Source organism: Monodelphis domestica, chromosome 1, assembly GCF_027887165.1.
Source record: "Monodelphis domestica isolate mMonDom1 chromosome 1, mMonDom1.pri, whole genome shotgun sequence".
In the NCBI taxonomy this organism is placed as follows: domain Eukaryota; kingdom Metazoa; phylum Chordata; class Mammalia; order Didelphimorphia; family Didelphidae; genus Monodelphis; species Monodelphis domestica.
Genome location: NC_077227.1, coordinates 256,358,918 through 256,503,096, shown reverse-complemented (window position 1 = coordinate 256,503,096; position 144,179 = coordinate 256,358,918). Strand labels below are relative to the sequence as shown.

The 144,179-nt window shown below is 37.2% G+C and overlaps 2 protein-coding genes across 16 annotated transcripts; one reads left to right on the top strand and one right to left on the bottom strand.

Annotated features, from left to right (window-relative positions):
- Nucleotides 1-42,732: 42,732 nt before the first annotated feature.
- Nucleotides 42,733-97,855, bottom strand: AREL1 (apoptosis resistant E3 ubiquitin protein ligase 1). Of its 14 annotated transcripts, none has more exons than XM_007472817.3 (22): nucleotides 97,671-97,855; nucleotides 85,556-85,617; nucleotides 79,564-79,860; nucleotides 73,547-73,729; nucleotides 71,865-71,981; nucleotides 71,097-71,293; nucleotides 69,973-70,210; nucleotides 68,752-68,921; nucleotides 68,454-68,634; nucleotides 67,753-68,000; nucleotides 66,341-66,418; nucleotides 65,038-65,179; nucleotides 64,811-64,932; nucleotides 63,872-63,947; nucleotides 58,540-58,649; nucleotides 57,047-57,226; nucleotides 51,090-51,215; nucleotides 49,951-50,080; nucleotides 49,801-49,859; nucleotides 47,802-47,891; nucleotides 45,687-45,862; nucleotides 42,733-45,573 (listed from the first exon to the last, which is right to left on the bottom strand). In XM_007472817.3, exons 5-22 carry the CDS (start codon nucleotides 71,878-71,880, stop codon nucleotides 45,471-45,473), a joined length of 2,442 nt encoding a protein of 813 aa, XP_007472879.1. In that variant the 5' UTR covers nucleotides 71,881-71,981; nucleotides 73,547-73,729; nucleotides 79,564-79,860; nucleotides 85,556-85,617; nucleotides 97,671-97,855; the 3' UTR covers nucleotides 42,733-45,470. The 14 variants fall into 14 exon arrangements, with proteins under 14 accessions (XP_007472879.1, XP_007472877.1, XP_056676797.1 ...); XM_007472815.3 differs by having other exon boundaries at nucleotides 71,067-71,293; nucleotides 71,865-71,925; nucleotides 97,671-97,836; XM_056820819.1 differs by having other exon boundaries at nucleotides 71,865-71,925; nucleotides 97,671-97,836.
- On the top strand, nucleotides 97,828-109,829 carry FCF1 (FCF1 rRNA-processing protein). 2 transcript variants are annotated; one of them, XM_001375150.5, is made up of 8 exons: nucleotides 97,828-97,938; nucleotides 98,235-98,302; nucleotides 99,581-99,652; nucleotides 102,597-102,745; nucleotides 107,528-107,600; nucleotides 108,246-108,333; nucleotides 108,692-108,786; nucleotides 109,406-109,829. In XM_001375150.5, the coding sequence occupies exons 1-8, from the start codon at nucleotides 97,936-97,938 to the stop codon at nucleotides 109,452-109,454; spliced, it is 597 nt and encodes a 198-aa protein (XP_001375187.2). In that variant the 5' UTR covers nucleotides 97,828-97,935; the 3' UTR covers nucleotides 109,455-109,829. The 2 variants fall into 2 exon arrangements, with proteins under 2 accessions (XP_001375187.2, XP_016283087.1); XM_016427601.2 differs by lacking the exon at nucleotides 97,828-97,938 and adding an exon at nucleotides 97,970-98,048.
- The last annotated feature ends 34,350 nt before the right edge of the window (nucleotides 109,830-144,179 follow it).

The following is a 144,179-nucleotide window of genomic DNA, read 5'->3' as shown; positions in this document are numbered from 1 at the left end:
CTGCCCCCTGGGCAGCCCAGGCAAAATAGAAAGCCCTAGTTGGTTCCCAAGACATTTTGTGTGGGTGGAGAATAGGTTTGATAAATTGAGGCAAGAGTGGATTTCACTCTATTCTCTTCTATGTTTATGGCTGACTGGAGCTCGGCGGCCACAAAATAGCAAGCTAAATGAAGCAATAAGGAAAGTACCTTTTATGTCTCTCTTATTTTTCCATCTTTTTCTTCTACTACTTTTAATTAATAAAATTATTAATTTATGGCCAGTCACATAATTTTCACTCTTACACACTTATGGCTGGCTATAGAAGAGCAGGGAACCTGACCATAATTCTATGGCCAAGAAGAGCACTAAATACATGTGGCTGTTGGGAAGCAGAGTAAAGGTGAGGGTGATAACCAGGAAAGTAGTGATCATACTTCTCCCCATATCACACAAATTGGAAGCTCTGAAAACTTGAAGATCCACAGAACTAGCTCTCTCTGAAAATAGTAGCATAAAAAAGTCTGAAGCTTAGGAAAGTGCCTCCCCACTTCCAGGGGAGCAGAGCCCAACTTCAATTTAATGTTCAAAATCAAGAAACAGGCTAGAAAAATTAACAAACAACAACCACCAAAAAGACCCTTGATCATAAAAGGCTACTATGGTGGGAAGAAAGACATAAAATCAGAAGATAATATCACAACTCAAAAGAAAAATGTTAATCAGACCCAAGCCCAATAAGAGTTCCTGAAAGAGTTTTAAAAAAAAGATAGATAGATAAGAGTGGTGGTTGGGGAGTAGGGTTGAAAAATATATGAATGATACAAAAAAATTATGAAAAAGAAAATTAACAGCTTGATAAAATAGGCATGAAAATACCATCTTAAAAAAACCAGAAAATAGCCTAATTGTAAAAGAGACACAAAAATTCACTGAAGAAAAAAAAAACTTTTTAAAAAGCAGAATTGGCCAAATGGAAAAAGAGATACAAAAGATCAATGAAAAAAATAATTTCTTAAAGTTTAGAATCAGGCAAGTGGAAGCTAATGTCTCCATGAGACATCAAGAAAAAAATAAAATAAGATCAAAAGCATGAAAAATAGAAGAAAATATGAAATATCTTTTAAAAAACAACTGACCTGAAAAAGAGATCAGGGAGAGCTAATTTAAGAATTACTGAGCTAACTGAAATCCATGATCCAAAAAAAAGACTAGACATATTTCAAGAAATCTTTAGGAAAGCTCCCTGGTATCTTAGATACAGATGACTAAGCAGAGATTGAAAAAATCTCCTAATCATCTCCTTAAAAAATTCCAAAATGAAAATTCCCAAGAATATTATAACCAAATTCCAGAGTTCCCAGGTCAAGGAGAAAATACAGCAAGCATCCAAAAAGAAATAAGTCAAATATCATGGAGACATTGTTGGGATCACATTAGATTTAGTGGCTTTCATGTTAAAAAAGTAAAGGGTTTTAGATTATGATATTCTAAAAGGCAAGGAGCTAGGATTAAGCCAAGAATCACCTAACCAGCAAAACTGAGTATAATCTTTTTTTGGGGGGGAGGAATGAATATTCAATGAAATAAAGGACTTTCAAGTAATCCTGATGTCCTGATGCAAAGACAAGAACTGAATAGAAAATTTGACAAAAAATTGAAGTATAAAAAGGTAAATGATAAAGAAAAATCAAAAGAGACTGAATAAAAGTTAAACTATTCACATACCTTTATGGGAAGATGATACATGTAACTCCTAAGAACTTTATTCTTAGTGGCATGGGCAGTGTTTCAACCCTACTCTCACTGGAATTGATCCACAGAGAGGGATGAATATTTTGGCATTTAAAACCTTTTACAACTTGGCCTTTATCTACCTTTCTAAGCTTATTATTCATTATCTTCCTTTATGTACTCTTTGACCTGGCCCTAGTCTCAAAGTGAGTTTTCTATAGCTAGCTCAACCCAGACTTAGTACAGTGCCTTCCACCCATTGTCATGCCATGCCATCTCATGTAGACTTATATGTCTCCTTCCTAAAGGTAAACAGAATAGACTTTATGGGTACTTCCTGAGAAACAGGGAAATGTACCAAGTTCAGAAGCTAATATGGTATTAGCATTTCTTGGATCATACATATTCCTATAGAGTTTCTATCCATGGAATAGGAGCTAAACATTGTATGGAGCACTGTAGAACCTCTGTAAGGCCAGACTTTCCCAGAATAATAGATATTTATAAGTGGAAAGAACCTTGGAAATGGCAAAGTCCAACTTCATTTTATTTATTTTCACAGGGAGGGTGATTTGTTTTTTAAAAAATCATTTATTCAGTATAATGTGTATAACTACAGTCTTCTGCTGTCCAGAAGATCTTAACTTTTTGAGATACTCAGAGAGTACAGATCCATGGCAAATGTGGAGCATTTGTTTAAAAAGTCTACAAAGTTGTCATTAGCTCATAGAGGACTAGAATAGATATTATGGGTTGCTGTTTTATGTTTTTAAATATCTGTTAATGTGTATTTATGAGTCATGTAGTTTAAGCATATCTTTTCTTGTGAAAGAAATAAATAGCCATCCCATACCTGGTCTTTATTTTATACATGGAAAAACTTTTCTAGAAGAGATATTTTTAAAATCCACTTTATAGAAGACTCTATATATGATCCATACCCCAAGTTGCTTTTTTGTTTGTTTTTAAGATTTTTGTCCAGGTCCTTACTCCAGGGTGAGAGCATATTAAGTCAAAAGATCAGAGAAAAGTTTGGCTACCTCTTTTTGAAGTTAGTATCTCCTAGGACTGAATTAGTGACTCACTCTGTGGGAAGGGCTCAGCGTTTCTTAAGACACAGGGTATAGTAAGCATGATAATGTTAGACTGATATAATTTGGGAAAGGGGAAAATTATTATGAAAAGAAAAGGGGCTGAACTGTGTAGAAAAACATTTTTCCTAAATCATACTTTCCCAACTGTCACTATGACTATTTAATTTGTGACAAGGCAGACCTCTGTTAGGGAATAATCTCTGGAGCTTCCAGTTCTAAATAAATAATGCAAAGCTAAGCCTAGAAAGACTGAAGGGGTGAAATTATAAATTTTTTTCCAACCCTTAGAGTGATGCCTGAGAAATCTAGCATACGGACAGTGTTGGAGGTTTGCATTCAACTCAGCTCCAGACAAAAGCAAAGAGAATTGAATTTCTGAATTAGTTCTTGCCCTCCTGCTTGGAGTCAAGAGAAATGGACCAGAAATTGGATGTAGAGATTGAATGGAATGTATAGTATAGTTTTATGCTGTACATGAGTAATAAGTCCCCTAGAAGGAAGAAAATAAACATTTATTAAGCACTTACTGGGTTCTAGACATGGTGCTTAAGTACTTCACTATATCATTTAATCCTCACAACAATCCTACAAAATAAGTGCTATTATTATCCCCACTTTAAAAGTTGAGGAAATAGAGGCAAATTTGTCTGAGGCCAGATTTGAATTTGGGTCTTTCTGACTCCAGACTCAGCTCTCTAGTCACTATATCACCTTAGCTACCTCAAACTTCCTTCTAGGTTTTCATACCACTGTTTTCTTCTTCCGGCCTGGCTGCACCTTTGCTGAATCTTCATCCAGGTCATAGCTACTAACCATCCATGTCCCTCAAGTCTTTATCCTAGACTTTGTTCTCTCTTCCCTTCATACTATCTCCTTTAATTATCTCATTGGCTCCCATGGACTCAATTGTCTCCATTCAGGTTTATTTATCTTCAGATTATTTATCCAGAAATTGGATTCCTGTGGCCTGGAGTGGACTGGACCTGGGATTAAAACCTGAAACAATTTTAACACCTAGAGATATAGACATTCTCTAATGTAGATGAAGAAATTCTCTAATCCACCAGGACCTTTAAGTGCCTTCTGAGCTACTAGAGGTGTCCCTGAGGGAATCAGCAGGATGGTCAATCACTTTTGCTGAGTACCTCAAATTATAGTGATTGGCTGTAGGATTATCTTTACAATGAGTTACAATATAGTTTTGTTGATTGATTTGTGTAGCTTTCATAAATGAAAAAGCTTGTACATATGATTTTGTTTTTCTCCTTGTATTCCTTGATGCCCAGAATTCTGTGATGGGTTATAGAAAAAGGTCCTAAGCTCCACAGAGAACTGTTGAATAGCAACAGAAGTGCTGACCTTGCCCTCCTCCTGTACTCATACACTCAAGCAAAGATGGAATTTCCCAGTGCTCCAGCTATTCTGCACCTGTCTCCCTTCAATCAGTCCAGGTCAAGCCAACTAAGGCAGTCAGCCTGAATGGAACAATGAGCTCTTTTCAGCCAAGGCAGAAATGAGCCAGGATTCAGCTGGGATGATCTTGATGTCTATTCAAAGTCAGATTTAATCTTAAACCTTCTCAAAAGCTGGATAGCTCTATCTAAAACCCAGATAAGAATCCTGTGGGTAAGAGTGAAAGTGACAGGCACTTGTATGTTGGTCCTTTATAGCCATTAGCAAAGGTTAGGAAAGCTATATTCAATTTTCAGGGAAAGGGGGTGGAGCAATGGGGCAAAGGAGCAATTTGTCAGAGGTTTGCTTGTCTCCCTTCCTACATTCATTAAAAGAATTGCAAAATTTTCTACCCAGGAAAGTTTAAGCTTTGAAAAATACGAACCCAGCAAAACCACTATTATGTCTGAATCTCAAAGAGATCAAAGAAAAAGGGAAAATATTTATATGTACAAAAGCATTTATGGCAGCTTTTTTTGTAATTGCAAGGAATTAGAAACTGAGGGAGGTCTATCAATTGTGGAATGACTGAACAAGCTCTAGTATATAGTAATGTAATACTATTGTGCCATAAGAAATGATGAACTCATTTCAGAGAAGCCTGGAAAGACTGAAATTTACTGATAAAAAGTGTAGTGAGCAGAACCAGGAGAACAATGTACACATAACAGCAATATTTTTGGTGATCAGCTGTGGAGGACTAAACCAGCATTGGTGAACCTTTTAGAGATCACGTGCACCTTCAAGCCACCAGTGAGCCCCTACCTTTCCCCAGAGTGGAGGGAGGAAGTGCTTACATTGGTCTGCTGGACGGAGAGGTGGGGCATGCAAAAAAATGTCCTCAGCTGTTGTGAAGAGGAGGAATGGAGCAACCTTCTCTGGCACATCAAGGCACTCATGCTACATCTTCACCAACACGAAAACTAAAGTATAACCAGCAAGGCAAGGATCCAAGATAACCTCAAGAGACTCAGGGTGAAAAATGCTATCCATAGTCATAGAAGGAAAAGTTGAAGTTTGAATGCAGATCTAAGCATACTAGTTTCCACCTCATTTCCTTCACAAGTTTTTTCTTGTATGGGTGATATGTCTTCTTTTACAACATGAAGAATATAGAAATATATATTGCATAAAAGCACTGGTATAATCTGTATCAGATTATTTACCATATTGGAGAGAGGAGAGACGAGGAAGAGGAGAAAATCTAGATTGTAAAATGTCAGAAAACAATTGTTAAAAATTGTTTCTAAATGAAATTGAAAAAATTAAGAATTGATTAATAAAATAAAATTTAAAAAATACTACATCACAAAGTCCCATTTCTGGGAAGCTCCTCAGAATGGCCCAAGATCTTGGAAATTCACTCAACTAAACCCAGAGTAATCACTTTTTAAAATGCTTGTTCACTGACTGACTATTGACTACTATTGGCCTTGGGTTTAGTCTTGTCATATAGAGGATAAGCACTCTGAGGGCAAGAACTATTTCATTCTTATTGTGCCCAATACCTAGCACAGTACCTGGCACTTCAGTGTTGTTTAATTGTAATATCTTTATTATACTAGCCAAATCCCTTCTTGCTCTGAATTCCTTAATTTCAAGTGATCCCCCACTTCCAAGACTCCTGGAATTTTCCCCCAGCTAGAGTTAGCTCTTGGCATGAAACAAGGCAGAATGTAGTGAGCTGGCCCGCAAGCCTCCAAATAGCTACCATGTGGACTGTGTTTAAACCCAGCATTCTTAAAAGTCTCCTCAAAGATCAAAGACTTTTACCCCAACAGAAGGAGAGGGTGAAGCTAGGGTATAAGGAAATCCTATCCTCCCACTCCTGACTCCTGACAAGTGGCAGTCTCAAAGCCATACCTGGGAAATCTTGAACTTAGGGCAAATTCAGTTGGCATAAGATAGTGAAATCACAAAAGGCAGTCTACCCTTGAATGCAGTTGTATGGGGAAAAGGGGCAGCCAGTTTCTCTGGGAGTCTAATTTTGATACCCAAAATCTCCTCTATCATGAGAGAAGAACCAGATGAGTGAATAGTATGATGTGGAACCAGTGCCAGTGAAATTCTCCATGGGGAAGCACCAGGAGAGAGACAGGCAGGAGGAAGCAGATCCTCTCCAGGAGAAATAAAACCTCTCTGAATGTCTGAGCCCTCAGGCAGAGCCTTGATTCTCTTCTGGTTTTACCCATGAGCCCATCTTTCTTTTCCCCTTCTTTCCCCTCAACTAAAATTACTGCTTAATATTAAGAATCCTCTTACATCTACATAGATCTATTATAGCATTTCCACATTGATTATCTCAACTTATCCATACAACAACCTTTGGAGAAAGGTGTGATTAATCTTCACTATGAAAATAGGATTTTTGTGATACAGAGAGGTTATCTTTATCTGGGTTAGATTTGCCTAAGGTCATACAGCACATCAGTGGTGATACTGTGGAATTGGACACAGGTTTTCTTTTTTTTTTTTAAACCCTTACCTTCCATCAATACTGTGTATTGGCTCCAAGGTAGAAGAGTGGTAAGGACTAGGCAATGGGGGTCAAGTGACTTGCCCAGGGTCACACAGCTGGGAAGTGTCTGAGGCCACATTTGAACCTAGGACCTCCCCTCTCTAGGCCTGGCTCTCAATCCACTAAGATACCCAGCTGCCCCCTGGACACAGGTTTTCTGACTCTGATCCATTAATTCTTTTTTTTTATCATAGTACATTGTTTCCTTGGATTAGCTGTGGTTATACTTCATCTTCAAGTGCTCTAATTTATATTATTAAACCAGTAGCATGACATAATCCATAATCTTCTATATTTGTCTATTATATTTTTATTCTCAAGGGGCATAAACCCTCCATAGTCCTGTTTCTCCCTTTCACACTGAATAGGGGAGTTGCTCTATAAACTACTAGTAATACAGACCTTCCAGAACCTTCCTGGTTCTGAAACCTATTTGTTTCCTTGGATTTATTCATTCAATAAGCATTTATTACCTACTACTATACTTCTACCTTCCCCTAAGCAAATTTGGTCCTGGTTAATATTTGGATGGAAGACTGCTTGGTAATACCAGGTATTCTAAGAAAATTGAAGCCTGGTCTCGGTGAAGAGGAAAGGTAGAGAAGTATTCATTTATAAATTACTGGTGTTAATCAGATGCCTTCTCTTTTCTCCCTTTCTGTTTCAAAGAGGGAGATTATGGGAGGCAGGCCAGTGAAGGGAAGAGAGGGAAAAGTACAAGAGGATAGGAAATTCACAATTAATAATCATAATTGTGAAGTCAATAGGATGAACTCACCCATTAAAAAGGAATATTGAAGAATCAGTTAGAAAGCAGATCCAACCACATGTTGTTTACAAGTCATTTATAGCAATGTTAGAAGTATTGTGTGGTGATGAGGGTTGTGCAACCACTCTTATTTGTCTTTCATTGTTCTGACAAATTTCATTAGTATAATGTTCCTTCACCATTCTGGGAAATAATATCAAAGCATTGCCTTTATCTTTTGATTAGCTCTGAGCCCCTAGCCAGAGATAACATTTTTGGGAAAATATTTGATTATCAGTTCTATCTTTGTCTCTTTTCTACGGATGTTTGCTTCCTCCTAACACTCCCAATAAGTACACCCCAACCAGCAAATGACAGTAGTTAGTGTTATTAATAAAGACAAAGTAAACATTTAAAATAAAGAAGGGTAACAAAATTTCTGTCCCCAAACCCTATCCAGAGAAAAAAGCTACAGGCTTCCTCCCATTAAGAATTTCAAGGGGAGAAAGAGATATCAGATAACCTCCTTGGAATTTGTAGTATGTGTGTAGGGCAGGGGATGGATAACTTCTCTCCAACATATCTTGTACCTGCTCATCCCAAGCAGCTTCTTCACTCATAGAGTTCTGGTACCTTTCATTTATACTACTTTCCTCTACCTTCTTGTTTTTGTTTTTCTCAATCTTCTTACAGCAGCTTTTCTTCCTATAGTCTAATATACTTTCTCCATATTCCATTCTTCCAGCTCCATTTGTCTTTCTATAGATCCCCCTTTTGACATTTTCATGCTTCTTCTGTTCATCTCAAGGGCTGGACTCCTCTTTGAATCTGTTCCCTATATTCAAAGAACTGATTTTTAAAGGTCATCCCATCATTGATACAATAATACTTCCATCTTATCCAGTTTCTTGTCAGATTATTCAAGGAACTAATTTGCACCTTATATAGAGATCACCTGGCTTGGCTGAATTTTTATAAGTTAGTTTAACACCTCATTTTCAGACCATTTTCAATGATTATATCCAGGGCTTTGAAGAACTACACTCATATAAACAAATACAAAAATATAAACAAAGTCATTTAGGGGCTACTAGAGATTGAGAAGAGCAAGAATATATTACTATAGGAAATAGCATTTGAATTGTACTTTAAAGGATGCCATACCCACTTCTAATAATCTCGACTCTTGCTGCTGCTGCTCCCCTCACTAAGTACCCAAATCTGACATCTGTTTCTCCTTACCACTGTAGCACCACCACACCATTATCATACACTCCAGGCCACAGAATCTATTTCTAGTGTCTCTTCATAAGAAAAGTAAGAAAATACAAATTTTAAAAATATATACCAAGGAATGATAATTAGGAGTGAATACAAAAAAGAACCTTTTTTGTCATCAACTATATAGTGCTAAACTCTCTAAACTATTTTAGTCAGTTAGTCAATAAGTACTTAATAAGCAGGCACCGTACTAACCAATGCAGTTACAAAAAGAGGCAAAAGATAGTCTCACCTCAAGAAGCCCACAATCTAATGGGGAAGACAACAAAAAACAAATGCTAACAAGCTATATACAAGAAAAATATTGTTATTTTTTCTTTTATTTTTTCCTATTTGTTTTATTGTTTTTACTAATTTCATGTAATAATAAATTCCCACATAAGTTTTCCTAAATTATATGATTGAACATATTATCTCTCTCCCTCCCTCCTTTCCCTTCCTGCTACTCGCAGGTGATTCAGTTTGGATTATATGCATATTATCATGTAAAACATATTTCTATATTGTTCATTTTTGTCCTTCATTTTTGAAGAGGACCAATGATATCAGAAGATGATGTTTTGACTGGAGCATGAATTAGAATTAAGTAAGGCAGAATTACTGCACAAAGTCATCAGCCTTACTATCTTTCCCAAAGTCACCGAAGTCCAGTGACAAAAGTCAGAATGACTGGTGATGGCCTAGGATGCAGTAGATGATCTTGGTGTCTTCAGTGTCTGCTTTTGGTCTATGCGCTCTATAGCACCTACTTCAGCTGCCTTCATTGCCATTGGAACAAATTGTTCTTATCCATCCATTCCAACAAATGAAGTCTTCACATGCTTGCTTGGGGTAGACATCCCCCATAACTCACCAATGGGTTTAAGGCCTGTGGGTTATCCTCAACCTGGTTTAGCCCATCTGCCAAGATAGTTTTATAGGAGTGTGGCCACTGAGTAAGCTATACCTTCTTGGATCCACAGATAAGAGGTGGGTGAAAAGTGGACCAAAAGTAAATGAGCATCTCTGAAAAGATCTCAGCAAGCCCTTGCACCAGAGATGCTAGTCCTCCAACCACACCCTATATGCCTCTACAAGAAAAAAATGGGAAATAGTTAAAAGAGGGAAGGCAGTAGAATTAAGAGGGGCTGGGATAAGTTATCTCTAGAAGATGGATTTTATTTGGGACTTGAAGGAAGTTAGTACATAGAAATAAGAAAGAAGAGCATTCTAGGCATGAGAGATGGCCAGAGAAAATGCCTAGAGCCAAGAGATAGAGGGCTTGCTCAAAGAACAGCAAGGAGGGCAGTATCACTACATGAAAGAATAGAAAGTAAGAATTAAAATGTGAGAGAGATCATAAAGTTGAGGGAGAGGAACTAGGTTATGAAAGGCTTTGAATTCTAAACAGAGGATTTTGTATTTGATAATGGAGGTAATAGTGAGCCAGTGAGTGGGAGGGTGACATGGTCAGATCTGTCCTTTGGGGAAAATTACTTTTTCCTAAATGGAATCAATAGGGGATGGAGAATGGATTGGAGAGGAGAGAGACTTGAGGTAAATAGGCCTCCATTAGGCTGTTGAAATAGTCTTAAGTGTGAGATGATGAAGATCTATACCAGAGTGGTGGCAATATCAGAAGAGGGAAGGGGAGTATTCCAGAGATGTTTCAACGGTTAAACCAACAGGTATTGGGAATGTATTAGATCTGGGGTATGAAATAGGAATAGAGGATGACACCTAGGTTGTGAGTCTGAGGACCTAGGCATATGGTGTTGCCTTAGACAGTAATATAGTATTAGAAGGCATGAAACAGAATTAATTTTGTTTTGTACATGTTGAGTTCAAGATATCAACTGTACTTCCAGTTCAAAATGTCTGAAAGGTAATCAAGATGTAAGCTTGAAGGATAGAGTTAAGAATCATCAGCATCAAGATGGTAATTATATCCACAGGAGCTGATAAGATCCCCAAGGGAAGTAGTAGAAAGGGAAAAGAGAAGAGAGCCTAGGACAGAAACCTGAGGGACACATGATTAAAAGGAGTGATCAGAAGGAGACTCCAACAAAGGAGACAGAGAAGGAATGCACTGATAGGTAGGAAAAGGACCAAGAGAGTGTGGTGTTCCAAAAATCTAGAAAGAAGAGGCTATCAAGGAGAAAGTGATCAATAATGTCAAAAGCTGCAGAGAGAGATCAAGGAGACAGGATTGATAAAAGGTCATTGGATGTGGCTAGTATGATTGGTAACTTTGGAGAGAGCAGTTTGGGTGGAATGAAGAGGTCAGATTTTTAGGAGTTAAAGTGAGTGACTGGAGAGAAAGTACAGGTACCTATTGTAGATGACTTTTTCAAGGATGCCCTCAATCACTAAGGGAAGAAGAGTCAAGTGAGGGCCTTTTTGATCCTTCTATCTCTACTACATCCTATAGCTCCTTAATAGTTAGTCAATAGACACAATTGGCTCAGATTAAAGATATTTTCCCTGACTGTCATCAGGGCTGGCAAGATAGTTTTTTAAAAGCTTCTAGGAGAGTATTAGATCTTTATCTGGCCATTAGGAAGCCACCCTCCAATTCCACCATATTTTGTAAAGGAATAAAAAGGTATAGATATATATATTTTCACTACTTCTCTACTGTCTATAAGCATGCCCATATCTCCTCCCATTCTCAAAGTGTACCTTTGAACTTAAGGAAGGTCCATCTTCTTAGGGACTCAACCCAAGAGAGCATATCAGTTAAAGTACAGTAGATATTATACCTTCCTGTAAAAGAGTCCAAAACAAGGAGACAGCAATATAGAAACCTGGGGTTCTAAGTAATGTCAGCTTCAAATAGGAAAAGACCGATTTAGTTCTGGCCACTGAAAGGAGGGAAAGGTGGGATTAGTCATATTGGCCACAAATACACTATCAAGCCAGGGATTAGGTTAGAACAATAGTTGAAGAATGTTGTTACTTTAAAAAAAATAGAACCATGCTCTAAAAATGGGAAATCAATAGTAGTTGATACTTTTATAGAGCTTTTAGAAAAACAAACAAAAACTTACCTTCTGTTGTCTTATCAATTCTAAGACAGAAAAGCAGCAAGGGCTAGGCATTTATGGTTAAGTGACTTGTCCAGGGTCACATAGAGCAAAGAATTTTAAATACATTATCTCATTTGAAAATCACTATAATTTTCATATTATTTTCTCTATTTTTCAGAGGTGGAAACTCAAGTTCAGAAAAGTTAAATGACTTGCCCATGACCATACAGTTAGTTAAGTTTTGTTAGAGGCAGAATTCAAATCTAGCTCTGCCTTAAAGACAACCTCCCACACACTGTTCATTACCACATTTGTATTAAATTTTGTTTATATATCATCTTAATTCCTGAATACACCCCTTCCACTCCCCTGCCCAGCAAGCCACCTCTTGTAAAAAAGAATTTTAAAAAGATAATTTAAGAAAACAATTCAGTAAAAGTAACCAATACCAATCAAGGTCTTTCACAATCACCCCACACTCCACCTTTCTAGTCTTACTTCATACCATGTATTCTTTGATCTAGTGACATTGTCCTTACTCTTCCTTGATGTAGACACTCCATCTCTTGGCTCTGGCCATTTTCTCTGTCTCCCATACCTGGAATGCTCTCCTTCTTCATCTTTTTTTTAAACTCTTTCCCTTCTGTCTTAGAAAACAAAAATAAATATTCGTTCCAAAGAAGAAGAAAAGCAAAGGCCAGATAATGGGGGTTAAGTGATTTGCTATGGGTCACACAGCTAGGAAGTGTCTGAGGCCAGATTTGATCCCAGGACTTCCTTTCTCTCCATCTGACTCTCTATCCACTTAGCCAACTAGTTGCCCATCCTCATTTCTATTCATTGGCTTCCTTCAAAGTCCCAACTAAAATTTTGTATTCCCTAAGAAGTCTTTCCTAAACACTCTTAACTAGAATGCCTTCCTTCTTTCAATTATTTCCTATTTTTCTTGTACATAAGTTGTTTGTATGTGTTTATTTGCCTATTGTCTTTGCCATTAGATTGTGAGCTCCTTGAGGGCAGGGACTGCCTTTTGCTTTTTATATTCCCAAAGCATTGTTTTACTTTTTAAAATTTTTTTAATTACATGTAGAAACAATTTTTGACAATTGTTTTCTGAAATTTAATGATTTAAATTCTCTCCCTTTCACCTCACCTCTCTCCCCAAAGTAGTAAAAAGTTTGCTATAGGTAATACCAGTGCTTTCATGCAATACACATTTCCATATTGCTCATGAAGTGACAGAAGATACATATTACACAGACAGTAAAAAGTTCATGAAGGAAATAAAGTAGGAAATGGTCTGTGTTGATCTACACTTAGACTCCAATAATTGCATCTTTGGCTGTGGATAGCATTTTTAATCGAGACCCTTGAGTTACTTGGAAACTTGCTTTACTGATAGTTTAGTCCTTCACAGTTGGTCATGATACAATATTTGTTACTGAATACACTCTTCTCCTAGTTCTACTCACTTCATTTTGCATCAGTTTATTTAAGATTTTCCAGGTTTTTCTGAATTTATCCTCTGTCATTTCTTAGGGGACAATAGTCTTCTATATAGCACAACTTGTTCAGCCATTATCCAATTGATGTACACTCCCTCAGTTTTTAATTTCTTGCCTCTACAAAGAGAACTACTAAAAATATTTTTATACAAGTAGATCATTTCCCCTTATTTTTTATCTCTTGGGGATACAAACTCAGTAGTGGTATTGTTGGGTCAAAGGATATGCATAGTTTTGTGGCCCTTTGGGTGTGCTTCCATATTGCTCTCCAAAATGGTTATATCAATTAACAGTTCCACCAACAATGTATTAGCATCCCAATTTTCCCATATCCCCTCCAATATTTATCATTTTCCCTTCTGGTCATATTAGCCAATCTCATAGGTGTGAGATGGCATCTCAGAGTTGTTTTAATTTGCATTTCTCTAATCAGTAGTGATTTGAACCTTTTTTTCATATGACTATAGATAGTTTTAATTTCTTCCTCTTAGAACTGCCTATTCATATCCTTTGACCAGTTACCAATTGGGGAATGCTTTATATTCTTATATATTTAATCAATTTTCTGTATATTAAAAATTAGACCTTTGTTAGAGATACTTGCTATAAAAATTTTCCCTCAATTTGTTGTTTCCTTTTTAACTTTGATTACATTGGTTTTGTTTGTACAGAAACTTTTAAATTTAATGTAATCAAAATGATGTATTTTATTTTTTGTAATACTCTGTCTTATTTTATTATAAATTCATTAGTCTAACATAAGACAGTCTACAAGACTTACAAGTACACTTTCCTGAATTCCTCCAATTTGTTTATAGTGTTACCCTTTACTTCTAGATCAAGAATCCATTTTGACATTATCTTGGTGTATGGTGTCAGATGTTGGTCTATACCCAGTTTCTGCCAAATCATTTTCCAGTTTTCTCAAAAGTTTTTGTCAAATACTAAGATCCTCCTCCCCCAAAAGCTGGGATCTTTTTGTTTATTGAACACTAGTTGTTAACTACTGTGTGTTGATTACCTAAACTATTTCATTGATCTATTACTCTATTTCTTAGTCAATACCATATTTTTTTGATGATGACCACTTTATGGTATAGTTTGAGATCTGGTAGAGTTAGGTTTATCCCCAGAGTTTAGTACAGTGTTTTATTGACTAACTACCTGGACTACTTTATTTAATTGATTATTTTTTTAAATTTTAATTAAAAGTAATCTTTCAGGCATATTTCCCTCACTACTAGAGAATCTTAGGTTAAAATGAGTGAAAACTGGAAATATCAAATTTGCACCCACCAGCATATGTCCTTAATTGTGATCCATGGAGAAGAGATAGGGAAGGACAAGGAAAGAACCCAAGAAACCCAGATCAAAGGCTCAATGGCTTTCGATGATGGGGTGAGATGAGTTCCCACTAAACAGTAGCTGGCCAAAAGGAATAGTAGTGACATCAATGTGCCCTTTAGTATTGGATTCTTCCACCTGGGGTCCCCCTCCCCTTATTTTTTCAACTCAGAATGGCTCTCTCCTTCTAGGTCTGGGTCAATAGGCTGTCACCACCTCTTGTTGGGGGAGAGCCACCTCCAGTTTGGGTTTGTGGGAGGATGTGTGTGGAGATTATGGAGGAACCTGCTGCCTAGAGATCTGCAGGTCCATAGGGGATCCAGGATAGCTGCAGATGTCTGCTTGAATTTGTAGATAAAAATTAAAACCAACAGTTTATTTTGAATGGGTTGTGGTTGTGGAGAGAAGGTCTGCAGATGCAAATTAGCCATGAGTAGGAAAGCAGATGCGAAGCAGATGTGGATATATTTGAAAAGTCTTGCTGCCCCAGGACCCTGCTAAAGCTGTCTCAGATAAACTTTGGGGGATATTTTCCCATCTGTCTCCCTTCCCCCAGATGCCCACCCTCCAATCACTGCCTCTGAAGGTACTAGTCATATGGTATTGCCCGGGAAGAATGGCAAGAGGCATGGACCATATCAATTCTCTTTGAATATCTCCCATTATTTAGTACAATGCCTTTCAAAGAAGGGGGAAACGGAAGAAGAAACAGAACCAAGGGAAGGAGGAACCAAAGCCATTCGGTTCACTTTCATACCTGCTAGGAACCTTAATGAAGAGTCTGGCTATCCTAGAAACCGCTCTCTCACCATTTCCCTCCCAAATGGCCATTCTCACTCTCTGGCTGTTCCAAATATCCTCACCCTAAATATCAGGCAGAGTCAGCTGAGAATCCTGAGCCCCTCACGGCTGAGGGATAAAAGAAGTTTGCAGGCTAACAGTAGACAGCAGCCCCTGGCTTAGTGGAAGGAGAGTGGAAGCCAAAGAGGCCCCATGTGGGTAGAGGCCAGGAATTCCTCAGCTCACCCTCAGAGCTGGATATTTAGTCTGAACGCAGAAAGGGCAAAGAAGCCACTAGCCTGGCAGCTCCCAGACAGTGTGAGAGCAGCTGAGACTAGAAGCTTTGGGTTCACCATACAGCGCAGCATCCCTTTCTTTACTTCCTTTGCCTTCAAACCTCCACCTCTCCCTGTATCTCATGGAGAACCTCTACAGTCCACTATCCCTCTCCTGGAAAGATGCCCAACTTCCCACAGAAAAGAATGCTTGCTTATAGCCTCCTCCTTTCTGCCTTTGCCAACCTGGGAAAATCAGGATTGCAGTTCCCGATTTCACTTTTTGTTCAAGAAAAGAATAGACCAGGTAAAAGAATGGGTAGGCTGGACTAAATCCAGACAACCCATTTCACAGCCCTCCATCATCACCCCACCCACTGTGGGGACCCAGGAGGCTTCCACCAGCAAATACATTTTCCCTCTGGCTTGTATACAATGTAAATCAAATTGCTATGCATTCAACATTCAGCTGTCTGTATCTTTTATAGGTCTGTCTACAGCAAAGTTGGCTGACTCAGTCCTCTGAACTATGTGAACTCTGGTTCTAGCAACACCAATTTGGTGTTACCAATCACCACACAGACACACACATACACATTGTATATACTACACAACTGTTTTGGAGGGGGAGGTTTTTTCAGTCTGGTCTGGAAGGAAGGGTTGTGAAATCATCGAATAATAGGGTGTTATGACTCCTGAAAGTCTGGGACTCACTTAAAGGGCAGGGACTATGTCTGTTGACCTACCTTGTACAGTGTCCAGCTGAACATCATGTGCAGAGGCATTTAACAAATGCTTATGAGGATGGATGATAAGGGTGATGTCAGAGCATAGCTAGCGTGCTTGCCAAGTACTGTGAAAAAGTAACCTTTTTCTCTTCCATTCATTCACTTGACAAGTATTAATTGAGTACTTTCTACAGATCCAACATTGTTAAACCATTAACAACATAAGACAGTACTGTGACAGTAAGATTCACAAGAGCTGAGAGAGAGAAATAGCTGTAGCCTAGCATTTCAGGAGATGGAAAAAAACACAAGGAGGAACCATGAAAGTTGAACAAAATTTGGGAGGGAGAGAAAGATATGGGACATACATGGATTCACATGGCTACAAGCCTTCAGAGAAGTCCATGAGTACCTACCTACTCATCTGTCCCATAAAGGTCAGCTAGTACGAGTAGGAATATCCCTCTTCTCTAAACTTTCCTGTAAACGGTTGTGATTGCTTCTGAAGTGAACTCATTTGGTCAATAATATCTTTTAATAGTCAGCAATATCACTACTAAGTCTGTATCCCAAAAAGGTCAAAGAAAAAGGGAAAAGGATTTATATATAGGAAAACATTTATAGTGACTTTTTGTAGTGGTAAAGAATTAGGATTAGGGGATGCTTGCCAATTAGAGAATGGCTGAACAAGTTGTGGTATATGATTGTGATGGATACTATTATGTTTTAAGAAATGGCAAGCGGGATGGTTTCAGAAAATCTGGGAAGACTTGTATGAACTCATACAAAGTGAAGTGAGCAGAACCAGAACATTCTATCCAGTAGTAGCAATATTGTAAGGATGGTTAACTATGAGGGACCCAGCTATTCTGACCAAGATGATGATCCAAGACAATTCCAAACAACCTATGATGAAAAATGCTATCTGCCTCCAGAGAGAAAACTGCTAAGAATATACAGATTGAAGTATATATATATATATATATATTTTTTTTTTTACTCTCTCTATTTTTATACTTTGTTTTGTGTTTTCTTTTGCAACATGGCTTATATGGAAATGTTTTGCATGACTATATCAACTGAATCGATATCAAATTGTCTTTTCAAGATGGAGAAGAGTGGGTGGGAAGGAGAGAATTAAGAACTTAAAATTTCAAAAAATGAGTATTTAAAATTTTTTACATGAAATTAGGAAATATTTAAATAAGTTAAAATCATTTTAAAATAAAAAGCAAATTATGGTAGATGAATATAATAGAATATTTCGGTGCTTTAAGATATAATGAACGTAAAACCAATGCAACCAAAATTAGAAGGAAAGCAACAAACTGGGAGAACATTTTTACAACAAAACTCTCTGACAAAGGTTTAATTTTCCAAATATATAAGGAACCAAGTCAAATCTACAAAAAATCAAGTCATTCCCCAATTAACAAATGGTCAAGGGACATGAATAGGCAGTTTTCACAGGATGAAATCAAAACTATCAATAAGCACATGAAAAAAGTGTTCTAATCCTTCCTGATTAGAGAAATGCAAGTTATAACAACTCTGAAGTATCACCTCACATCTAGCAGATTAGCCAAGATGACAACAAAGGAAATCGATAAATATTGGAGGGGATGTGGTAAAATTGGGACACTAATACATTGCTGGTGGAGTTGTCGGTTCAACCATTCTGGAGGGCAATTTGGAACTATGCCCAAAAGGCTTTAAATGAATGCCTGCTCTTTGATCCAGCCATACCACTGCTGGGGTTGTACCCTAAAGAGATAATAAGGAAAAATACTTGTACAAAAATATTTATAGCTGTACTCTTTGTGGTGGCAAAAAATTGGAAAATGAAGGGTTGTCCATTGATTGGGGACTGGCCAAATTGTGGTATCCGATAGTAACGGCATACTATTGTGTTGAAAGGAATGATGAACTGGAGGGTTTCTATGTGAACTGGAACAACTGCCAGGAATTGATGCAGAGTGAAAGGAGCAGAACCAGGAGAACATTATACACAGAGACAGATACACTGTGGCACAATTGAATGTAATGGACTTCTCTACTAGCAGCAATGCAAAGACCCAGGAAAATCCAGAGGAACTTGGGAGAAAGAACACTATCCACATCCAGAGAAAGAACTGTGGAACCCAAAATGCATTAGAAAAATCATAAAAAAGATCAACCACATAGTGTGATAGGGATGTTGATGAAAGTATTGATGTTAAAGGATCATAATATGAATAACGTAGAAATAGGTTTTGAACAATGATACATGTATAACCCAGTGAAATTGCTTGTTAGCTTTGGGAGTGGGGAGGAGAAAGTGGAGGGGTATCATGTAACCATGGGGAAATATTCTAAATAAAAATTAAAAAAAACAAAAGATATAAAGAACATGGGAGGTAATGAACTGTGGGAGTAGAAATACAGAAGAAAAGCATAAGATTTATCACTTGTCTAAATGGGTATATGATTTAGGGTTTGGGGATTAAAAGATTACTATACTCTATTATAAAAATGAATAATATGGAAATAGGTATCAAGTGATAACACATGTATAACCAAGTGCAATTGCTTTTCACCTCCAGGAAGGGGAGGGGAAAACATGAATCATGTAACCATAGAAAAATATTTTAAAATTTTAAAAAATTAAATAAAAAAAGATATAATGATTGTGATATGTCTAGTTAAGATAGTGATATAAAAGATCTCTGAGGAGTCTGGATTTCTCATATATATTTCAGCAAAGATCTAAAAAGGGAGCCAAACCAAATAATGTTCAAGAAGTCCAAAGAAAACAGTAAGCTTTTCCATCCATTCCAGGACTAAACAAAAAACAGCCCTTAGGTTTTTTTTTTCTTTGTTTGCTTCCTTGGTTTTTAGTATCTTTATTCCCCACTCTTGTGAAAGAAAAGGGGTCCTTATAAAGGAAGCCAACATAACTTCAAATGAATAGGCTTGAATCCTATAGTTAAGATAAAGCAAAAAGTTTATCAAACAAATCCAGGAGAATCTGGTGGTATATGCTGGTGCAGAGAGAAGAAGGGGAGAAAAGATGTTGGTCAAGTATAATGAGGAAGTCACATGGAGACTGGACATTGAGTAAAACAAACTTCACTTATTATTATTATTATTATTTTTTTTACAATCTGGAGATTTATTCCATTAGTGAATTTCTAAGTTAGGGCTTATTTGTCCTTCCAGCCCTTGATCTTTCTTAGATAGAACTCCAGCTCTTTGCCTTCCAGGACAAAGCCATCTGCTCAGCCACACCAGCCTGGCCTTGACTTGATGCATGTGAGGAGCTTATCCTAGCCGGCTGATCTTGACATTCTTCTTCTGTTCCTCATAATTCTTCTGGAGGACCCCAGGGTATAGTTTGAAGTTACCAGTGGGGGAGCAAAGAGAAAGACGACTGCCAAAGGACACTTCTAGAACTAGACCAAATAGTAGTGTGACAATGGGAAGCCTTGCTCTATCACCATACTGTTGGAGAAGTCCCTGATGTTTCTCTATTCTGCATAATATTAGCTCCTGACAATAAGTAGATACTATTTATCATGTTAAGGAATAGTTATTTATTCCCAAGTTTGTTTTTCTAAACTTAAAACACTCTTTCCAGTTTTCTTACAACTTAAACCATCTACCTCTCTGCCTCATCTCCTGCCATATATTCTTTGATCCAGTGACAGAGACCTCCTCACTGTTCTTCCAATGAGCCATGCCATCTCTCAGCTCCAGGTATTTTCTCTGGCTGTCTTCTATGCCTGGAATACTCTCCTTCCTCATCTCCATCTCTCAGCTCCCTTTACATTCCAGCTGAAATCAATCTCTCTTAATTCTAGAGTCTTTTCTTCATTGACTCTTTCCTCTTCTATATCTAGCTTGTTTGTACATAGATGTTTGCATGCTGGCTTCCCTATTAGATTAGGAGTTTCTTGAAAGCAGAGATCATATTTTGCCTTTCTTTGTATGAGTGGTACTTAGCAGAGTGCCTAGAACATTGTAGATGTTTAGTTAATTCATATTGACTGACTTTTTATAAGTGTTTTTTTGGGGGGGAGGTTTTTTAGTGGAGAAGGAGGACTACAAGAGTGAGGATAAAGATACTAAAAACCAAGGAAGTAGACAAAGAAAAGAGCTTAATTTAAAATAGCAGAAGAAAGTTTGGAGAAGGGTAAAGACATGCAAGGAACATATTGGACCTAGCAAATAAAATTTGAATTATTACAAAAAGGCCAAACTATACATATTGAAGAGAAAAAGAAACTGTACATAGCTAAGCTTAGTTTCACGTGTAATTTTTTTGTTTCTTCTGTGCTTATTCAAAGATTCATGTTTCTTGGTGTTCAAGTTCATAGTAAAAAAAAAATTTAATGTATTTGAAGAAATCAGAGGAGTATGAGAAGACCTACATGAACTAATGCAGAATGAAAGCAGCAGAAACAAAAAAACCAACAAACAAAACAAACAATACAAAAAAATGACAGAATAAAAGCAGCAGAACCAGGACAACAATATACATAACTATAAAAATTTAAATGAATGAAACTAAAGAAGTAAAACTGAATAGCATATAATTATACTGGACAAACTTGTCCTCAAGAAAAAAATGAAAAAATATATATACCCCTTTCATTTCCTTATAGAGGCAGAAACTAGGGGATCTAAAATACTACATATATTATGAGATTCATTGGATATGACTAGTTTTCTAAATTACCATACTTTCTTTTTCTCTTTTGTTATGCAGAATGGCTAGGGGGAGGGAGAAAATATATTTGGTAACAAAGATGACAGGAAAACAAAAGTTTGGAGTATTTTTTCCAAATAAAAAGGACAATGGCTTGTTTTCTAAAGAGACTGGCCCACACTCCCAAGGTACAGACTAATTCCCAAATCCCCAAACCACAAGAAAAGTTCAAAGGAAAGTGGGCAGAGGGGGAGGATGGGCTCTAAGAGAGGGCAGCCATAGTTTTAGAACACTAAATGAAAGTCCAGAATTGGAGAAGGCAGTAGAGGACAAAGTTCAAGGAGGAGAAGCTGAAAAACCATTATGATAAAATGCAAACTTTACAGACTATTCCATCCTCACATTTCAGCCACTAACTGCAAGATTAGTGGTCACAGAACCAGAGAATCTCAGCATTGAAAGAGATCTTAAAGGTCATTTGATTCAACCTATACCTGAACCATTTCAGACTAGCAGTCAATCTCCACCTAAAGACCTCTAGTGATGAGGCAACCACCACCTCCTAAGGCTGTCCATTGCACTTTTGGAAAGCTCTCATTGTTTTCTTTACATCAAGCTGAAATCCTCCTTGTTGCAATTTTGGCTGCTCTTAATTATGTCTAATTCCTCTTCCACATGATATCTCTTCAAATGCATGAAGACTACCATGAAAAACCTCTCCTCCAAGCTAAACAATGTCACTTTCTTCTACTGATCTTATTGCATGATCTGGAAACCCTTCACCATTCTGGTCACTCTCCTCTGCTAGCTCATCAATGCTTTCTTTAAAATATTATACCTAGAACCGAATACAATATTCTAGATGTGTGAAACTTGGGCAAAGAATTCTCCTCATTCTGGACACTATGCCTTTCTAAATGAAGCCCAAGAGTGAGTTAAGGTTTTCTATTGATTTTGTCATTGTCATAATGTTGATTCCTCTTGAGCTAGTGGCACTAAACTCTACTCCCACAGATTTTTTCATACAAACTGCTGTCTAGCTTTTCTTTTGTCCCCACCACCACTAGTTCTATACTTGTGCAATTAGCTTTTTAAATCCATTTAAGACTTAACATTAAATTCCATTAAAAAAACAACAATCCTAGAATTCTGAAACTAGAAGAGACTTAAGACTTTTGGATTTAGGCCTACAGGGAAACTTTATATATGAAAAAAATGAATTATTTAGTTCATTCTCCTCCCCCACTCATTTTACAGATAAGGAAACTATGAATAACTTACCCGAAGTCACAAAAACAGCATTTTGGGGGGCCTTAGTCTGAGAGAGTAAGGCCAGCGTGAATCTCTACAGAAGCATGTGAAGGAACCCAGAATTTGAACCCAGGTCTTCTGACTCCTAATTGAGTATTCTATTGTATCTCCTCTCACTAAGGCTGCACTACAATGTTTCCACAACCTTGTTTTAGTGACAAGGAAACTAAGCATCAGAGATGTTTAAGTGATTTGCAGAAAGTCAGAAACATAGCCAGGATTAGAAGTCAGGTCTCTTGATTCCCATTCTATTGCTCCATAATGAAGATATTGGAATTTTCCCAGTCTGGTTTGTGGGTCAATGTTTATTGGTAGTTTTCATAATATTTTTTCTGGTATGGATACTTTACTATATCTGTTTAATAACAAATGATCATCAACCTAGGAAAAAAACCATTAAATTTCATCTTACTGCATTTAGCCCATTATGCTAACTTGTTAAGGTTCCCCTCTCTCAAAATAATTTTTTAATCAATATTTTAAAAAATTACAGTTTTTGATCCAACCATTCTGAAGGGCAATTTGGAACTTTGCCCAAAGGGCGACAAAAGAATATCTACCCTTTGACCCAGCCATAGCACTGCTGGGTCTGTACCCCAAAGAGATAATGGACACAAAGACTTGTACAAAAATATTCATAGCTGCACTCTTTGTGGTGGCCAAAAACTGGAAAACGAGGGGATGCCCATCAATCGGGGAATGGCTGAACAAATTGTGGTATATGTTGGTGATGGAATATTATTGTGCTAAAAGGAGTAATAAAGTGGAGGAATTCCATGGAGACTGGAACAACCTCCAGGAAGTGATGCAGAGTGAGAGGAGCAGAACCAGGAGAACATTGTACACAGAGACTAATACACTGTGGTATAATCGAACGTAATGGACTTCTCCATTAGTGGCGGTGTAATGTCCCTGAACAATTTGCAGGGATCCAGGAGAAAAAAACACCATTCATAAGCAAAGGATAAACAATGGAGTGGAAACACCAAGGAAAAGCAACTGCCTGAATACAGAGGTTGAGGGGACATGACAGAGGAGAGACTCTAAATGAACACTCTAATGCAAATACTATCAACAAAGCAATGGGTTCAAATCAAGAAAACATCTAATGCCCAGTGGACTTACGTGTCGGCTATGGGGGGTGGGGGGGAGGAAAAGAAAATGATCTATGTCTTTAACGAATAATGCTTGGAAATGATCAAATAAAATATATTTTTTAAAAAAAATTACAGTTTTAATTGAAAAGTTTGATCACATCCATGATCATATCAACTCTTTTTTTAAACCCTTTCCTTCTGTCTTAGAATTGATCCTAAGTATCAGTTTATAAAAAAGTTTATAAAAAGGGGTTTTGACAAAATAAGAGAGCAGCTTTTAATAACTTAAGTTTTAATAAGAATATAGTAATATTATCCCTTTAAACCAGAGAAAACTTCTAGCAACTTTTAATGATGAACAATCAAGCTTAATTAAAATAGAGATAATAAAAGAATATAGTAAGTAAAATGAATATAGTAAAGGAAGGAAATATAGAAAAGAGGTAGAGAAAGAAATTTTCCTAATTTCTATACTAGTTATCCTATACCTATTTATAAGTGCCTATAATTACTATCTAAAACTGCCTATATCTATCCCTAATAACAACCACCCCACAAAGTTCCAACCCAATCCACCCAATCAAAACCAACCCAACCCCAATTAGGTTGGTCAGTGAAGACCAGCCACTTTACAACCCAGGAAAAGGCCAAAAGCCCTCTTAGTAAGCTCAGGCCAACCTTTATATTCTAGCAACTAAACACCAACCATAAATTAGTCACCAACATCCACACCACCAACAGCCAACCCCCAACAACCAACTCACACCCAGCAGCCAACTTACCCACAACTGCTAGCCCTAACTATCAACAAGTGACTCCACTGTCAGCAACTAACCAACCTATGCTTGGCCCCTTTTATAACCTCCTCCTACTCACTTCCTCTATGGTTCCTCCTTCCTGTTTCTATGATTTCTCCTTCCTGCCTCTATGGTTTCTACTTCCTGTCACTGTAGGCTGATTAATCCATATACATTTCTAAGGTGGGAGGACCTCCAGGTCCCCCATTAAATTAGAGAAAAGGAATAAAGAATTCCTTTTTACAAGTTCCAAGGCAGAAAAACAGTAAGAGCTAGGAATTGCCATTAAGTGACTTTCCCAGGATCACATAGCTAGGAAGTATATGAGGGCAAATTTGAACTCAGGTCCTTCCAACTCCAGGCCTGGTGCTCTATCCACTATGAGACTTAGCTGCCCCCAAATCCACTTCTAACTTGGAATTCTGCCTTAGCACAATCGGGAATTATGGCAGGCCAAGGCAATTACAGAAGTAGTGAATGACCTCAATGGCAAAGTGCCAATAGAAATTTCGCCATGCAAATTGCTCTTTCATATAACCCCAAGACAGACACTTTACTGAATGTCCTTCATTACATGGAGTTGGGGCACATTCTTGTCTGACATCTTTCTTGGTTAACATTACTCCTTTCTTAGATAGCAATTTAGTTCTTGGGAATAAACTTCTTGGTAGTGGCTATTGCTGCTCCTAATGGATCCATAACTAAAAAAAAGCTCAAGATCCTTTTGAATCCTGACTCTTTCATCCATTGTGTTAGGTGTCTCATCTAGTTTTGTCTCTGTTGGAACCAGTATACAAGTACGATCATTATTTTGATGAGCTAAAAGTTATACACATAGATCTTTATAGAAATAAAATAAGCACTGCATTAAGTTAGACATCAGAAGATTTTTGTTAAAAGTTAAGTTCCCAAGGATAAGTTCCCTTCTTTGGCTATGACTTCCTCTTTTTGTATCTCTCAGCAGCTACATTTCCTTTTAAATGAACTGCAGAGGATATTGCCGTAGGACCTTCTAACTAAATCAATCTCCCTTTGACAGACAGGAGAATACACATAAACTCAAGTCCAATAGGATAATAAGTCTTGTATTATATCCTAGAAACTCCCTGTTATGCCCCCCAACTTGTCCATGCCCTAAAAGTTGGCAATGCCAACAAACATGTATTTAAAAAGTCCTAGAAAGGGGAAGCTATAGGTGGCTCAGGGGATAGAGAGCCAGACATAGAGATAGGAGGTCCTAGCTAGGTGACCCTGAAAAAGTCACTTAATCTCAATTGCCTAGCCCTTGTTGTTCTCCTGCCTGAAACCATTAATATTGATTCTAAAACTAAAGATCTGGGTTAAAAAAAAAAAAAGTCCTATAAAGTACACTGGTCCAGTGACCTGCCTTGTACAACTGAATAATGTTCAAAACAAGTTTCTTAAGATTTTTGTTACTTTCCATTATTTGTAACTTCTTTTTTTAAAACCTATAAAAATAAGGTCTGTAAGTCATCCATTTGTTTCTGATTGGTTGTTGTCCTTTGTAACCAAAGAAAACCAAAATAACATCATTGGTGATGCTTCTTGACTGGAGTATAAATTGGATTTAAGTGAGGCAGAGTTGCATAAAAATTTTGTTTCAAAATCATCAGCCTCACTCTCTCTTCCAGGGTCACAGAAGTCCAACAGCAAGACAAAAATCAAGATGATTAGTGATGGGTTGGGATGCAGTGGATGATCTTGGCTTCTTGCATGTCTAACCAAGCTCTAAGTGCTACACCAGTGCCTACTTTATCCACCTTCATGATTGATGGAACAAACTATTCTTTTCCATCCATTCCTTTGGGGGCAGTGCTTCAATGCCTGCATAGACACCCTATAACTCACCAATGGGCTTGAGACCTGTTGCTTAATCTCAAACTGCTAAAACAGCTCTGCTGGGGTGTGGCCACTGCTCATGCTATGGCTTTTTGGAGCCACAGGTGAGAGCTGCATGGCAGGTGGACACCAAAGGAAGAAAATAGCACTGAAAGCTGGGCAGGCCCTCATACCAGCGGTACCAGTCTTCCCTGAACACCCTATACATCCTGTCTCCGACTACTGAGGAGTCAGTGGACCTGATTTGTTGACAACTGCAGCCTCAGACATTTCTATTTCAGATAATCAATAGTTTCATCTGCAAATCTGATGAGCATGCCATCTCCCCTTCCATCCAAATCATGAATAAAAATACTGAATATCACAGGATCCAGAATAGATCACTAGAATAATCCATTAGTGACATCAGTCCAGGCTGACATTTATCCATTTATAACACTCTTTTAGTCTGGATGTTGAACCAGTACTAAATCCACCTAACTGTATTATCATCCATTATCTAGCCCACATTCAGATACTTTGGGAAATTTTATAAAATGCCTTGCTAAAATCAAGTATAAGTATATGGAATTCTGATCCTCCAATTTTAAGTAACAGTCCAAAAAGTAAGATTCATCTGGTATGACCTATTCTCGATGAAATTACACTAGTCTTAGTAGTTGCTACTTCTTTTTATAAATGCTTACAACCCATCATTTTAATTTTGTAGTGTAATATTATAACAAAAAAAATTTAAGTCACACTTCTATACTTTAAAGAATTCACCCTATTCGAGGAAGGAAGAAGGAAGGAAGGAAGGAAGGAAGGAAGGAAGGAAGGAAGGAAGGAAGGAAGGAAGGAAGGAAGGAAGGAAGGAAGGAAGGAAGGAAGGAAGGAAGGAAGGAAGGAAGGAAGGAAGGAAGGAATCTACAGGTGCTAGACCTCTCCCATATGCCATGGTTTTTCAAAGATCAGTGACAAACAGGTCAGCAATCAAGTCCCTCAGGTCTTTCAACCCCCTGAGGTATAATTCTTACAGACTTACTGACTTAAGTTCATTGAAGGAAACTTGATGAACTCACATCTAATATAAGATTAATTCCCACTATTTATCTTCTCTCTTTTCCAATACAAAGATCATTCTCTTTAGAACAGAATAAGTTGACTGAGAGTTCTGTCTTGTCTCTATTAGCATTAATCTACCCACCCCAAACAGTGGTCATATCCTTATCTCTCCTTTCATTTGTTCCAAGATAGCCAAGACAAACTTTTTTGGTTAACATTAGCATTCATTATTCAGCTCATCATGAGTTTTTGGATTCCTGGCATCATTCTCACTCAACCATGCCACCCCTCATGTATTTATCTTCACTTAACTGCTTTCATTTCCATCCTACACAAAGAAGCCTTTAAACAATAAGTAGACTGATGAGTTCCCTGAGCATCCACATGAGTCTTTTTTGGTTAGTTCTTCCTTCATCCCATTAATCATTAGTTTATTCTTGTGCTTGAGAACATTCCATCCCTGCTGGTCCTAGATTCTCTTAGGGGTGAAATTTGTTTTCTAGTTCTTCATTGTCCATTCTTTACATTAAAATATGAGTCCGGGGACAGCTGAGTATCTCAGTGGATTGAGAACCAGGCCCAAAGACAGGAGGTCCTGGCTTCAAATCTGACCTCAAACACTTCCTAGCTGTGTGACCTTGGGCAAGTCACTTAACCCCTATTGCCTAGCCCTTAACACTCTTCTGCCTTGGAAACAATATACAATATTGATCCTAAGATGAAAGATAAGAGTTTAAAAAAAAATCTGAGGCCATGAATTCTCCTCCTGTTCTCTCTTAATGGATATTATTTCCTGAGAATAATTGGTCCTCTTCACTGATATTCTTCCTATGTCATAACTGTTATTTTCTGTAGGCTCTGTGACCCCTAAGGGGTTAGTGGATAGATCCTGGGAGTCTGTGAATTTTACTGGAAAAAAAAATGACATCTTCATTTTCACTGATGCCTAACAGAAATTTTAAAACTCCTTAAATTTGTCATTTTGAGAATCTATAGAATACTTGCTTTATTTTTATTAAGTTAATTAATTCAGGTCTCTACTATATTCTTCTCTAAATGTTGGCTTTATATTCTTCAACCTTCTGGCAGTTCCAAACCATTCTTTTCACTTCTGGCCAGCTCAATCTATTTCATTTTATTCTTAGCTGCTAGAGTACTCGTTAAATTTATCATTTACTCCTTTTTTGCCATTCACTCTACGTATTAATGTCTCACACTATAGCCTTTCCTCTTCTGATTATTTTTAATTTATTCTGTTTATAGTTTGTACAATTTTTGCATATTGTATCCCCCATTAGGCTGTGAGCACCTTGGGGACAGAGATTGCCTTTTATCTCTTTGTAGCCCCAGCACTTAGCACAGTGCCTGACACTTAGCTGGCACTTAAGTATTTACTGACAGACTATCTGATTTCATAATATAGAGATTTATATGGCCTTTCATATTTACCTAGGAGTAGCTGGGTCTCTCACCTGGTATACTCCACCATTTGGTATATGAACAACAAAAACAAGAATGCAAGAATCCAGAAACAAAGCAGATTTTTAAGAGCAACAATAATCCTAAAGAAGGAAAAGAAAACCAGGATCTGCTACTAGTTAAATATCCATCTCTTATTTTCTTTTTAACCTGTACCAACTTAGAATCACTAAATATTGGTTTCAATCAAATTGTGGTACATGTAAGTGACTGATTATTATTGTGCTATAAGAAATGATAAGCAGGATTCAAAAAAAGCTGGAAAGATCTACATGAACTGATGCAGAGTAAAATAAGTAGAACCAGAAGAATATGGTACATGTAACAATATTCTATGATAATCAACTGTGAAAACTTGGCTACTCTCAGCAATGCAGTGATCTGGGACAATTCTGAAAGAATTATTTTGGGGAATGCTATCCACCTCCAGAGAAAGAACATTGAATAGATGTGAATCAAAGCATACTATCTTTCATATCAGTGTATTTATGGTTTTATTTCAGGGTTTTGGTTTTATATGAGTGTGTTCTTGTGAAAATGACCAATATGGAAGTATGCTTTGTATGATAATGTAAGTATGGCCCAGATCAAATTATTTACCATCTCTGAGTATGGGGGGAGGGGGAAGGAAGGAAACAGGAACTTAGAATTCTGGAAGACAAATATTGAAAATTATTATTGCATATAACTGGGAAAATAAAATATCTTTGAATTTTAAATAAATATATATATATATATAATTCAGTAAAAAAAAAAACTGTTACCAAGGCAGAAGGGCCAAGAAATTGGGGTTAAGTGACTTGCCTAGGGTTATACAGCTAGGAAATGTTTGAGGTCAAATTTGAACCCAGGACCTTCTGTCTCTAAGCCTGGCTCTCCTTCCACTGAGCCACCCAGCTGCCCCTTGTCCATCTTTTCCAACTGGCAAATTTCATTGGGGTCTGGCCTGGCTCACTATTATCTTCATGTCCTTGTGTCATTTTTTGCCCCTTTGCAACAACCTCACAGACCTAACTAATCAAGTTACCCATTTGAATCCTGTCCCAACCCAAGAAAGCCTTTTCACAATTCTTTGATCTCCTATGCTTCCCACTCCAGAGATCCCCAGAGCTGTGCATTTAGGATTTCCAAGATACCATCTTAATACTCCCCTAACTGGGATATCCAAATCTCAGTCCTTAGTTTTTTTACCTTGGGTAAGTTACTTAGCCTCTTTTTTATCTCTTAAATGATACTAATCTCTATTATTTCCAAGATTCCTTCCAAGTCTTACCATTTTATGATTCTTTGAATAACTTGGGCCCCTTTTGTGGGATGGATTTAAAAATAAAGGAATCTTTTTCAGTATTGAAGTTCCTGGAGTGAACTGAATGCCTCAGGAAGGAAACTAAGGACTAGTTTTCCTAATGGTCACATATTGACCCAGGATACATTCAGCTGAAATCAAGTTCAGAGTTGAGGATCTGACACTCGTTTGGGTTCAAATGTAAAAATATAAATCAGCTGCAGTCTCTTCCAAAGAGATGACCAGAGGATCCTGACTGCCTGTTTTTGATTAACATCAAGAGAAAATGGAGTGAAGTTGAGTGTTTCCCATCGTCTGGTCACAAACAACTTGTCTCAATGTTTGGTGCAGTTCTTTGCTGATAACTTCACAAAGCTGACTTTGCACTGGCTATAGGGTCCATTTTTAGAGTTGGCATGACCTTATCTCTCCTCTAACCAGCTTGGTTATTCCAACCAAAGGACAAGCTCTTTTGATTGTTGTGATAGTACTAGAGAAGTAAGAAGTACCCCACCTCAACACTCAGACCTTAATTACATTCACTGTACTGGCAGGCCGCCTTCCAGCCCTCTGCTGCCAAAGTCAACACCTCAGGTCTGCTTTGTCTGGGACAGCAGGTTTAGGAGGAGTGGGCTTTAGAACCACATGTTCGAATTTCCCAGTAGTGTTCCAGAGTCTGATTAGTTTGGCTGTGGGGGGCCTCCTTCCTGCTGACTCTTAGTTTAGAATCCATTTTTTGTAGGTTTTCTACAAAGCAAAAAGAGGATTTCTCTCCACTCATGTGTAAAAAGGTATTTGAGAGATTCCTTGACAACTGCAACTCTGTACTGTCTTGAGTCTTGAAAATTCATAAACAAACATGTTTTCCCCAAAGCTAAACAGGACTAAGGAAAATAGACAGATAGGAAGAAGGAAAGGGTAGGAAATGTCAAAGGGAAAATTGGAAGGCATACAAAGAAGAGACCACAAATTTGATAGGAAAGTATAAACCCTGGAAAAGGGTATGTAAAGGAAAAAGCGTCAATGGTGGAGGCTCAGTGGAAGCAGAATGGTTTCAACTATGAAGATGGCAGGGAAGATGCTTTAAGACAAATGAAGGACAGTGGCTTAGCTCTGAGAATGGGTGGTAGAGGCAACTACTTCTTAACTCTGAGTCTCATCTTGTTCTGTACAAAGCCCCCAGTATCTTGGGCTGCATTCACGTGGGAAAACTGAGGCCAGCAATTTGATATTAGATCTAACTGGAATGATTTGGAACAATTGTTTTTTATGTGTGTGTTTGTGTACTTACATTGGGTTCTGTAAACCTTAAAATTTCTTAGACTTACGAATGTTGGAAATTTCTCCCATTGGGAAATTTCATACTTAAAAAAATCTCCTACTGATAGTAAGAACTCTATTGGAATGTGAAACCCCTTGGCATGGGAGGATCCTTCTCCTCCCTACTTAAGACTACTTTAGGACAGAAACCTTTTGCTAAACAATGGAAAGGGCTTTGACCTATGCTTAAGCATAGAACAGGAAGTTCTTTGAGTCATGATTGATTTTAGAATTGATACAATAGAGATACTTGGAATGACAGAACCAGGTCTTGGAAACTACAATCTCCACCCTACTCAGAGTAACAGGATTTAGGAAGGGCTGCAGCAAAGATCAAGATTTAATTATTTGAGAATCTGACCTTCAACAGACATGTGCCAGGACAGACCTCTGGGCAGTCCTGGGTTAAGCTAGAGCCACCATTGGCACAGGAGAGACATCGACAGTGATTGGTAGATGTGAAAACTGAGGGGAGGGAACTTAGATTGTTTGCTTAAAGATAGCGAGGTCTGAGGTTTGGAGAAAGAAGGAGGGTGGATGTTCTGAAGGAGGTCTGAGAAGAGAGAGGTCCTAGAGGGAGAGCTCCTGGAGAGGTCTTGAAGGAGGCTGTGGAAGGAGAACTCAGGAGGAGTCAGGAGGAGGATTCTCTGGAAACATTTCTTGAAAGGAGGCTCTCTTGAAGGTGGAGCCTGAGGTTGGCATGAGAAGCCTTACCTAGAGAGATCTTGGGTGAGTGATAAAACCAACTGACTGATTTATTCATTCTTATTCCTTTCTTCCTTTCTTTTTCTATTGATTAATCAGTGTATTATAAATTAAATTTCTCTATAAAACCCAGTTGGCTTGGGCATATTCATAAATTGGGAATATATTCCCTGGCGACCATCTTATATTTATATAAACCAAGACAGTAGAAAACATATTTCAGCGGTCATAATTGTTATATATTTCCCTTGCTCCCAAACATTTTAATTATCACATTTTATGGCTCCCACTCTCTTATCTACAACTATTTAACGCTCAAAACTATTTTAAATCTAACAGTTCTAAGTTATTCCAGTTAAATCCAACAGTTTTCTCTGTATGTCCATTCATCTATCTATCTACCTACCCATTTGACTGTCTGTCTCTCTGTATGTTCATGTGTGTGACTCTCTTGGATCAAGTTATGGAGGGGAATTAACACCACAGATTTCTAGAATTCTTCATTTTGGTCAAGGCTTGTGATCTATTACATAATAGAATGAAATATACTGCTGTGATCAGGCCCATGTAAAGTAATGGATTTCAAAACTGCACATACACACAAGTTAGTTAAACTACTAAATTAGAAACTAAAGACAACATTTTTTTAATTGCCATCTATCTTTTGCTTTTAAAAAAAGATTCTTTGGGAATATGAACAAGCAATTTTCAGATGAAGAAATCAAAGCTATCAATAATGATATTAAAATGTTCTAAACCACTCCTGATTAGATAAATGCAAATTAAAACAACTCTGAGATACAGACTGGCAAATATGAGGAGTAAAGGAAAGTAATAGATGTTGGTGGGGATGTGGAAAAATTGGGACACTAATGCACTGTTGGTGGAGTTGTGAACTGATCAAATCATTCTGAAGAGCAATTTGGAACTATGTTCATACTATAAAACTGTGCATACCCTTTGAACCTATAATACCACTTCAAGGTCTATATCCCAAAGAGATTTTAAAAGGTGGGGAGGGACATACATACTTGTACAAAAATATTTATAACAGTTCTTTTGGTGATAGCAAAGAATTGGAAATTGAGGGGATGTCTATCAATTGGGGAATGGTTGAACAAATTATGGTATATGATGGTGATGGAATACTATTGTGCTATCAGAAATGATAAGCAGAATGATTTCAAAAAAGCTGGAAAGATCTACATGAACTGATGCAGGGCAAAAGAAGCAGAACCAGAAGAACACTGTACACAGTAACAATATTATCCAATAATCAACTGTGAAAGACTCAGCTACTCTCAGCAATACAATGATCTGGGATAATTCTGAAGATAAAGAATACCATCAACCTCCAGAGAAAGAATTGTTGGAGTCAGATGCAGATCAAAACATACTATCTTTCATACTGTTTTATTTATGGTTTTATTTGGGGGTTCTGATTTTATGTATTCTCTCACAACAAGGAACCACATGAAAATCTATTTTGCATGATAATACATATACAACCTAGATCAAATTTCTTATCTCTAGGAGTAGGGAGGGAGACAATTTGGATCTTGTAATTTCAGAAACTGTATACTGAAAATGATTATTATATGTAATTGGGAAAACAAAATATCTTTAAATTAAAAAAAAAAAAGATTCTTTGGAATTCCTACTCCTGCCTCTTTCCATCAGTCTGCTAGGTCACTAGGCTATTCAAATCTGATTATTCCTTCTACCCTACCCTCATCAATATAATAGCCCACAACCACCAAGTCTATCAAGGTTGTCCAGCACAGTTCTTGCCCCCTCATCTCATGTTTCCAATTATGGTGGGGACATGAAGGTTGTAGAGGAGCTTTCCTCGCCCATAAGTACCTCAGTCAAAAAGAACTAAGCTCTCCTGTTCAGAACCTACACTAAAGGATATTTAGAACTTAACAATAATTAAGAGAGTTTATATCTGTGAAGCCAATGCAGGTCCAAAACAAACTGAAGCCTGTAAACGCTGAACATGCCAGGGAAAACTTAAAAAAACAGAAGAAAATACTAGATACAACAAAGAAATATCATAGACTAATAGAAATTCAAGAGATAAAACAGAATGAAGCAATTAGAACTGAATGACTCCATGAAAAAAAACAAGAAATCTAGAACAACGTTAAAAGATTGAAAAACTAAGAAAATGTAAGATTTCTATTATCAAAAGCAATTGATCTGGAAAATAGATCACAAGGAGATAATTTAAGAATCATTAGATTCCATGAAAACAACAACTAAACAAAAAAATTGAATATCATTTCAAGAAATAACAAAAGAAAACTGCACAGATCTATTGGAAGAAATGGGCAAAGTAGAGATTAAAAGAATCACTCCCAAGAAAAGGGAAAAAAAAACCAAAAAACTAAACATCTAGGAGTGTCAACCAAAATCCAGTTTCCAAATCAAAGAAAAATATTACAATTAATGCAAAAGGAAGAGTTCAAGTACCAAGGAACTAAAATCAGTATCACAAAACTTGACAGCAACTTCTACAAAAGAGAGAAAATCTACAAATATAATATCTAAAAACCTGCAAGACTGAGTATAAACCAACAAGGGATAAAGTGGATCTCTAACAGATCAAATTATATACAAGAATTATGGATGAAAATATTAGACCAAAAGTTTTGAAAGGCAAACAAGGGAAATAAAAGAAACATTTGAGGGTAAATGAATTTCAACAATTGGAGGAAACTAGTTAACAAAGTAAATACATTCAAACACACAGAGAAAAGATGTGTCCTTTCAGAATCCTACTGTTTTCAAGAGTCATGAAGTTGAAAAGATATTTGTTCTTGTTGTTCAGTTATTTCAATAAAGTGTCCAACTGTTAATGACACCATTTGGGATTTTTGGCAAAGACACTGGAGTAATTTGCTATTTCCTTCTTTGGCTAATTTTTATAGGTGGAGAAACTGAGGCAATCAAGGTTAAATGACTTGCTATGGGTTATATAGCTAGTAAGTGTCTGAGGTTGGATTTGAAAGCAGATCTTCCTTACACGGGGCCAGCATTCTGTCCACTCTGTTACCTAGATAACCCTGAAAAAGATATGTAGGTATAGTATGTAGGTGTGGTTTTGTTGGTTTTAAAGTAGGAAAGAAAAGGGAGAAAAAGAAGACTACACAAAGAAAGAAATAAGGAAAAAGGAGGGTAACATATCAATATCTCACATTGATAAAATGCCCAAGAAAAAGAAAATACTAATAGAGGGAGGAGTGAAAAGAGGAGGTATTTCATGATCCTCATTCTTATATGAATTCTGCAAAGGAGGATCAAACACATGCCCATCCACAGGATTTGGTAGAGACATATATTAAATTCAATGAAGAAAAAAGCAGGTATAGGGGAAAGATGAAATAAGAATTAAAGAGAGTGAGAAGATCCAAATATACACAAAACAAACCTATTTGGAGAGTAAACAGTAAAGGAGGGATTACAAAGAAAGTATAAGAAACAGTTATTTGGGCTCAGTGAGAAGAGGTACAAAGAAGCAGACCTCCAGTCATAAATGACTATACTGTTGATCAGTTTCCTTCTCTTTCTATTTATAAAATGTGGGGAAGGGGGGGGGGGTGAAGTAAAAGATATAATGGGAAGAAGCATAATTAAAAATCACAATGATAACTATTTACATTCTAGGCACTATCCCATCTAGCCAATAGTAAAAATAGATATGGATAAAAGAGATCATCAAGGAAGTTATATTATGCTTAAAGGAACCACAGATAATGAAATATCAAAACTTTATATATACCTGTAAGACATCTAAGGCCTTAAAGGAAAAATAAACCTAACTAAATAGAAAAAGACATCAAAATTATGTTAGGTTATTTAATTTGAACCTTTCATATTTAAAAGTAATCTAACAGAGATAAATAAGAGAGAAGCTAAGGGGGAGGGGGGGGACAGAGCCAAGATGGCAAAGAACATATAGGGACCTGACTGGTTTCTACCAAATTACTCTCCAAAAATCAATGATGTAATGCATCAAAATGAATTCTGGAACAGCATAACCCACAGAGAAAGACAGCATGAAGTAATTTTTCAGTATAAAACAACATAGAAGACTGGCACAAGAAATCTAGTTCACCAGGGTAGAGATGGAGTGCAGTGTGCCAAGGCAGGCCCCACAGAGGTGACAGGTCTTGGGTACAAATGAAGCAGCAGCCAAGACTTCCGGAACTCTGGACAACTTCTCAGAAGGAGATTACAGGGGTCCCTTTGCTTGTTTGGGGTGCAAGATTCTTGTCCTATTGCCCATACACAGAACCAGACTGTAATCCTGGGGCTTTGTCAAAGGGTGAGAAGAAACACCAGCACATTCCAGCCCTTGCAGCCACAGGGAGCAGGGGACCCTGGTCACAAATCCAAGGGGTAAAAGAGTGTTGGGGGTGACTAACAGATCAAAGCACAGACCCAGAGAGTACTAAATGCACCTCTCCTTACATCATACCACCTTGTAAGAGCTGAAAATAGATAAATCCCTGGTACCAGCTCTGAAGGCAGCTACACAAAGAATCTGAAACTTGGAACAGTACTCCCTTCACCACAAGTATAGGGTCCAGCTTTAACAGCCTTTTAAACTAAAAGAAAAGAAAAAGGCAGGAAAATGAGCAAACAACACAAAAAGAAACTCAACACAAAGTTATTTTGGTGATAAAGTAGACCCAAACTCAGAAGAAGACAACAAAGTTAATACTGCTGCATCCAAAATCTCCAAGAAAAATTCGAATTACTCTCAATACCAAAAAGAATTCATGGAGGAACTAAAAAAAAAAAGATTTAAAAATCAAATAAGCAGTAGAAGAAAAATTGGGAAAAGAAATGACAGTGATATAGGAAAATCATGAAAAAATAATCAACAACTTTGTAAAGGGAGGCAAAAAAAATACTGAAGAAATTAATATCTTGTAAGGATAGGGGCAGGGCAGGATTTTTGGAACCCTGACATCAGGGCTGAGGCAAAGTCAGTGTCGGCTGGAGAGCAAAGGATCCTGGGAAAAGAAGACTGCCCTGGGAAAGTTCTATAAAAAAGCCCCAGGGAACTAGGGGCTTTTTGAGCTGAGTCTATGACCCAGCAAGACCTGTTCCTGGGTTGAGGATTTCATCTGAAGCCACCAGAAGACATCCCTGATCCTAGATTAATCTCTGTGATTGATCCAGCCTGCTCTTGACACCTTCAACCACCTCTTAACTGAGAAGTTCCCTCAAATCCCAAAAGGGAGCTGTGGACTCACTGAAAAGAGAGCCCAGCTTTCAGGCTCTGCCAGTCCCCCAGCCCCTCATCTAACTATTGATTATATAGACTAGTCAGATAGATACATCATAATAACTGTGAAGTTACTAGTTGGGAGACAGGGAGAAGCCTGAAATTCTCAAAAATATAAGGGTCAGGTGATGGATAGAATAGGAATACACCACGGAAACCAAACCCCATCTTCCCTCCTCCTTATATACCCTGAACCCCTACATTAAACTTTGTTAAATTTCTTAAATTGATTTCCTTTACTGAGCCCAATGCAATAAAAATTATAATCAGTTAAGGGTATTTGATGAAAAGATTTGAACTTGGAGACTAAATAATCATAAATGGTAGCTCAAAGAATTTAAAAAGCAATAGATAGTATTGTTATTTTTAAAACGAAACTATGTATCAAAACTTTAGAATGCAGCCAAAGCAGTCCTTAAAGGAATATGCTTGATTCTTAACACTTTCATCAACAAAAGAACAAAAGTAAATCAATGAGCTGGTGCTCATTGCATGAAAGAAAAAAAAAGAAAAGAAAGAAAAGAAAAACCCTTCAAAAAACAAGAAGTCAAAAATTTAAAAATAGAAATTCTGAAAATCAAAGACATAAGCAAAACTGAAAACAAAAGATAACTGAATTGATAATTAAAACAAGAGTGTATACTTAAAATAATTAACTATTAGTTAATCTGATTTTTGAAAGAAAACCAGATTGCTATGATCAAAAATGCAAAATAACTCACAACCAAAAGAGAGAAAAAATATTGGAAACTATTTAGCCTAGTCTCATGCCAAAAATTGGTAAATGAAATAGATGACCATTTACAAAAATATATAAAATATCCAGATGAACAGACCAAGAAATAAAGAACTATAATAACAAAATATAAGAAAAACAAATTGAGCAAGCAATAAAAGAACTCTTCTAGAAGGAAAAAAACCTCAGAATCACATTTCACAAATAGATATTAACAAATATTCAGAGAAAAATTTCAGTATTATATAAATTATTTGCAAATATAAGGAATGAAATAATTCTACCAAAGCCCTTCTCTGAGACAAATTTGGTTATGATACCTAAACCAGGGAGAGATAAATCAGGGAAAGAAAACCACAGATAAATATCTATAGTGAATATTGATACAAAAATATTGAATCAGCTATTAACAAGATAGATAAAATAATATGTTCAAAAGATTATGCAGTATCACTTGGTTATATTTATATCAGGAGAGTAGAATTGGTTCAATATTAGAAAAACTATAAACATGATAGACTATATTAACAACAAAACTAATAAAACCACATGGTTATCTCAAGAGGTATAAAAAAACATTCAAAAGCATGGGAATAAATGGGTCTTCTATTAATAAAGTAAATAACATCTATCTTCTACCAAATGCTAAATTTATTATCAATAATGGAGAAATATCAGAGGTCCTTCCAATAAGGAAAAAAGAACATTGTTACCATTATTATTTGATATAGTTTGAGAAATGCTAGCCATAATAATATAAGACAGGGAAAAGAAATGGAAAAAAAATCATAGGCAAAGAGGAATTCTTTTTGCAAATGATAGGACATTTTATTTATAGAACCCTAAATATTTAATTATAAATTAAATATTAACTTGAGCAAAGTAGTTAAATATTATAAAATAAACCCAAGAAAATCATTAGTCTTTCCATGTATTATCAACAAAATCTAGTAGGGATTAAAAAACAAAAAGAAACTCCATCCAAAATAACTAAAAAAGGTGTAAAATATCTGACAGTTCTGCTACCAAGATGCAAAGCCGTCATAAGTACAACTATAAAACATTCTTTAAAAATAAACTAGAGATAATGATTGTTTATTGTTAGGTCATGTCAGAATAATAAAAGTGACAACTACCTAATTTATTGATTCAGTGTAATACCAAAGGAATGTTACAGGACTAAAAATAATGATAAATATAATTCAAAGAAAAGATCAAGAATAATTTTTTTTAGTAACTATTTTTAAAGTGGGAAGGAAGGGAGCCTAGCAGTACCAGAGCTCAAACTGCATAATACAAAATGGTAATTATGGGAGGGGGGAGTTGATCAATGGAATAAATTAGATGCAAAAGTCACAGAAGGAATAAAACAGTAGCCCAGTATTCAATAAATCTAACTCTAAATACTAGGGTAAGAATTAGTTATTCAACAAAAACTGTTGGGAAAACTAGAAAGCAATCTGGCCGAAATTAGATTAAGACCAACATCCCACACATTAAACCAAAAGAAGTCTTAAATGGACATATGGCCAAGATTAAAACAGTATCTCATAAAATAATCAGCCGATCAAGCAAGGAGATACATTTTACAAATATGGACAGAATAGTTCTTGACCAAACAAGTGATAGAAAACATGACAAAAGATAAAACACAATTTTGAGCATATAAAATTAAAAAGTTTTTGCACAAATTCAATTAATATCAGAAGGGAAACAGTTAACTGGGGAAAAGCTTTGCAGAAAACTTCTGATAAAGGTTTCTATTATTCAAAATATTTAGTGAACTGCTTCAAATATATAAGAACAAGAGCCACTCCACCAGGCAAAAGGATATATCAGAGGCAAGCTATCAACTACCACACTGAAAAAATCCTCCAAATCACTACTACTAATAAAAATGCAAATTAAAATAATTCTGTAGGAGCAGCTAGGTAGCACAATGAATAGAACTGAGCCTGGAAACCAGGGTCCTGTGTTCAAATTTGACCTCAGATACTTTCTAGCTGTGTGACCCTGGGAAAGTCACATGATCCTGGGAAAGTCAAATGACCCCAATTGCCTAGTCCTTACTATGTTGGAACCAATATTTTGTATCAATGCTAAGGCAGAAGGTAAGGGTTTTTAAAAAATAATAATTTTGAGGCCCTTCTTCATACTTGCGACATTGAAAATGATGACAAAGAAGGATAATGACAATAGTTTAGAGGGGCCATGAAAGAACATGCACACATGCATTGCTGGTGGAGCTACAAATTATTACAGTTGTATGTTATTAATATTTCCCAGTCATTAACTATCCCTTGATTAGGGAATATCATTACTAGTCATATACTCCAAAGACATCAAAGAGGGAAAAGGTCCCATGTACACAAAAAAGTATGTATGATATAATAAAAAACTAGAAACAAAACAGGTACCAATCAATTTTGGAATGACTGAACAAAATATTATAAGGCAATGGAAATTTATTGTGCCATAAGAAATGTCAAAAAGGACAGATTCAGAGAAACATTGGAGGATTTTTATAAATTGATAAAAGTGATGTAAGCAAGAACCAGTATAATAATTTATACAATGACTATAATACCATAAAGAAAAACTGAATTAAGAACTATGATAAATGCAATAAGCAATCCTGACTCCAGAAAACTGATGATTAATCATAATTCTCTTCTCCTGGTAAAAAGGTTTTAGACTAATGGTTTAGAATGAGAAATAAAATTTCAGACAAAGCCAATGTGTGGGTTCACTTTACTATATCACTCATTTACTTAGTCTTTTTTCAGGGTCTAGAAAGGCTCAGAGCATTTCATGGAGCAGTGAGGGGTAGTGAACTGATGAAAATTTTTTAAGAAAACATCATTGATGAAAAAAATTCTTAAATACCCAGAAAAGAGCATCAGGGAGTTCAAAAGGGAACACAGACAAGCAGGGCATTCATGGAATCTCTGTGTTAAATTTAATTTTTTAAAAAAGCTATACAGAAGTGTCAATATGATCCTCTTTTTTCCTTCTTTATATAAAGAAATGTCCATGTGTGTTGATGTCAAATCCATACTAACAATTTAAAAAAAGAAAATGTCTTCATGTTGTGAAGAGGAAGAATGGTAAGTAGTAACAGACACAGAAAAAAATATTATATTTTATTCCTTGAACTATAAATAGCTGATAAACAAGCTTAGATGGTTGAGTTGAAGTTCAAGATTAAGTTTCCAATAAAACATTTAAGATTTTTTAAAAGCCTTTCAGGTCACACAGGTCACATCCAAGGAAGAAACAGTGAGATACCATCATTATTAATCACTCACCTGAAAAAAACAGAATGCTTCCTCTTCCTTCTCTGTTAAGGTCATCTCCAATTTGGGTCAAAGGACTTTGCTTCTTCTATTTACAAAACATACCTTTGAGTTAACAAACTGGCACTGCTTTGAAAAATGACCTTTTCTTGGCCAAACTCAAAGCACTCAGGAAGAAGAAAGGAATGAGGTTCTTCTGAGTCAGGCACAAGGCCAAACAAAAAAATTAAGAAATTCCAGTGGATTACACTGGTATTCTGTGGCACAGTGAATAAAGTGCTGAGTAGCCTAGATTCAGGAGGACCCAAGTTGAAATGACACCTCAGTCCATTATTAGCTATGTGAGCCACAGCAAGTCATTTAATCCATTTGCTTCAGTTTCCTCAATTGTAAAATGGAATTAATAATAGCATCTACTTGCAGGGTTATTGAGAGGAACAAACAAGATAAGATTTGTATAAAGTGCTTACCACAATGCTTGGCATAGAGCAGACACTATAGAAATGCTCATTCCCTTCCTTCTCTTCTCCTTCTATAGCTACAGCACCCAAGTTCTACTCCTTCAACTTATTAATTTACTTAAATGTGGAGAAATTAATGTGTTAACTTCTCTTCATGAAAAAAGATAAAACCCACCACCTATGGTCTGGTCTGATAAGTTTACATCATTCACTGCTTAGCATAAAGTTCTAAGTTGAAGGGTGGAGCATTTCCAAGCCTACATATTTCCAACCCTAAATATTAGCACCCCTGTGAAGGCCCTCCCTTAGATATGAATACCAACAAATTACTAAGGAAAAATGGAAACAACTGGAATCAACTGTTGGCCTTCCTTCACTATCTCCAACCCTCCCTCTTTCTAGCAAATTGGTTTGACAATCTTCTCTCCCCTAGTTAAAAAGGAAGAACTAGCAAAATGTAGGAATTCTCATGTGCATGCTGCTTCATACTGAGGACAGTAGCTCTCAAATGGATAAATGAAGAATCTGGGCTGATCGGTTTAGGAAAAATCATTCCTACCTTATCTCCTCTGTAATGTAGATATAGTGGATGCATACAAACCTACTCCAATGTGACACAGTAAATTTAGAGGCAGGACCTGGGTTTGAACCCTTCCTTCCTCTCTGGGCCTTGGTTTTCTCATCTGGAAAATGAGGTAGACCAGCCTCTGATGTCTTTTCAACTGTAGGTATATGAGTCCTCTTCCTCCTTCATTCAAGGCTCTCCATTTAATTCCCATGACATAGTGCCTCTTTTGATATCTCCACACAGCCACTTTCTCCATAGCCAGCCCAGACAACTTCTCTAAGAGAATTTGTAATACTGCTTAAGGAAATCCTAAGTTTCTACTTCAAGCAAAACACATATTCTTTACTCTTTTAAATTTTCATTTATTGTACAAACTATTTTATACCATCAGTTGCAATTGTCCACATGAATCAAACTCTTCCCAGTCCAATCAATTTGTAACAAGGACAGGCCCTTGCCCCAAGTCCTTGAAACATACAGTCTTTTTCCTTGTTATGAACTCAGTTAAGCTCAAAGCACTTCAGTCACAAAGGAATAAATAAGAGTGCAGACCAAAAAAATACATATAAAGAACTGCTAAAAAATTAACAGTCCTTCCCTCAATATTCTGTACTGTCTTCCCACACTCGTAAGTGCCTTGGGCAGACTGGGAAGATCAGATAGGGCCAGGAGTCTTTTTGGACTGAACAAAGGAGCAGAATAAACTGGAGGCTGAAGAAAAAAAATCAATGGATAGTAAGTACCAAGGGGTTTCATACACTGGGGACACTTTCCATGTTTGGGGTTGCCCTTAGAAAGCTATTTTGGAACCCAAGATCCCCTAAATGAATACAAAAACTAAAGTTTTACAGGACAGATTTCTAGCCAAGGAAATAACCTTAATTCCCAGCAGTGAGGTCCCTAGGTAACCACTGGAATGGTGATTAGGGGCTCCAGAAGAGAGATTGCCATAGGAAAACCAGAGGCAATCCACATGCCCAAAACTGGAAACCCCTATTTGGGCCTGAGGGGTAAAGGGTTGTTCCTATTTTCCAAGGTGATGACTGCACCTGCCTTCCTGTATCCTCCTGGAAGAGGATTAAGGCAAGAAACAACACCTTGTCTGGGTCCCTGAGGAGAGCAATGACCATGGAGCATGTAGGAACTAGGAGTGCTAAGGCCCCAGCTGCAGGATTCTAGCTCCAGCAGATGGGAGAGGACAGCACCCTGGTCAAGAAAGAACAAATGACAGCTGAAAGAGACTGAAGCCACAAAGGAGCTATAGCAGCTCGGGAAGTAGGGTTGGAGTTGGGAGGTACAGGGGCAGGAGGAGGTACTGTCCCTCCTGGTCCCCACCTGAAGGTTTCCAGGAGGCTGAGGTCCTGCTACAAATTCTGCCTCTTCTTAGGACTCTTGTGTACTTGCTGGTTTTGGCAAAAAAGATGGCTTGTAGTATTCATGGTATAGAGTGCTCCACTGGAAATTGGGGTTCACAGCAAAGCAACCTTAAAAATGGAACTTTTCAAGTGAGCAAAATTTTGAATCATGAAAATGTTCTTATTCAAATTTGTAATTCAAAAGAAAATCTTTCAAGAGATTTTTGCCAATTTCCATCAGTCAAATCAGTCTACAGAGCTTCTCAGAAACAAGTATCCATAATTTCTTTCTTTCCTTCTCCCTTGCCCATAGCCCTCCAATCTCTGATTGATAAGGGGAAGGCACTGATATAGCTAAACTTTTATTATTAAAGTAGATCTCTTTTAAGAACATTCTCAGTGCCCTGAACTTGAGAAAAAGGACATAGGCTTTACCACAGGTCAGTAGTGCAACATAATTCACAAGCTTTAGGATCCCTTTTTCCTTGCCTTGGTGCTCTCAGAATGGAGGAAATATTAAGGGGAAAAAAAATAATTCAAATCTACCAGAGATAGATGAACTACCATTCTAATGCTTTGCTAGAAAGCTTTCTCCATTAGAATTCAAATAGGACCCCTATGCTAGAAATTTTTCTCTAGCAGGGTCTCAGGGCAAGAAGCTAGTGCCATGCAAAAAATGGATTCACAGAACATAGCAGATTGTCCAACACAGAAGAAAGGGAACAGACCCAGCAGAGCCTTGGTAGGAAAAGAAACCCAATGCACAGTGTCAGTGGCCTCCAAGCCAACCAGCTACGTACTCAAGAATGTTCCTCAATCCTACTACAGCTAGAGGTTAAGATATACCCTTTATGTTCAATTCAGAGGACTGTAGTTCTATTATCTTAAATATTCTAAACCCAGTCTGCTTTTCTCACCTGGATTGAATTCAAGAGGGGAAAAAAAACAAAACAAAAAATAAATCAAAAGAACTCTCCTGTGGGGCTTTACAAGATCTTCTGGAAATGCTTACAAAAGCAGCTCCTCTTCCAGTTCTGTACCCAGTGTCATCTGACACAAGAAGAAGGGCACCTTTGAGCTGCCAGTTCCCATTAGAGGTAGTACAATGCTATGGCCAAAGTATGCCTGCTTTGTGCAGGGTAACAAAGCAATGACCAGTCAGAGTGGCCAGTTCCTATAGCAGATCCTGTGATTCTCTCTACTCCTGAAAGTATCATCCTTTCCATAGAGAAGGTCTTGAGGCTGTGTCAGATCCAAGAGGGAAGAGAAAAGTGGGTTCCATTGAGGAGCATTAGCAGAGGGAGCTGGAGCAAGGCATGGGCAGATATTAAGGCTTCCAGCAAGCCAGATGTCCAATGGAGCTTGGAGCCCTTGGTGCATAGCCTCCCACAAGACAGGCAGTCCCCACTACAGAGATCTTCTGCTCATTGAGGACCAAATGGAGTTCCTCTTCTCTTAGATGGAGAACATGGACAAAAACTTCCAATATTTACGTACCATATTGAAGTGGCCTAGGGTGAAGAGAAGGAAACAATATGATGTTTTAGGACAAGGCCTATGGGTGGCAAAATACTCCAGAAACAGGGGAGCATGCAACATCTTCTGGCTGACTGGTATATCTGTCCTGAGCGCTGAAGATTATGTCTGTGCTCTGCCTGAAAGGGAACTGTACACCCAGGATACTCTGGAGAACCCAGGGGCTGGACGGACAATAGAAGAGTGGATCAGAGCATGCCAAAGCCCTCGCAGCCCTCACTGATGGCCAGCTGCAGCATTTTGTGCACATCTTCATATGAGTCATATGTAGGGAGGCACAACTGGTTAAAACTGGAAAGCAAAAAAGAAAATCAATTAAATCATATTACTAATGACTAGTCACATAGGACATAGAGTAGAAAGAAGTTCCCCCAAAAGGATTCCATTTCTGGTCAAACATTCACCATGTGTGTGCGGTGGGTAACGTGCTGTGGGTAGGAGCCGCAATAATCTGGAATGAGGGACAGAGAGCAGCAAAGCCTCCAGGTGGCAACTGAGAGGAGCCAGTTGTGAACTGAAGTAACCTTGCCAACTCTTCCTGTGTGAGGCTGGAGACCACCGTCCAAAACCATCTCATTACCTGGCAAGAATAGCAGAGTCAGAAATCAAGAAAAAAGAACTTTATCCAAAAGATGATCAGCCTGAGATGGTTCAGAGAACAGAATAATAAATTCTAGGACATTCAGGAGTTACATGGATAATACTGAGAGCAGCTATTTCACCTTCACCACCCCCACCAAGCATAACATCATTTACTAATAGAGCATGCAATCTATTAACAAAGGATGGGTCTATCATTTGTGCCTGGGTGATCAAAGTCCTCCATGAGGCCTGACCCTCTCTTTGGGGTGGCAGTAAGTGGGGGCTTGTCTTCTTTCTAATCAGTCTGATAGTACAGAATTTGGCCCTCCCCTGAAAGCTCCAAATGGTGGATATTTTAAAAGAGGAAGTAGATTTTAAGTATAAGGAAAGGTGCAATTAAGTCTAATGATTACTTCTAAGTTTGCTCTAATTATTGCATATGTACAAAGCACTTGTGATGGGACTACTTCAAGACTAAGAAGGAATCTCATCCTACTCCTACATCCTACTCAGGAAGTAGAATGATGTCAAAGCTCTCTGTTTGGCATTTGATGATCTTCCCAATCTGGCCCCTTCCCACCTTTTTACTCTTCACTCCTCACCCTCCACATATTCTATTCTCTCAAACATGGTACTCTGTCTTTTGGTACTCCATTTCTTTGTAGGGGCCATCCCCTATGCCTGGAACTCTGCTTCCTCAGCTCTCTGCCTATTCTCTGGTGCCTTTCCTCCAGAATAACCTTCCTTTAGGACAAAGACATTATTTTTGTCTTTCTTTTCTTCTCTAGAACTTAGCCTTATGACCAGTGCATAGTAAATGCTTAATAAATTGTCAATGGCCTGATTGATTACCTCGAAGTCTCTTGATAGAAAAGAGTAGCAAGTCTCAGTCTCATCAACTTTAGGGATGGAAATTATATAATAAAGGATATAATTGGCCTTTTCTGTGAATATTTATTAGCTGGCTAATTATTTGCATTTTCTACTGCTTACTTTCCAGTCTTCCTGATGCAGACACTAGGACAACCTTTAAGAACTTTGATCCCCTAACATTTCAAACTCCTTCCCCTCACATTTCATTCCTTTCCATTAAATATGTCTATTTCTTTGACTCCTCTGTCTTCATAGTCTTTTATTCTGAATTCTCTAGTCTGCTTCTTCTTTGAAATCTGTTTCTTGGGGTGGCTAAGTGGCTCAGTGGATAGAGAGCCAGGCCTAGAGAAAGGAGGTCCTGGGTTAAAATCTGGCCCCAGATACGTCCCTAGCCAGGTGACTTTGAGCAAATCACTTAATCTTTACCACTCTTCTGTCTTAGAACTGCCACTTAGTATTGATTCTAAGACAGAAGGTAAGTAGGTTTTTTGTTGTTGGTTTTTTTTTTTAATGAAATCTGTTCCTCAAATGGCAAGGTGGGATGCCTAATAGGACAAGGTATAATTTTTATCTTGTTCATTTAACAAAGAGTAGATGATGGCAAAATTGGATACAAGGAAAGATAAAAAAAAAATATAGCTCCACCTTTCATTCCAGAGGTGGAGAACTATAGATGAAAATTACTGCATATACTATCAAAAATCAGTTGATGATTTGGTTAGTTTTGCTGAACCATTTCCTCTCTTATTTAAAAAAAAATTGTATTATGAAGGTTGGCTGGGGGAGGGGAGAAGTGAGGATATGTTTGGAAATAAAGATAATATAAAAACAAACTATTAGGGGCAGCTAGGGGGCTCAGAGGATAGAGCACCAGAACTGGAGTCAGGAGAGCCTGAGTTCAAATCTGGCCTCAGACACTTCCCAGCTATGTGACCCTGAACTTAATCTTGTTTGCTTAAGCCCTTGCCCTTCTGTCTTACAGTTGTTACTAAACCAGAAATCAAGGGTTTTGAAAAAAAAAATTGAAAATTATTTTTTCATTTAAAAAGTTTTTTTCTTTTTACCTTTTCCCTGAAATGCCACGAGCCTCCCACTACCACAGCATGTGCCTTGAAGTCAGAGACATTGATATCACCAGTACCACACATCAGCAGCTAGAAGGAGATCAGCAAACATTAATGGGAACAAACTCACCAACTTAGTGTTGCAACCAAAGGGGGGAATTTCTACTGTGCTTTCTTAAATGATCCTTCCTATATTTTATTCAAGTAACTATTCAATCAATGACACCACCAAAGATAAAAACATACTCAAATGCTACCTGCTACCTGGTCATCATGCAAAAATGCTGAATAAAGAGATAACTCAAAAAAATAAGGTAAATAAATGTTTAGGAGAAATAAGACTAGGCCATACCCCTAATATCAAAGGTAATGGGGAAAAATTGGGGTAATTGGGGAAAAAAGGTAATTTCTGGTTAATTCTGTGAAGAGAAATAACAAAAGTGGACAAGGAATCAATAGTAATTACTTAAACCTTCCTCTGGGCCTTGACTCATATAGTCAGATCATGAGCACTGAAGGAAATGAGGAGGTGCTTCTTCCTCAATGAAGGCATTCAAACCAAACCAGAACATTTCTGGCATGCCTTTCCTTCCTGTCTATAGTCATTTATTAATTAAACTTTAATTCTCTCACTTTAGCCCTTAACCTTCCCTTCATTCATATAAAGGGAAAACTATACTCTACTGGAACATTAATAATTTCAGAGTTTAAATGATGTTCTTCTTTGGTTCAAAATCTGAAAGATTTCTCAATACAAAGTCACCAAAGATGAAGATACAGCATTCATATACTATGCAAACTCAGATCCAACTAAATCCATTAAATAACTTCTGAACAACTAAAATCATTAAAATCTCTAAAACTTTTTATCTTCAAAATCATTACAGAACTTTTCCTTTTCTTGTGTCCAAATGCATAAATATGACAACAGTAAAACCAAATAAGAGTAATAAATGCCACTCAAAAGCTTGAAGTGAGAACTCTTCATCCCTAAAATAGATTCTTTCCTTACTTGCCTATCAGAAACTTAAAGCAATTAGTATCAATTTCACTCAGAATTCTATATCTACAGGTTCAAGATATTAGATTCTACACAGATGCCAGAGAGACCATCCAAAAGGCACCATATTACTAAGATCTAAGAAAATTCCATTTACAAATACAAACAAAGACAAGGTTGCTATAGCCCTGATCTGTAACCCCAATCATCCCCGCTTCCTCAAAGCAGCAGTCCTTCTTTACAGGCTGCATAGTGTCTATTAAAAAGAAGGCCTTTTTTAAAAATCTAGGCTTTTCAGTTATAAACTTCACTTTAGTTGTAGGTATGAAAAATCATTTGTAAGTGGCAAACATGTTCTCACAGACAGTATGGACTTCAATTCTGTTCATCAAGGAGACAGTTTGCCTTCTTGTCTACAGCAGCCATTTTGTTTTTGTCACAGGATCTGAAATAAGAATACATTGTGTACAACTAGGTAATAGTATTGTCCTAAATATCATGAAGGCTGCTTTTAAATGCTGCTTACAGGCTGATATTATCAGACCTACAACTTAAGTTATGGAAGTTTAAAAATTCCCAAGGTCCTGGGAAATACCCAGAACACCATAAGATGAGCCCTTCATAATGTTCGGTAAGTATCTCGACAGATCTGTAATTACATTTGGGTGAACACTCATTTCAACAATGCAGATGACAATCCACCTGCACCATCTACTCATCCAACACCATCATTCATTACAGATCAACAGGTCTCTGTTACCATAGTCTAATTAAGCATAAAAAGACTCAAAAAGTACTCAATGAAGTAATGATGGTTCTGAAAAAAAATAAAAGCACCTCCTCTATAAAGAGCTTTACCATTATATTCCATATCAGAGACTCAATGAGATAAATGTTTATGAATATATACATTAATTAATTCAACAAACATTTGCTATGTGGCAGGCATTATGTTAAGTGCCATGCTCAAAGCAAGGGCTTAGCAATTTAAGCACTCACCTCAAGTTCATTTTCATCAAAAATAGCCAAAAGGTTTTCAGGTACTAATTCATTCAGGCCTGAAACAGAATAGTCAAACTCAAGTAAAATTTACAAAACTGCTAACAAGGTTCTTTAGCTTTCAAACCAAAAGAGCAGACAATAGCTTACCTTTCAAAAAATGTTCCACTTCTTCTTTAATTTGGCTGGCCAGTCTGTATTGTGCCAACAAATTTAGGTAGAAAGTTTTATTTGAGTTGGTGACAGGGACTTGAGCTCCCCCATTCATGAGCTCTACAACCTGAAATGGGAATGAAACTTGGGGAATGGTAAAAAACAGTGATGTTCTCCAAAAACTCAACCACTGTACTTCACTACAAGTTCTCAATGTCCCTCAAGCTCGCTTCTTAATATACTTCTTCATGCCCAACCAACCTCATTATTTCTGTGTTATAGCAATGGGTCTTTCTATGAATTGCATCTCTGAGTGTGTTTCCTTGTCTGGTTGCAGTACAGAGATAGCACTGCAGAAAGGATGCCTCAACCTTTCAGTAGTCGAATATTTAATCACCACTGACCTTACATGGTTATATAGTCTACAGGCCAGAAAGAAAGGCAGCTAGGTGGTCAGAGGACTGAGAGTCAGGTGTAGAGCCTGGGGGAGGCAGAGAGAGGAGGAGTCTGGGTTCAAATCTGGCCTCAGACACTTTCTAGCTATGTGACCTTGGGCAAGTGACTTAACCCCCATTGCCTAGGCTTTATCACTCCTCTGCCTTGGAACCAATATACAATATTGATTCTAAGAAATAAAGTAAGGGTTTTTTTTAAAAATCACAGAAAGGAAAAGTGATAGATGGTCTATAGAATTCTGCTACTTCAAACTATAGAATAGAAGGAGTTCCCAGAGAGGGGATAGTTGCTTTCCTAAACTATTCTGTACTCTTTTCTCCAAAAAAGGTATAGAGATAGGAATAAAACTTGGAGTGAGGAAGCACAGGTTCTCACCCCAACTATGCCACTAAGTAACAGTGGGACCAAAGGCAAGTCTCAGTTTCTTATTCTATAAAGGTGAGATGAGATGATTTCTAAGATTCTTTCTAGTCCTAAGATTTCAGGATGCCTATCTCCACACTGTGTCTCTTTTCCCTAGAGGGGTACAGCAAGGCTATACTAATGGGTAAAAGGAGTAATTTTTTTCAATAACTTAATGGCTAGATTCGAGTCTCCTTTTTTGCTATAAGTCTAAGAAAGAAGCTCCAATTCTATTATACTAGTATAAAGAAGGGATTTAGGCTTTTCCTGTCTCTCACCTTATCCAGCTGCCCTGATTTGTTGTATTTCTCTTCTGCAAAAACCAGTTCCATCTCACTCATGTCATTGTTGAGAATGAAACACACCTTTGATTTATAAAACTCTGGATCATCGGTTTCGAAGTACTGAAAAGGAAAAAAGACAGAGAAAAGAATATAAATGCTCTTCAACAAATATAGAACAAAAATTTAAAAAGACTATAAATTGCTATTCAACAAAAGTGAGATTGGAGGAAGTCCATCCTTTTCACTTCCCCATTTCTAGGGATAAGCTTAGATAGGCTCTAGAATGAATTTATGTTTTCTAATCTTAACTGGACTCTTCCTGCTGCATGGTATTCCCTTTATTCTTCCCTGGAATGACTTTACAGTTTCAATTCTTCCCTTACCTCCTAAAACCTTCTATAATCTTCCTCCCACCTCATCTCACAACACACAGATGAAGACTTCACTATCTCCTTCTTCAAACCTTCTCTCATGAAAACAAGGCCCTTCTTGTCAAAGAAAACCCCTCTACATGCATCCTTAATCCCATCTCATTTCCCCTAGAAGACTGTCCTTCTATCACAAACTTCAATTTCTCCCTATCTCCTCACTCCTTCACTACTGCCTACAAACGTGTCTCTCTCCTTTGTCCATAAAAATACCTCATTTGCTAGCTGTCATTCTACATATCGCATTGCCTCATCTCATATAAAATTTCCTGAAAAAGCTACAATTGGTGCTTCTACTTCCTCTGGATTCTAAACTAATTGCAACCTGGCTTCCAAATTCAATATTCAACTAAAGCTGCTCTTTCCAAATTATCTCTTATTTGCAAAATATGATGGCCTTTTCTCAACACTTAACCTCTCTGCAATCTTTGAAACTATTCTTCTCTCCTCATCCTTTTCTCCTGAATACTCATTTTAAGTTTTTGTGACACTGCTCTCTCCTGGTTTCTTCCCTCTCTGACTTGTTATCTGGTGCAGGGCCTTCCTGCAGATCATATCATAAACCATGGTTGTACCTCAAGGGTTTGGCCTGGGTCCTCTTATAGTCTATACTGTCTCCCTCAGTGACCTCATTAGCAATGATGGGTTCAATTACCATTTCTATACAATTAATTTCCAGGTCTATACCTCCTACTTTTTCTCTTGAGTTCCAGTCAACAACTGCTTTTTCAGTATCTCAAACTAGATGTTTCAGAGGTATTTCAAACTGACCGTGTCCAAAACAGTCATCTCTCTCTCCAACCCTCCTTTCTCCTAAATTTCCATCTTACTATAGAGAGTATCACCATCCTTCCAGTCATTATCACTAAATCAGGGCATAATTCTCACTCACGCTACATATCCAATCTAAGTCTTTGTCATTTCCACCTTCAAAAGATCTCTCATATACATCCCCATATATATGCCCTGAATGCAGAGTTTCATCACCTAAGTCTGGACTACTGAAATAGCTTTCCCAAATGGTATGAGATTAAAGATGCATGTAAAAGAGTTTTCCTTGACAAGAAGGATGTTGTCTTCATGAGAAGGGGTATGAAGCAGGAGAGAGTGAGGTCTTCGTCTGAGTAATATCAGATGGAAAGAGAAGAGAAGAATAGAAGGCTTAAGGAGATAAGGGAAGAAATGATATAGACCCTAAACAATCACCCTAGTGCAAATATCAATAATATAGAAATAGGTCTTGATCAATGACACATGTAAAACCCAGTGGAATTGCACACCAGTTATGGGAGGGGGGAGGTGAGGGAAAGAACATGAATCTTGTAACCATAGAAAAATATTCTAAATGAATTAATTAAATAACATTTTCCAAATTAAACAAACAAAAAAGAGAAATGAAACCATAGTTGTCTTCCTATGTCAAGTCTCTCCCCATTTCTGTCCACCTTCCACTTAGATGCCAAAGTAATTTTTCCTAAAGCAAAAGTCTGACTGTGTCACTCTCCTGTACTCATATTCCAGTGGATCCCGCTAACCTCCAGAATCAAATATAAAATTCTGTACATAGCTTTCAAAATCCTTCACAATCTGATCCTAGTCTTCATACACTTTACTTTCCACCTCCACTCATTCTACAATCCAGAAACACTGGCCTTTCTGCTTTTCCTTACAGAGGACACAATCCATCTTCCAACTATGCCTTTTCATTGGCTGTCTCCCATATCTAAAATGCTCTCCTTTCTCATCTCTGCTTATGAGCTTTCCTGACTTAATTCAAGCTCAAAGTTCAAGACATAAATGAGCTCCCTAAGTAAAATATGTCATGGCCAGATGGATTTTCGAGCAAATTCTACCAAACATTTAAGGAACAATTAATTCCAGTTTTATAAACTGTTTAGAAAAAATAGGTCTAGGAGAAGTTCTACCAAATTCTTTAGAAAACTTGTAAGGGAATCAATTTAAAAAAAAATACAAAAAGAAGCAACCTAATAGTACCAGATTTCAAACTATATGACAAAGCAGAAATCATCAAAACAACCTGGTACTGGCTAAGAAACAGAATGGTAGATCAGTGGAATAGATTAGGTACATAATTCACAGTAGTAAATGACCATAATAAACTAGTTTTTGATAAACCCTAAGATCTAAGCTTTGGAGGCAAGAATTCACCAACTGACAAAAATTTCTGGGAAAACTGGAAAGCAGTTGGCAAACACAAGGTACATAAAGGGTGATATCATAAGTAAATTAGGGGAGCATGAAAAAATATTTCTGTCAGATCTATGAATAAGAGAGTGATCTATGATCAAACAAAAGATAGAGAAGATCATAGAAAATAATTTTTATTACATGAAATTAAAAAGGGTTTTGCACAAACAAAATTAATGTAGCCAAATTCAAAAGAAAGCAAAAAACTGGGGCAAAAAATTTATAGCAAGTTTCTCTAAGAAAGGTCTAATTTCTCAAATATATAGAGAACTGAATCATATCTATACAAATAAGAGCCATTCCTCAACTGATAAATGATCAAATAATATGAACAGGCAGCTTTTAGATGAAATCAAAGCTATCAAGTGTCAGTAAAAAATGCTCTAAATCACTAATAATTGGAGAAATGCACATTAAAACAACTTTGAGTTATCACCTTACACCCATCAGATTGGCTAACATGACAGAAAAGGAAAATAACTTGTAAGGAATGTGGAAAAATTGAGGCACTAATGCTCTGTTGGTGGAGCTGTGAACTCATCCAACCATTCTGGAGAATAATTTGGAATCAATGCCCAAAGGGTTACAAAATTATGCAAAACTTTTGACCCATAAGTACCACTCCTAGGTCTATACCTAAAAAGATCAAAGGAATAGGAAAAAGAGGTATAAGTACAAAAATATATATAGCAGTTCTTTTTTCAGTAACAAAGAATTAGAAACTGAGGGAATTCCCATCAATTAGAGAATGGCTAAACAAACTGTGATATGATTATCATGGAATACTATTGTATAAGAAATGATGAGCAGGAATGGCTGAACAAACTGTGGTATATGTTGGTGATGGAGTACTATTGTGCTAAAAGGAATAATAAAGTGGAGAAGTTCCATGGAGACTGGAACAACCTCCAGGAAGTGATGCAGAGCGAGAGGAGCAGAACCAGGAGAACATTGTACACAGAGACTAATACACTGTGGTATAATCGAACGTAATGGACTTCTCCATTAGTGGCGGTGTAATGTCCCTGAACAACTTGCAGGGATCCAGGAGAAAAAAACACCATTCATAAGCAAAGGATAAACTATGGGAGTGGAAACACCGAGGAAAAGCAACTGCCTGAATACAGAGGTTGAGGGGACATGACAGAGGACAGACTCTAAATGAACACTCTAGTGCAAATACTATCAACAAAGCAATGGGTTCAAATCAAGAAAACATCTAATGCCCAGTGGACTTACGCATCGGCTATGGGGGGGTGGGAGGGAGGAAAAGAAAATGATCTTTAACGAATAATGCTTGGAAATGATCAAATAAAATATATTTAAAAAAAAAAGAAATGATGAGCAAGCTGATTTTAGGAAAACTTGGGAAGACTTATATGAGCTGATGGAAAAAGAAATCAGAGAACATAATACATATAATACAATAGCAATATTGTAACAACTGTGAAAGGCCTAGCTACTCTGATGAATATAATGATCCATAATTCCAAAGGACTCATGATAAAAAAGGCTTTCTACCTCTGAATGAAGAACTTATGATCACTCTGAGTGCAGACTGAAGCAAACTGTTGTCACTTAGTTTTTCTTGCTTTTTTTTTCTTTCACACAACTTAGCTAATGTAGAAATGTGTTTTGCATGACTTCATATGTATAAAGGGTAGGGGAAAGGTAAAAGTGAAGGAATTCAAAAGTTAAAATAAAAACTTTTTAAGTTAAAAAAAGATCTTATTACTTGCCTTCTTAAGATGCTGTCATTACTGTCCATCTTTTGTCAGTTAAACTCATTCTGTACTTCTCACTTCTAGTTCCCTTGTAATTTGGCTTCTGGTTCCACAAGACAGTTAGATTTGACCCAAATCTCTCTCCTAAGAGCCAGTCCAACAGTACTAGTGACCTACTTTACATCTTTACCAGTATGACCCACAAGTATCTTGAACACAAACAAATCCAAAGCAGAACATATCCTCTTCCTCTCTAAACCAGTCCATTCTCCAAACTTCCTATTTCTCTTGAGAACACCATTATTCCTCTAGTTATTTGGACTCACAATTTTCAAGTCCTCCCTTTCATCCTTCATATCCAATCCATTACTCAATCTTGTCAATTCTCCATCCATGAATTCTCTTGTGTCCACTTCCATAACCACTATCTTACCTCAGGCTTTCCCAAGGATTATCACAGAACTTCGTAACCAGACTCTCCCTTTTCCAAACCATATTTCATAGAACTACCAAAATAATCTTCTGAAAAACACAGGTCTCATTATGTCACTGACCTGGCTCAAGCATCTTCCATGGCTTCCTATAAACTCTAGGATAAAAGAACCTCTCGCTTGGCCTTTAAAGTCTTTTTATAATATGATTTCAGAACACCTTTCCAAATATTTTGCATTACTATCCTTTACATAATTTTTATTCTGCATTGCCTATTTGCCATTCTCTGAATCAGGCAATTCCTAGCTTACTTCCTTGTGTTTGCCCACACTGTCTCATATACCTAGAAGTTGATTCCCTTCCCCTCTTTCTTACAATACCTTGCTTCCTTGAAACTCAGCTTGGTTTTCACCTCCTATTGCAGTGTTGGCTAACCAATGACATCCTATGGGCACCTGCACTGCCCTTCCCTCCACCCCCACTCCCAGGGATCATTACTAAAAAGGCAGAAGGACTTGGGCAGAGCTGATCCCCTCCCCCTCTCCACAGAGCCTGAAGACATTTTTTCACACACCCCCACCCCTCTGCCCAGCAGCCCAATGAGAGGTAAGGTGGGTGACTCACAGGCAGCAGAGCTAAAGGGGAGCAGAGTGCTCAAGCTAATCCCCAGCCACACTGTACACTCACTAAGGGATTCCTCACTTTACCCGCCCTTTCACCCAGCAGCCCAATGGGAGCACTTTCTCCCTCCCCTGTGGGGTAAGGTTGGGGGGAGGGGGTGCATCCAGCACTTGGTGGGAGGGTGGGACACAGCATTGGGTCTGAGGGGTGGGGTGTGGGTGGGGTCTGGCACTCCATCTCCAAAAGATTCACCATCACTGACCAATGGGAAGCCTTTCCTAGACTTTTTAAGTTGTTAGTGTTCCTACTCTGTTCAAATTATCTTGTATTTAATTACCTGTTAACATGTCACATCACCCAACTAAAAAAAAAAACAGCTTCTTGAAGGCATGGATTTTGATTCTTAAATTTGTCTTTATATCTCCAATAGCTAGCATGATGCCTTACTCATAGGAAGTGCTTACTACATGTTAAACTGAATCAAATCAAATAGAAGCCTGGAGCTTTATTGTGGAGAACATTCACCCAGGTATGTTACCTTATAGTGCATCCGAAGTCCTATGATTTGAGCCAGGAAAGAACGAGTAAAACGAGCTCGTACCAGTTGCTTGTAAGCTCCTCCTAAAGATGATTCATAGAGACACTTGCCTACAAGCCGTCCTGCAAACTCATATACCTTTAGCCGGAGATGTGGAGGTCGGTTAGGATTTGGATGTACCTGTCAAAAGAAAAGAGATTTCAGCGACCCTGACCCTCAATCTCAGACGAAGAGTGATTCTAAAGAAGAAAGAACTGTATAACAACTAAAAAGCTCTCAATATTATCAAAGTCTTTTAGTAACTTAGGCCTTTTAGTCACTTTTGTAATTCAACATAAAAGCATACCTTCCTCCTTTCTTAGTAGACAAAGGGAATAATAGGTGTTGAATATTGAATATAATTCTGAACTTGGCTGATAGGTTATTTACTTTTACTAAACTTTTAAAAAGATTTTGTTAACTATTTACCTATCTGAGCAGAAGGTTATAAACTGAAAAATGTATATAATATAAAAGCAAAAGCTATAAATTTTTTAAGCTAACAGAAGATCAAAGTTAAGTCTTTCCCTTATTTACAAAACTAAAGAACTAAGAATGTGTAATATTATATATACCATCAAACATGGCTGTTTGGTTTAACTGAAATGCTGAGCTTTTTTTCTTTTTTTTATCCTTTGTTTATAAGAAATAGCTTGCTGGGGAGGAAATATGGGAAGTCAAAAATACAGGTGTTTGGCTCAATAAAATGAGAGCTAAGCATAGAGATAGAAGGTCCTGGGGTCAAATCTGGCCTCAGACACTTCCTAGCTTAGTGACCTGGGGCAAGTCACTTAATCTCCAATGTATTTACTATTCTTCTGTCTTGGAACCAATATACATTATTGATTCTAAATTAGAAGCTAAAGGTTTTTTGTTTTGTTTTTTTTAATGACATAATGAAAAAGGTAGTAAAAATTTTTTTTTAATTTTGAAAAACATAGTGAAGGTTACAAAGATCAAACATTTTAAATCAATTCTTCTTAGCAATTTACAGCTGAATGCTTACCTTGAATCTTTCCCTAAACAAAAAAGGTAACTATAATACTTGCTAAATATTAATTCTAATCCCTTGAATTCTAACAGTTAAAGTCTAATTCTATGCTACTGGGAGCAAGAATGTAAGTTACAGAATAAAGTATCCTCTAAGAAGAGATTATAGAATAGAATAATATCAATTATAACAATATCAGGTAATAGTAGTAATGGTAATGATAGCAATAGCATTTTTTTCACTTCAATGAGTTATCTGGTAGCAAATAAAATTCTTTCCATTTTAGAGATGCTGACACTAAAGACAAAGAAAATGGAAACAGCCTGATTAATTCACACATTCAATCAACATCAAGATCAAGAAAAGAACTTTGGGCTTTAGTTGACCAAATCAAATATTGTTGGCTTCACTGTTCAATGCACAGCTCTTGCCTCTACCCCACCACAGAAAGACACAGACTCACCAGAGCTTGGTTGTTGTCACTGAATCGAGTGAAAAGCTGATTGGTGGTGTCAAACAATGCTCGGCAAGTTAGCTCAAACCATTCACGTCGAGGGCCTCCCCAATCCAGAGCTGAATAATAAAACAAAGAAAAATAATTCTGGGCCTATAGTGACTTAATTTTTTTTTTTGCTTTGTTCTATTTCTTATCCTTCTCATCTTTTCCCACCTCTTCCCTTCCCACCCCCTCCTAACACACATACACACACAGAATTAAAATACAAAGGTTTATGAAACTTTGCCCCATCTTTGGAATAACAATTATTCCAGCCAATGAACTGTGCCCCCTAGTGTACATACTCAGAAACACAAAGAACTAGAGGCAGTTCATTTCTCTTTGCCTTCCAGGAAATAAAAACTTTAGGCTCCAAACTTTTTATCTCTCTTCTTTTCACTCTCTCTCATATTCATGCCCTTTAAGCTCTATCCTGCCATCTGAACCCAGAATGCTATTGCTCACTGCCTATTCTTTTCCCTCAAGAGGGAAAAAAGGGGCATCCCAAAGATGGATAAGAAAATAAAACACCCTATGCCCAAAGGGCACTCAAAGACTGTCTGCCCTTTGATCCAGTCATAGCACTGCTGGGTTTGTACCTCAAAGAAATAATAAGGAAAAAAGACCTGTACAAGAATATCCATAGCTGCGCTCTTTGTGGTGGCAAAAAATTGGAAAATGGGGGGGTGTCCATAGATTGGGGAATGGCTGAACAAATTGTGGTATATGTTGGTGATGGAATACTATTGTGTTCAAAGGAATAATAAAGTGGAGGAATTCCATGTGAACTAGAATGACCTCCAGTAATTGATGCAGAATGAAAGGAGCAGAACCAGGAGAACATTGTACACAGAGCCCAATATTACCTTGAAACGCTGTTCAACTCTTAACCCTGCCACCTTGCTTCCAGATTTACCTACTTCAGGAGAACCATTACATAACTGTGAAACATTAGTGTCCATGGCAGAAAAGCCTCGAGATAATCTCTTGGACACTCCCTTAGACAATGCAGATCTGATTTTATTTACCGATGGTTCCTCTTTTATGAGGGATGGCATACGTTACACTGGAGCTGCCGTAGTCTCAGAATTTGCCACTGAATGGTCAGCTTCACTACCTTCTAACATTAGCGCTCAAGGAGCAGAACTCATAGCTCTAAAACAAGCTTGTATAATTGCCAAGGATAAAAAGGCAACAATTTATACGGATTCTAGATATGCTTTTGGCATTTGTCACTCAGTCGGGATGCTATGGCTCCAGAGAAGATTTTTAACCTCAGCTGGAAAATCCATAGCTAATGCAGAAATTATTAATGAAGTTCTTTCTGCTCTCAAACTGCCTAAAGCCCTAGCTGTAGTTCATTGCTCTGCCCATACAGGTGGCTCTGACCCTGTCTCTAGAGGAAATGACCGAGCAGATGCCATTGCAAAACTAGCAGCCATAGAAGGACCTGGATTAATTTTAACATTAAGAACCACTGATAATTTAAATTTATCACTTTCCTATAATGAAAAGGAAGTGGAAAAATGGAAACAAAAATTTAAAGCAAAACAAATTAATGGAGTATGAGTGTCATCTGAAGGAAAACCCCTGCTCCCTAGAAGTTTCTATAACCAAATTTGCCAATCTATTCATAAAAACGGTCATTTTGGCACCCAGGGCATCGTGGACTCTGTCAAGAGAGTATGGATAGCCCCTGGTATAACTACTATCGCCTCTAAAGTATGTTCAGCCTGCCCTATCGGCCAGGCATATAACCAACATGCATATCGTGGAAAAGCCTTTGGGGGACGTCCTCTGGCTTACACACCTTTTGAACATCTACAGATAGATTTCATAACGATGCCAAAGGCTGGACGTTATAAATTTTGTCTAGTAATTGTAGATCAACTAACCAGATGGCTGGAAGCATTTCTTACAACCCGAGCCACAGCAGATTTTGTTGCAAAGATACTTTTAAAAGAAATTATTCCTCGTTTTGGCCTGCCAGCACGTATTGACTCCAATAGAGGGAGTCATTTTACCGATTCTGTCTTAAACCAAATATATTCTTGCTTGGGGATAACTCCAAAATTCCATGTTCCATATCACCCCCAGAGCTCAGGCCAAGTGGAGAGGATGAATAAAGAACTTAAGACTATGATTGGCAAATTATGCACTGAGACCCATTTAAAATGGCCTGAAATTCTCCCTCTGGCCCTATTTTATCTTAGAAGCAGGCCTAGAGGAGACTTACATATTTCACCATTTGAGATGCTTTTTGGACATCCGCCTATACAGGCTAAGCCTTTCTCCCCGGCTTATACATCGCTATTAGGGGGAGATATTACTATTGCTTCCTATATACAGGAGTTACAGCACAAACTACGTGAACTTCATGAATCCGGAGCTGCAGTACAAGCCGGACCATTAGACTTTTCTCTGCATGACCTGAACCCAGGAGATAAAGTTTATATCAAGAATTTCAAGCGAACTGGAGCAACTCAACCTTCATGGGAAGGACCATTCCAAATATTATTAACTACTCCAACATCTATAAAGATTGGAGAAAGAGACTCTTGGATTCACTGCTCACATGTGAAGAAAGCATCTTCTGCTGAGACTGATTGACTCTATCCTATCATATGAATTGTGACTCTATCTTATCATATGAATTGGAGATAATAATCCATAGACAAATGGATGCTGTTTTTTTTCAAGAATATATTGAATTACTGATTTTTTCTTATTTTTCTTATTTCTTTTCTTTTATTTTTTGATCAGAATATTTGATTTTTTTCTCATTTTTTGTACTGAAGGTACACATAATTAATATTAATATTATTTTTCCCTGCAGTAATACAAGTTAATATATATACTCTTGCTATAATATCAATATATGCCTAAAAGCTTTAAACTATGGGAACCTGCCATTTATTGATAAAATATTATAGGACTGTGATTAATGTTTGTGTCTGATTCCAGGAAAAGGGATAAAAACAAGGAGCACAGACTAAACCTGAATAGTGCCAATAGAGCACACAAGAAATATTAAAGTGAGACTCGAGGTTGCGACGCTTAACTTATGTTTAAGTCGTAGGACTTCCTTGTATCTACACTCTTTACGAAGTACTCAAACAAGTACAAAGCTTGACTATCATGCTAGCTCCCTATATCCCTGAAGGAAAAAAAAATCAGACAAGGAAATGACATTTCCCCATCAAAATAGAATTCTTTTCTTCTTATATTATGGCAACTTCCTGTAGTCTTGGCTACAAATGGCTAAGTGAAATATTACTGCATTCTGTCCTACATACTTGTGGGATAGAAATTACTTTAAACTGGACCTATACAAGGCATATTTTGAATTTTTCTTATGTTTTTTATTATTTTTCTATTCTTTTGATAATTGACACATACACCCCCATAACTGAACATTACATTCTGAGCTAAACTTGATATATATTTTTTTAATACTTACTTCAGGGGGGATTGTATTTTAATTTAAAATCTAAGAATTTTTATTTTTGAATTTTTTTTTGTTTGAGATTGTATTTTTATAAAAATCCAAGAATTTTGTTTAAGATTTTACAGTTATAAAAAATTCAAAGATTTTGATTCTGTTTGAGAAAAGATCTTCAAGAAAGAAGCTTGAAACTTTTATATCCAGAGAATGAACTGTTGCAGAAAGATGCCGAAAACCTACACTTCATCAAGAAGATCAAGAATGAACTTTGGATGTGATTGATTGGACTGAACTTTTGATTGAACATTTATTGTAACTGTACACATTTATGCCAAAAGGGACTGCCCCTAATTTGGCTTTCTGTCAATGCGCCTAGCAAAACACTGGTTTTGCTTTCTTTTCTTTTCTATTTCCTCTCTCACTATTCTAATTTCTCTTAGAAAATTGAATATTGTGTATATCTTTAGTTAGAAGTGAATTTAGAACTACAAAATGATTATGTTAAATGATCAATGGGGAGACTAGTCTCCCAATGATCATCAGGGGGGATTGTAAACCTTAAAATTTCTTAGACTTATAAATGTTGGAAATTTCACCATTAGGAAATTTCATACTTAAAAAATTTCCTATTGATAGTGGGAACTCTATTGGAATGTGAACCCCATTGGCATGGGAGGTTCCTCATCCTCCCTTCTTAATATTACTTTAGGACAGAAACCTTTTGCTAAACAATGGAAAGGGCTTTGACTTATGCTTAAGCATAGAACAGGAATTTCTTTGAGTCATGATTGGTTTTAGAATTGATACAATAGAGATACTTGGAATGACAGAACCAGGTCTTGGAAAATACAATTTCCACCCCACTCAGTCCTAACAGGATTTAGGAAGGGCTGCAGCAAAGGATCAAGATTTAATTATTGAGAATATGACCTTCAACAGACATGTGCAAAGCCACAGACCTCTGGGCGGTCCTGGGTTAAGCTAGAGCCACCATTGGCACAGGGAAGACATGGACAGTGATTGGTAGATGTGAGAACTGAGGGGAAGGAACTTGGATGGTTTCCTTAAAGATAGAGGGGTCTGAGGACTGAGGTGGTTGGTTGGAGAGGTGGTGCTTTGAGAGTCAGCTCTGAAGGAAGCTGGAGGTGGAGGCCCCTGAGACTGTTTCTCCATTTTGGTCACGTGAGTAATAGGGACTGATCTCCTTTCTTTGCCCCAGCTATCTAAGGGCTTGGGCCTTTTGGCCCAGCCTAAACAGAAGGGGTATTTAAGCCCTATTCCCTTCTCTCCCCTTTCTCTCTCCCTCTCTCTCTCTATCTCTAATACCTTTCTTCATCCTGTTTGTAATTAAACTCCATAAAAGGTTGACTGCTGACTTGAGTTTTCATTTAGGAATTACATAGCTGAATTCCTTGGTGACCTTAAATTAATATATATCAGTCTTTTAAAGTGATTTCCTTGTCACATCTATCAGTGGCAATGCAGTGATCCTGAACAACCTGGAGGAATCTACAAGAAAAAACTATCCACATTCAGAGGAAAAACCTTGGGAGTAGAAACACAGAAGAAAAACAACTGCTTGATTACATGTCTTGGGGATATGGTTGGGGATGTAGACTCTAAATGATCATCCCAGTGCAAACACCAACAATATGGAAATAGGTTTTGATCAAGGACATATGTAAAACCCAGTGGAATTGTGCATCAGCTACGGGGAGGGGTGAGGGGAGAGAAGGGAGGGAAAGAATATGATTCTTGTAACCAAGGAATAATGTTCTAAATTGATTAAATAACTTACAATGAAAAATATAAAAAATTTTAAAAATTAAAAAAAAAAAACAACACCCAAGTCACCTTCTTCATCCTGGAAAATTACTTCAAAATTCTTACTCCAATCTGAGATGGAGAAATTCCGAGTGGCTTTCAGAGACTGGAGGGCAATGAGAAAGAGAAAAGTACCAACATATTGGCATATCAGAAATGCTGAAGTCAAAAGTAAGATAGTGCCTATTCAAACCCAATGAAGATGCTGACCCTCAGAAGAAATGTCATAAGAGGAAGTGAGCTAATTTAATAACATCTCACATATACAAAGCATAAAGCTTCAAAGTAAACAGATTTTTAAAACAATATTAAAATATCTTTCCATAGGAAGGAAAGGATAGAGGTTACCACTTCAACTTTACTGATAGGTAAACTGAGGCCCAGAGAAGTGAACAATTGATAAAAATTGCTCAAGTCACTAAAATAACCAAAGATGACCTCTGCTTTCTAGCTGGACCTCTTCTTTATGCACAAGACAACTTTCTCTAGACACAGTACTTGGGGCAAGAGAAGGAATGAGGCCATAGCAAGAACACAGAGGAGAAAAAGGGACTTTCTCCTGGGCTATCCAGAGCCAAGCATTCATAGTTTCTGAACAGAAGCCAAATCTACCCATTCTAGGGGAATGTATGAATTATGTTAATGTCTGTGCAATTGAGAAAGACAAATTAGATATTCTTTCTCTTATTAAACATCATTAAAAGAGAAATAATTTCCTTTTAATCCAACAAAAATTCTTTTCATCTATTAACAAGTAGTTTATTTCCTTAACAATTTTAATTACATCCTCCTGTCCTATATTTATATAGGATTTCTTAAAAGCTCTTTTTACTTCGTTATCCAGTCTAGTTCCTTTACCACTATGCTCCAAAGAAAGCATTTTGAGCAATAAATAAGGAAAAGAGTCTTAATACATTCAGAAGCCTGAAAGGGTCTTCAATATTTTTAGAGAAATAAAACATTACTTACAGACTCCAACAGGGTGTGTCTGCTGACCTTCAGTGTAACCTTTGAGTGTGGTCTTTTCATGTGCACCTGCCGAAGCTCTCTCTGGAAGAAGTTCACCTTGTCCTGAAAGGTCTCTGAGCCTCCTGCGAAGCAGAAAGACCCTAGTAGTCACAATTTCATTACAGAGTGTGTCTGACAGATCCAGTAGTAACCCTTCCCTCCTCATTAAGAATCCCAGACAACTTTACCTATGTTTTTATGGAGAGAACGGATGAAAGTGGCTGCTAAGATGTTCCTTTCCTTACAGCTAAGCTCTACAGGAGGCTGGATCCCATCATCAACTATTAGTGTGAGCAGCTTATGCACAGGGTCAGGTCCATGGTATGAAAACTATAAGGAAGGGGAAAAAACCACATAAATTCAATGTCAGAATTGTTAATCTGCCCAATCAACCCAGCAAAACCCCTCAGGCCTCAAGCTGGCCACATCAAAGAAAGTCTAGTGCAAAGCACCAAAGCAGAATGAGTCTACAGCAAGCACCACTCCTACAAAACATTGCTTTGAGGTCTCATGAAAACCCAAGTTCAAAATAATTTTCATCCAACAGGTTTTCAAGAACAGAATTTGATAACCAAAAGCAGGGATAGCTCCATATACTTCTACTAGTAAACAACAGAAAATGAAGAGGGTTTAAAGTTGATCTTGAAGGTCCCTTTCAGTCCTAGGATTACAGACGAAGGATTTTGAGGAAAACAGCAGATGAGTCTAGCTGCCATGAGTTAGCAAAGAAAAAGTTTGTTTAAATTACTTAGGGGAAGCTTACTTTTAACACAATGGCCCATTCCAACTTCTGGGCAAAATCTTATGATTTCTTTGAGTCTATACTGGGAAGAGAGTAAAGGGATATATATGTATATAAATGCTGAGTCTATGGATTGCTATTCAACGCAGAATAAGTAAACAAGATAAAAGTTTGAGGGGCAAACTCTAGCACTAACATTTTGTAGTGCGAGAATATTTTGATTTGCTATTAATTCCTGTGGGGCATTCCTTTCTATAATTTACATATACCTGATGTTATTTAATAGAGATGATATTCTTACATTTGGCAGCAGATTCTACTTAGAGTGAAAACCTCCAGAACCATCAAGAAACTCTCCCAGGAAAAGAGGGAAAGAAGGTTGAGATAGGCATAGTGGTGTATAGCATGTAATCCTTGTTACTGTGGGAGTCTGGCTGAGGCTCAATGATCTCCCGAGCTCAAAAGTTCAGAATTGCAGTAGGCTAAGCTGTCCACACTAAGTTCAGCATCAATATGGGCATCAGGGGGAAAGAGATGTCAAGGGAAGGTGTAACAAGAAATTGTCTAAGGAAGGATAAATTGGCCCAAATTAAGAACAGAGCATGTCAAAGCTACAATGCCAGTCACAGAAGGACTGAGCTAGTACAGTGGCCCTGCACTTCCAACTCAGGACAAGACAGGGAAATTCAATCTTAAGAAAAAAGAAAAAAAAATTCATTCAATATGTAAAAACACAAAGTTCATCCTACCTTTGTCCCAGGGCATACTCTAAAGGTGTAGAGGCGCCAAGGAATGATTTTCAGGTAGAATTCTTTCACTGAGAGTTGCTGGGGCACCAAGAAAACAGAAAAGAAATAAAACAAAAGTAAATTTTTTTTAATGGTCACTGGAATATAAGTTTGTTTTTAACCACATTTCTTATTGCAATATTGCTCAAGGTTCAAAATTGAGAAATCTTTCAGTTTAAATCCCTACTCTTCTTCCTACTACTTATATAAATTTCTATGACAAATCACTTAAACTTCACCCTCACCCTCCCAGAGTCTGTATCCATCAGTCCTCAAATGAGAGTTAGACTAGATGGTCTCTCTTTTCTTTTTCAGCACTAAATCCCTTCTTTTAAAAATGAGAATCTGTGAATTGAGAACCTGAGCACAGCCGTCTCCTTCTCTTCCTTTTAAGTTGGGCAGAAACTCTTTTACCTCCTAGGAATCAGCCCTATAGCCTACAACAATCTTCCCTAATTGAATATCAGCTGGGATAGAGGAAGGCTAGCTTGAAAACAACCTCTACATTTTTTCTTCAAAGAGGAAAAAGAGAAAAATATCCCTCATACAAGGATACAGCTGGGCCCCCTTGATATAATTTCCAACAGAGGGGGGGGAGGGGGGACATGATGCAAGAAGTAAAAAACCTCCAAGTGGGGGCTATTTGAGTGTTCATTAGGCCAGAGCTTTAACTGATAAAAGATCTTTAACTGTCAAAAAACAAGAGAATGTTAAGAAGTCCAAAATTTAGTATGGGTCACAAAGAAAGAGGGACTCCAGGTCTGTAAGGAGGAGTTTGCATGGTTTCTCATTTATATAAGTCTTGAATTCATAAACAAAATCCATATATTTAAAAAGGACTCCTTAACAGATAGCATCTCTTTGGAAGTTTCATGTTCTCATCCCTGCCAAATTATCTTTACTCCAATCCCTCCAGCCAGGAAAAGAGGGAGAATCACTTGTCACACACTGAGAGGTCATAAAATTCTACCCTTAATCAACTTGTTTCGATACAGCACAAGGTGCCAGCTAGAATTTTAGCTCTAGTGAGAAAATTCCAACAGTTAAAGACAGCTTTCTCAAAAGCTGCCAGAGCCCATGTCTTTGAAAAATATACCCCAGGAATAGCAAAAAACATATGGAGGCAGGTTATAATTTAAAACATCTTGCCTTGATCTAGTCCAGCCAGTCTAGATTATCAAAAATTAGAATATCACAAGTGTATGTTCAACTTCTATCTAGTGTTTTTCTGCTTTTCTGGAATGTTAGAAGCCAAATACCCTGTTCCAGTTCTAGTGGAGTAGATTAAACTCAGTTAAGCTATAGTAACAAGCACCATAAATATTCAAGTACAAACAGAGGAATTTAAAAGCAAAAATGAAAGATGCTTTTACCTTGGGTGATACATAGCAGTACACCTTTTTGGGTTTTTTCACCTTCTCAGGGGTCTGGCTGTCAGAGGGTGAATCTTCATCCTCCTCCTCAGTGGCAGTAGAAGGACGGCGTTGGGAAGAGCTCATGTGCATGGGTGGGAGATGCCACTGGGGGTTGGCACAGTTAGTGGCATTATAAAGATAAGCCTCAAAGTAAATACTGACTCCTGAGGTGGATACATTGCGTTCTACAATGTTCTTCTCATCCTCTGAAAGGCATGTAAGGAAAAAAAAAAGACTTAAAATAGGATTCATTAGAGAAACATATAGTAGATAGCTAGAGAGATACAAACAAATTAAATGGCAATATCGATTGATATCTGGAGCTAAGTAGAAGCCAAAGCCATATCTAGAAAACCCAAGGTCTAGGGAGAGATTTCAGGGAATTGTAAATTTGTTTTTTAAATACACTGATAAGTATATTTCAAGATAATTGGTTTCCTTTGTAATACTGTATTTTATTTTATGCATTAAAAAAAATTTTTTTTGAGGAGTCTATAAGCTTTGCCAAAATGTCAACTGTTCATATTACCAAACACAAGGTCAAGAACCTCTGCTCAAAACTAAGGAGGGCTCAGAGATCTAATAAAAATTTCAGGTAGTCAATCAAAGCAAAGGAAAAATGGATAAAACAGGACAAATACAAAATCTCTTCAACTCACCACTTAGGACAATTACATCAAATTCACCATTGCTAATTGGCTGATTTTGGTATGAAATGCAGGCATGGAAGCATCCCCGGGAATGCAAGGTGAGTCTAAGGAACACCTGGCATGTCTGTCTTTTGGATGTTACCGATTTCTCAAATGAGACATCAGTACTTTCTTCTTCTGAAGGACCAAGCTACAAAGAGAGATAAAATATCACTTAGTATAAGAAGAGGACAGGAAATGGGGAGAGAAAAGGAGATTGACTGAAAACAAAAGGACTTTAACTTCACACAGGAAAAGGAGAGCTCACCTCATGAATAGACACACTGTAATTGTGTTCATCAACTAAAGACACAGAATTGTTGGTAGGATTGTCATACTCATCTCGAGGGACTATCTGAAGGGTGTGCTGTTGCCCACAGGTCAGAACAAGAGTAGAGAAATGGCACACAATTTTAGTCTTGGAAGGAACCACCATCCCTAGAACAAAGAGGACAGGATCTGACATTCAGAGAGATGCTGAAACAGATGCTTCTTCACAGTACAAAGAGTTGCTTTGAACAGTGTTCTAAAAAGGTTCCCCATCCCCAGGGACAAACAACACATTTAAATTTCAGCATGAAAGGAAACAAAGAGACTGACTTATACGGCGAATTCTGGATTCTTATAAATATAAATCCTTTATCAATTCAAACACAAAGGGAAGGGACTTGAAAAGGGAATTCAAATTTTGTAGCCGAGTCCCACTTCTACTCTGTACTAGTTTCCCAGTGAGAACTTTTCAATGAGGTGGAAGCAAGATTAAAATGATGAAAGAAAATAAAAAGCCATGCACTGTCTTTCCCTCCTCCACTCTCATATCCTAGTAATGAAGTAGATTGCAAGAAAATAGTGTTTTCACCTTGAGAATTTTGTGTACACATGGGGGTCTCCAAGTGAGGGCATTCTTACTAAAGGTTGTTATAATGAAATAGTTACAAAGCTAGCTCCAAACGGGAAGGTAAATAAAAGTACCTTCATTCTTAGGGTCTTGGCCCTTGTTACAAGAGTAAGGAAATCAGTTACTAGCTACCATGGCTAAAGTACCAAAACCTAATTAAGTTCCATTTCTAGGTTTAACCCTAAAAAGGTATATATCTTTACTCTGTAGCTATTAGACTGGCTAATCCCAAAGGGATCCCAAAAATCTCAAAAAGATGCCACTACAGTGCATATGGAACAAGTGTCATTTCCAAAAATTTAAGCAAAATATATGTTGAATATTAGGGACAGATTCCACATTTCTGAGAATTTCAAGCAGAGAAAAAAGATCTAGTCATTTATGAAATATGTGCAAAGGATATGTCAAATATAACTGGAAACAAAAGGAGATTCAATTCTTAGAAAACTAAAGCTTCTGAAACACTTACTATGGATGGGTTCCTCCAATAAGGGGAAAACAGAGGAGAGGATAGAACTATTTACTTGGAATGGTTTCAAACTACAAAATACTTTTAAATCCATCTTGGCTCTCCTACCCCTGATATCTTACCAGGCTGAAAAATTTTGTAGTAGGGACTATAAGCCACACTTAAGCCATCAAGTTTCACTGTGATTTCATAGCGACCAGCCTTGCGAACAGTAAAGGCCACTTTTACAACATTGGAATTGGGTTCCTGAAGGACTTCCTGGGTTACTGGAATATCCACTGCTAGCTCAACATGGGAGATGTGAACTCGTAATCCCACAGGCCGATGAGCAGGGAAGGGCTGTCCATTCTTGTAAAATAACTGCATGGGAGAAATAAAAGGCATCCGTTAATTCCCTTAGAAAGAATACTAGTGCCCTATGGCCAAAGTGAACAAATTCATTTTGTAGGGAGAAAACAGGTATGTATTTGAAATCACTATCCAAACCTGCAGTCCATCTTATTCAAAGTGTTACAAGGAGAAATAACTCTCTCTCTCTCTCTCTCTCTCTCTCTCTCTCTCTCTCTCTCTCTCTATATATATATATATATATATATATATATATATATATATACACACATATCAAAGTTTAAAGAAAGTAAACTTATATCTGTGCATAAGCAGAAGTAAACTGTGTCAATGTGCCACTGAATCAAGTCCCACATTTCTGAATAACTTGTCTTATTAGAAATTTCTCCTCTGGTTATTACCACTGACTCAAATTTTAAAACCAACTACCTTGGTTCACTGGTATTGAGTGCAATGCAGGCAACTCCAGGAAAACAGAAGCAACTACTTCTATTACCAAACAGTTTCAACTTTAGCTTCAGCTTTTCAGGCCAAACCTGAGTGCTATGATATTTGGGCTGAACAAATTACAGTAAAGATGTTCTGGCTGTGTTGGGTATGTGTATGTGTGTGTGTGTGAGTGTGACAGTTTTCATTTTCTGAAAAGGCATTGTTTATAATTCCTCAAAGACAAATGTACCATTGGAACAAAAATAATATAATAGACTCTAGTGCTTAAATTTTAATCCTACCCAAATTCTTGGGGTGGGAGGACAAGGGAAGATAATAGTTGTATATCAGTCCAACACCACCCACAGGCAGAAGCAGGCTCTGCAAAAGCAAGCCACTAGAAATCCCAATGGGTGTGGAGACAGAAACATTCCCTTACATGCACTCGGAAGGCCATGCTATGGCCCACCTCATAGGGGTCCTTCCAATCCCAGGAGACTTTGCAGGACCGGGGGTCCAGGTAATTTCCTCGCACGTAGTCATAAATAGTCCGGTCCCCTCTGCGCTCCCGGTTTTCATTCTGGAGGAAGCTGACTACTCGTGCGGCAAGCTCAAAGAAGAACTTAATTGTGAAGAAGAAGGCAACCACAGATACTGTGATTCCACCTATGTGGAGAGAGAACAGATATATCACCTACCAGCTACAGTTCAGTGTTTCTCTATTAAGAATATGGGAAAGGAGGCCAGGAGTCTTTGAAAGGGAACAGAAAGCCTTCCCAAACATAGTCTATGGGACTAGGGATTTGGCATCAGAAGACTTAGGTTAGACTCCTGGTTCTGCTGTGTATTACTGGTATGAAGTGGATTAAGTCACTTAACTTCTCTGGGCCTCAGGTTCCTCTTCTGTAAAATGAGAGAGTAAAATGAGCTAGATGACCTCTAGGGCTCCTTCCTGCTCTAAATCTATACTCCTGTGTGCTTGGCAGGTAATGAGATGCATCTCTCTGCATGACATACATCATATATAATGCATCAACTCTGGCATGTGTAGTTCCCGTAGTTGTGGCAAAAAGAGAATGATCACAAGGTATAAGTAGTTTCATCACTATTATATTTACTGAGGTATATTTGGCAGGACCAGAAGTTTTCTAGATCAAATAGCAATGGAGTTAAACAATATTCACAAACACCATAAAAAAAAAAAAGGAGAGAAAACAGGTCTCTCTCCATCACTCACCAATAACGTAAAACATCAGGTCCCTTCAATGAAGACAGACAGCTGATGATCACAGCTGCAACTGCAAAAGAAAACGAGCTTAGTTCTTTCCTCTCCTCTTCCTCATAGCCATATTACCTAGGATAGCACAGAATAAGTTTTATGGATTTAATTAAGCCAATCAAATGCTTAAAATCTTTCTACTTTCATCTTTTCATTCAAAACTAACATAGACCTCCTTAAGATATTTTATGTAAACAAAGACTACATAATTCCCTCAAAAGAATTCTAATATACCAAAAAACTCTGGGATATCAGACATTTTTTTGTCTCATTGTTAATTACAAATAACATTGGTTTTCATATTCTCAAATTCAGATCTCCTGAGACAGTTTCCCTCCTCAAACAAATTGGTGCTAATTAATGCACACAATGAGAGGAAAGGACTCACTGTCCTCTTACATTTGCTTTCTGGAAGTAATTCATCCAAGTAGAATTAGCAATATAAAATGTAGGATCTAACAACTGAGTATTATTATTCTCATACTAGCATTATGTAATTAAAATGAATTTGGGTTGTCCCAATAAGCACTGGGTATGTTAACAGCAAGCTGGTTGTTTATGTTCAGCAATCAGGCTAATTGCCATTAATTGGCCCCTTATTTGACAATCTCCATAGAGAAGCAGAAAAAATGAGACAAGAATAAGTTATGAAGACTGACTGTACTTCCTTCCCCTTACACAAAGAGGCCACTCTTAGGATAGCTTGAAACTCTACAGCTCATACAGCTACTGCTAAAGTTTTCACTACTTTTTTTGCATTACTACAAGATGTTCTTAAGAGTAACTTGCAATGTACCTTGACATACAAATACCTTTGGATCCCAATAGCTCCATTTCACTCAAAACGATATGGTGCATGATAAACCCATCAGTATTTTAACCTAATTTTGACTTCATGGCCAGTGGGTGGGAACTACATCTGCTCTCCATTCTAATCTGAACTGAGCACAATTTCTAAAATTGAAACATGTTAAATAACTCATTATCATCTTAATAAAACACCTTTTTCTATGACCAAATTTTTTACTGAAATAGAATTGAAAATTCCCAAGCCCAGAGTTGGTGGTGACTAAAATGAATCTTTCTAAGGAACATGCCTGAGAGATTAAAAAGAGTGAAAGACACAGGCAAGGAACATCATCAGTTCTTCCACTAACAATATGCCAATGGACAATAAACAAGAGCTTGGGGGGGAGGGGCAATCCTAATCAAATTTCATAAGAATCCCTAGTTAGGCCAACTTATATGAGAAAAAAAAAATCAGGGGAAAAAGTCATCCACCCATTCCATATCTGAAGCATTTACAGTGTCAATACAGTTTAGCATCAAGCTGCTTCAAAATAGGACTACTACTTGAACAACATATGCACAACAAAGAATTACAGATTAATGACTGAGTCTCTTTTCAAATAAACACACAACAGTATCATTAAACATATACAACAGTTTGTGAAATACAACAGTATCACACAATAGTGCTGCACAATAAAAGTCATCATAGTCTAGAAATTGGGACAATTTCCTCAACTTTTCAGTTGAGGATAAACAAGATAATCTTAAGAGTTCCCTTCCACTGAAGATCCTCTGATCTTCAGTGACTACAGAGAAAAGCTGTGAACCTTTCTCAGAAAGTATCTTACCTCTAGAATAGCATGATGTTAACTTGATGAAGCAAAAATCAATAACTAGGCTGGGACTACATTATTAGAATATTCTCCAAATTGGTTTTGATTATGAAACTTCACACAGGACAGAGCATGCAAAGGTTTGCATGTAACTACACACAACTTATAGACTCAGAAGACATGAAAGGCCTCTTGCTCCTTAAAAAAATGAAACCAGTGTCAAATGCACAGGATAGGACTTAGCACATGGCAGATGCTTAATAAAAACAGCCATCAGGAAGGCCTAGAAAAGCAGCATGGTGTTATGCAGAGAGCAATGAACTCATGGCCCTGAAATTGTCACTTCCTCTTATTGGACCTCATTACCTTTCTTTATAAAATCAGAAATAAGCCACATAGTGTCTAAGATCTCTTCCAGATCTAATATTTTCTCATTCTGGGCCAAATATTAACTTATATAACCACAAATTAATATTACCCATTTTGTATTTTTTCAAATTTTGTTAAACATTTCCCAATTAATCTGGTTGCCACATTCATAAGAAATTATTGGGGGCTGCAGGGGAGTCTGATCCTTCTACCTTTTAGGGTTAGAAGAAAAACACTTTCTAAACCTTAAAGCATTATGCAAATGTAAGTAGTTATTCTCAGGCAAAGATTTTAAAACTGTATGGCATTAGACAGCACCTAATTAGGAAGGGGAGTAGATTATCTGTTTCCTGGTATGCTAAAAGACCTGCAGTGGCACATTTGGAGAAAAGTAGGTATCTGCTGTCACTGTCAAACTCTCTTCCCTGTCATTATCTGCTGACTATGTGACTTCCCACAGCTATTAAGGTCTCCATAAATCAAGGATTATTCTGCCCCTAATGTCAAGAGAATACTAAGGCAGGCATTCTTATGCCCTTTTATGTCATTGATCCCTTTGGCAATCTGAGAAAACATATGTACCCCTTCTCAGAATTCTGTTTCAAAAAGCATTAAACACATAGGACTACAAAGGAAATCTATCATGTTAAAATATAGTTATCAAAAGAGTTTTTAAAAATAAGTCCATGAACATCAGGTGGAGAAACATACTAAGGGAATATTCCCACCTACTCATCTTTTCCTTAATGGAACTATGTCATTTAAATTCCTATCTAAACTTACACTGTCATTCCAAAAGACTAATAATGAGTTTTACCAATGATTGAGCCACTGGACCATTTCCTCATTGTTTTTTTTAAACCCTTGCCTTCCATCTTGAATTCAACACTCTGTATTGGTTCCAAGGCAGAAGAGTGGTAAGGGCTAGGCAAGGAGGGTTAAATGACTTGCCCAGGGTCACACAGTTAGGAAGTGTCTAAGGCCAGATTTGAACCCAGTGCCTCCCATTTCTGGGCCTGGCTCTCAATCCACTGAGCTACCCAGCTGCCCCCTATTTCCTCATTTTTTTCCTTCACATCTACTTCATCATCATAACCCTATATATGTTACCTAGGCTTTTACTTTTAAATCAATCCCACATTTCTACTCCTCTCTCCATTATCATACAAAATTCAGTAAGTCAAATACTGCTTTCTTTTGAAGTCCTTAGTTTTAGCTTGCAAACTGGATATGATCTCTCACGCTCACTAATGGTCAGTGACTTGACCTTTGACCAAACTCACTTCTTTGACACTGCTGAGATTTATCTCATCTTTTTAATTCAAATGGCATTTAATGTTTCTACCTTCACAAAATCTCTAACATTTAACCCTTTCTCTACTCACAAAGGCACCATTTAGTTTATACTTCTCAACTATATTATTGCAGTGGCCTCCTAACTGGTCTCCCAATTTTCAAGTCTCTTATCATCAGTCTATCTTATAGACTGCTACCAAAGTAATTTTTCTTAAGCTCAGATCTGATTATGTAACTCCTCTATTCAACCAACTCCACTGACTTCCTATTGCTTCTAGGAACAAATATGAACTCTTCCATTTAGCTTTTAAAACCCCACACAATCTCGCCTCAACCTATTTTCCCAGCCTCATGGGATATTACTACCCCTCTCATACTGAGCAATCCAGACAAACTAACCATATCTCACTGTTCTTCACTCATGGCACTCCATCTCCCACTTCCATGTTTTTGCTGTCCCCCCCACACCTAGATCATATTCCTCCTCCTTACTTCACAAAGTCCCTCTTTTCCTTTAAGATGCAATATCTTCGAGGACAGCTAGATAGCTCAGTGGATTGAGAGCCAGGCCTAGAGAAATTATAGAGTAGTCTATAATTTATGTTATTTCCCCTATTTAAGCTCACTAAGAATAAAAATGATTTCATTCTTTACACTAGTATTCTCAGTGCCTGGCACATAGTATTTAATACTTACTGATTGGTTGATTTTCTATTCCTTAATGTTTTCTGTACTAACCATACTATAATGCCTCTTAAAATTTTCTATTCCTTAATATTTCCCATACTAATGATGATACTATAATGTCTTTAACATATATTTTCTCTTATCTTCTCCCTCCTGAATGCTATGCCAAAGATACCCTTATTAACTAAATCACAAGATAATATGACTTGGAGCTAGAAGGTACTTTATAGATCTGATCCAACTCTCTCATTTTACAGATAAGAAAACTAATACTAAGGCGCAGGGAAGATCAACACCCTGTCCAGGGTCAGACTATTACTAAGAAGAGTTTCAACTCAGATGCTCTACCTCCAAATCCCAGTGGAGCTCCTTCCACTCTCAGTTCACACTGCAGCTTCCCTACTTACTTCCCTTTTAGGTTTGGTCCCTTAAGGATCCTGTGTTTCTGTTGGGGACGTGGGAGATGGGAACTAGCCTGGTTATTTATATATATATATATATATAGATATATATAGATATATATGCAACAATAGTGCTATTAAGTCTGTACCCCAATAAGATCAAAGAAAAGGGAAAAGAACTTACATGTACTTCCCCACCCCACCCCCAAAATATATTTATATATATGCAGTTCTTCTGTCAACAGAAAAGAATTGAAAAATGAGGAGATGAACATCAATTGGGGAATGGATGAACGAGCTGTGGTATATGAATATGATGGAATACTACTGTGTTCTAAGAAATGATGAAGAGAAGTTTCAGAAAAAAGAAGAAAATAATTATATGAATTTATACAAAATGAAGTAAGCAGAACCAAGAGAACATTATACACAATAATAGCAATTTCTGAACTATAATTAACTGGGGCTGACTTAGAAACTGAACATTAAAATGATCCATGAAAATACCAAAGGATTCATAATGAAAAATGCTATCCACTTCCAAAGAGAGAACTGATGAACTCTCAGTGCAGATTGCTGCTTATTTTTTTTCTCTTCCTTTATTTTTCTTGGCTTTTTTTCTTTTACAACATGACTAATGAGGAAATGTTTTGCATGACTTCATATGTATAAAAGATATCATATTTCTTTCCTTCTCAAAGAGAAAGGGAAGATAATTTGGAACTGAAAATAAAAATGAAAGAACAGGGAAAAAAAAGAATTCTGTGCTCCTCCTCTTAATCACCTATTCTAAAACCTTCTCTGACCTAACCTGTGCTCCTTACTATCAATAACCCTCTCTCTTTGCTCTTCTGGCTTTATTTACTGGATTTCTCTTGCAAAGCCTATTTTTACATAGTTCTCTTTACGTAGTTCTCTTCTTTCCTACTTCTTTGCTTTTATTCGCATCAATCATTTCCCACTTAGTGCTCTTCCCCATCCATTTCCATGTATTAGGATTTTATTTATGCTTCAAAGTTTATCCCAACTGCTGCCTTTTCCATCAACATGTCCCTAACCACCACCTCTCAGCTAAAAAAGAGCTTTTCTTCCTATGAACTTCTGTAGCACTATCTGTACCTTTCCCATGCATAATTCTACTTTATGACTATTTGTGTATCAAGTTGGCTTATCTTCTTACCTACAAGACTGAAAGCTCAAGACTAGATCTCATTTTTTTCCTTCCTTCATAGCCTGGCAAACAGTAGGCACTTAATGTTTATTGATTAATAAATTCTTGAATAGCTATGTACCAAATGCCTTTTTACTTAAAAATATCCTGTTCTAGCAATCTTTCCAGGTGGGGACATTAGCCACTAGGCCTCTCCTACCCATCCCCACCCTTATTCTCATGCCTAAGTAATGTTCAAAAGCACAGTTCTGATCAAGTCATCCTTCTTGCTCAAAAAACCTACAATGGTCTCCCACTGCTCACTAAAGAAAAGCTCAACTGCCTGGAATTCAAGGAGCTAAAATTAGTCCAGCTATTCCCCCTCATGCATCCCATGTACTACTCATGTTCAATTACTCTCCAATCCCTAAACAAGCCCTAAATTTTTTCTACTTCTGGTGATTTGTTTCTACATTTTAAATACTATCTTCCGCCTCTACCTCTCAAAATCCTACTCATCCTTCATAACCCAGGTCAAATACCACCTCCTCTAAACATTAAATCTTCCCAAAATCTCCCTCACTGAGGTAATTTCTCCTTCCATGTATACATAGCATGCACTCTCTTTTATGGCACTTTCCTTATTCTGCGTTATATTTTGGACATTTATGTCTATGCCTCATTTTCTTTATTAGATTGTAAGCTTCTTGAGGGCAGAGAACATGTCATTTTAGATCCCCCAGAATATCATATAGTAAGTATTAAATATTTACTGAATTGGATTGTTCTGGCTAGCAATGTACTTGGTTGGGCTAAAGACCCAACTCCTCAGGCCAAAGAGTTTGTTCTTGAGTTCTAGTGCATGGTACAAGAACTTCATGCTATACACATGATCACAAGTATTTATTTCTTCCAGCAGTTTGTACAATAACTAATCCATTTTATCCTACTCATAATTTCCCCAATAATATTCTTGTGGAAATTAAAGCTTCCCTGCCAATTCAGATTCAAAGAAATATTTCAACTTTTATCCAAATTGGTTTTTATCTTTCAAAGTTATATGGATTTTTTTTGTTTTAACATACAATATTATTGCAATATCCTATGCTGACAGCATCATAGAGCTTACTAAGGGAAAACAAGCAGCCTTTGATAGTGAAGGATTCTTTAAAAAAGGCAGACTTATGAAAAAAATTAATTGAACATAAAGAGGGAATTTTATTTCCTTCTAGCTCATTTGTTGTAATTATAGATGATAAAGTGTTAATACCAATGATTCCTTTATGAAATGTGAACATTCTTCTGAGTGAACTAAATAAGGCAACCCTGTTGTCTGAGAAAAAATGGCCATGCCCTCACATGATTCTCAAATGAAAATTCACAAGTCAAGAGATTCACACAGTTCATTATATCTTAAAAACCAAGGTAACAGCCAAGCTCTGGGTAGATCTAACCTTTGAATACAAACACAAGTTGGAGAACAGTCCCAAGAGGAGTTCAACACAGTTAACAAAACAATATGAACTATTTTAATATATAGTGTCTCTTGGTAAGGCTGAAAATGGAAGGGCAAAATCCTCTTGTCCTATGATGGAGATGTTTTTCCATTTAAAACAAAAAAGAATAAAGCTAAAAGAAAGATATACAAAATATGCAAAGAAATACAAAAATAGGATATAATCCAAACTATCTAATGTAGTTCTTTATTACTCTTGGTACATTACCTGTGCAAGGAAAGAAAGAAAAAAAACTTGTCTTGGAACTGCCTTGGGAAAATGTTAGAAAGTATAAATGATGTAACTGCTCCTAAAGACTTTAGAAAATATATGAGATTAAGACCTTACTACTAAATTTTCTTTTTTAGGTCTAATGTTAAAGAGCAGTACTGGAAAGCCATTCTCAAAGAATGAGTTCTAGTTTTTTACCTTCTCAAAATTAAAAGGTTGCAACACCTAGGTCAAATCTAGCTATCACTATGGGTTTGCTAAACAAGGCCCCTTCATAATTAAGCCTTTTCTTTCTGGAAATGCCCATAAGATAATATTCCTTGTTCCAAAATATTCCCCAAAATACAACTTTATCCCAAAATATTCCCCAAAATACAACCTTAAACCATAGCATTATCTTACCTTTAAAGGAGGGCCCATGTTCTGAGAGTTAAAAGAACATTCTCATTCATTAAACCAATTTTCTCTTGGTTTCTTTTGCTTTGCTTCCACTTTCCGCATAGAGAAAAAAAGGGAGCAAGGCCAATAAGGTCCATCAGACCTTTGCTAAGGTAGCATCAGAGTGAAGTACTGTCTGGAACTCACTGTGAATCCCAGGGAGAAAAACTAATCTTAAGATTATGACTCCATCTCTGGTCTTTCCCTCTACAACAAGACACAGTCCATTCCAATCAGATGTGTGTACTCCAACTTCCCAACCTGAAAAGAAAAGAAATCAGTTGATTATTTGTTTTTAAAAGACAGAATCAAATAACAATGAAAAAGTAGGACAAGAAGATGAAAGATTTAAGTATTTAGGGAAGAGGGAGGCGTAAAAATAATAATGAAGATTCAAACTAGCCTAGGTTTCTCAATTAAAATGACATCCTCAATTTTAAATGAATCACACAGTAGTGACAAGCTTTCCGCACATCAATAGGGCCAGACTCTTCAATGGTTTTTCAGTAAGTTCCAAATTCCTTACCATGACATCCATGTCTTCCCTTCCTTAACCCAAAGTCTTCTGGTCTTGCCTTTTACTATTTCTGCATTCTAAGACATATGCTCTTGCAAAACCAGAATACTGAATGTTCCCAAAACACATCCTGAACTTTGGCTCATTGTGTTCCTTCCTCAATTTATTTCAACAAAAATATATGAACATGCCTAGGGAGACAACATAGCAAAGGGAATAGGTAACTGGACTTTAAATCAAGAAGATTATATATATATATAAAATACACACATCCATATACATCCATAAATATTTCACCTACTTCATTCACTTACTTTCAAGAACAAGTCACATTATTAACTTCTCTGTGCTTCAAATTCCTCATCTGTAAAAATAGTAGGCTAGCCTCAATAACTTCTAAAATCCATTCTAGCCCTAAACTTATGATTCTGAAATCCTATTGTGTGGGCACACTAGCATATTATCAACAGAGCTATAGGTTGTTCCAACCACTCTGGAAGGCGATTTGGAATTAAGCTTTTAAAAAGTGACATAAAATGTCCTTATCCTTTGATTCAGATTTCCCACTGCTAAGCTTACAGAGTCACGAGGAGGTAAAAAACAGAAAAGTTCCCATAAATACCAAAATATTCATAGCAGTAATTTTGGTGATAACATTAAGAACTGGGAACAAAACATGGTAAGTACTCAGGGAAAGGAAAGGGCTGAGCAGATTGTGGAATGTGCGTGTAAGAGAATATTATTACACCAAAAGAAATAAAAAAGATTAATTCAGAGAAACATGGAAGGATGAAACTAGATAAACAATTATGTTCATGGAACACATGAATTAATATATCCATAATAAATGTCTATGAACAATTAAATCATATACACAATGACAACACTGTAAAAGGAAAGAATAAAATAAAACTGATATTATAGGATTTATAAAGACCAAGCTTGCCTCAGGGGAAAAAAAGTACTTTCTTTCTCTCAATGGACAGATGGTGGACTTCACATAAGAAAGGGGCAGCTTTAGTCAAACCATTTAGTAGAGGAGAAAAAAAGATGGAAAATGTAGGATTGAACACCTGTGGAGCTTGAATGCCAAGCAAAGGAGTGTTTGAACCTTGTACAATCAGGAATAAGTAGTTTGTAATAATAAGATATATTATATAAATTATAATAAGATAATATGAATAATCTCATTCAAGATTTTTTCAGCAGTGGAGTAATATGGCCAGATTATATATTAGGAGAGTTGTCTAGCAACAGTATAAAAGATGAATTAGATAAGGAAGAGAATGAAGACAATTTTACTTTCCCAAATCCTCTCATCTAAATCATTCAAACTGATTCAGAAACTGGCAAAACCACTTTTGTCAAATTGGTATAATCACCAAAAGGAAAACATATTGATGTTTGATCATGTGAAAGGTGGTAATAGAAACAGATTTGCCACCAGGCTTCCCGAAATTTTTGTTATTAGCAAAGGTAATGAGGCCTGGATTTTTCTGCCCAAAGTAAAGGGTCACCATCTCAACACAACCAAAGAGAAAAGGGATCAGCAGTTGAACAAAACAATGGATAAATGACTGCACATCAGAACAAAGAGAGCTTCTATAGTCAATTCAAGATTTTACAATACAATACAATTTACAAAATTTACAATACAAAATTACAATTTTGAAACATAAAAAGCAGAGTGAGCATTTACAGAGAAAAGCAAAAGGATGAGTGAGAACTGAGCCTACAGGGTTGTTATAGGATCTGAAGGACTGGGAGTCAATGAAAGAGATGGTCCTTGTCAAGTGTTTCAGTTGTCTAAAAAGAAGTTTTGAATATGGCTAGGAAAAAGTCATTGATACCTCTTAAGTAGTTTTCTGTTGTTCAGCAACTCAGCTGATCTCTGACATCTAAATATGCTAGCAGGATAAAATCTTACAAATAGCACTTACTTTTGTATAGCATGTGCATTTTAAAGAATTTTCTTCCAGAAGAAAAAAAATGCATTGATGTGAGGCTATTACCTTCTTTTCATAGGTAAGGAAATACAAAGAGTTAAAGTCAAGAGAATAGTTTGTTGTTACATTCATATGAACTACTACTGTTCCCTATATTTGTAATTAGTAGATCAGTTTGCCATCCCTATATAAGCAAGTAACTTATAACTCCTCTAGGAGTAAATAATTGTACATTTAGTTTCAAAATATCTGAAAGGTTTATATGATATATATCTTTCTTAAAATAAAACTAGAAAAATAATTTTGCCAAGAGATGTCAGGACCCCAATTCAACAAAGAGACATATCACTTCCTAAATTATATTACTAATTGTCTTACCTGATCTCAATGTTCAGTGTGCTTCCCCTGACAAAAATTAGTTTTCCACATATTTATTTTCTAAGAACAAGTTCTATTACAAGCATTATTGGAATAAAGATATGTAAAACTTCCATAAAGAAGAATTGGAGCTCTAACTTCTCTCCTTCCCAATTATCAGAAGTCTTAGAGCAGAATTGTCTTGAAAATGTTAAAATCTATACCTCTAAAAAGCTGAGGGACAACTTAGTTATATATTCTGTTTCAGAATGCTGAGACATTTCAATCTTGTGCCCATCAGAGTTCCAAATAACCAACTTATTTCCAAAAAAGTTAAGTACTAGAAAAATCAAGAAAAAGGCTTCCTTTAGTAAGGTATGACCTAGAGTCCTTCTAGACATAAGTAATTGATGTGATTCCAGGGGGAAAAGTACTAACTCAAAACTAAGTTATTTTGCAAAAAAAAAAAAAAACATGAATATAGCAAACTTCCTGAAAAAGATCCCATCAAGTAGCTTTCGCCATCAATGTAGATATTTACCTTAATTTTTCTCTTGTTTAATTTTACTCTGGTTCTATTCCTTTCACACTCCAATTCCCACCCTTAAAAATTACCCTTTTCCATAAGATTTCACCCTTGAGATATTTATATAGTTGTATATTTCTGCAGCTTTGTTCTGCCAAGTTATAAGGATTTCATTTATATTCTTTCCTCATAAGTCAGTCCTTCCAGTTCCTTAATCATTCCTTTTCTAATTCTCTGAACTCCCTCCAGTTGCTCTATAGTTATCTTATAATGAGGTGCCTTAAACTGATTGCAGCCTTCCAGGAACTGTCTCATCAGTCAAAATAAAATGAGCTAATCCTCCTTAGCTCTATGACACAATACTTCTGTGCAGGCAATCCCCCAAAATCACACAATACTGGATTGCTGTGATAATACATTATAATTTCCTATGTTATCTTCTAGTTAATAGCCCCATTACCACCTAACCCAGGAAAATAATCTATGCTTACATATGGCCTATTTTAGGCATCTTTACTTTTCAGCTTTCTCCCCCTACCACCCAATATCTGTGTTTCAGATTTATTTTCTCCAGATGCCTTTGCTAAAACTTTAAGTTGCACTTCATGCTGTAATTTCCTGACTAAGTCACCAACATCTTTAGGTTTCTTTGTATTCGTTTTTTGGATTCCCTGGTGTTCTCATCACTTCCTGGTTTAATATCTTCTGCAAATGTAATTCACATGTCATTCCCACTCATTTTCATTATTAGCAAAGATGCTAACCTAAACATGACCCAATGCTGACACCAACTGCTATAAATTCTAATATTTCAATGTTTAAAATAGTTTTAAAGGCATGTAACAATTTCAAATCTAAACTGATCCAAATTCATTTTCTATCCCTGTACAATGCTCCAGATCAGATGGCTTGTCACGGTCTTTTTTAAAGCATGTTGAGTTGGGTTTGTTTGTTTTTTAAACTACTGCATTCCATTTTATCTCTAAGCTTTCTCAATTCTATTATCTTTTTATTTAAGTTCCAATTTGCCATATTAACCAGGGTGAGTTTAGGGTACAGACCATGTCCACATTTGGCAAGATTTTCAAATTATAAAAGATCTCCTACCCCACCCCCCAACTCCTGGTCCTAATACATTGCATACCTCAATTTAACTTAGAGGGTTTTGCTTCCAGTTCTTCTCAAATTAACATGAAACATCTGTACTGCTGTTGCTGAGTAAAATAAAAACACTAGACTCTGATTCATGATCAGGTTAAATCAGTTTCAACTAACTACTTGCCATCTAGTTTCAAAACTAGCCTTCTTAAAGTTATTTTCTGTTGTCATTAGCTGAGGCAGAGGAATCTGTGCAATTCAATATAGGATATTAAAAGTATCATCCATTGTCTATTAAATGGAAACTATAGAATTAGAAGATAAAGAACTTCCAAAGATAGTAAAAGTCCCAAGGTTTTCTAAAATAGGGGGAATATAGTCTAGGTGTGGGGGGGAAGCAAAGATATGGAGGTGAGAGATGGAGAGCCAGGAATGAAGAACAGTGAGATATGGTTAGTTTGACTGGATTGCCCAGTATGAGAGGGGCAGTAATATCCCATGAGGCCAGGCTATGTAGATCCTTAAAAGCTAAACATTACCTAAAAAATGAAATAAGATAAAAACCTTAAAACCTGGCATTCAATCGAAAACTCTCTAGAATGAAAAAGAGATGGGTATCACAAACATTCAGTAAGTAAATATAAAACAAATTGTTTAGGTTTAGGGTTTTTTTTAAGGTCAGGCAAATCACTTAACCTCTGAGTCTGTTTCCCTACTAATAAAATTAGAGAGTTAGACTTAAGGTTCCTTTCTAAATCTAATGATCCTATGAAATGTATGTCTAGAATAGTGGGAGAAGGAATTCAGACTTAGACAGGAAAGAAAAGAAGCAACAATTTAATAGTTTGTAACTTCATGCAATGATCTAGAGATAGAAACATTGAAAATTGACTTATCTTTGTCATATCATATACAGGTCATTAAAGTGATACTTTCAATTTGATACTCCTTCTCCTCTTGCTCTTACATATAAAACTGAACTTCCATTGCACCAATGACTGGCAGAATTAGAAAGCACTCCAGGGTTACCATTACAAGGCAGCTTTGGAGACTTAAGTGACCCTGGGACACTGACTCTTGGTTACAGTAGGAAAATTTCAGAATTAATTCCCTGAAGCCGACAAGCCATCGCCCTCAATAAGTCCAGGAAGTTATTTCATTAAGTTGTGCATGAAATGGTAGGCTAGCAGCCAGTTCTGTAGCTTAGTGGGGTGGAACTAGAGCTACCTGTCACATTTAGAATTGCTCTTATATTCCCTTCTAACAACATATGTGTATGTATAAGTATATATTTATGTACATGTAGCTGGATTTTCCATATATACTTATACATATATTTATATATTGTATATGTATAAGAAAGAAAAACAACTTTAGCTTAGCACTTCTATAGTCAGACTCTAAAAAGAAAAACTCAATCAGCTACAAAAAGTCCCATGGTAAACTGCTCAACTCTATGGGAAAATAAATTCAGATACTGAAATACATTCACTAAGTTTCTTGCTTGCCTACCTAATAATCAAGTGCCAGCAAATCCTGGTTATCTAATGGCTTCTCAGGAAACTTCACAATGCCTGTAGGGAAAAATAAGAATTACAGTCAACAAAGTTCTGGGAATCAAGGTCCAAATAAAGTAACAGTTGTCGTAGTAAATGGGAACAAAGCCCTAACCAGCTGGAATTAGTTATCTCATGGCCACTGTCCCTCTCCCTTCAGTACTGGTCAGGGCATTTAACAGAATCTGAGACCTGTTTTCAACAGCTGGCTCAATTTCCACTAGGCCATGGATCCATTTCTATGCTCTTCACACTACTCCCAGACCTTGGAGAAAATAGTTCTTTGAATCTTTCTCCATATATTTCTTGCCAACTGTTTTGTTATCCCCAAATGGATGACAAAAGCTTCTTTACTATCATGAAAAAAGATTTGAAAAGGCAGATTTTTCCTTTTCCCACTAGTTTCAACATCTACAATAGAAATCAACACAATATGGAACTTCCCAAAGGGCAAAAGGATTGTCTGTCATACCCAGAAGGAGCAATTTTTTAATAAGAGGAAAGGAAATGCTTTTTTTAAAAATATATTTTATTTGATCATTTCCAAGCATTATTTGTTAAAGACATAGATCATTTTCTTCCCCCCACCCCCACCCCTCATAGCCGACGCGTAAGTCCACTGGGCATTAGATGTTTTCTTGATTTGAACCCATTGCTTTGTTGATAGTATTTGCATTAGAGTGTTCATTTAGAGTCTCTCCTCTGTCATGTCCCCTCAACCTCTGTATTCAGGCAGTTGCTTTTCCTCGGTGTTTCCACTCCCATAGTTTATCCTTTGCTTATGAATGGTGTTTTTTTCTCCTGGATCCCTGCAAATTGTTCAGGGACATTACACCGCCACTAATGGAGAAGTCCATTACGTTCGATTATACCACAGTGTATTAGTCTCTGTGTACAATGTTGTCCTGGTTCTGCTCCTCTCGCTCTGCATCACTTCCTGGAGGTTGTTCCAGTCTCCATGGAACTCCTCCACTTTATTATTCCTTTTAGCACAATAGTATTCCATCACCAACATATACCACAGTTTGTTCAGCCATTCCCCAATTGATGGGCATCCCCTCGTTTTCCAGTTTTGGGCCACCACAAAGAGCGCAGCTATGAATATTTTTGTACAAGTCTTTTTGTCCATTATCTCTTTGGGGTACATACCCAGCAGTGCTATGGCTGGATCAAAGGGTAGATATTCTTTTGTCGCCCTTTGGGCATAGTTCCAAATTGCCCTCCAGAATGGTTGGATCAGTTCACAACTCCACCAGCAATGAATTAATGTCCCTACTTTGCCACATCCCCTCCAGCATTCATTACTTTCCTTTGCTGTTATGTTAGCCAATCTGCTAGGTGTGAGGTGATACCTCAGAGTTGTTTTGATTTGCATCTCTCTGATTATAAGAGATTTAGAACACTTCTTCATGTGCTTGTTAATAGTTTTGATTTCTTTATCTGAGAACTGCCTATCCATTTCCCTTGCCCATTTATCAATTGGAGAATGGCTTGATTTTTTGTACAATTGATTTAGCTCATTATAAATATGAGTAATTAAACCTCTGTCAGAGGTTTCTATGAAGATTTTTTCCCAATTTGTTGTTCCCCTTCTGATTTTAGTTACATTGGTTTTGTTTGTACAAAAGCTTTTTAGTTTGATGTAGTCAAAATTATTTATTTTACATTTTGTGATTCTTTCTATATCTTGCTTGGTTTTAAAGCCTTTCCCCTCCCAAAGGTCTGACATGTATACTATTCTGTGTTTACCCAATTTACTTATGGTTTCCTTCTTTATGTTTAAGTCACTCACCCATTTTGAATTTATCTTGGTGTAGGGTGTGAGGTGTTGATCTATTCCTAGTCTCTCCCACACTGTCTTCCAATTTTCCCAACAGTTTTTATCGAATAGTGGATTTTTGTCCCAAAAGCTGGGATCTTTGGGTTTATCGTATACTGTCTTGCTGAGGTCGCTTTCCCCCAGTCTATTCCACTGATCTTCCTTTCTGTTTCTTAGCCAGTACCAAATTGTTTTGATGACTGCTGCTTTGTAATATAGTTTTAGGTCAGGGACTGAAAGGCCCCCATCATATGTGTTTTTTTTCATTATTTCCCTGGATATCCTTGATCTTTTGTTCTTCCAAATGAACTTTGTTATGTTTTTTTCTAAATCAGTGAAGAAGTATTTTGGTAGTTCAATGGGTATGGCACTAAATAGATAAATAAGTTTGGGTAGGATGGTCATTTTTATATTGACTTGTCCTATCCATGAGCAGTTAATGTTTTTCCATTTGCTCAAGTCTAGTTTTAGTTGTGTGGTGAGTGTTTTGTAGTTGTGTTTATATAGTTCCTGTGTTTGTCTTGGGAGGTAGATTCCTAGGTATTTTATTTTGTCTAAGGTGATTTTGAATGGGATTTCTCTTTCTAGTTCTTGCTGCTGAGCTGTGTTGGAGATATATAGAAAAGCTGATGATTTATGTGGGTTTATTTTGTATCCTGCAACTTTGCTAAAGTTGTTGATTATTTCAATTAGCTTTTTGGTTGAATCTCTAGGATTCTTTAAGTAGACCATCATGTCATCCGCAAAGAGTGATAACTTGGTCTCCTCCTTGCCTATTTTGATGCCTTCAATTCCTTTATCTTCTCTAATTGCTACTGCTAGTGTTTCTAGTACAATGTCAAATAGTAGAGGTGATAATGGGCATCCTTGTAAAGGAAATGCTTTAAGAAATGTTCTCCCAAAGACATTATAAAATTCCTTTTATTCAGTGGTTTAATCTATGGTGGAAAAGTATTTCAAATACAAAAAGATACATATCACCCAACTACACAGATAGTTAATATTTCAAAAGAACCATACAACCTGCATTTGAAAATGATGGCTCTTTTTGTACTAACAAAATCAATGGAACAAGGAACCTGGAAAACTGGGGGAAATTCTTGCATTTTATCTCTAAAGGTTTGTTCTTTTTTTTTTTGGTAGAGGGAAAGAGGATAAAATCTCCCTGTCTCCTACACCTGGGAAGTTCACAGCCATTCACAGGCCCCATCTGTTAGACTTCTACTCTGAGGAGTTCAAAGACAGATAAAAGTCTCATACACCAAAATATTCATAGCAACAATTTTTGAACCACAAAAAAACTAGTAAATGGATGCTATTCAGTTAACTAAATTGTGGCACATGAATATTATAGAATATTACTGTGCTACAGAACCACATGGGAAGATCTGTATGAATAAAAGCAAAGAAAACAATTCACACAATGAATACAACAAATGTAAATGGACAAAACCAAAAGAAACCAATGAATGCAGTGAAATTTCAATGGCCTAACTTGGCCCCAAAGAAGAGATAAAAGATAATGTCTCCCTTTTTCTTGGCAGAGGTGGGAGGGAACACATTGATATGTTCACTAGTTTTACTAGCTTTTTCTCTTCTTTTTAATTTTCTATTTTGAGGAATGAATTTTGGGAAGAGGAAAATGGGGATATATTGAGAAATATAAGTGATGTGCATACAAACAAAAGATTAAAGATTAAACATTTATTTTTTTAAAACCACACACTTTAAAAGTGGCAGCTAGGTAACACAATGGATAGAGTACCAAGCCTTGAGTGGGAACACTTTCTGGCTATCTGACCCTGGACAAGTCACTTAACTCTGATTGCTTAGCCCTTGCTGCTCTTCAGTCTTAGAATTGATACTAAGAAAATAGGGTCTTGAAAAAAAGAATGAAAGAATGAAAGGAACAATAAATATGAAGAACTCAGAAAAGCATTGGGAAATTTATAAAATGTATAAACTATAAAATTTATAAAATGTATAAACTAAAGCAAGATGAATTAAGCAAAACAAAACAAAACAAAAAAATGGCCATGGCATTTTAAATGGAAAAAATGAGGGGGGGGGGGAAAATACCATAAACCGTGTAATCAAATCGATCAAGCCTGGCCCCAATGAAGAAGAAAGTGTACCTTATTCCCTTCTTTGCTAATGTGGGAGTCTGTGAGTGTGAAACACTGCACATGTTGTCAGGCTCAGTTGAGGTTGATTGGTTTTGAGGAACTGCCTTTTGTTCTCTTTTTTAATTCTTTGCTACAAGAAATAGCTCTCTGGTGGAGGAAGTGGGAGGGTAGATACATTTAGAAATAAAAGTGATGTAACATAAAATACAGCAATAAAAAATTTAAAGAAAATGAATGCTTCACAGAGCAGCAAATATGAAATGACTAAGAGTGAAGCAGGTAGACCCCCCCAAAAAAACCTGAAAATGAATGCAACAAACTGTGAGCTCCCCGAAGACAAAGGCTATTTTTTACCTTTCTTTGTATCTATCTTCTGTAGCACAGTATCCAGTACATGGTAGATACTTAATAAAATTTGATGACTTGACCATGTAATTATAATATAACCAAGTTTGACCTCAAAGAAGAGTCGAAAAAAAGCTTCCTTCTCCTCTTTAACCAGGCTAGGACTATAGTTGTATGGTATATACTATTAGGCACAGATATATTTACTGGTTCTACTGAAATTTTTTCCATCTTTTTTTAACCAGGGATGATCCCCTGGGTATGAGAGGAGGGAGAGATATCTTCATAAATACAAGTGATGTAAAAACAAAACAATTATAAGAGTAAGATTTAAATAATTTTTAAATTAAGGTGGTATGAAAACAAAAGGATTATAAAAAATTTAGAATATGGTTATAATAACTTTAAGGCATTGCTAGAAAAAAAAAGGGAGAGAAAATAAATGCTTCAGATACAAGACCTACACCAAGGATGATAGCATAAACTTGCTCAACTGAGGAGTTATGGGGCAGAAGGGAATGTAGAGTTAAAAATAGTTGAAAGTTTGGATTTTTCCAGATCTACCTTTGCTTTCTTTACTAAGGGTATTGGAAAGAATCTGCTAACTCTTAATTAATCATCTGGGAAAATATACTCAGTGCAGACTCCATTAGGAGTCCCTGCAGGAAGAAACCAGAAGAATCAAAATTTTAGTATTTATGAAGGAATGTTTCTTTCAGTCATCTGGAGAAACTGGGCTGTCTGTATTCCTTCCAAAGCAAATAAAAAACTACATGTATAAAAAATTCAGGTTAGTCCCCTGCATTTTGTACAAAACAAGGTAAAACGGAGGAGTAACTCTCTACTCTCCAGTTTCTAAGGGAGAACAAAGTGTCACTTGAATGAGCAGAACTATTTCAAGATGAAAACAAATTTTTTAAAACACTCCAAGTAAGCAATGGGGAATGCAAACCCTTTGCAGAAGAATGGAAAAATGTGACAAGAAAGAAGGAAAAGAAGGAGAGGAAGGAGCAGGAGGGAGGGAGGAAGGAAGGAAGGAAGGAAGGAAGGAAGGAAGGAAGGAAGGAAGGAAGGAAGGAAGGAAGGAAGGGAGGAAGGAAGGGAGGAAGGAAGGGAGGAAGGAAGCAAGGAAGCAAGGAAGGGGGGAGGGAGGGAGGGAGGGAGGAAGGAAAGAGGGTGGGAAAGGAGAAAAACAAATCTTTGGAGCTATTAAGTAATGGGTTCAAGGCTAATCCTATAGAGGACAGAACTGGATCTTAAGAAAAAATATCTTCTGGTGATTCACAAAATAACAATAAGGTCTCACTAGTATTGCCAGGAGAGAAGCTATCTCTGACCATAGAAAGAAGATGAATTCACATGTTAGCCTGACATAAACCATTACATACAAGATTTGCCAGAAGGTTTGCCAGTTCTTCATCCATGTCATACTCGTTAACCTTGGTTGTCCTCCAAGGAAGGCTCTGCCCTTGGCCCTCTTCTCTTTTCACCCTATGCTATCTTACATGGAGGTTCCTATCAGCCTTGCTGGGTTCGATTAGCATCTCTAAATAGATAAACCCAAGATCTAGAGATCTATATGTCTATATATAATCTCTCTGTTGAATTACTCATGCATCACCAATTTGCCTTTTGGTCATCTTGAAATAGATGAACTACAGACATCTCAAACTTCACATATCAAAAATTTTCATAATCCTCCCCCAAAACCCTTCCAACTGCCAATCTTCCCTATTATTGACTAGGAAACCATCATTATCCCAAGCCTGAACATCATTCTTAGCTCCTTTCTATCACTCAGTCCACATTATATCATCTACCAAATCTTGTTATTTCTATTTTCACAATTTCTCTTGTAAATTGATTTGTCTTTATTTATATGGACATCACACTAATCCAAGTCCTCATTACCTCTCTCCTGGATCAGTATATAACCACTTAACTGGTCTCCCTTATAACAAATACATAGTATTGATTCTAAGATGGAAGGTAAAGGATTAAAATATGTGTATATATATATATTTTTTTAATACACACACACACACACACACACACACACATATATATTTAGTTGCTTTCCACAATTTCAAGTTACTAAACCCCAGTATACTGAGAATTTATATATGTGATTTCCAAAACTTAATTTGCAATCTTTGGAAACCAATGAGAACGAGAAATTCTTCATAATGGGAGACAGGAAAATATACTTATTTTGAAAATCTGGGAGAAGGCTGTAAACTATAGGACACTGAACTTATTGTTGATTCCTGGCAAAATTACTAAACCACATTAAGAGGATTGTTTGTGAACACTCGGAAAGGTGAGCAGTTATCACTCCAAACCAACAAATCAAGCCATATTAATTTTATTTCCTTTCTAACTAAGATACTACATGGACAGATTAAGGGAATGCTATAACAAGAGTATTTGTGGATTCTGCATCAGTTCCCACAGATCTTTCCAGCTTTTCTAAAATCATCTTGCTTATCCTTTCTCACAACATAATTGTATTGCATTACCAACATGTACCATAGTTTGTTCAATCATTCCCCAACTGATGAACATCCCCTCAATTTCAAATTCTTTGACACCACAAAAAGAGCTGCTATATTTTTGTACAAGCAGTTCCTCTCCCGTTTCATGTTCATTGTTTCAATGACATATATCCCATCTCATCCTCTGCTGTCCCCTTCTCCTTTAAGTCTTCCATCTTTCCCACCATCAAGGTCTTTTCAGATGAGTCCTGTCTTCTCATGTATACAAAATACGTGTATTTGAGCTTTCAGAGAATAGTCTGAATTAATTTCTTTAAGTAGTGACTGATTTAATCTGGCAAAGAATTGGAAATTGGGGGGATGTCCAGCAGAATGAAATAAGCAGAAATGGGAGAACATTGCATACAATAACAGCAATATTATTCGACGACCATTTGTGAAAAACGTGGCTACTCTCAGCAATGCACTGATCTGGGATAATCCTGAAAAACTTATGACAGGGAATACTATCCACCTCCAAAGAAAGAACTGTTGAAGTCTTCTTTCACATCAGTATCTTTGGTCTTATTTTGAGGTTTTGGTTATGTATAAACGTGCTCTTACAACAATGACCAATATGGAAGTGTGTTTTGCATGACAATAAAAGTTTTAAATAACATGAACACGGACAGACTTTAACAGAGAGTAAAAGATGAAAAAGTATGGCATGCTATGGTCCATAGGATCATGAAGAGTCAGACATGACTCATAGACTAATTCAACAACAACAAAAGATGAGGCAAAGAGGCAACTAAAATGGCACAGTAGATAGAGCACTAGAATCAGGAGGATTTGGAGTTCAAATCTGGCCTCAGACACTTCCTAGCTGTGTGACACTGGGCAAGTCGCTTAACTCCAACTTCACTGCCTTTGCCACTCTTCTGTGTTAAAACTAAGACAGAAGGTAAGGATTTTAATTTGAAAAAAATTTTTTTAAGATGAAGTGAATTCAATTTCCAACTAGAACACCACAAAATATTCAAGGTTGCAATATTATATGTCCTTACACCAATTACATGAAGGAAAGTGTCTTTTATCAAGAGTCTGGACTTACAACAAATTATAACACAGTTTTTCTAATTCTTAAAAAAAAAAAAGTATTCCAGAACAGTTCTTTCACACATTTCCCACTGTGTTCTACTAGGAAAATATGATCATGGAACATGTACATGATTTGTGAGTCCTTTCCTAGTTGTATCTCCCATACTCCTTTCTGATATTGCCCTCCTGTTATGCTTTATATATTTTTTCTTTTTTTTTTTTTTAATTTAGAACATTTTTCCATGGTTACATGACTTATTCCCCCCCCCCCCGCCCCCATCCTTCTCTCCCCTCTCCTGGAGCTAATAAGCAATTCCACTGGGTTATACATATACCATTGTTCAAAACCTAGTTCCATGTTATTCATATTTGCAGTAGAGTGATCTTTTAACATCAAAACCCTAATCATAGCCTTATCAAACCATGTGATTGATCATGTTACTTCTGTGTTTCTGCTCCCATAGTTCTTTCTCTGGATGCAGATAATGTTCTTTCTCATAAATTCCTCTGGATTGTTCTGGGTTATTATTGCACTGCTACTAGTAAAAAAGTCTATTACATTCTATTATACCATAATGAATCAGTTTCTGTATGCAATGTTCTCCTGGTTCTGCTCCTTTCATTCTGCATCAATTCCTGGAGGTCTTTCCAGTTCACATAGAATTCCTCCAGTTCATTATTCCTTTTGGCACAAAAGTATTCCATCACCATCAGATACCACAATTTGTTCAGCCATTCCCCAATTGATGTACACCCCCTCATTTTCCAATTTTTTGCCACTACAAAGAGCATAGCTATAAATATTTTTGTACAAGTCTTTTTCCTTATTACCTCTTTGGGGTACAAAACCCAGCAGTGGTATGGCTGGGTCAAAGGGTAGGCATTCTTTTTTTTTTAAACCCTTTACCTTCCATCTTAGAGTCAATACTGTGTATTGGCTCCAAGGCAGAAGAGTGGTAAGGGCTAGGCAATGGGGGTCAAATGACTTGCCCAGGGTCACAAAGCTGGGAAGTGTCTGAGGCCAGATTTGAACCTAGGACCTCCCGTCTCTAGGGCTAGCTCTCAATCTACTGAGCTACCCAGCTGCCCCTGGTAGGCATTCTTTTAAAGCCCTTTGTGCATAGTTCCAAATTGTCCTCCAGAATGGTTGGACCAATTCACAACTCCACCAGCAGTGTATTAGTGTCCCAATTTTGTCACATCCCCACCAACATTTATCACTTTCCTTTGCCACCATACTGGTCAGTCTGTTAGGTATAAGGTGGTAACTCAAGAGTTGTTCTGATTTTATGCTGTAAATATCTTCTATTATCTAGTTGTTTTTATGTTGTTGCCCTATTAAAATGGGAGTTTCTTGAAAGTAGGAAATCTTGTTTTTTGCCTTTTGTTATATCCCCAGCACCAAATGACTGATTTCTCTGGGCCCTGTAGTAACCTACATGGAGTTGGAATCTATGTGCAAAGAGGCAGTGCATTATAGAGAACAGAAAGCCAGCCTCAGAATCAAGAAGACTTGGGTTTTTGATCCCACCTCACCTGAAACCACACAGTCCTTTTCCAAAGCATACCTACAGCCTCAAAGTCGCTGAGGAAGACACTTAACCTCTCAGTGTCCTCGGGCATTCTTTAAGAAAATTGCAAAGCAAATGCCAGTTCCCACTGATAGAGGGAGTTCTGCTGGAGCTCCCTATTCATGGCTTAAAACATTCCATCTTTGTACCCTTCAATCACTAATAAGTGATCAATCATGAATTCAGAAGACTGATGATGAAGCTTGTTTCCCACTGCTTCATAGAGAGGAGGAAGGGCTCTGCATCTCTAGATGCAGAAAGAAACATACATTATAAAAACAGCCAGTGTATTGATTGTTCTGACTATACTTACAAGTTACATAGGGCAGGTAAAAATGGTTCAGTGGATAGAGGGCTGGACCTGGAGTCAAAGCTCCCTATAAAACATCTCAGTATAAAGAATTCTAGAGTAGAATATTTATTATATAGTATGCTAATATTTATGGGTAGACAACCAAAAAACAATGTTCCACACCTATAACTATCAACTGAAGCTAGTAAAAAATAGACATGTGCCACTAAATGAATGTTACAACTAAAAAAGAAAAAAAAGGTGATATTCTAGAAAAACAACTCATTTCCATGGTAATTACAGTAGAAAGAGTCCACTTAAAATTCTTTGCCTCTGAAAAATCAAGAAGTGCCTACATGAATTTGTTACCCATAAAAACATTTTATAAGATAAATACTAATGATTTCAATAAAGCTCAAATTAATCTCTAGTACAATTATCTATTGGAGTAAAATTTGAGCTCCAGTGATTTCAGGCTGTGGGTCAAATGAAAGTAAGAGTTCTCTCTTCACAGTTATAAACAATACTATACATCCTTTCCTCAAAACATCTAAATAGCATTAAGTTATTTCTTTGATTCATAACTATGCAAAGAAGTCTAATTAGTTTTTGATCCCACCTCATCTGAAACCACACAGTCCTTTTCCAAAGCATACATACAGCCTCTATGTTGCCACTCCTGCTTGGTAACAGTATCAGTTCTCAAAATAGAAAAACAAATGGTTTACAAAGAATGAGTCATGACCTGGTTACTATGATTCAATCATTACCAGAAATTTCTCTATCAAATAAAAGCAATAGGAACCTTCAGAGAAAGAAAAAATATCCAGAAAAGATAAATGCTGATCAACAATACTCTTCTTTTAAAATTCTCCCAAGAATTCCAAATTTCGGGACACAAACTCTAAACAAGATTTGGGGGGGGGGGGTCCTAATCTTATTTTAATGCAATTTCTAATAAGTAGATAAAGATTCTGAGTTCTAACAGACTGGTGTTTTTGAAAAAGGGAAGAAGTTGTATTCATCAAACTATTAAGTCACTGACCATGTCATAAATTGCAAATAAAATTCTAGAATAATTAAAGGAAAGATCCATGAATGCTTAGATCGCTACAATTCAAAATGTCAAATGATATAGCTAAAAAGCTTATTTACCAGTCACAAGTTCTACTCCTTTATAATAGAAGTAAAAACCAAAAGGTATTATTTGCCAAAGTCCCATTCATGGTTTTCAACCATTTCCCCCTTAGAGACAGAAGAAAAGCTATCTTCTGGCTTTGTATCTGCCAGAATAAAATAAAAGTCAATGTCTGGAGATGCTTTGATAAATGAATTATTTCAACCTTAAATCATTTATGCTACTTTAAAAAGTCAGATAGGAATAACAGTGCCTGCCAAAATAAATAAATACAAGGGGAAAAGTGAGGCAGCACAACACAATGGAAAGAGAACTAGACTTATTTTAGTCCTGACCCCTATACTCACAAACTGTGTGATTTCTGTCAAGACAGGGATTGTCTCTATTTCCTCATTTGTAAAATGGGAATAATGCTGACATTATTCACCTATGAGCTGTGATAATCAAATTAAATCACTTATTCAAAGGCCTTTTTAAATTGTCTTATGGGGGATTATACTTACTTTTTAAATTATAAAGATATGGGGGATAATATCTATGTGCATACATACATATATGTATACATACATGCTAGTTCTATATAGGGTATATACACATAAGATGATAGCTATACACATATATACCTATAGAAGGTATACATATAGGATATGTATGCTATATCCTTGCTATATGTACACACATACATATAGGTACATAGATATAGTAATAACTGAAACTGAAATGTTACTAGCGTTAGAGAATCCAAAAGAAAGCTCTAAATTATTTACAGCATGTGCATATGGAATAGATAATACATAAGATTTCTCTCTCAAAGATAAGAGCTATACAGTTGCTCTTCCAATTTGTGCCATGTATTTAAACCACCAAGAAAGCTTTCCCCAAACAACATCCAAAACTGTCTAGCTGACATACAAAGGCTGCACTAATCAAACGTACATACCTAAGCCCTGATTCCCCTTCACCAGACAGCGCCTTCCAGAATACAAGGCACTCATTCGTCTAATGAATGAGCGAATGAATAAATTTGCTCAAATCCAACATCCAAGGGAAAATAAGAGGGTTGGACCTATAGGACTGAGGACATTTCAGGGTCCCGACCCGCAGGTGCTATTGGGACAATCGCCCCAAGACTCTGGGCTCGTTAGGGGACCCTGGACGGAGCCAGGAGCTGGAAGGGATTCCCTGCCATAGAAAAGAGACGTTACCAAGAGTAAAGACTGCAGCGACACCGGATCCCCGTCCCACTGCCTTAGAGGGATGCTAGCATCAAGTCCTCGGACCACGCCGGAGACCTCAGTCCCCGGTCCCGGTCCCGGTCCCGGTCCCGGTCCGGATAGAGAAGCTCTTCCGTTTCCTAAGGAACAGACAGAACTTCCGGTTCCGGGCTTTCGTGTTGCCGGAAGTCGGGGAGAGTGACGTAGGAAGTGTGCGCCGCTCTTCAGACCTCCGAGTGGGAAGGGATCTCTTAACATGGTGAGAAACTGGGAAGAGAAGGGAAGGGATTGGGGACTATTGGTCGTTTCCTCTCCAGAAAATATAAACAAGCTGGATGAAAGCCCTTGACAATTGGATTCTCATGCCAGGTTTTGAGGATTCCCTTCTTTCCCATTAGCTTCGCTCCGGGCTTGTCGGCTGGGAGCCAGGCAAGCGGGTCTGGAGCTTGGGAGGTGGGGGTGGGGAGGGAGATCTTGGATAGACTCGGAACATTTGGCGAAGGCTATTGGGACGGAGCAATGGATTTTAACTCAAATTTTGCCTATTATTTTCAGGGGAAACAAAAGAAAGCGAGGAAATACGCAACCATGAAGCGAATGCTTAGTTTACGAGATGAGAGATTGTGAGTGCCCTAAATCAGCTACGATCCTAAAGCAGAGACGAAAAAAGGAGAGTTGCTTTGGACCCCGGAATCCTTGTTGCTTGCTTTGAAATATCTTAGATTTAAAGAAATTCTCTGAATTTAGGAGAAGGGGAAGAAGAAAATGAGAATCTGAAAGTAAACTTTAATAGCTAATTGTCATACAGCTACTGGTTGTAATTAGTCCCCTCCCCCCCCCAAAAAAACTTAGCTTTTCACATTTTTGTAACTTCAGTTCAGCTACTCAACTCTGAGCCATTTAGAGAGGTAGTATATCAGAGTCAATAAAGGACTAGCTGAAGTCTAGAAGACCTGGCTGAGTTCAAGCCCTACTGCTAGGCTGGAACAGTAATTTATTTTACATCTGGAGTCAGTTGTTTGATACTGTTGCCAAAAAATATTTTATAAGATGTTTCCTTCTGTCAGTCACAAGCCACATATTTAGGAAGATAGGATCTAGTTCCCCCAGTTTGGATCTTAAAATATTTTCTTAAGTAAATTGACAGTTGATAATCTCAGGACCAGAAATATACATGTCAAATGTTGTCTTCACTCTATTTAGCACATTTGGAATAGATCATGGTGCTAGTGTTTAGAGTGGTACCTAGAGACTTAGAAACTTTCCTTTGATCTATTTTATTTTAACAAAGACTCATTGTGTTATTTCTACTCACTTCCTTTACAACATCGTAACATTTTCATTCTAATATATGTTTTTAGAGGATATGAGTTAAAGTTTGTATTATATATGTTGTACTAAATTATATGGTATGCTCTAGTGGAAAAAAAAGAAAACTACTGACAATGTTAAGGACTTTTTCTCCTCTATGTCTGCATTCATCAGCCAACACCAGCTCTAACCAATGTATTCTTATAAAGTTTGGAGAAGTGTTGTTGTGATCATTCTTCCCTGGATATAGATTTTAATCCTTGATAAAAGTTCTTTACTGAGAGTAATTATTTCTCTCATTGTGCCCCAACTACTTTGTTTTAAACTAGGTGTGAACTTAAAATTCTACATATTTTTGACCTCAAGATATTAAAACTTCTCCTTAGGATAATCACCTAATATCCAGTATTTTATTAGGGCAGCTCTTACTGTAGCCAAGGTTTTACCAATAAAATAAACCAAACAAGATTAGATTACTTAATTCAAAAATTCTTATCCCCTAATGAAAGAATTAAGAGTCGACTGTAATTATTGACTAAGGATATTTTTACTGTGGTGTTATTCTTAAATTTTTTTTTTAATTTTATTAGAAAAGAAAAAGATCGATTAAAACCAAAAAAGAAAGAGAAGAAAGATCCCAGTGCTCTCAAAGAAAGAGAAGTGTAAGTATTAAAGAACATCCAAAGTTCTTGATATCTGAAAGAAAAATTTTGGATCTTGGTACTTCTTTTATCTAAAACCTACATTTTTAGTTCATATGTAGATAAACCGAAAGTAGATGAGCCAGACATTTTTCCAAATGGGAGAATGAGTTGGAATACTCTTTTCTCCCTTTACCACCACTAATTAACCTTTTCAAATATATTACCCAGTTAAAATCTTAGTTACAGTTATTTGTCAGTGCCCAAGACATTCTCCTTCATTTCTCAAAGAGTTCAGTACCTGACTCAATCTTCCTCTTCACCCCAACTCCTACCTTTTACCTAAGAGACTTCAATACTTCATGCTTCCCTTATATTCTAGTTCTTGAAAATAGGTTAGAATACTCTTTACTCAGCCCGCTCCTGTACAGTTGTGAGACATGGACACTGTACCAGAAGCACATGAAACAGCTGGAGCAATTCCACCAACGCTCCCTCCAGTCAATCATGAGGATCCGATGGCAGGACCGAATCACCAACCAGGAAGTCCTCGACAGAGCCAACTCCACCAGCATCGAAGTAATGGTCCTCAAAACCCAGCTACGATGGTCTGTACACGTCATCCGCATGGACCCACAGCGGATACCAAGACAGGTATTCTATGGTGAACTGTCAGCTGGACTCAGGAAACAAGGCCGACCAAAGAAAAGTTACAAGGATCGGCTAAAGTCAAACTTGAAGTGGGCTGGCATTACACCAAAGCAACTAGAACTCGCTGCCTCTGACAGAAGCAGCTAGTGAACCCACAGTGACCATGCTACCACCACCTTTGAAGACGAACAACATCGACATCTTGCTGCTGCGCGTGAACGCCGACACCAGGCCACAACCGCACCTCCTGTAACAACTGGCGCCCCATACCCCATATGCCACAAACTTTGCGCCTCAGCCTTTGGACTCCAAAGCCACATGAGGGTACATCAATAGATGATAATGCACAAAGACAATTGTCATTCTCGGTCACCGAAAGACTACCACTATTCTCTTTACTCCTCATTTCCAGTTCCATACTCCATTTACCACCATCAGTCTATTCAAATTTATGTTGTTGTTACCCCACATCCCAGTTTCCACCAATCTCTCATTCTTCTTCCCCTTCATTTCAGCTACACATGGGGATGGTCATATCTTTGATCTGTTCAACAAGTGTTCCACTTCAACAATCAAAATTTCTCAAAATCCTTTTATTATATCATAACCTCTTATTTTCTCCCTATGCCATATCCCTCCTAATCCTATTCTTTGCCCTTTGGAGGACCACCAATCCTCTCATCCTTTAGTACTCTCCCAGGTTTGTACCTCTACTCTAACTTCACCCCTCCTCACTCCTTAATCTCTTCACTACATTTAACCAATTCATACCCTACTTTATCCCAGATTCTGTTGGCACTTACCCTTTTCTAAAACCTAATCCTGGATTACTCCCAGCATCTACCTCCTCAACGCCTCCTTACATACTGCTGGAAGTAACTGGAGAAAGGCATGCAACCAAGATGAATGGTCCACTACAAATGTATGTTACCTAATTTCAATTTGGCCCCCACCTCAGCAAGACAGTCCTTTTACCTTTTACCAACTAGTTCAATATCCCTCTCAAGACAGAAGTGGTTTTAGGCTTTCTCTTTCCTCTTAAAGCCTCCATCACTCCCTCTCTTTGTTGAGGTGTTAACTTCATACTTTCAATAGAAAATGGAGACTTTTTGCCATGAGCTACCTCTTCTCCTTTTCTTTGTATCTCAAAAACTCCTTGATACCATCCCTCATTTGCACCTTTATTCCACTTTTGATGAAAAGGTGACCTTTATCATCAGAGGGCCAACCTTTCTTAATGTCCCCTTGATTCCCTCCTCCCCTCAAAGGTGAGTATTCCCAAGTTCCGGGTCTTCTCTTCTATAAACTTTTTTTTTTAAACCCATACCTTCCATCTTAGAGAATCAATGCTATGTATTGGTTCTAAGGCAAAAAGAGTTTGGCTAGGCAGTTGGAATTATGTGACTTGCCCTGGGTCACACAGCTAAGAAGTATATGAGACTTGAACCCATGACCTCCCATTTCTAAGCCTCACTCTCTTCTAGTGAGCCACCTAGGTGCTATATAATCTTTCAGAAAGCTTGATGTGATATATCTATGTGTATTTGTATTCAATTCTAATCTCCAGTCCTTCACTTCCAATTTTTTATTGAGTATTTTTTAAACTAACTATCCTATAAGGCTTCCTAAACTTGGTATATCTAAAATTGAACTCATTATCTTTCCCCAAAAACCTCACCCCACTTCCCATCTTCCCTATTTATCTTATGGTATTCAGGTGTCAACCTGAGCATTATCTTTGACTTCTCACATATTCACCCCATATATTCACTCAGTCTTCAGATCTTGTCATTTCTACTACCACAGCATGTCTCATCTACATCCTTTTCTCTGCACTAACCCAGCCATCATTCTAGTTCAAGTCCTCATCACCTGTTGCCTGGACTATGGCAATAGCCTCTTTCTTGGTCTTCCAGCTATAAGTCTTGTCCCATTCTAATCTTGTCTTCCTCACAGCTGCCAAAGTGATTTTCCTGAAGTACAGGTCTGCCTTGTCACTCCCCCAGTGGTTCCCAAAAGTATCTGGAATCCATTGTAAAGCCCTTCACAACCAGGCCCTCAGTGTACCTCTCCATCCTCACCACCTCCCAGCATTCCATTTGCTCTCCATGGCCTTTCTCTTTGAAGAAGGAAGAGGAGAAAGAAGTTAAGCCTTAGAGTGCCTTTCACTTTGTTCATTTGCAGCGCTCTTCCTAGAACATACCTCTTCAGAGTTTAGACTCCTATTACTGTCGGAGGACTTCAGTTTTTGTCAAGTACATTATTGGTACTGAGTAAAAATAATTTTTTAATTACTTTATTCTCTGTTGTTTAGCCCTCAGCACCCATCCTGCTTATTCTTCCAATATAACACACAGTTGGGACCCCCTTACTACATCCTGGTTGATACCAACTTTATCAACTTCTCCATCAAAGCCAAGCTGGATTTAGTGCAATCAATGATGGATTGTCTGTATGCCAAATGTGAGTGTTATCTTTTGAATACGACTTTTTCTATCATATAAATTAACAGTGAGCAAAAGGCAAAAATGAAACGGTCCTTACACTAAAATATTATTATGTTCTATTTAACTAAATGTGTGAAATGAGGAACTTTCATTTACCTAAAAGCTTATATCTATATTTCTTTAGTTACTATAGCAACTATCAATTTTCAAGGAAACATTTTTATTATATTTACACCAAATAGCCATGAACACTATTGGTGCTAACTACTATAATGCATGTATTTTGTAACATGCTTCTTTAAATTGTCATCTCAATTTTTTTTTTGTCAATTCTCTGATTTTCTAAATAAGCCATAATATTGTGTGGAAGTAGGGTTAATTTCACACAGTAAAAGTACTTACTCTAAAATAATCTACATATAACTTATTTTCCCAGAAATTGCTTCAGGATTTTCTTGTACTTCTAGAACAGTGATGGCAAACTTAGTGCCTAAGCTGCAACCCTCCCACAGCATGTGAGTGGGCCCCCTTACCCCAGACAGGAGAGGGAAGAAGAACTCTCATTGGGCTGCTAGGCAGAGGGGTATGTGATGTGAAAAATGTTCTCAGGTTTGCATGGAAAGGGAAAGGGGAGCAGCCCTCTCTGTCACACATGCCATAGGTTCACCACACCATTCTAGAATATCAAATATCAATATATAATATTTTATAAATTCTTCTGAGCCTTCAAATTTAGAAATCATTGTATTTTCAATATATCCATGATCAGTTCTCGTTTGGAGAATAATCCCATGGAAGGTAATTCTTGTATCCTCCCATAGCTGTGCCTCTTTTAAATTTTTTCAATACTTTTATTTTTTCATGCCATAGTAATTTCCTTCCTCATTATAGCAAAAACTGGTTAAGCAAAACTGGCTGATGAAACAACCACTTTTGACAATTTGATGACATATACCACATTGCACAGCTATAGTTCCCTATATGCACTGAGAGGAGATGTTTTGACATCAGTTCCCTGGAACCAAGATGAGTTACTATGATTTATCAGAGTTTAGCTGCTGGGGGGGGGGGGGGGAAACCTTATTGTAATTTGCATTATTGTAGTAATTGTCCTGTTTTTCCTCTATATTACTTCTTAAAGGTCTTGCTATATTTTTCTGGATTCCTGAAAATTATTTATTAACTATGTAATATTATACTTTTATGGTCATAGTCCACAGTTTGCTAAATCACTTCCTTGCTAATAAGTACCCATTTTGTAGTGTTGAGAGGGGGTTGTCATTATAAAAATGTTGCTTTGAATATTTTGGCATGTATGGGTGCTGTGGGTGGGGGGCCTGCCCTCCACAGTCTCAGGGGGTCCTTTGGCTGGGTGTGGCGGTGCCACAGATAAATGAATGGGACACAGCTTTCCTTTTCAACCTGCTGCATAGGCTTCACAGAGAAACTGCTCCGCCTTTGCTAGCTTGATTTTTATTTTTATACCCTAAGTGGATACACATACACATACTTTGATTCCATGGATTCTAACAACAAACGCATAGCTTTTACAGAAGATGGATGTTTTTCTCATCACAGGCAGCATAGCTAGGGGTCAGTTCCCCATTAACCCGTGAGGCTCAGACATGCAGTTAAGCCAAGAATAATTATTCGTTACTTTAATCTAGCACACAATAAATCAAATTTCTAAGGTGACAATCATCTTACAATATTGTTGTCAAGTCTACGTTAATCAACATAACTCAGATTTAAGTAATTTTCCAATTCAAGATTTCATTTTCTAATATTTCACTAAGGTTTCCAAGACAAATCACCTAGGCTTTAGTTAGCAAAACAAATCAGTGAAGGATAGCATACCAGCCTCTCCCTGAAAGGCAATTAATATACTAGCTTAGGAGAGCTTGTTCCTGGCCTGTATATGGGGGTGGGGAATTCTGAGTACAGATTTGCCAGAAGTTTTATGTCTAGAAAAGAGGGTCCTATCTAAGTGGGTACATAAGAATCCTTGGGTTTAATTTTGTAAGTGGGATCTCCTAGTGATATTTGGGGGGGATAGAGTGGGACATCTATATTAATCCTGTAATCATTTTGCTCTCATCTATTTTCTCCCCTGAAGCAATTTCAATAACAAGGGATATTGGCGAGAGAAGTCACACAGATGGGTCTGAGTAGATGTTTCCATCCTTCCTGGGGGCCGCTTTTTAGCTTCTGGTTTCCACATGTGACCGTGTCAAACAGCGTGGCTTTGATGGCTCCTGACATATGGGGTCAGCCTTTTCTAAGTCTTTGCACTTGTTGTGTCAAAGGATTGAAACAATCTTTGCCTCTATAATTCCTAATTCTTTTTCAGAATGGTTGGACCAACTTATAGCTTCCCCAACATTATCTCCTTTAGCCCTGCTAGCATTGACTCTTTTTTTTTAAAGAATCAATACTGTGTACTAGTTCCAAGGCATAGGCAATAGGAGTTAAATGACTTGCCAATTTGAACCCAAGACCTCCCATCTCTAAGCCTGACTCTCAATCCACAGAGCCACCCAGCTATCCCCTGAGGATTTACTCTTTATGTCTTTTATCATTTTTGCCACCTGAAGAGTATGAAATATGTTCTAAGTTGTTTTTATTTGCATTTCTCTTACTGTTAATGACTTGGAGCATTCTTTCATCTCTTAATAATTTGCAATTCTTTTGAAAATCATTCATATTCTTTGAATGTTTACTTTTTTTAGAATTGCTCTTAATTTTACATATTTGTGCCAATTCCCTAAATATCTTGGCATGGCTCAAATAGCAGATTTTTGTCAGAGATATTTGATACAAAGATATTTTTCCTACTTGTCCATTTTTCTTATTCTAGCTGTACTGATTTTTCTGTGTGCAAATTTTTGGTTTGTTTTAATTTTTTTTTTAGCTTTTTTCTTTTATGATCACCTTTATTCCTTGTTTGGTTAAGAGTTTCATTCTTAACAGGACAATAATGTACTTATGCTCCATTGATATATCAGCTTTGCTGAACTGCTTTTGTTGTTGTTAAAAGGGGTGATTCACTAGGTAGGGAAAGGAATAGGAAAGATCACCTGCCACCTCTATTTTGTTAAAATAATGTCCTTTTACACTTATATCACCTATTTTTCATTTGGAGTTTATTGCTGTGTATGACATAAGATGCTATGATCATAATTTTTACCAGCATATATTCCCTGCCTTCCCAGTTTTTGTTAGGAATTCTTTCCTAAGTGGTTTGTGTTATTGGGTTTATTGAGTATTGGGCTACTGTATTTGATTGCTTCTGGCTTTAATTTATCTGGTCTTTTCCACTGATTACTACTTTTCTCTTTTTTCGCCAGGAGCAAAAAATTGTAATGGTTATTGCCTTATAGTATAATTTTATATTGGGTAATACCAGCCCCCCTTCATTCCTACTCATTTTTCATTATTAACCTTGAGATTTTAGATTTCTATTCCTTTTAACCAAAAGTTTATGAGTTTGTTTCTTTAACATTAATAACTATTTAAATAGAATTAATTTCTTTTTTACTGTTTTTTTTTAACATTTTATTTGGTCATTTCCGAGCATTATTCATTGGAGACAAAGATCATTTTCACCCCCCATCCCCCCAACTATCCCATAGCCGACGCGCGATTCCACTAGGTATCACAAGTGTTCTTGATTCGAACCCATTTCCATGTTGTTGGTGTTTGCACCAGAGTGTTCATTTAGAGTCTCTCCTCAATCATCCCCTCAACCCCTGTAGTCTAGCAGTTGGTTTTCCTTGGTGTTTTTACTTCCACAGTTTGTCCTCTGCTTGTGGATAGTGTTTTTTCTCCTAGATCCCTGCAGATTGTTCAGGGACATTGCATTGCCACTAATGGAGAAGTCCATTATGTTCGATTATACCACAGTGTGTCAGTCTCTGTGTACAATGTTTTCCTGGTTCTGCTCCTTTCACTCTACATCACTTCCTGGAAGTTGTTCCAGTCTCCATGGAATTCCTCCACTTTATTATTCCTTTGAGCACAATAGTATTCCATCACCAACATATACCACAATTTGTTCAGCCATTCCCCAATTGAAGGGCATCCCTTCATTTTCCAATTTTTGGCCACCACAAAGAGCGCTGCTATGAATATTCTTGTACAAGTCTTTTTCCTTATTATCTCTTTGGGGTACAAGCCCCTTTTTTTACTGTTATGTATCTTATGCATTTAAAAACTATTAGGAGGAATCCATGATTTTCACCAACCTGCCAAAGAGATCCACAGCAAATTAAAGGTTGAGAACCCTTGATCTATAGGGACAGCTAGGTGGCTCAGTAGATTGAGAGCCAGATCTAGAGAGGGGAGATCCTCGGTTCAAATCTGGCCTTAGACTCTTCCTAGTTTTTTGGCCCTGGGTATTGTCACTTAACCCCCATTGCCTTTTTTTTTAACCTTGCTCTAAATAAAATTTTTATTTGGTTTAGGTTTTGTTTATATTTTTGTGAAGTTGCCCTTTGTTGATTTGTTTTACTTTGAAACCGGTAAAGTATTTTTAACATTTTTATTGTATTAACACTGGCCAACCTTGAACACTATTGATGCTGATTAATTTAGTGCATGTGTTTTGTAACCTGCTACTTTAAAATTGTCAGTCATCTCAATTATTTTCATTACCAATTCTCTGGGATGTTCTGAATAAGTCACAATATTATCTGATAGGGTTAATTTTTGTCTCTTAGAATATCTCATAAGCAAAACGTTACAGGTTCTTCACAGGAACAAATGATATGTATTGTTTTGTTTTTTTAATTACATGTAGGCATTCCTTGCATAACTGACTGTGTAATGGCTGAAATTGAAAAACTGGGACAGAAATACCGAGTAGCCCTGAGGTAGGGACATACTGGGATTCCTTTGGAACTGTTTCATTTATTTACTGTCCTAAATTTTCTTATCTTACTGATTTAGTTAAAGTACACTGGAGATTTCAAATCTCTAAAACTCATAAACTTGGGATTTTTTTGGTTATTTTGTCCATATTTTTATACAACTTTTAAAAAGTTATCTCCCTTTTCAGTTAGAGGTGATCTTTTAAATTTACTGTTCTCTTAAATTATACTACTATGTAGGAATCTCTGACTTAACAAAATTTCAGCTAACAGAATTCCTAAGTTAATTTCAATCTAAGGAAAAGTATTTCACCCTAGTTTTCAGTTCTTTGTGAAAATAAAAAATGATGCTATAAATATTTTGTGCATCTACGTCTTTTTCCTCCTTGATTCCTTTCAGTCATAAGCTTACTGGCATCACTGATCAAGGGATATGCACAATTTAGTAACTTTTTTGGGCATAGTTCCAAATGGCTTTCCAAGATGATACAATCTAGCCTGTTCTTAAGAAGATACTCAACTATTCCTTTATTTAATTCATTAATAGAATTGAACTACATGAGAAAATGCTATTAATATCCCTTTTGTGAATCTATTGTTTGAAAAATGCCCGGATTGTCTCTGAATTCAGCTTTTCTGTTCCTACAGGATTGCCAAGGACCCACGATTTGAACGTTTGCCATGCTCACACAAAGGAACATATGCAGATGATTGCTTAGTCCAGAGAGTCACTCAGGTATCTATAGTTTTTGAAGTATTTACTTTGTAGTTAGCCTAGAATAAGTTGCTTTAATAATTGGTGAACTTTGTTCTGCATGTAGCCTGAAAACATCCACAAATCCTGGGGGGAAATCATATGGAACCTATTCATAAGCAATTGAGAATATCTCTTCCTGAGAACAGAAAGGAAGAAAGACTATAGCCACTGTATGTTATTAGTCTTTTGAAGAGTGATTCTTTCATCCAGAAATCTAATTATTTCATGAATTATGTTGTTTTGGTAGCCTTTCTAATTAACATTATGCTCTCTAAGCTGGACAGTATTACTGGTCTATATATATTCTAGGTATCCTCAGCCCCTGTCTCTCTTCCAGCATAAATGTTATATTGTGGCTACAGTTGATCGAGACCTTAAGCGAAGAATCCGGAAGATCCCAGGAGTTCCCATCATGTACATTTCCAACCACAGGTGAGATATGTCTGAAGACGGTAATGAGAATATTGTCATTGAAATTAGTTCATTTTTATTTGTCCTTTCAAATATATTTATTCACTAAAGATGGGACCAATATATAAGATTTACAAATCACTCTATGTCAGATGTTTAAATCATTAAATATTTGGGTGGGGATTGGACAGCAGGAAAAAGAAAGTCTTAGGAATTAAAGTAGATGGTACAGAAATACAAGTTGGGGGACAGGGGTCAATAATTGTTCTTAGACAGAAACCACCAAAGTCAGTATCCAAGCCTAAGACCCAGTATGTCTTGAATTCTGGTTATAAGCTAAAGGCTTATAAAAGAGCTCTTATCTTTTGTGAATTTTTGAAGTTCATCCCCAAATCTGAATTGTTATCATTTTTCACACTGAGGACTCTCCCTAGGCAAAGTTAGTACAACAAACTACAAATTCATCAGCATTTCTTTCAATAATCAAATAATTCTGGGATGCATTTCATACCTTTTTATGTTGCTTGCTGCAAGACCAAAGAGAGGAATATCAAAGTTAGCTGATACAAAGCAAAATAAAGACCACTGAGTAGGTTCTTCAAGTTTTCTCAACAATGTGCTAATTCTTTACTGTAAATAGGTATAACATCGAAAGAATGCCAGATGATTATGGAGCCCCTCGATTGTAACTTCAAGAGACTGTGTTTCCTGTGATGCCAGCCTACAAAATAACCAGACAGTTAACAGAAAAGCACCACTGTAGACCAGTTACTTGGTCCTATTGTGGAAAATGGGGTTATATGAACTTGTTTTTTTATTCTATTCTGAAGTGACTTTTGTATCTTAATGAAAAACTCATTGAATTCATTTATATACCTAAATCAGTTTTGTTCAGATATTTCTATAGACTGTTATTCTAATTGTCTCATTCTTCTTCACTACTGGATAATAGCCTTTAAAAAAGTACTTCAATGGACTTTTTCCTTTGCCTCTACCCCATTATAAAAGCTGCTACTATGTACAACTTTATTCTATTGGGAATAAACATATAAATGAGCAAACCATTGAAGCTTTCACACAAGAAAATATTTCTTTTCTTTTATTATAAAAAATATTTCCAGCTGGGTGGCTCAGTAGATTGAGAGCCAGGCCTAGAGATGGGAGGTCCTAAGTTCAAATCTGGTCTCAGATACTTACAAGCTATGTGACCCCAGGCAAATCACTTAACTCCTGTTGCCTAGCCCAGTGTTGACAAAGTATTGTCACACATGCCCAGCTGGCACTCAAGGAGTTGCTCCGTTCCCCCTCTTCCCAGCACCCAAGGACATTTTTTGCATGCCCTGCCTCTCTGTCCAGCTGCCCAAAGCAAGCATTTCCTCCCTCCACTCTAGAGTAATGTGGTGGGATCATAGGCAGCTTGAAGCTGTAGTTTGAGCACCCAAACATGAAAACTTTTGCCAATGCTGACCTAGCCCCTACTGCTTTCACTATTAATTCTAAGACAGTAAGAGTTTTTTTAAAAAAAGAAATATTTCTTTATGTGAGATTTAAAATGTAGTGAGGTCTTAAACTGTAGTGATTAAAATAATGAAAGATATAAATTGTAATAGATATAAGAGAGGATGAGTAAATTTGACCGCAGAAATATGTTTCACTACAGTGTCTTGGGTTTTAAAATCAAATATAAGGTGGTCGCCAGGGAAATATTCCCAATTATTCAAATACCCAATTCAATTGGGTTTTATAGAGATTTTAATTAACAATACAATGAGTAATCAAAGAGAGAGAGAGAGAGAGAGAGAGAGAGTAAGAAAGGATTAAGTATGAAGGGCCTCAAAGCCAATATGGCCTAGACCTGAGTCTTAAAAGAGAAATCAGTCAGTTTTTTATAACTCACCATAAGATCTGTCTAAGTAAGGATTTCTAATGACACCAGGCCAGCAGCATCTCAGCTGCTTTCACCAGCTCCCTCCTCCATCTGAATGTTTCAGAATCAGTCTCCTCAGAATGAGTCTCTCCAATATGAATGTTTCAGAATGACTTTCCCAGCTCTTCTCTGAGCTCTTATTTTTAAGGGCAAAATCTCTGTCACCTCCCCTAAGTCCTTACATCTACCAATCACTGTAGATGTTTCTAAAGGACCGCCCATTCTTAGTCCACACCTAAGAAGGTGTGGATTTTTGAGTAATTCACACCAGGAAAGCTCTGAGTAAGTTTTCCAGTTCTTTGTTCCTTGTAAATTCACAAGTTGCTTGACCTTTATAGGTACTTAGCTTAAGAAAAGTATGGGTTTACGTACTTTTCATTGTTCGGAAAAGAGTTTACAACTTTATCTTCCCCTAGGGCAGACCCAAGTAGGTAAAGTAGAATTCTCACATTTCTGCTTTAAGTAGAGTTCACTGCCCAAATGGGGAATGGTCTTAATCCAATCTTATAAAGTAGTGTTACAAGGGAATCACTTTAAAAGACTGATATATATTAATTTAAGGTCGCCAAGGAATCAGCTATGTAATTCCTAAATGAAAAACTCAAGTCAGCCGTCAGCCATTTTTGGAGTTTAATTACAATAGGAGTAAGAAAGGAATTAGAGATAGAGAGAGAGAAAAAGGGAGAGAAGGGAATAGGGCTTAAATACCCCTTCTGTTTAGGCTGGGCCAAAAGGCCCAAGCCCTTAGATAGCTGGGGCAAAGAAAAGAGATCAGTCCCTATTACTCACGTGTCCAAAATGGAGAAACAGTCTCAGAGGCCCCCACCTTCAGCTTCCTTCAGAGCAAGCCTTCTCAGAGCCCAGGAACCACACCGACCAAAACCTCCACAACCACAACCCCTCTCAGTCTTCAGACCCCCTATCTTTAAGGAAATCCTCCAAGTTGCCTCCCTTCAGTCCTCACATCTACCAATCACTGTTCATCAATTTCCCTGTCAATGGAGGCTCTAGCTTAACCCAGGACCGCCCAGAGGTTTCTGGCTTTTGCACATGTCTGTTGAAGGTCATATTTTCAAATGATTAAATCTTTACTCCTTTGCTACAGCCCTTTCTAAATCCTGTTAACTTGAGTAGGGTAGAGATTGGAATAATTAAATTTTGATCTAGGCTGCAGCCCTTACTCAATCCTATTAGGACTGAATAGGGTGGAGATTTATTCCAAGTATCTCCATTGTATCAATTCTAAAATCAATCAAGACTCAAAGAAATTCCTGTTCTATGCTTAAGCATAGGTCAAAGTCCTTTCCATTGTTCAGCAAAAGGTTTCTGTCCTAAAGTAATCTGAAGAAGGGAAGAGAAGGAACCTCCCATGCCAATGGGGTTCCCATTCCAATAGACTATCAGTAAGAAATTTTCCAAGTATGAAATATCCCAATGGTGAAATTTCCAACATTTATAAGTCTAAGGAATTTTGAGGTTTACAGTAGGGTCTGGGAAATTTTAAGGTTTACATTTAAGAATGTCCTGCCAGATATCTTAGGACATGTACTTCAATCTTCTAAGTAGTAGTTTCTGATTTGTATTAGAAATGTGAGGAAGCACTCTCTTGATAATTATACAAGTTAATTTCAGTATTCTGGGGGAGAAAAAGTCATAACTTAATTTTCTTTGAGACCTTTTTGAAAGTTTTTATTGATACCTTTTCTTACATTGCCTTCATTTCCCAATAATTACTTCTCCACTCAAGTAAGTTAAAAAAAAAAAGGAATTTAGCAAAACTACACATCCACAAATTCAAACACCACAAGAGCTGTTTCACACTCATAATCTACCATCTTTGCAAAGAAAGATGATTAGATGTGGGTAAGGAGGCATGGATGACACAGAAAGCTCTTTATCAACTTGTAAGGTCCTGTCTTTTCCAAATCCCTTGGGGAAGTTAATCAGTGAAATGATTTGACTCAAGAATGAGAATGCATCGTTAATTCACATTAAAGAAGAACCCAATCATTTTGCTCCTTCCCATTTCAACAACTGTTTAGTTTTTCATTCCCCCCAAATTAAGTATGTACTTAATTAAACTATGTATAGATCCATATGTTAAACTCTAGGAAAAGTAGAAATGTTGACTAAAGTTCCTACCTCCAAAGGGAAAAGTCAGAAATTAGACCATAGCCAAATGAATCACAGAATCACAGATGGGCTTTATGTTACCTAAATATATTTGGAAGATGAGAACAAATTAATAGTAAGGAAGAGTTTGAAGACATGGGAGAAGGGACAACTCAGGAGGAATGTGATTATGTGATAAAAGAGAGTTTAAGTTTGATAAGGCCTAACAGGAATACTAGATGTTGATTGCATAGAGTTCAAGGGATTAAAAAAATAGGATCCCATGGTCAAAAAATCCGTTAGGAAAGTTGAGTCCAGGAAGAATGGGAAACTGAGAGTGCTATCTCAAAAACAAAAGAAACAGTTCCAGTGAGAAAGAAAAGTCATTTAGGGACATTCATGTGGGTGCACTCTCAGATTTTTAAAAAGATATGTCCAGAAAATGGAAGCATGAGCAGATAAAATAAATAGAGAAAAGCATGACAATACTGAGAGCAAGGGTGGGAGCAATAAAGCCAAAACTGAGTCAAGGCTAACAAATGCAAAAGACAACTTTGTATAAATTCATTTGGGTTTGTTTTTTTTGTTTGTTTTTCATTTTTAGCCAGATTAAGGGAAGAGGAAATTAGATGGGAAAGAACCTCTGCTTGAGTAAATGGAATAAGGAAAATGGCCTACTGATAAGACAATTCCCCTCAACTCTTATTTTGCTTCTATTGACTCTGCCAAGAATAATAATCTTTGAACTAGAAAGAACAGAATGAAGGGTTTAAAAAGCATTTTACTAAATGCTTACTATGGGCATTGAAGGTATAAAATAGGAAATCATTACAGTACTTGATCTCAAGGAGCTCACATGATTTAGGGAGATAATACATACTGAATGCATATATGGATGTAATGTGTGTGTATATGATATATGTAATCTCCCAAAATTATATGATCTCCTTGAGAACAAATATTGTAGGACCTCATATATAGTCATTTAGTGTTCTTTTTTTAAATTTTAATTTCATTTTTTCATTTAGTGTTCTTCAACCATCACATTGCTCTTTACTGTGAATGTCACATTCACCTATTGCTCCATGGTTTGGTTTGGTTTGGTTTTTAAGTATTTTTCCGTGGTTACATGATTCATATTCTCTCCCTCCCCTCTTTCCTGCCCCCTCCTGGAGCTTACAAGCAATTCCACTGAGTTATAGATGTATTATCACTCAATACCTATTTCCATATTATTCTTTTTTATAATAGAGTGGTCATTTAAACCTCAAACCCCAAATCATATACCCATATAAACAAGTGATAAATCACATTTTTCGTCTTCATTTCTACTCCCACAGTTTTTTCTCTGGATGTGGATAGCGTTCTTTCTCATAAATTCCTCAGGATTATCCTGGATCATTGCATTGCTATTAGTAACAAAGTCTATTACACTTTATCACCCTATAATGTTTCAGTTACTGTGTATCTGGTTCTGCTCTTTTTACTCCATGTCATTTCATTCATGTCTTCCCAGTTTTTATAGAAATCAAGCAGTTCATCATTCTTTATAGCACAATAGTATTCCAAAACTCTCATGTACCACAATTTGTTCAGCTATTCCCCAATCAAGGGACAACCCCTCATTTTCCAACTTGCCACCACAAAAAGCCCAGCTATAAATATTTTTGTACAAACTTTTTTTTTTTTATCTCTTTGGGGTACATACCTACTGGTGGTTTTGCTGAATCAAAAGGCATGCATTCTTTTAAAGCCCTTTGCTCCACTGTTTTGTAGTAGAATTGTAGTCCAAATGAATGACTTGTTAGCCATAGTTTCTGATTATATATATTTTGGGCTATAATTTGCTCTTCAAGATAAAGTAGATGTATTTCAAGGGGAAAAGGAATAGGTTTAGATAGGATGATGCAAAAGGAGCAACATCTAGGAAGTTATATATAGAGAAAGGAATTTTAGTATTCAAGATCATAAAAGAGAACAGTTGTGAGTGATGATTTAAATATCAATATTTACATTATAAATATATAAATACTAATAGTAAAGTTAATACCATTGCCACAGATGGCTGCCATGGAGTGAAGAAATATGGGAGATAAGAAGGTTGGGTAGAAGGCCAAGAAGTTCAAAGGACTGCCATTATTTATATTGAAGTCCATAAGATTGAGGAAAGGGTTTGGGATTGAAAGAAAACATTAACCCAATTACTGAATTCCTGAGAAAGGAAGAATACCTGGAGGCCAGCAAATAACTGTAAGAAGAATCTAGACCAGCTGATGTAGATGGATGGAATGAACCTCAATAGAGAAATTGCTAAGCAATGGTTGCAAAGGAAGGATCTATCTGGAAGTGAAAATCAACCAGTGACCCTTTAACTGCCAGGTACTATGATAAGTGCTAGGGATGCCTAAAGCAGTAAAAGTCAATCTGCCCCAAGATGCCTACATTAATGAGAGAAACATCAAGCAAACAAATACATCTAAACAAGCTACATATAGGATAAATAGGAAAAATTAAAGGAAGAAAAGACTTAAGAGAGGTTATGAAAGACTTCCTATAAATGATGAGAAGAGCAACTGTGGCTCAGTGGATTGAGAGCCAAGCCCAGAGACAAGAGGTTCTGGGTTCAAATTTGGCCTCAGACACCATGTGTCTGTGTGACCCTGGGCAAGTCACTTAACCCCCATTGCCCAGCTCTTGCCACGCTTCTGCTTTGGAACCAATACACAGTAATAATTCCAAGATGGAAAGTAAGAGTTTAAAAAAAAAAAAGAGAAGAAATTTTAGTTGGAACTAAAGGAAGTCAGGGAAATCAGTGGACAAAGTTGAAGAGAGAGCATTCTAGGCCTAGGGGACAGTCAGAAAAAAATGCCCAGAGCCAAGCAAGAGATGAAGTATCTTGTTCTTGGGGCAGTCAGAAGACCAGTGTCACTGAGTCAAAGAGTATGTGTTATGAAGTATTTTGTAAGAAGATTGGAACAGTTAGATGGGGCTAGGTTATGAAAGATTTGGGAATGCCAAAACAGAAATTTTTATATTTGATGCTGGGGGTGATAGGGAGTTTATTGAAGGGAGGAAGGTGTGGGGGGGAGGGGGAAAAGTAATATTATCAGACTTCTGCCTTGGGAAAAACACTTTAGTTGCTGAATGGAGAATGGATTGGAGGCAGGAAAGACTCAAGGCAGGCAGACCCACCAGCACATTATTGTAATAGTCCAAGTGTGAGTGGCCTCAGACACTTTCTAACTCTGTGACCCTGGCTAAGCCTTGGCCCACATTGCCTAACCCTTACCACTCTTCTGCCTTGGAATGAATACACAATATTGATATTTAAAAGGAAGGTAAGGGTTTTAAAAAAAAAATCCAAGTGTGAGGTAATGAAGGCTTGCTCCATGGTGATAACAGTGTCAGAAGAGAGAAGGGGGGCAGGGAGGAAGGGAGCAGAACATTTAAGAGATATTGTTAAAAATAAAATTGCTGGGCCCTAGCAACTCATTTCCGCCTTCACCACCCCACCTGGCTGGGAACCCCTGAAGTCATGAGCAAGGCAGGACCTGAGCTCGAGGCAGGGGAGAAGAGTAAGTAATTCAGGAAGGCTCCTAAATCGTGAGCCTGACTATCTGGGAGGATGATGTCCTCTGCAGTAACAGAGAGGTTAGGAATCAGGGATGATTTAGAAGGAAAAATAATAAGTTCAGTTTTGAAAGTGTTGAGTTTAAGATGTCTACTGGACATTCAGTTTGAGATGTCTGAAAGGCAATTGAAGATTTGAAATTGATCGGCAGAGATTAGGACCAGATAGAGAAATTTGAAAATAGTCAATTAAATTCATGGGATCTGAGATCCACCAAGTACCTTCTTATAGAGGCAGAAGAAAAGAGGGCCCAGGTTTGTGGAACACCTGTGGTTAGAGAGCATGATCTCTTTAAGGATTTAGCAAAGAATATTGAGAAGGAGCAGTCTGATACGTAGGAGAGTGAGAAGAGTGGGGTCCCCAAAATTTAGAAGACAATATCAAAGAGAAGATAAGTGATCAGTGTCAAAGGCTGCAAAGAGATAGAGGAGAATGAGGATTCAGAAAAAGTTACTGGATTTGGCAAAGAAGGGATCATTGGTAACTTCAGAAAGAGTAGGTTCAGTGGAATGATATGGATGGAAATTAGATTGTAAGGAGTCGAGAGAGTGGAGAGAGAGTGGAGGTACTTATTGTAGATGGTCTTTCAAGGAGTTTAGTCACAAAGGGCACAAGAGAGATACAACATTGTAATCAGGAATGGAAGGATGGAGGGTTATTTTCCTAATGGGAAGACATGAGCATGTTTTGCTTTGTGTGTGTGTGTGTGTGTGTGTGTGTTAAACAGGAATGAGCCAGTAGACAAAGACTGAAAATAAGTGATAGAAGGGGAATGACAGAGGAGGCAATCTATTGAAGATGGGATGGAATGGGATATCTTGAGCAAGTAGAGGAGTTAGCCTTGGTAAGGAATGAGGTCACTTCATCATGTGAGACAGGAGTAAAAGAAGAGATAGTGGCAGAAGACATCTGAATGATAAAAGATGAAGTAGAAAGGAAAAGAGAGAGCTCACAGAGAATGTCTCATATTTTTCCTATAAAATAGGAGATAAGGTTTTCAGCTGAGAGCAGGGAAAGGGAGAGCCATGGGAGATTTGAAGAGGGATGGAAAGATTTGGAAAGCTACTATAGATAATTGAATAGTGAGTTGATAGAGCAGGTATAAAAGTTTTTCTAGCAGCAGTAAAAGCAGTGAAGAATGAGAAATTTGCCATCTCCTTTTCCTGGTCTCACATATAGAGGGTGGGAGAGGAGTGCTCAATATTAGAGATGGCCATCAAGGGTATATAGTCTAATCTGCAAAGAATCAGATTTTGATTAGTGCCAGAAGTTTATAAGAGAATAAGATGAAGTTACCTAGGAAAAAGAGGGATATATATAAAAGATAGCCAAAGAGATTTCTGAAAGAGAAGCTGCCTCTAAGCCTTCATTCCCTCACTACCTCAAAACTAAATGATAATTACAGGGGGAAAAATAACAGAAGGTTTTGTCACTGATCCTTTTTGTGCCTTGCACTCTTCTCTTCACAACCCCCAGTCAGAGGCCCCCAAGCCCCATGTGACTGTGGCCATATCTAGTATGGTCTTTTGGAGACTTCCCCAAGAGTGACTCATCTAGAAAGGCAGGTCTCCCATCTCAACCCAGGAATACACAGAGGGATCCCAGAGTATTTTAGAGGTCCTAGGATAGACAAGGTACATTATGAAAGAAAAGAAGAGAAAGAGAAGTGCAAGTGGTCCTCTGGGGGCTTAAGGAAGGATCCAAAACTGAGGGAATTGTGGAAATTGAATGAGCCCTACTGATTCCATCTTGACTCATTTCTGGTTCTAGCCCAGTTCCTTTTCTAATCAGTTATGGGTCTAGTCTGATTTTTGTCTTGTTAAAAAACTGTTTCATTGTGTGAACTGTGAGAAAGTTTTACATAATTTGAGCCTACCCCCTTCTGGTTATGGAAACTGAACTCCCTCTTACTGCTCCTTAGAAACCCTTAACAAGAGGGGGCAGCTGGGTAGCTCAGTGGATTGAGAGCCGCAGGCCTACAGACAGGAGGTCCTAGGTTCAAATCTGGTCTCAGACACTTCCTAGCTTTGTGACCCTGGGCAAGTCACTTAACCCCCATTGCCTAACCTTTACCACTCTTCTGCCTTGGAACCAATACACAGTATTGATTCCAAGATGGAAGGTAAGGATTTAAAAAGAAAGAAAGAAACCCTTAACTAAGGACCTAGGTTATGCTGATCAAAAACCTAGTCAGATCTGAAGATTGATGCAAGGAGTTTTCTTATAACTATACATCTCAAGTAAGCAATATTTCTTATTTGAAAACTGGCCCCATACTGATCGATTAGTTATTGATTGAATACAGACAATTAGGAGGAGTAAGAACACCTCTTTTTCTGATTTCAAGAAATTGCATGTTTGTTCTACCCCTCCAAGGTTGGGAATTTTCTAATCTTTCCTCCAATTAGACATAAGATTACCTGATTTTGTATCCTGATTTAATTGTTTTGTTTTAATTAATTTGTCTTAATTGTTTTTAACATAAAAATTTGTGTCATTCTGTATTCAAGAACTTTAGACTAGGCTGAGGATTCCATTTATTATTCCAGTTTTGCTAATAAATTTTATAGCCCACATTTCCTCAGTTATTATTGATTATCATCACAGAACTCCATGTCTGAACTCTGCAATTAGCAGCACCCAACCCCAGCCTAACTAAAGTTTTTACTCAGACCATGATTGCAGAAGCCGGAGAGAGCAACTTCAGGATGTTCTATGCTAGTCCAATATGACATATCTTGCCTGAACAAAACAGCTCCTGAACTCAGCCTGATTCTCTCCCATGCCAATGACTGGGAGAACAACTTTGAGGCATTCTTAGGTAGTTCTAACTCTGAATTCTCTGAGTCAAACATAAACAACCCTGCTCAAGAATGACCAAGCAGAGTCCAAACTGAGCTATTTTGTGGGTTCTAACATGGCACCAGTGGCCCTAGGCAAAATCTAGGCTCAGCAATCTCTGAAACCTGGGCAGGAATCCAGCATAGAAGTATGCCCTGAACCCAACAGCAAAGATAAAGGACCTCAAGTAGAGCTTACATGGAGGAGAGGAACTGAAGCTGAGTGACAAGGGAAGCCTCTAGGAAGAGTGTAACATTGGAAGTAAATCCATAATCCCTTGAGAGAAGGGCCTAAGCAAATTATGGTGCATGAATTTAATGGAATATTCATATGCCATAGGAAAGGATGAAATGGATAATTTCGGAGAAAGCTGGGAAAATATCTAAGAACTGAAGTAAAGATTATATAGAAGTAGATAGAAAAGAATGGATAGAAATAACTACAGTAAAGGCATTACAAATAAAACAATAGATTAGCAAACAGAAAAAGAAAAAATCAATAAAGGAGATAAAAATATCCAATAAAATGAACAAATACTTTGGAGCAAAAATGCCCAAGTAAAAAGAAATGATTCTAAAAATCAAAATTAGTCTCTTCAGAAGTTATAGTAGAACAAAAGTCAAAAAGATATCCAGAATGATTTAAAAGAGTATTAAAAGAATTCAAGGAAAAATTGGGGATAGCAATTAGGACAGTAACTACAGCTCTCAAAAAAAAGCAATCTAAAAATCAAAGGAGTAGAGGATTTAAAATTAATGATAGAGAATCTCTCCAAAACAGATTTTAAGAAGAAGAGAAGCACATTAAGAACTCAAAAATTAAGGGATGGAAGAAAAATTGGCAGAAAAAAATCAAAAGACAACAAAGATTAAAACAAATGAACCCTCTATTAAACAAAGCAACCAACCTTGTTAAAGTTAAAATGTAGAGATAACGAAATCATAGGTCTTCCAAAAAGAAAAAAAAATAATGAAATTGAAATAAGAACTTTGCCAAGAAGTATCAGACATAAAGACAAAGTACAGATAGATTCCACAACAATCCCAATAAAAGCGAATCTCAAGTTTGACTCACCAAGAAACACTATAATTCAATATCAAGCCATATAAATACTGCAGGCAGCTAAGAGGACTCCTTTCACATACCAGCCTCAGAATCTAAACCACACAACATGTGAAGAATCAAAAGAAAATTTAGACTATGATATTCTTAAAAACAAAGATCAATTTGCACTACAAAATACTATATGCTGCAAGGTTTAGTTTAATCATCAATGGGGAGGGGGGATGAATTTTAAACAAAGGGAAGGAATTAGTCTTCAAAAGAAACTAGTGGTGAACAAAGTATTTGACAAGCAAACTCATCAAAAAAGAAGCATAAGCAAAATCAACAAGTATTTATAACAAGAAAAATTTCAATTAATCATTTCTTATATACCTCTGGATCTAAATATTGTTTTGGATTTTTAAAAATTATCTTCTTTTTTGAGCTATGGAGATATTTCAAAGGGAGTTCAAGAAGCAAAGAAAGAGTTTTATAAGTCCTTGAATTAGAATTCAAGTTCCCCCACTAGTACATTAACAAGATAGTGAAAGGGCATACACAGAGGAAAGTCATTTATAGAAGGGAATATGGTGGAGAAAATTTGGAGAAAAGAAAATCTAGAGATAAATTCTTGCTATGGCTCTTTTAGTCTCAACCTACCTGAAGGAGTGCAACATTTGGAGAGTAGATCCAAAGCACTGGAGGATAGAACAAAGTTAAGGGAGAAAACAGCCTGTGGAGAGAGCAAGTTCAAAAAGTGTCATGATATGTTTCTTCAGAGATGAGCTATAAGATAGGTCCTTTGGATGGATTTTTCAAAGGTAAGAGGCTACTTCAGAGGCCTCTTATTTTAACTGCAGAAAGAGGCAATGTTTTGCAACACCATGTTCTACCTTAAGGAGGAGTAGTCAGTGATGGTGAACCTTTTAGAGATCAAATGCCCAAATTGCTGCATATTGTGAATCTTAAAATTTACTCAGATTCTACTTTAGAAGATTTGGTTAAGCTATTCCCCTATTGTAACAATGGAGATACTTGATCAGGAATGTATTGGGAACTTTTAAAATTACTCCACCCTACTCAGACAGTGCCTTAGGGGAAGATAAAGTTGTAAACTCCTGATTGAACAATGAAAAGTCCCCAACTCATACCTTATAGTAAAGCTAGAATCTTAAGCTAGGTGGTCTATTTTTAGATCTAATACAAAAAGGTGCTAAGTACCTATAAAGGTTAAATTAGTACCTAAAAGGTCAAGTAACTTACAAAAGGCAAGCTTAACAAAGAGGTGTGAAATACTCAGAAGATTTAATTTAACCAGAGAAGGTGAAAACCAAAGAAGGTGAAAACTAAGAATGGGCAGTCCTGGAAAAAGTGTCTACTGTGATTGGTAGATGTGAAAATTTAGGGGAGTGAAAAGAGAAAATAAGAGAAAATTCTCTTTAAAAGGAGGTCAGTTGAATTGAGTGGGATTCTGAACTCAGTTCAGGAGTTTTGAGTTCAGTGGAGAACTGGAACTCAGCCTGTAGGATTACCTCTCAGACTGGATCTTCTTGGAGACGATCTTGTGGTGAGTGATAAGGCTGACTTGCTTTCCCTTAAGCCCAGACCTAGGCTATTTTGGCCTAGGCACTTTCTACTGCTTGGCTCAGCCTGAGCCAGAGCAATTAATTCTCTCTCTCTCTCTCTCTCTCTCTCTCTCTCTCTCTCTCTCTCTCTCTCTCTCCATCCCTTAATTCCTTCATTCTTTATTAATTAAAACCTACATAAATCCCAGCTGACTTGGGTATTTCATATTTGGGAATTTTCCCATGGTGACCACTTATTTTAGATTTTAAGTCAAAACACTAAATTTATTCTTACAGTTTTGGCATTTACAGTTTTTAACATTCACAATATGAGCCCCCCCCCACTTTACTCCAGTCAGGGGAGGAGAAAGCATTCCCATTGGGCTCCTGGTTAGAGGGGGGCAGATTATGTGAGAAATGTCCTCAGGTACACATGGAGAGGGAAGAGGGAGCAGCTCCCTCCAGCACCCATACCAACATAGATAAGTCCTCAAAGGGACTGGGTTAAAAAGATAGGTACAAAGAGTGGGTACATGAGTCCAGAAGGTTGATGTACTAGACCCAAAATGAACATCTGACAAATGGAGGGACTTGGATCACAAGGTTTACTATTGATACAGAAGTACATATAGTATTACCTCTATCAATTAATATTTCAGAGAATTGGGCTACTTCAAAGAAAAAGATGAGGGAAGGGAAATATGAGATAAACACAATTAAACTTTTAGATGAATGAGATAAAGGATAAAACCAGGTTTGAGTCTTCTAGAATAACTACTTTAAAAGAAGTGCCATAAAAGAAGAAACAAGGCAAAGGCTTTGTACAGGAAGGTAAATCTTAATGTATACAGAGGGACAAAATCATTACAAAATTTGCTTTATCTCCCTTCCTCTCTCCTTTCCTTCCCCTCTCCCAGAGCTGACAAGCAATTAGATCTGGGTTATATATGTATTATCACACAAAACGCTTCCATATTGTTCATTTTTGTAAATGATTAATAATATAAAACAAAAGCCCAAATAAAGTGAAAAATTATATGTTTTCTTCTATATTTCGACTCCAACAGGTCTTTCTCTGGAGATGGATAACATTCTTGATCATAAGTCCCTCAGAATTGACCTGGATCATTGTATTGCTGACAGTAGCTAAGTTTTTCATAGTTGATTATTCTATAATATTGCTGTTACTGTGTATAATATTCTCTACTGATTTTGTTTATTTCATCTGCATTATTTCATGAAGGTCTTTCCAACTTTTTCTGAAATCATCCTGTTCATTTCTTACACCACAATTGTATTTCATTTCCATCATATGCCACAATTTGATCAGGTATTCCCCAATTAATGGACAACCCCCATTTTCCAATTTCTTGCCACTACAAAGAGAGCTGCTATAAATATTTTTGTACAAGTAGGCCCTTCCTCTATATTTCTGTATCATACAGACACATTAGTAGTATTATGGGACCAAAGAGTATAGTTTTGGGTGTAGTTCCAAATTGCCCTCTAGAATGGTTGGATCAGGAAGGCAGAACCAAAATGAAGACTTATGTGAGAATTAAAATTAATATATAATAACTCCAAATATTATATTTAATAAGATTTATTAAAATAACTAAAATAAAAAAGTTAGGGTAAATTCAGCCATGATCACAAAAGAAGAGAGCTAGAGGGAGGAGTCACAATAACTTATAAATAATAATATAACACAAAAGTGAGGATGCAGGGAAAGGGATGCTGGGAGATACTAAAGGAATTTTGGGGAGCATAGTCCTTGATTTTCTAATTAATACTTCTCCCCTATGATCCTTTGGGAGACCAGGCTCCCCAAAAGGATCATGGAAATAAACTAATTTATAAATTGTAATAAATTGTGGATAAAAGGACAAGAGAACAAAACCAATGATTGCAAGACTCATTGACAAAAAGCCAATTAGGGGGCAGTCCCCTTTGGCATAAGAGTATACATTCAAAACAAATGCATTCAACTCCCCAAAGTTCAAATTCACTGAATCCCAAAGTTCACTCTGGATCTTTTGGTGCAGCATGTGATCTCTGTAGGCATCTTTGTGGTGCCTTCTCCAAAAAAGTTTGCCTTCTGGATTCTGAGAGGTAGTCTCTTGTTCTAAATTGGGCTCAAATTCAAATCAAAGTTCACAACAATTACACAGTCCTCTCCCCTGAGGAGAATAATAACAAACACAGGGATCAGTCAGGGATGCATGGCTGAGCCATGAGGTATATGAATCAATTGACAAAAGGAATAAAAAACATTAAAAAATCCTAATAAAAGAGAAAAAATAACTTGTGAATGAAATATGAAATATCAAAGTCTTATGACTAAAAAATCTAACTAAAGGAAAAATAAAGCTATATAACAGGTCCTTGAATCAAGGCCCAATTAAAGTGATTTATGTCACATAAGCCTGTATTGTCAATTATGCACTTACCCAATCAGTAGCCAGGACTACAGAAAGTTTGCCACACTATTATAAAGACAGAAAAGGGTCTAGTTTATGAGAGCCACAAAGGCAGCCAAAGTAAGGTGCTTGATAGAATGTGGGGCTCAGGGGAGACCTGCCTCTGATATATGTCAAAACAACCTCAAACAAGTTCAAGTCCTCTTGTCTTGGCTCAAAATTTCATCCACCCCATTGGGATTGGTTGGTCTCTCTGACCTGTGTGCTCTTTCAGCACTATGCAGGTTAGTTTTGTGCTTTTTTGGCAGTGTACATTGACTCTTTTTTTTGTATTCCCTTCTCCTAGAATCAGACAGAATCATAAGCAAAGTCCCATAATTTTAAACAATGAATGGTATTATTTCTATAGTCTAAAGCTTTTGGGGTATGCATTTACATTAGGGCAAATGTATTTTAAACTGTGAATTTTAAAACTACTCCACCCTACTCAGACTGTACTTTAGAAGATTTGATTTAGCTGTCTCCTGGTTGTAACGATGAAGACATTCTCTTTAACAGAATCAGGAATGTCTTGAAGTACTTTACATATTCCACCCTACTTAGACGTACTTTAGGGGAAGATAAAGTTGTAAACTCCTGATTGAACAAGGAAGGTACTTAGTTCTCACCTTATAGTGAATCTAGACTGTTAAGCTAAGTCTATTTTTAGACCTTAATACAAAAAGATGTTAAGTACCTATAAAGGTTAAATTAAACACAAAAAGGTCAAATAACTAACAAAAAGGTGAACTTAACAAAGAAGTGTTAAGTAACTCAAAAATCTAATCAAAGAAGGTGAGAACTAAAGAATGGGCAGTCCTGGAGAATAGCATCTGCTGTGATTGGTAGACATGAAAATTTAGAGGAGGAGACACAAGAGTGGAAGGTCTATAAAAGAGGATGAAAACTTGAGATTCAGACATTCGGACATATGGTTGAATTCAAGTGAGGAACTCAGCCTGGAGGAGATCCCTCAGACAGCTTCCTTGAGACAGTCTTGTGGTGACTTGGGTAAGACTGATTTGCTTTCCCTTGGGCTCAGGGAGGCCACTTTGATCAAGGCCTTTAACTCCTGCCTGGCTCAGCCTAAGCCAGAATAGTTTAAATTAACTCTTTCCCCTCTCTCTCTCTCTCTCTCTCTCTCTCTCTCTCTCTCTCTCTCTCTCTCTCTCTCTCTCTCTCTCTCTCTCTTCTCCTTAATTCCTTCTCTCTATATTAATTAAAATCACCATAATTTTCAGCTGACTTGGGTATTTTATTATTTGGGATTTTACCTGGTGACCAAATTAATTTAGATTTAAGTCACAATGCTAAAATTAACATTTTACAAAACTTACATTACTGCAAAATCAAAAAAGTTAAAGGAAATATTTTCAATACTGGTGACATGTGCTTCAAATACAAAAAGAAAAGAAAAAATAAAACTCAAATGCTATATTGAACATGCAGGAAAAACAATAATAAAAATGTTTTTTTAATCAACAATATAACTTATAATCAGTGACACACTGTGTCAGTCAAGAAGAGGTAGAATACAAAGATTTCTCACCCCAAATGAGATCCATTTCCTTTTTAAGTTGGCCATGAACCACTGTGTGAGTGCAAATGATTTTCACAAAGTAGCAGCTTTATAAAACAGTAGTACAGTAAATAATGCACATTTAAAGAAGTTACCAAAATTCCAAAAAGCCCTGTTAATGACAATAGCAAACAAAATCGCTATTATATACGATTCGCATAAATTTCTATATAGTCACTTGTGTGACATTTAAAAAAAAACCTATGGGGGGACAAAAATATAATAAAAATTAAAAAATTAAAAAAAAACTGTGAACTGATGGATACTTGTCACAAATTCTACAGATGTAGCAATTCTTTCAACCTTGGCAAAGATTTTTTTTTTTTTTATAAAAAACCTTACCTTCCGTCTTGGAGTCAATACTGTGTATTGGCTCCAAGGCAGAAGAGTGGTAAGGGCTAGGCAATGGGGGTTAAGTGACTTGTCCAAGGTCACACAGCTGGGAAGTGTCTGAGGCCAGATTTGAACCCAGGACCTCCTGTCTCTAGGCCTGGCTCTCAATCCACTGAACCACCCAGCTGCCCCCAGCAAAGATATTTTTTAAAAAAGTCTATTACTGCCATTTTCCCAAAATTTGGCAGAGGAGGCTGGGGGGGGGGGGTTACATTTCTCTGTGCTGTAGAAGCTACTTAGACTTCCTTCTTTATATAAAACTTTTGTGACAGGAACTTCTATTTTGTTCTCTAACTTTAATTCAACATTCCTTTGTGTGTGTATGTGTATGTGTAATTCAGCTAAAAATAATTTCTGAAGATCCCTTAAAAGCAATTGAGATATTTAGCTCATTAAATTCTCCAAAGGTTGTATACAATTGTAACCAGTTTTGATGGAGTCCATCCATCATCTATGTGACAATTAACAAAGGCAAAATGGAACAAAAAGGCCATATAAGCAACATGTGACCTTGATGGATCTGGTGACAACCTCAGTATCCCTAAGGACCAATGGTTTCTTTTTTTTTTTCACAAAAGAGAGTTTGTGCAAGATGACCAGGAGCTTTAACAATAATATTTTATTCAGCATAATCATAGGGGAAAGGTACAAATGAAAATCATGTAACAGAATATATCTAATAGTCAAAACACAGTAACAAAATGATTCAGTGTAACAGAAAGATATTGATTAGATTAATATATAATCTTAAAGCAATCAGCAAAATATAATAAGCATTGACAGGGTACAGGCAGTGAATTAAAAAATCCTTTTCTCTAGTCCCAATAGACTTGTTCACTATTATGGAGGGGAACAAACTGAAAATAGTTAGCAAGCAATAAAACAATGGAGTCTGAAAAGGTTTAAAATTTACCTCCAAATCTCATTAAGTTTTCTTCCCCTCCCCAGTATTTATCACCAATTTGCATTTATTTTGTCACCCATCTGGAGTTCCTCATACATCACTGGGCAGAATCTCCATTCTGCGTGCTGAGAATATTTATGATTTTTTTTTAATTTCTTTTTTTTTAATTTAAACATTATTTTATTTGGTCGTTTTCATATATTATTCAATGGAAACAAAGATCGTTTTCTTTTCCTCCCCTCCCCCCCCCCCCGCCTTTCCCTCTCCCATAGCCGACGCATGATTCCACTGGTTATCACATGTGTTCTTGACTCGAACCCATTTCCCTGTTGTTGGAATTTGCATTATAGTGTTCATTTAGAGTCTCTCCTCAGTCTTATCTCCTCCAACCCTGTAATCAAGCAGTTGCTTTTCATCAGTGTTTTTACTCCCACAGTTTATCCTCTGCTTGTGGGTAGTATTTTTTTTTAGATCCTTGCAGATTGTTCAGGGAAATTGCATTGATACTAATGGAGAAGTCCATCACCTTCGATTGTACCACAATGTATCAGTCTCTGTGTATAATGTTTTCCTGGTTCTGCTCCTTTCACTCTGCATCACTTCCTGGAGGTTGTTCCAGTTTCCATGGAATTCCTCCACTTTATTATTCCTTTGAGCACAATAGTATTCCATCACCAACATATACCACAATTTGTTCAGCCATTCCCCAATTGATGGGCATCCCCTCATTTTCCAATTTTTGGCCACCACAAAGAGCGCAGCTATGAATATTCTTGTACAAGTCTTTTTGTCCATTATCTCTTTGGGGTACAAGCCCAGCAGTGCTATGGCTGGATCAAAGGGCAAACAATCTTTTATCACCCTTTGGACATAGTTCCAAATTGCCCTCCAGAATGGTTGGATCAATTCACAACTCCACCAGCAATGAATTAATGTCCCCACTTTGCCACATCCCCTCCAGCATTCATTACTTTGCATAGCTGTCATGTTGAACAATCTGCAAGGTGTGAGGTGATACCTCAGAGTTGTTTTGATTTGCATCTCTCTGATTATAAGAGATGTAGAGCACTTTTTCATATGCTTATTAATAGTTTTGATTTCTTTGGCTGAGAACTGCCTGTTCATGTCCCTTGCCCATTTGTCAATTGGAGAATGGCTTGATTTTTTGTACAATTGATTTAGTTCTTTATAAATTTGAGTAATTAAACCTTTGTCAGAGGTTTTTATGAAGATTGTTTCCCAATTTGTTGCTACCCTTCTGATTTTGATTACATTGGTTTTGTTTGTACAAAAACTTTTCAATTTGATGTAATCCAGATTATTTATTTTGCATTTTGTAACTCTTTCTAATTCTTGCTTGGTTTTGAAGTATTTCCCTTCCCAAAGGTCTGACATGTATACTATTCTGTGTTCGCCTAATTTTCTTATAGTTTCCTTCTTTATGTTCAAGTCATTCACCCATTTTGAATTTATCTTGGTGTAGGGTGTGAGGTATTGATCTAAGCCTAATCTTTCCCACACTGTCCTCCAATTTTCCCAGCAGTTTTTATGAAATAGTGGATTTTTGTCCCAAAAGCTGGGATCTTTGGGTTTGTCATATACTGTCTTGCTGAGGTTGCTTGCCCCCAGTCTATTCCACTGATCCTCCTTTCTGTCTCTTAGCCAGTACCAAATTGTTTTGATGACCGCTGCTTTGTAATATAGTCTGAGATCTGGGACTGCAAGACCCCCTTCCTTTGTATTTTTTTTCATTATTTCCCTGGATATCCTTGATCTTTTGTTCTTCCAAATGAACTTTGTTATGGTTTTTTCTAAATCAGTAAAAAAAATTTTTGGAAGTTCCATGGGTATGGCACTAAATAGATAGATGAGTTTGGGTAGGATGGTCATTTTTATTATATTGGCTCGTCCTACCCATGAATATTTATGATTTTTAAAACTTTGTCAAAATATTCCAGTTTGGTCTGGAATTCAAGCAGCCTAGCTTGCTGCTGCATATTCTTAAGGAGAAGTAAGTAAAATGGGAAATATGCAATGAAAAGAAAAACTGCCAGTAAAAGAATTAAGCAGATCCAAGCTGCACTTGTAAACTCTACCAATTCAAACTGGTTTTTCAGAGTTTGAAGCATGCTTAGGAACAGCATTATCCTCAAAAAAAAAAAAAAGCTGAATGGATTTTTATTTACAGGGTAAACAAAAAGACCCTGACTAGAAAGATGAAGAAACCTTTTTAGGGTTTTGCTAAGAGGCTTAGAAGAGCTATTCCTCTTTCCCCTCCTCCCTAGGGGAAAAATTGCTAGAGAGAACAATTTGAATATGAAATACAGGTTTGGGTCAGGAAAAGAAAAAAATCAGGCTTATTCCCCAAAACTCTGACTTCAAATCCACTGATTTGAGCTAACTGCCTTCCCTGTGAAAAACTCTCAATAGCAGCCCAGAGTCAACTTTAAAAAAATCTTCTTGAAAACTAGAAGGGGTGGGGCTGAATAGCACAGTTTTTCTGTTCCACACTGTGTTCTCCTGCTGAAAAAAAAAACTGGGACAAGCTGGAAATGTACATTGGAGGTAGGGAGGGAAGGGATTTATGCTTCACCCATTTCTTAAGTACTCCCAGGTTGTCATTCTGGAGGGCAATTTGGAACTATGCCCAAAGGGCGATAAAAGACTGTCTGCCCTTTCATCCAGCCATAGCACTGCTGGGTTTGTATTCCAAAGAGATAATAAGGAAAAAGGCATGTAGAAAAATATTCATAGCTGTGGTCTTTGTGGTGGCAAAAAATTGAAAAATGAGAGGATTCCCTTCAATTGGAGAATGGCTGAACAAATTGTGGTATATGTTGGTGATGGAATACTATTGTGCTCAAAGGAATAGTAAAATGGAGGAATTCCACGAGGATTGGAACAACCTCCAGGAACTGATGCAGAGTGAGATGAGTAGAACCAGGAAAACATTGTACACGGAGACTGATACACTGTGGTACAATTGAATGTAATGGACTTCTCCATTAGTGGCAATGCAATGATCCTAAACAACTTGGAGGAACCTACAAGAGAAACCACTATCCACATCTAGAGAAAACAGAGTGGGAGTAAAAACACTGAAGAAAAACAACTGCTCGAATACATGGGTCGAAGGCATATGGTTGGGGATGTAGACTCTAAATGAACATCCGAGTGTAAACAACAACATGGAAATGGGTTCTGATCAAGGACACAAGTAATACCCAATGAAATTGCATGTTGGCAGCAGGAAGAGTGGGTGGAGGGGAGGGAAGGAAATAATGTGATTCTTGTAACCAAGGAATAATGTTCTAAATCGACTAAATAAACTTATTCAAATTGAAAAAAAAAAGAACTCCCAGGTTGTTTGTTGAAAAGACACAGTTTAGGCTCATAGCCAGGGGGATCTGGTCACAGGCTGTTGGAGGCTGTAGGCTGGGCAGGGATGCTAGAAGTTGGAGGGGCACAGGCAGCAGGGTTAGGAGAGCACATGGCACAAGAGAAGCAGTAGGAGAGAAAAATGCAGTTTGCAAAATTTATCTAGGCTATCTTTAAAAAATTGAGAATTCTTTTCCAACTTTGGTGGTTGCCAAATTGTGAGAATTAAAGTTAATATACAATAACTCCAAATATTATATTTAATAAGATTTATTAAAATAACTAAAATATAAAAGCTAGAGTAAACTCAACCATGGTCACAAGAGAAGAGAGCAAGAGGGAGGAGTCACAGAAACTTATTAACAACAAAGTAACAATGCAAACGTGAGGACACAGGGAAAGAGATGTTGGGAGATTCTAAAGGAATTTTGAGGAACTTAATCCTGGGGTTCAAGATTTTCTAATTAATACACTTAAGAGCAACAAAAGCTGAAGCTGCTCTGACAGTCCTTCCAAACCAATTTTTAAAAAGCACCTCAAAATTCCAGGAATCAAAAACCAATAGCAAGATGGAGTTGTAAGGGGGGGGAAGAGGTTAATTTTAAAAGGGTTGGACTGGATTATTTAAGTGTGTGGTTGCCAAAGAGATTTATTTACAATTTATTTACAAAATGTAAAATGAGTGAAGTAAGAAAATCAAAGAGAGGATAGAGTAAGGTATCTAGCTTAAGCACTAAGTAATTAACTCCCAACCCTGGGCAGGGAGAGTTAGTCCTTAGGTTTTGGCAAAGCCAAGGCTCTGGGGAAGTCTCTTCAGAAATATCCAGCAGTTAAGAGTCAGCTTTTTCACTCACCATATGTCAGTTCAAAGGAAGAGATTTTAGAATAGCCTCACCAGGAAACAAGGTCTTAGGTCCAGTCAGCATGTTCTTTACCACCTCCACTTCAAAGAAATGAAGAACTGCCAGTAGAACCCCATTTTAGGAAGTTGTAACCCCCTTTTAAAGACACTTTTTCTCATGTCACTTCCTGTGCCTTCCCCTAATTCTACATCTACCAATCACAGTTAAAGACTGTTTTAGGACTGCCCAAGAGGCAGTCAGTCAATTCTGATTTGTCACTCACTATCACACATATGGGTCACAGACCTCCCACTTAATGATTAAGTGGAATGTTTGCACTTTTGGTGATTAAAATCTTAAAATAGGCAGGGGTTACAATTTAATCTTCACAATCAGGGGAGAGTTAATTTCCTTTTCACAGTCATGTCAGAGTTAAATTTAATATTCACAGAGTGAAGGGACACTTCCACTGAATACAATTTGAAAAGTAGGTTGAATCTATTTTCATGGGATAAGGGGGAACCAGAAACAAAACCCCACACAGAGGAGTGCTGGTCTACCACCCCCTCACTCCCCACCTTCTGTGCCAGGTTCCAAGCTTGGGCATAGGCCAACTTCTGGATCCTTGGATCCAGGCTACACCAACAATAGAATACCTCAGACCCACTCTTTGAAGTACCAGGCCCTGGCACCAACTTGCAGTGAGGCCTGGAAGTCCATAGCACTTGATTCTTTCAAGTCTGCACTGTGATGAAGACGTAGCTCAATAGCAAAATATCTCATAGTGTTGAGTCTTGCAAGCCAGAAGCAAAGGAGACAGAATCATCATCTTTGAGAATTACTAGTCTACAAGCAAAAAAAAAAAGGGGGGGGGTTGGGAGGACTAGAAAAATGAGCAAAGAGCAAAAGAAACACTAACCCTAGAAAATTTCTATGGAGACAAAGAATGAAACACAAATCAGTAAGGGACTGTGAGATCCAAGCAACCATGTGCAAATCTTCAAAGAAAAATAGAAATAGGTCTCAAATGCTGGAAGAACTCAAAAAGGAATTCAAAAATTAAATAAGACAGGTGGAAGAAAAATATGAAAAAATAATGAAAGTAATTTAAAAAGAAAATAACAGTTTAAGAAGTGAAATTGGTCAACTGAGAAAAGAGGCACAAAAATCAGAGGAAGAAAAGCTTCTAAAAAAAATTTGACCTACTGGAAAAAACCAGAATGGTTGGATGTGTTTATAATTTCACCAACAATGCATTAATGTACAAATTTTGTCACATCCCTTCCAACATTTATCACTTTCTTTTGCTGTCATATTGACCATTCTGATAGAAGTAGAGTGGTAGATGGCTCTTATTCTTATACATTTGATTTAGTCCCTTATATATCTTGGATATGAGACCTTTATCAGAAAATTTTTATGCAAAGCTTTTCCCCCTCCCCCAGTTAACTGTGTCCTTTCTAATCCTCTATTTTCATAGTAAAGTAAAAGGAAAGATCCTTAGGTGAGAGGATTGGGAAGGAGAGTTATAGAAGGTTTCAGAAGAAATGGTTTGGAATATCTTCTGTGTGAGGCAGGGGTAGGGAATGAAATAAGGTATTGATCTGGGAAGAAGAAAAAATTTTCTTTCAATTTAACATTAGAAAGCATATTTTTTAACATATTTTGTTAACACTGTATCTACTTCCTCCAGCTTTATTAAATAGCATGTATCAGATAAAGGCAGCTTAGTGATTCAGTGGATAGAATGCTAGGCCTGGAGTCAGGAAGATCTATTTTCATGATTTCAAATCTGACATCAGGTACTTACTAGGTGTGTAATCCTAAATAAGTCACTTAAGGCCGTTTGCCTCATTTTCCCCTTATGTAAAACAAGCTGAAGAAGGAAATTTAAAAACCACTACAATATCTTTGTCAAGAAAATCCTAAATGATGTCATGAAGAGTTGGATATGATTGAAACAACTGAACAAACAAAATCAGATACAATGAGAGAAGACAAGAGTGAGAGTGGAAGTAATTCACAGATAGGGTTTGGTAAGGGATTCTAAGTGATAGGATAAGGGGTTGAGAGATTATAGAGTGGAAGATAATATAGAATTGAACTGGTTAACTATAGGTTTGAGATTGGGAAGAAAGGAAAGTGAAATCACAGCAGATCAAGACTAAGGAAGTACTGATGAGTAGAAGTCATTATGAGGGCTAAGAATATGTTTAAAATGAGTGAGGCCAAGGAGAAATGGAAAAACAGGAGTTGTAGCAAGACAAATGAATGTCAGAGTTGTTTGTTTTTAATCAGGGAAGAGGAATACTCATGTATAATGGTTAGACCCAGGGTGAGATCTAGCAGAGGAATAGATGATCATTTTCTCTGACTGTCTTTCATGCCTGGAATGCTCTCTTCCCTTAACTCTGACTATTGACCTCCATGACTTCCTTTAAGTTTCAACTAAAATTCTACCTTCTATATGAAAAAATGTTCTAAATCACTCTTTCTTAGAGAACAACTCTGAGGTACCACCATACAGCTATCAGATTGGCCAATATGATAGCAAAAGAAAGTGATAAGTGTTGGAGGGGATATAGCAAAATTGGAACACTAATCCATTGTTGATGAAGTTGTGAACCAATTCAACCATTCTAGAAGGCAATTTGGAACAATGACCAAAAGGCTAAAAAATTGTGCATACCTTTTGATCCATTAATACCATTACTAGGTCTATATCCCAAAGAGATCCAAAAAAGGAGAAAGGGCCTATTTATACAAAAACATTTATAGCAGTTCTTTTTTTTTTTTAGTGGCAAAGAATTAGAAATTGAAGGGATGTTCATCAATTAGGGGATATCTGAACAAATTTATAGTGTATGATGGTGAGGAAATACTATTGTGCTATAAAAATGATGAACAGGATAGTTTCAGAAAAAGCTGGAAAGACTTATATGAATTGATACAGAGTGAAATAAGAACCAAGAGAACATTATACACAGTAGCAGCAATATTGTATGATGATTAACTGTGAAAAACTTAGCTGCTCTCAGCAATACAATGATCCAGGAAAATTCTGAAGGACTCATGACAAAAAATGTTATCCACCTCCTGAGAAATAACTGTTGGAGTCAGAATGCATATCAAAGCACATGATTTTTTTTTACTTTGGTTCATTTTTGTTTTTATTTTGGAGTTTGGGTTTTATATGAGTATTCTCTTACAAAGATGGTGGTATGGAGGTGACTTTTGCATGATATACAATCCAGATCAAATTGCTTACCATCCCTGGGGAGGGAGAGGGAAGGGAGGGTAGGAGGGAGACAATTTGATTATATAACTTCAGAAAACTTATGTGGAAAATTGTTATTACATGTAATTGGGAAAATAAAATATCTTTTTAAAAATTCTACCTCCAATAGAAAATAAAAATAAAATAAGATTCTACCTCCTATACCCTCTTAATTGCAATGTTTTCCCTTTGTTAATTATTTCCTATTTATCCTGGATATTGTATATATATATAAATACATATATTTATATATAAACACTTTGTGTATATTTATGTGTTTTCTCTTCCATTAGACTATAAGCTCCTTGAGAGCAGATTGCCTTTTGCCTCTTTTTGTATCCCCATTCTTAGCAGAATGCCTGGCACATAGAAATGCTTAATAAATGTTTACTAGTTGATTGAGAGTGAGGAGCTAGAAGGTTAGATTATTTGAGGGATTATTAGCATGAATGTAAAAGTCTCCTACTATCAAGCCTGAAGTTTGGGTGAGGGGAAGGGAAGATTGTAGGTTAAATTCTTTGAGAAAGTAGGGAGAACTGAGTAATGGTGACTGTGGACACCTATAATTCCTTTGACAATGGGAAGTTTAGACTGATGGAGCTCTTTAGCTCTGGATGGATGGATGGCCTGAGCTGCAATAGGGTTAAAGCTGTTTAAATTATGACTAACACTAGGTATAGAGTCCTCAGGGCTGAGGGCCACCAGGCTATCTAAGGAGGGGTAAACTGACCCAGGTCAGAAACTGAGCAGATTGTCATGCAAATGTGACACATCCCAGCACAATTTAGGAGAGTACTGACAGATATATAGCAATTAACTTAAAGATAAAGTTGCAAGAGTCTTCCCTCACACATGACTGTTTTATATGATAGCATATAGGATGGTGGCCCATATTGGCAGTTGGAAATATACTTCACTTGAGGGGACAAAACCACTAGGGGCCCAGGTTTGCATACAAAAGGCCTGCTGTGACAGCTGTCTCCTCACTGGTGGAGTGATAGGGTTAGGAAATATGAACCAATAGTAAAAATGAGGTTTCTAAAGATTAATTAGGAAGGACTACTCAGCATAAGGAAGATAAAATTATAATTATACTGCATCAGCAAATTTGTAGGGAGTTCAGAAGCTGATTCTCACTAGAATTAGATGCCATTAAGCCTAAAAATATCACAGTTGTGTAACAGATAAGAATGGGGCCTTAGATTCCTCTACCTATTCAAAGATTAAAGCATCTGTGTATATCAATAGTAGAAGAGAGAAAGGAGGGAAGGAAGGAAGAGTAAAAGAGAGAAAGAAGGAAGGAATGGAGGAATAGAAGGAAAGAGTGAAGGGGAAAAAGAAGGAAGGTATGCTGGAGAGAAAGGAATAAAGGAAGACATGGAGGGGAGGAAGGAAAGAAAGAAAAGAGGAGAGAAAGGAAGAAAGGAAAGAAGGAAGGGAAGAGGGAAGGAAGGGAGGGAGGAAGGAACAGAGGGAAGGAAGGGGAAAGGAGGGAGGGAAGGGAAAAGAGGGAAGGAGTAAGAGAAAGAGAGAAAGAAAGGGGGGATGAAAGGAAGGAAATGAGAGAGGGGAAAAGGAAGGAAGGAAAATGACTTGGAGAGGGGTAGACAATAGCCACTATGACCTGTATCAGGTGAAAATTGTTAATAGAAAGAGTCTCAAAGAAGAGGTTACTGAGTAATGGCAGCAAAGGGAATGTCTGGAAGATTCCTGGAGAGTAATATCCTCCAGGAGCAGTATGCATGGGGAAAGGAGTGAATATGAGTGAACATACAACTAGTAGCAGAAAAAATGTTCAAGGATGCAGGGTCATCTGTTGGAAAGCAGATTTCAGTGACATCAAGTTCATGGAAAGAGCATGAAAGGAAGAGATCTGAAATAAAAATGAAGTTTGCTCATTTTTGGCATAGAACTTGGAAAGGAGTGGGGGAAAGGATGAGTTGATCTGGGATGGAACACAAGTTGAGGATAGAATTGAGCAGGATAGGGATGAAAGAATGAGAGATGAAGACTGGAGATTATTCACTTTTAGATAAACCAGGGAGAATAACAGGTTGTTGGAAGTTGCTAGCCATAGGGGTAGTAGCGGATGACAGTTGAGTTAGAACAAATTCCTTAGAATGGCCTTTTAGGGCAAAAGGTCAAAGGTGCTGGGTCTTGGTCTCCTCCCCTCCTCCCCCATGGTGGCAATTCTATTTGCACATCTCTGAATCGGTCCCCTTTTCTGCACTCATACAATCATCTCCCTAGTACAAGTTCTCATCATCCCTAGACTCAACTATTGTAATAGTCTTCAAACTGGTTTCCTTATTCCAGTAGTCTTTTTTTTAACATTATTTTATTTGGTCATTTTCATACATTATTCATTGGAAACAGATCATTTTCTTTTCCTCCCCCCCAACCCCCCACCCCCACCCCTTCCCTAGCCGACACGAGATTCCTGGGTATCACATGTGTCCTTGCTCTGAACCCATTTCCTTGTTGTTGGTATTTGCATTAGAGCGCTCATTTAGCATCTCTCCTCGATCATGTCCCTTCAACCTCTGTAGTCAAGCAGTTGCTTTTCCTCAGTGTTTTTACTCCCTCAGTTTGTCCTCTGCTTGAGGATAGTTTTAATTATTTTTTTGTAGATTGCTGCAGGTTGTTCAGGGACATTGTAAAGCCATTCCTGGAGAAGTCCATTATGTTCTCTTGTACCACAATGTGTCAGTCTCTGTGTACAATGTTCTCTTGGTTCTGCTCCTCTCACTCTGCATCAATTCCTGGAGGTTGTTCCAGTCTCCATGGAATTCCTCCACTTTATTATTCCTTTTATCACAATAGTATTCCATCACCAACATATACCACAATTTGTTCAGCCATTCTCCAATGGAAGGGCATCCCCTCATTTTCCAATTTTTGGCCACCGCAAAGAGCACAGCTATGAATATTCTTGTACAAGTCTTTTTCCTTATTATCTCTTTGGGGTACAAACCCAGCAGTGCTATGGCTGGATCAAAGGGCAGACAGTCTTTTATCGCCCTTTGGGCATAGTTCCAAATTGCCCTCCAGAATGGTTGGATCAATTCACAACTCCACCAGCAATGCATTAATGTCCCTACTTTGCCACATCCCCTCCAGCATTCATTACTTTCCTTTGCTGTCATGTTGAACAATCTGCAAGGTGTGAGGTGATACCTCAAAGTTGTTTTGATTTGCATCTCTCTGATCTTATAATCAGAGATTATCTAGATCTCTTATAAGATCTAGAACACTTTTTCATGTGCTTATTAATAGTCTTGATTTCTTTAACTGAAAATTGTCTATTCATGTCCCTTGCCCATTTTTCAATTGGAGAATGGCTTGATTTTTTGTACAACTGGTTTAGCTCTTTATAGATTATGAGTAATTAGACCTTTGTCAGAGGTTTTTGTTATGAAGATTGTTTCCCAATTTGTTGCTTTCCTTCTAATTTTAGTTACATTGGTTTTGTTTGTACAAAATCTTTTTAATTTGACGTAGTCAAAATTATTTATTTTGCATTTTGTGACTCTTTCTAAGTCTTGCTTGGTTTTAAAATCTTTCCCTTCCCAAAGTTCTGACATGTATACTATTCTGTGTTCACCTAATTTACTTATAGTTTCCTTCTTTATATTCAAGTCATTCGCCCATTCTGAGTTTATCTTGGTGTAGGTGTGAGGTGTTGATCCAAACCTAATCTCTCCCACACTGTCTTCCAATTTTCCCAGCAGTTTTTATCAAATATATTCCAGTAGTCTTTACCATTTCTAATCCATCCTCCACATAGCTGCCTGTTACAAGGGAATCACTTTAAAAGACTGATATATATTAATTTAAGGTCGCCAAGGAATCAGCTATGTAATTCCTAAATGAAAAACTCAAGTCAGCCGTCAGCCTTTTTTGGAGTTTAATTACAATAGGAGCAAGAAAGGAATTAGAGATATATATATAGAGAGAAAGGGGAGAGAAGGGAATAGGGCTTAAATACCCCTTCTGTTTAGGCTGGGCCAAAAGGCCCAAGCCCTTAGATAGCTGGGGCAAAGAAAAGAGATCAGTCCCTTTCACTCACGTGTCCAAAATGGAGAAACAGTCTCAGAGGCCCCCACCTTCAGCTTCCTTCAGAGCAAGCTTCCTCAGAGCCCAGGAACCACACCGACCAAAAACTCAATCCTCTCTCAGTCTCCAGACCCTCCTATCTTTAAGGACACCATCCAAGTTGCCTCCCCTCATTCCTCACATCTACCAATCACTCTTCATCAATTTCCCTGTCAATGGAGGCTCTCGCTTAACCCAGGACCGCCCAGAGGTTTCTGGCTTTTGCACATGTCTGTTGAAGGTCATATTTTCAAATGATTAAATCTATACTCCTTTGCTACAGCCCTTTCTAAATCCTGTTAACTTGAGTATGGTAGAGATTGGAATAATTAAATTTTGATCTAGGCTGCAGCCCTTACTCAATCCTATTAGGACTGAATAGGGTGGAGATTTATTCCAAGTATCTCCATTGCATCAATTCTAAAATCAATCAAGACTCAAAGAAATTCCTGTTCTATGCTTAAGCATAGGTCAAAGTCCTTTCCATTGTTCAGCAAGGGGTTTCTGTCCTAAAGTAATCTTAAGAAGGGAAGAGAAGGAACCTCCCATGCCAATGGGGTTCCCATTCCAATAGACTATCAGTAAGAAATTTTCCAAGTATGAAATATCCCAATGGTGAAATTTTCAACAATTATAAGTCTAAGGAATTTTGAGGTTTACAATCCCCCCTGATGATCATTGGGAGACTAGTCTCCCCATTGATCACTTAATATAATCATTTTGTAGTTCTAAATTCACTTCTAACTAAAGATATATACAATATTCAATTTTCTAGGAGAAATTAGAATGGTGAGAGAGGAAATAGAAAAGAAAAGAAAGCAAAACCAATGTTTGCTAGGCGCATTGACAGAAAGCCAAATTAGGGGCAGTCCCTTTTGGCATAAATGTTACAATAAATGTTCAATCAAAAGTTCAGTCCAATCAATCACATCCAAAGTTCATTCTTGATCTTCTTGATGAAGTGTAGGTTTTTGGCATCTTTCTGCAACAGTTCATTCTCTGGATATAAAAGTTTCAAGCTTCTTTCTTGAAGATCTTTTCTTGAACAAAATCAAAATCTTTGAATTTTTTATAAAAGTAAAATCTTAAACAAAAGTCTTGGATTTTTATAAAAATAAAATCTCAAACAAAAAAAATTCAAAAATTCTTAGATTTTAAATTAAAATACAATCCCCCCTGAAGTAAGTATTAAAAAAAAATATCAAGTTTAGCTCAGAATGCAATGTTCAGTTATGGGGTTGTATGTGTCAATTATCAAAAGAATAGAAAAAATAATCAAAAACATAAGAAAAACTCAAAATAGACCTTGTATAGGTCCAGTTTAAAGTAATTTCTATCCCACAAGTATGTAGGACAGAATGCAGTAATATTTCACTTAGCCATTTGTAGCCAAGACTACAGGAAGTTGCCATAATATAAGAAGAAAAGAATTAGAATTCTATTTTGATGGGGAAATGTCATTCCCTTGTCTGATTTTTTTTCCTTCAGAGATATAGGGAGCCAGCATGATAGTCAAGCTTTGTACTTGTTTGAGTACTTCGAAAGGAGTGTAGATACAAGGAAGTCCTACGACTTAAACATAAGTTAAGCGTCGCAACCTTGAGTCTCACTTTAATATTTCATGTGTGCTCTATTGGCACTATTCAGGTTTAGTCTGTGCTCCTTGTTTTTATCCCTTTTCCTGGAATCAGACACAAACATTAATCACAGTCCTATAATATTTTATCAATAAATGGCAGGTTCCCATAGTTTAAAGCTTTTAGGCATATATTGATATTATAACAAGAGTATATATATTAACTTGTATTACTGCAGGGAAAAAATATTAATATTAATTATGTGTACCTTCAGTACAAAAATGAGAAAAAATCAAATATTCTGATCAAAAAATAAAAGAAAAGAAATAAGAAAAAATAAGAAAAAAATCAGTAATTCAATATATTCTTGAAAAAAAACCAGCATCCATTTGTCTATGGATTATTATCTCCAATTCATATGATAAGATAGAGTCACAATTCATATGATAGGATAGAGTCAATCAGTCTCAGCAGAAGATGCTTTCTTCACATGTGAGCAGTGAATCCAAGAGTCTCTTTCTCCAATCTTTATAGATGTTGGAGTAGTTAATAATATTTGGAATGGTCCTTCCCATGAAGGTTCAGTTGCTCCAGTTCGCTTGAAATTCTTGATATAAACTTTATCTCCTGGGTTCAGGTCATGCAGAGAAAAGTCTAATGGTCCAGCTTGTACTGCAGCTCCAGATTCATGAAGTTCACGTAGTTTGTGCTGTAACTCCTGTATATAGGAAGCAATAGTAATATCTCCCCCTAATAGCGATGTATAAGCCGGGGAGAAAGGCTTAGCCTGTATAGGCGGATGTCCAAAAAGCATCTCAAATGGTGAAATATGTAAGTCTCCTCTAGGCCTGCTTCTAAGATAAAATAGGGCCAGAGGGAGAATTTCAGGCCATTTTAAATGGGTCTCAGTGCATAATTTGCCAATCATAGTCTTAAGTTCTTTATTCATCCTCTCCACTTGGCCTGAGCTCTGGGGGTGATATGGAACATGGAATTTTGGAGTTATCCCCAAGCAAGAATATATTTGATTTAAGACAGAATCGGTAAAATGACTCCCTCTATCGGAGTCAATACGTGCTGGTAGGCCAAAACGAGGAATAATTTCTTTTAAAAGTATCTTTGCAACAAAATCTGCTGTGGCTCGGGTTGTAGGAAATGCTTCCGGCCATCTGGTTAGTTGATCTACAATTACTAGACAAAATTTATAACGTCCAGCCTTTGGCATTGTTATGAAATCTATCTGTAGGTGTTCAAAAGGTGTGTAAGCCAGAGGACGTCCCCCAAAGGCTTTTCCACGATATGCATGTTGGTTATATGCCTGGCAAATAGGGCAGGCTGAACATACTTTAGAGGCTACAGTAGTTATACCAGGGGCTATCCATACTCTCTTGACAGAGTCCACGATGCCCTGGGTGCCAAAATGACCATTTTTATGAATAGATTGGCAAATTTGGTTATAGAAACTTCTAGGGAGCAGGGGTTTTCCTTCAGGTGACACCCATACTCCATTAATTTGTTTTGCTTTAAATTTTTGTTTCCATTTTTCCACTTCCTTTTCATTATAGGAGAGTGATAAATTTAAATTATCAGTGGTTGTTAATGTTAAAATTAATCCAGGTCCTTCTATGGCTGCTAGTTTTGCAGCGGCATCTGCTCGGTCATTTCCTCTAGAGACAGGGTCAGAGCCACCTGTATGGGCAGAGCAATGAACTACAGCTAGGGCTTTAGGCAGTTTGAGAGAAGAAAGAACTTCATTAATAATTTCTGCATTAGCTATGGATTTTCCAGCTGAGGTTAAAAATCCTCTTTGGAGCCATAGCATCCCGACTGAGTGACAAATGCCGAAAGCATATCTAGAATCCGTATAAATTGTTGCCTTTTTATCCTTGGCAATTATACAAGCTTGTTTTAGAGCTATGAGTTCTGCTCCTTGAGCGCTAATGTTAGAAGGTAGTGAAGCTGACCATTCAGTGGCAAATTCTGAGACTACGGCAGCTCCAGTGTAACGTATGCCATCCCTCATAAAAGAGGAACCATCGGTAAATAAAATCAGATCTGCATTGTCTAAGGGAGTGTCCAAGAGATTATCTCGAGGCTTTTCTGCCATGGACACTAATGTTTCACAGTTATGTAGTGGTTCTCCTGAAGTAGGTAAATCTGGAAGCAAGGTGGCAGGGTTAAGAGTTGAACAGCGTTTCAAGGTAATATTTTCACTATTTAATAAGGTTATTTCATACCTTGTAATTCTCTGATCCGAGAATGCCTGTGTTCTATGTTTTACCAATAATGCTTCAATCTCATGTGGGCACATTATTGTTAATGGACATCCCAATACTAAATCAACGGTTTTTGTTACTAGTAAGGCTGTAGCAGCTACTCCTCTAAGGCATGGTGGTGCTCCTGCTGCTACTGGGTCTAGTTGGGCAGAATAATAAGCAATTGGGCGCTGAGAAGGTCCCAAAGTCTGAGTTAACACACCAGAGGCTACTCCTCTTCGCTCATGCACATATAAAGTAAATGGCTTGTTGTAATCTGGGATGCCTAGAGCAGGGGCAGACATGATAGCCTTTTTCAGATCTGTTAGAGCTGACAAGTGTTCAGGCTCTAATTTGAGGGGTTCAGGAACTGAATCCTTTGTTAATGCTATAAGGGGTTTAGTGATTTCCCCATAGCAAGGAATCCATTGTCTACAAAACCCTGTTGCTCCTAAAATTGCTCTCAGCTGTTTCTTAGTGGTAGGAGCACTCAATTTTTGAATGTTCTCAATTCGTTTTGGAGAAATATAACGAGCACCCGCAGTCAAGATGAATCCCAAATATTCTACTTTTTGGAGACACCATTGAACTTTATCCTTAGAGATTTCATGTCCTCTTTTGTGCAATTCCAAAAGAAGGTGTTTGCTATCTTCTTGACATGTTTCTGCATCTGTTGAAGCCAAGAGTAGATCATCTACATATTTGATTAATTTGCTATTTTTAAATGTTATATTGTCTGTGTCTTGGCTCAAAATTTGCTCAAATAAGCTTGGACTTTCGACATAACCCTGTGGCAGCCGACACCAGGTATATTGTGAGCCCTTCCAGGTGAAAGCAAAAATATGCCTGGAGTTTTCATGTATTGGTATGGAAAAAAAAGCTGAACACAAGTCTACTACTGTAAAGTATGTAGCTGTGCTAGGAATAGATGAAATAATAGTATGTATGTTAGAAACTACGGAGTGTCTCTTTATAACATGATTATTCACTGCCCTTAGATCCTGTACGAATCTATAGATGTGCTTGCCATCGGGTCCTTTTTTTGGTTTTTTAATTGGCAGGATGGGCGTGTTGTATTCAGATTTGCAAGGGATTATTATTCCCTGTTCTATTAATGAGTTAATAACTGGTGTAATACCCTCAATTGCCTCCTTTGAGAGGGGATACTGAGGGATAGAAGGAGGTGGGCTAGATTTAGTTTTTATCTGCACAGGAACAGCAGATTTAAGTAAGCCTACATCAGAAGAAGATGTGGCCCAAAGAGACTCTGGTATATCTTTAGGTATTTCAAAAATGGAAGGTTCTTTTGCCTCCTGGTTTTCAGAGAGAAGTACAGGGAGTAAATTTAAAGATTCCTCTGGTACTTCTAATGATAATGAGCCATCTGGGGAGCAGGTTATTGTGGCTCTGAGTTTGCATAGAAGGTCCCTCCCCAGCAAATTTAAAGGGGAGTCAGGCATCAAAAGGAAGGAGTGTTGTACCTCTAGGGGTCCTACAGACACCATTCTAGGAGGAAGTCTTTTAACTCTTTGGGT

Excerpts from the sequence above, each read along its gene's own strand:
- FCF1 (XM_001375150.5), top strand. Across the intron at positions 107,601-108,245 it reads AAATACCGAGTAGCCCTGAG|GATTGCCAAGGACCCACGAT; the intron begins GTAGGGACATAC and ends CTGTTCCTACAG. Across the intron at positions 108,787-109,405 it reads ATGTACATTTCCAACCACAG|GTATAACATCGAAAGAATGC; the intron begins GTGAGATATGTC and ends TACTGTAAATAG.
- AREL1 (XM_007472815.3), bottom strand. Across the intron at positions 66,419-67,752 it reads ACTGCTATGTATCACCCAAG|CAACTCTCAGTGAAAGAATT; the intron begins GTAAAAGCATCT and ends TTGGTGCCCCAG. Across the intron at positions 45,574-45,686 it reads TTACCCACCGCACACACATG|TTTTAACCAGTTGTGCCTCC; the intron begins GTGAATGTTTGA and ends TTTGCTTTCCAG.